Below are 121896 nucleotides of genomic sequence, written 5' to 3' on the forward strand. Positions count from 1 at the left end.
AGTATTTTATTGAAGAAATTGTCAAGGCATTAATTAGTTTAGTAGTACCATTGATTAGACTTGGCAATTAAACCACATTGTGGGATCTAGTTGTTATCTGCTATCTTTACTACACGAAGAAAGAAGCCAAACACCTGGTAAGATCTTGTATAATTAGCGCTCTATAAAGTAAATTATGTCATTATAGCTTATTAGATATAAATGTAACATTACCAACATCGTTACTCATTTCGAATTACACCTGCTACTACGGGATTGTTATATACCATTCGCTTGGGATTCTTGGAAAACCAGCGAAGATACCTAGTGGCATATTGGAGTTCAATCAAAGCTGAAAGAAGTTATCATTATCCTAAGAAAGAAACAGTACATACTTACCTACCTAAACAAGAAGTTTTCATATATGTTAATTTAGGGCTTTCCAGAACGCTGGTCATATCGTATTAGAGCTTATTTATTATTTTATTTATAATTTAATTAATTCGAACTGTGCCACTAGTAGCGCGCAGGTCGTTCTTGCCTTCAGTTTTTTTTATTTGTCATCTACAGGGTAGGTCGAGCAAGCGCTTGCTACACCGAACTACTGTGGAATAAAAATTCATTGTTGGACTGCGCGGGACAAACGGTGAGTAGCTTTAATTAATTTTTATTTTTTTTATGTTAATTGTTCGTTTGCGCGACTTATATGGCTGTATGTAAAGCCAACTCTGGAAAGTGTTGAATCTATATTTTTCCTTATATTTTGCTGTATACCTGTAGCCAACAAACTGCTATTTTATTTAAATTTTAATATACACACCTTATTTACCAGCTATTATTTTTTTACTAGTCCGTGAGCTAATAAATCGATTATTTTTGGAACAAATTACATGGGAATTACTTGGACAGCTTGATTGTGGAACTGTCCCTCTGATTGGTCCATTAGAGGTCAATTTCTAGGCATAGGACCTGGCGCCCTGAAATCTTATAATACTTTTATTTGCATCTAGCCAAATTATCCGGCTGAGTTAGTCATATTTAAACATCGCAATTAGCTGAAATAGTCGTTACACTTGTACGCGAAAAAATTAATTATAAAGATTCTGTTTTCACGAGTTTTTAATCTAAGTAGCCATGGACTATGATAAAAGAAAAACATAGTCCATGGCTACTTAGACTAAAAACTCGTGAAAACATTTTTAGCTATGGCCTGACTATGACATACATAATTTAAAAAATTCGCAATCGATCACCTATAAGAAGCATAATACATAAACTCTCTTTGAAACGCAGCAATTTTTATCTACTTTAATACTCTTAATACTTAAAGAAGCCTTATGGGGCACTTAATCAAAAAATTAAAATTTTTTTAGTCTAATGCATTTTTGTTGACATGTATTTTTTGAAGTCAGGATATTTTTTCACTGTTACGCTTTTATCAGGTCGTATAACAAAACTAACCAGAAAGATGGAACTAATGAGGGTGTGAGTTTCATTTCTTGTCATAGGCATACTGCAGACTATTACACAAATACACACGGCCATTTTAAAATCCATTTTTCTGTATAATTTTGTTAAAGACGCCATAAAAAAGTAAAATGGTTGAAAGCATTATGCGGGCCACTCTGTAATTGGACGTAAACCTGGGCTTAGAACAAGAGGGAGAATAAATTAAATAAAATTTAAAAAAATAACGAATATAATTGCGTATTTTTTTTCGAAAATGCGCTAAAAATATAAGGATTTGTCCATTTAGGACAATGGTTAAGAAGTACTACCTACATATGACATTTTGGTGTTCTCGGGTTCTATTTCATTACCCCAAATAACACTTACCTGCACATTAGCCAAAAATGTTTTGCCAATAAATACATGGAATGGCAAGACATAAAACTCACTCGGTACACACCACTGTTGTTGGACTTCCTATCTTTATCCTAAGCACAAATTGAATCTAGTGTATGGTTAATTTTAAGAAAGAGATTTCAAGTTAGGCTGTCCTTAGTCTTAAGAGTCTTCTGTACCCACTGCATCCAATGTAAATTTCCATAAGAGCGCCCGCCATAAAAACTCTATTTGTTTTTCCAAAAACAATGTTTTTTAAGAACTATTTTATAAATTTAGACCTTTATCTACAAAATGTTCGGACTATTTTTTTTTTAATGTTTATAGCAACTTTAATACCGATTGTTTAAAGATTAGGTGTTTCGCACCGATTATTGCGCTAATCTGTTTTATTTTTTTACTCTCGATCAAGACGATTTATGGAAAAAGTAAACCGACAGTTTTTTTAGATAAGTTACTTCTAAACATGACCCCAAAATATGAAATCATAATTTTTGTAAATAAAGTCTGTATCTTGGCGGGCGTTAAATCAACAATTTGAGTGTAACAAGTGGCGCCACTGCACAGTGTCGGTGGGAACTAACTAAGGACCAAGACAGGAGTTGACAAAGCAAGAATATCATCTTATCTCTTGCAGCTATAATCATCTATACACTATAATGTAAAAAAGTTGCGCTTAGGTAAAGAAGACTCTTAAGGTATGTTTCCTATGAAGCGTCTGACGCGGTGTGGCTTTTACGAAAACAACTGGAGACGTTCGCCGCATGCAGGTTAGAACATGCTTCCATTGCTTTCTATTGAGGCGGTGCATTGTGTCAGCCGCACGCGTCAGACGCTTCATAGGAAACGTACCTTTAGGTTTGTATTTTGCCAAGTAAATGTGAGTTGTTTAGGTAATGAAAATCTGTTACCTAGCAATTAGACGAGATTAGACCGGGATTAGACGAGAAAAACTGTCAACTAATAAAAATGCGACACCGACAAACCAATCAATTATTGACAAATGTCAAACTCTTCATATGTACGAAAAACCAACTAGATTTGCTAATTGAATTCCCAATATATCAAATCAGGCATTTGCAAAAAATTAAAAATAAAAACAATTAATGGAATTGTAAGTAATGGATAACAAATTAATTTTAATCTCTAATAGATTCAATTTGCAACAGCGATCTACCAATAATACTGTTATAGCTAGTAGGGGTGATTTTACACAGAAACCGTGTCAATTAGTAAAGCGTAGGTAAATGCGTAGAACACCGGAATGTTTAGGCAAAATTTTCACGGAAGACATTTTACAGTGATTACGCATCCGACATTAATACTCCTTTAGTTAAACTCAGCAATTTGTTAGTCAAAAGAAGTCACCATACGGGGTCTTCCGCTTTTCAAAATACAATAGGATGTTAAGTTTACCGCGAATTCGTTGTTTGCAACACCACTTTATGATGCACGTTTGTTTGGATACAAATAAAAGCTAATCCTTCCTTTCAGAATTATGTATTTAAATGTGTCGTAAATCCTAAAGGAAATGGTCGCTCATAGTTACCTTTGACGATTAGTGTGCCGCCCAATAACTCCTGAAGAAACTGAAAGTATCTCCATTTCATTCAGAATTTCTCTTACCTAGTTTTCAGTGAGACTAGCCAAAAATATTATTTTCAGTTGTAATTAGTGCTAAATTATCAGGATAATTTATTCGTATCAATTTTATTTCATTGTTAAATTGTCTGGAAAGGAATTGGTATACTCGTATGCACTATTGGTTGCCTATCTCGAATAAACGTCTGGTTTATCAAAGTAAAATACATATTCGCGATAATTGAGAATAACGTTAGATTAGTACTCACCCCAAACCGCAAGTCAATTACCTCACCTCGTCAATTACAAACAATAAGAAAGTAAATAAAATCCATACTACACCGTTTTGAAGGGTTATTGTTTTCGTTATTTCATTGGGTGACATCTTTTCCTCTATAAAAGTACCCCGGCACTCTCGTAAGTCGTGATTGTGTGTAATAACCCCTAGAAAAATTTCTGTATTTCACAGTCGTTAATCCTAACAGAAAATTAATAGCAAATTGGTCAAGGATTACTAATTACAAAAATATTCGTTAAGCCGCTTGCGAACAAAAAACGCGGAGTGCACTATCGTTTTAATACCCCTATCGAATGACACCAATACCAAAGTCTGTAAGTAGTGCAGTGCAAAAATAAAAAGTGCACTTTCGCGCTCTTGATATCGTCTGTCTGTTCCTCGGTCTGTTCCATCGGCCACCTAGAGACTTCGGGTTTTCGCTATTTGATAACTATTATGTTTTATACTGCTCCGTTACTCATCATCATTTACAGTGGTGTTATGCAGCAACACCCACGAGTGCGCTGTGAAACATTTTTAGCGCATTTCCACACAAAAAAAATGCGCTATTATGGCCACTTTGTCCGTCCGTCCGTCCGCTCGTTCGTTGAGACGCTACTAGTTCTTTATCTTAACAGCTATTGTTCTACTTTTTTCGTTATTTGGTTCGTTATGGTGTCGAGGCTTGCACGAAGGAAGGAATTTTTTCTGCGTTTATTACTAAAAAAGTTATTGTACAAAAACCAACAAATCGTTTTTTACATGTTCCATAATTTTACACTTTTGCCGTTTATTAACGATCCTATAATTTTGTATTACTGTCTGTCGTCTGTCTGTTGGTCTGTCTGTCTGTTCCTTTGTCTATCTGTCCCTCTATCTGTCCGTGTGAACGACAACTTTGGTTAGAAATGTCCGATCGCTTTGACATCTCCGTTAGTTATGAACTGAATTGGATGAAATTCAATATGGCCATAGCTTTAGCCATATAATACACAATGCCAACAGTTGAGTCGAATCGGTTCAAAATTCACAGTGCCCTTTTCGCATCTCGGTCATTTATAAGCCGAATTGCAAACATTTTTATTTATAAAAGTATTTGAATGAAATTTGATACATAGGCCCTTGGAATAAATGAAAATCTAACGCCAGTTTCAAAACTTGGTTTTGCGCATGCGCAGGTCCAACTTTTTTATTTATGGAAGACTTTAAACGAAATTTGATACATAGGTGCTTGTAATAAAAGAAAATCTAACGCCAGTTTCAAAATTTTATTTTGCGCATGCGCATTGCTAACTTTTTTATCTATGGAAGCATTTAAAGAAATTTGATACATAGGCGCTTGGAACAAAGGAAAATCTAACGTTAGTTTCAAAATTTAGATTTGCGCATGCGCAGTTCCAACTTTCTTATTTAGAAAAAAAAATGAAATGAAATTCTTCTTATAAACTGAAATTGAAGTAGCATGTCAAAAATGGATTGCACATTTGCAACGCTATTTTTCATATTTGTGGCCGGATTTTTACGATTTTAAAAGAAGTTGCATCTTACAAATGGGAAATGAATGCAAGTGGAAATGCACTTTTTGTAAATCGTTTACGATTACTTTTTAACTTGTTTTCTCTTCTCTTCGTCCTTTTTTTCTTCTCTTAACATTTAAAGATAGGTTTCACCACTGTTTAATTAAATAAAGTATTTAAACAATGATTTCACCCAATTTAATAATTAAGCTACAGTTTCTAGGCCAAACCATAAAGTACCTATTAAACTTTTGGTGGGGAAGTGTTTATAACTGTAGATACTTTTATTGGTTGACCATCAAAAAGTTTTGAGTTTCCATCATCTTTTAAGATACTTAGTAGACGGATTTTTGTAATTGATCTATATCACAAATAGTTTTTAAAGCAATGGCTTCATAAACTTCAGACACTATCAGAAGTATAAAGAGATATTACTAAATGCCAACTTACATTTAGAAGATAAACTTAGGTTTTTGAACTCCGTGGACTAAATCACTGTATTTTTTTGTCTTCCATTTAATGGAGGAAAGAGTGACTTTTCCTCCCGGGCCGATTAAAAAGCAATGCGGCACGAAAAGTGACAATACGCAATGAAATGTCAGGCACAACAATTAGTGGGTACCTTCAAATGTACAATCTGGTTCCTGGACCATATTTTATAGTCATTGTACCGGTTGCCATATGCACTGTATCCAAGATATGGATGTCTATCATGGGGATCTCGGAAACCATAGAAGATACGAAGAAGATCAAATCAGGGAAAAGTTGACCCAATTAAAGTTATTATCATGCTGTAAAGAAAACCAAAACATTCTGATGACTTCCGAAGATATGCCAGAAAAACCGAAATTTGCCGTTTGGTTTATTTATTTTTAATGATATTTGAACACATACAAAGAAATTAAAATAAGTACTTTCTCATTGCCACTTTTTGAGTTCTACGGGACCGCGTTTTACGTTTCGTTTCGGAAAAAACATCATTTTTTGCCCGTAAAAAAGTACATAAGTACTGCATTGAGTACTATTTTTTACGGACCATGTAAAAAATAAAGTTTATGATGATTTATCCGAAACGAAATCTTTCAACGCTGTCTTGTAGAGCTCAAGGAGTAGCAATGAGAAAGTCATTTTAGTATCTGTTCAAATAACATCAGAAAAAAAAATAAAAACTAAATCCACAAATTTCGGTTTTCCTGGTAATTTTTAATTCAATACAAATCTGTTTGCGATGAATGAATGCGTGATTGTTATCAACATTTTAAGTTCAAAATCGACATCGGCGCCGTCAAAATTTAAAATTGTCAACCGATGACAATTTTTTTTCTTCCAAATTTTGAACGTTAACATAGAAATTGCTATTATGCATAGCCCAAATCAAATTAAAATTGAAGATAATAATTTTAGAATCGCCTCTGGTACACCTCCGGCATCTAATATAAAGAAAAATCCTAATTACTGATGTAAAACTTCTGATGAATGTGAGAGACTGGGTAACCTCGATCAATTTCCGAAAATTTTTGCACAAATTAATTGCATAAATTTTGACCAACACCTGAAGTAAATCTTGTGCACCAATAGAAAAAATCTGACATGAAAATGCTACCCGTGTCGCACACAGGATTCGAATAAACACACAATTGATTAACAATGACAAAATTATTCCGATACACATGAAACATAATTAAAACAAAATCCTTCAAAGAAAGAATTACTTACAAAGCTTGTTTGGACCTAGTACCTCGCACGCAAGCGGTCGACAAATAAGCAATCTTAGAAGTGCTTACAGTTTATTCTCAACAAAAACTAATCTGGTCGTAAAAACAAAGAAAAGCACTCGCTGACAGTTTCAAGAAACTTAATTTTTTTCTTTACTAAACTGAACTCAATGACTCGAACCGGCTCGATATGATAAATAAGATGAGAAAAATTTCCGGTACTCGGACGGTGGAAACTTTTATTTTTCACTAAGCAGGCAATTGCTTTGTCTGTTGTCTAATCGAACTAACTTATTATAAAGACAAACCGTTTTAAAAACGCTTCACAAACCTTTACTATTCCACTTGACAAAAACTAATCTTTTATTAAGATTTCTGCGAACTGCGCCTTAAACGAAATAACTATGGCAGATTATCCAAGGATTTGCCGGATTTGCGTAAACAAATTTACTCGCTCTTACCCTCGTAGCAGCCGCCTTCTAAAGACGTCAGATTTATAGTGGGAGTGGTGTTCCTTTAAATAGAATCAACATAAAAATAAGTATACGGGGTCAGGTAAAAAAGTTATTGATAACCTCATTTTTTATAGAACGCCCCGTAGAATGTTTTAATCTAAACGCATATTAAAATCGAATGTATGTAGCACATCCCGGGTATAGGTAATGGAAAAAAAATTTAAGTGGTACAAAACAATTCAAAAAATATTTAAAAACAATTTAAACCAGGTGTCAAATTCTTGACAGAATAGCTTCCTAGCTGAAACCAAAAATTGTTTTGTTAGCTTTTATTAAAAGGACCTACCATCTAAATTTCGTTAAAATTGTTCCATAAATAAGAAAGTTGCATTTCTGCGCATGCGCAACACGATTTTTGCGCATGAATTTTGTTTGCTTTTATTAAAGGGACTTACCATAGAAATTTCGTTTAAATTGCTTCAGAAACAAGATCGTTGCGTTTTGCACATATGCAACACAATTTTTTGACTTTGACAATTTTTTTCTCCGTTTTTTGATAATATAACCCGGCCCAATTTTTTGTAGGTTGTACACAGGAAAATAAGGTCTTCCAAATAATAGAATAAAAATTTTAGGTTGCTATTTGAAAAAAAAAGTTCGATGCCGTTACGGCGCTCCAAAATTTTTTTTCAAAAATTCGGCCCGTTATTTTTCTGTTCGGTATGCCTAAAACATATATACAAAATTTCAACAAAATCCGTCGAGCCGTTTTCTCAGAAAATTGCCAACAAACGTACGTACGTACATACAGACGGAAAAAAATTTTATTCTTTAAAAGTTGCTTAAAATGGTCTAAAACGTCGACATTTGATGAAATTTTGAAATGTTCAAAAAACGGCTATCGCAATAGCTACCTAGCACATGCTAGGAAGCTAAAAAGGTTCAAGTAATTCAAAAATCCAAAAAAATATGTAACAATGTTTGAATTTTTTTAACATTTTTGTATCTTTTTTATTTTTTTTTGTATTTTTAAAATTGGAATTTAAAAAATTCAATTTAATATCTTTTAGATTAAAATCTACAGAATCTGCAAAATTTAAAAAAAAAACTCGGGTAGGTATGGTAAACCTGCATACTTGCTCTAAACATGGTAGCAGAATATTCAACAATCATTACAAAAATACTTTTGTATAAAATATTTTTCTGTGAAAATATAGGACCATTTTGAAATTGACAATTTTATGATTTTCACCCTCCTCTTAAGTGAGTGAAAAGTTTCAAATTTTGATTTTGCCATTTGAAGTTTGAACCAAAAACGGCAAATGACGCGTATATTACTGTTTTTGTATCACTAAAACAATTACAAAGCTAAATGTGTCAAACATACATAGAGCGCCCTGTACTAAAACTGTTCTTATAAAAGTTAACTCGCATGCACGAACCGCACCGAAATTTGACAATTTTTTTTTATTTCGTCCACTCTACAACTTGCAGCCAGGCGGCGCGCGACTAGATCAACGATTCGACAACGCGCTACAGCGGGGAGTAAATTTTTGCCCGGGGGAAATAGTGTTCTTTTTTGTATGTAGGAGAGAGTTTATTTTCATGTTGTAGGGAGTTTCTTGGGCAGCGGTGTAAGTTTTATTCTATACTATTTTAACTTACCCTGTACCTGTGTAATTTTGGAACAAACGGCTCCTAATACTTTTGCAACGAACGAGCAGTGCATCTTTCTCTACGCGTCTCCCGATAAGTAGAGATCAGCACAGGAGGATCACAAAATCTGACTATTGTATCAAAGTAGCGTTCAAACATTCTTTCTTATTCTATTAATCGAAAACATTTTTTGAAGAATGCGTTAACAGTTTCATAGATCGTTTACAGCCCAAGGTAACACCATGGCTAGCAAAAATTTAAGTGTTTATACAAAAAGTGGAAATTTTTGAGGTTAGACATAATTTATTAACTTGTTTCAGCTAATATTGTTTTGCGGTTCCAACTTGTAAATATTTGCAAAACTACTTAACCCTTTTGAAATGTGGTATACTAAAACAAGTGATTGTTACGTCAATCAGGTGTTGACAAACAATTCTACAAGCAGAACAACAAATAGAGGTAAATATTCCGCAAACCATTGAATAAAAACCCCTATTGAGTGCATAAACGAAAAATGATTTTAACAACTACCTGAGGAGGTGTCATTTACTTTAAAAATACCTGCTATTTATGAATTAAGATGGTAAAATATTTTACATAATAGTAATACGCTTATATTAGCCGCACCAGAATGGCGTTGGTTTATGGTTTTAGCATTTTGGTCTGTATTGCATTTTCCTAGCACAGGTTTTTCCATTGTAGTATTTGAATTAATTTACAATTGTCATTAACTGCTGCAGTTCAGCCTGTAACAAGTGGTAAAAATGCAAATAATCACATTAACAGATGTGAATTATGTTACTGACAACGAAACAGGGTTTATTAAATAGATATGACGCACATTGCCACTGGCTTATTGAAATCGTAATTAGTGCTTCCCTTCGGGTGTAGTACACAATCTGGCGCTAAATATCGCCATTCAAAAATATTCCATAGGCTTGTGACATAAATTACCACAAAGCATTCTACGCATAATACGGGGTGCTTTACAAAAAGTTAATCCTCTTCATTGAATGAAAGCGGCAAAATAGTAAGAGTAGTAGTACACGCTTCCACTTAAAACCTTCTTTGCTAAAAAGAAATTGTTTTTGTTCCATTCAAAACTCCAACTGTGCGATTTGAAAGGCGTTTCAGGAAAGAATGATTCATAAGCTCGAAAATTTGTAAAACCGTTTAAATTACGGTTGGACTTTAGTAACAAAACCAACTTATGACTAACTGCCTAATCCCTTATTTGAATATGTTTCTTCAATGGTCTGTCAGTCCAATTTGGAAGAGTATTTTTCCACAAACTCTTGTCCGTGACAATCTATTGTAATTACTAGTTAGGAACCATCAGCTTGGCCATCACATAGGATCCTGCAAAACTGTTGAAGATTTAATATATTTAGAAAATAACCCGGAGTTAAAATCGCGAACCGCGATGCTCGTACATTTGATAGATATGGTAATTAAAGTATGTACAGTAGCAAAATCTTAGGTAAGCTAGAGCGGTGCGAATCCTATGGTCCTCTGTATTTTAATTTCAAGAAACCAGACTTTCGAGACTAATTAGGGCTGTTTAGTACGACACTATAGTATTGCTTAAAATCCACATTAAATTTCTGAAATAAGCATAATAGATTCCGTAACAGCATTTTATAAAGCATCAATACTTTTTGGGTCGGTTGAAGATAAAGCAACAATTAACGAGTTTTAGCAGCGGCATCATTGATAAAATTTTTGACGTTAAGTCTGTTAAGACTTTCAGTAATATAAGTTGACATGTGTTAAATTTTTTCTATGTGAAGGACATCAAATATTGTATAAAAATTGAATTTGTACATTACAGATGTATAATTTATGTGATGTGAATAAGTTAAAAACGTCCATATTTTCTTCTTTAATTTATTTTGAGCCAAGGGACTGAAGGAATATTGGAGATGAGCAGTGTGGTTCGTTTTATAAAATACACGTCCCAATCTCAGTGCCCTTCTTTAACTCGGTCGGGCTCGGGAATGAGTGCTAGCACCTTACCAATCAAAATTCCTCGACCCATATTGGTATAATTGGGTTCCATGACTCGCAAGCAGTTTTCCCGAGACATCATCAGTCACTACTTCATGGTCTACTCGAAGAACTCCATTCTTCAGACCGATCGTAAACCCGAATTAATCCAATACCAATATCGACCGTCAGCTCTCCCAGCACAAGAGCTTGCAGTCTTCAGTCTCAGTTTTGATAATTGTAGCTTTTTCTCCCGGACGCAAATTTCCGTTCTCTATACAAGATGCGGTGATTTTACATATCCTATCCGATTTCGTGATTTGCTAGCGGAATATTCGAGAAATTCAATCCGTTCTGAATCATGCAATCACGCTATTTGCACTTGTCCTTCTACTGATGGCTAGTGGCTAGTTCCTACTTTCAGATTAGTCATTTTTATTTGACATGTGTGAGGACACAAATGGTACATACAGGGCAACATATTAGATAAACAGGGCATACAGTTATAAAAGAATGTGAAGAAGACGCAAAGAAGAATGTAGAACTGCGAACAAAATTTAGACCCAAATTTTGCGAAGAAGTTGCAGTTAACTGAATCAAAGAGTATTCAAAAGTTACACAAACAAACTGGATTGTCCAGCGGAATTACAGAGATCCAAAAAAAATCGTAAAATATTTCATACTTTTCATTATTTTTTTTGTATCCAAAATGTCCTTTATTACTTGGTTCCAATGTTTTCAAAAATGCAAATGAGGATAGTGCAATGTTCACATTACACATAATTGATCACGATCACGAAATCGGATAGAATATGTAACAACATTCACTGCTTCCATATCCTATACGAGTTCGGGCAACCGATCACCATCTTGTATAGGGAACGGAAATTTGACTCCCGGGCTAGGTCACGATGGTCTTCGTTGTACACGTTTTCAAAAATACAGTGCCATCTATGTATACACTACTTAGATGGTAGTTTCCGGGCCATAACTTAGGCAGATCTAATCTCGCTCTCTCTTATCGATCCGTTCTGGTTTTCCTGATTATTGGCTGCTGCACTGTCGGGACAATGTCATCTAATGTGTCCGATTTTACCACAGCCGTAGCATGGCAGCCCTCGTCATTTTGTACGTTGCTGCTCCAACTGCTCCAATCTCTTCAGTATTTTTTTCATATTTGCGTTCTTTTCTTCTGTAACAATGGTGTGCACGCCAGCGTTACAACGAGATCTTTGCAGCGTCAAAGTCTAGGGTATGTGCCAAAGCCCTTTCCAGTTTTTTGTTGCGTTTCCACGTCACGAACGCCATATATAAACGTCTGTACCGCTAGCTGCTCTATGAAGCTTTCAAGTGCCGTATGATACGCCAATGTTATCAACCGCGTTGTATCAGTTTCAATTTCTTTCAAAGTTTCGCCCGATTTTTGCGTTCCATTTCTGAATTGGGCGTAATTTTCTTGCTGGTGGTCTGGAATCGTACTCAAAACATCCAAAGCGTCGCACGGCATGCTACTATCAGGAAAGTTGCCTTCTCTCCTACTGTCCATTTATTTGTAGCGGCAGCGGCCTCGAATGTTGGTGACTTAACTCGAATGTTAGTTATTTATTTGTTGTCCCTCTTATTCTGGGCCCTTTCACACAGGTAGAGAACTCCTTGAGGGATGATTGTGAAACAACAAGTAGATCTTGTATTATGAGTTACAGTTAAAACTATCGCTGATTTTAATAAAAAGTCACAGAGTTCAAAAGGGCAGACGTATACAATATAATAGTATATCGCAGCGGTTCCCAACATTTTTTTATCACCAGTACACCTTGAGTAAGTTTTCCCTTAACAAGAACCCTCTTCTTGCCAACCTTCTCCCACCAATCATTTACATGCATACTTTTTTATTAACCTTAATATCAATTTAGTGTTAAAAGGTACAAAAACCTCTCTCAACATATTATGAAATATATCATTTTTATTTTACTACGCAAAATTTTGTTTAAATTGCCAAATTTAACAATGTACAGGCATTGAAGTGGCAGTGCGGGAGTTTGTAATAACAGTTTTTTTTAGACATTCCCCCACCGCTGACGACGCACGCAGGCACTAACGTAGTACAGAAGTGGTATTTAGTTTTGTTCACAGTTCAGGCGTCCAGTCTAGGCTTGCTCAGTACTAGCACAGATTTTTAATCTGTGGTACTAGTAAGCATGGTTGATGGTTGACCAAGCACATCACACGATGACATATCGGCAGTCCATTAAGGCGCAATAACATTGTTAAAATATCGATTTCCAAAATTACTAGGGGTACGCGTACCACAGGTTGCGAACCGCTACTGTATCGTATCCTCATGGTATTCTACTGATCAAAAAATTCTGACGGCCGCGGTCGTAAGGAACCCTTTCTGAAAATGTGATCAACAATAACAGACAAAAATCGCCTTCAATCAAAAAAAAGAAGACAAAACCATAAGAACGTAAGCAAAAGATCACAGTAGCAGCCACAATTCGGACAAGAGAACTTGAACATAGATTAATATAGAACATCCCTTATCTCATGAAAGATAAGACAACGAAATAGCCTCAAGGAGACGCTATGCCAAATCCAAAATAGGCTATATTATAGCATTGGAGATCATCAGTAGCTATGTTCTGAGAGCCACCACGTGAATAGTAAGGTACATGCTCAAATTATTAAAAAAAGTTAAAATATAGAATTATCTCAAAACTTATATGTGATAAAGGGGAGTAGTATGAGTCGCTTGATGGAACTCTGTTTTGACTAAGGTGAAGACATTGTAGGTACCTATTAAAAAAAGTGGCACCGATTGTTAATTCAGTAGATCGGAGACATTCATCTAAAATGGTAGAACTTACAACTTACTGGTTTTAGTAGTTATAATGGTTACGTAGTTGGTAGGTGGTTGTAATAGAAAACAAGTAAAAAAAAGTAATCGTAATCGATTTACAAAACGCGCATTTCCACTTGCATTCATTTCTCATTTGTAAGGTACAACTTCTATTAAAATTTCGTAAAAATTCGATCACAAATAAGAAAGTTACAGTTGCATATGTGCAATCTATTTTTGACCTGCTACTTCAATTTCAGTTTATAAAAAGAATCCTACCCTAAAATTTTAGAAGAATTGGTTCACAAATAACGAATATGGGTTTGGGATGCGCAATATTGTTTTGCGTGTTTTTAGCCGGATCGAATTGCGCATGCGCAAAACAAATTTATTTGATTCGGCATAGTTTTACCTATATTCGAGGTGCCTCCATACAAAGTTTCATTTAAATATCTTCACAAATAAAGAAAAGGATTGCGCAATGCGCATGTGCAAAACATATTTTTTGATTCGACATTAGTTTCGCGTTTATTTGAGGTACCTACATATAAAATTTCATTTAAATATCTTAACAAAGGAAAATTGGATTGCGCAAATACAAAAGTTATGGTGGACAACGCAGAAGAGACGAAAAGCCAGACGGGCAGACAGCAATACAACATTATAAACGAACTCGAGGATCGTTAATAAACGGCAAAAGTGGTAGGTACATGAAAAACATAGAATTTTTACCATAACTTTTTTCTTAAGCGGTACAGAAAAATTCCTTCCTTGGTGCAAGCCTCGACACCATAACGAACCAAATAGCGAAAAAAGTAGAACAATAGCTCTTAAGATAAAGAACTAATAGCGCCCAGACGGAGGGTCGGACGGACAGACGGACGGACAGACGGACGGATGGAGGGGCGGACGGACGAACTGGCAGGCAGACGGACAAAGTGGCCACAATAGCGCATTTTTTTTATTTTTGTAGAAAAATGCCTTCGAAGTATTTTTAAAATATCGCATTTTAGTACCTGGTTCAATTTACAGCACGAATGCGCGACATACTACACATTCCAACAGTTGACAGTTGTTTGGTAATAGATAAAATTGGTATCATTGATATTCTGAAAGCGCCAAAGACAAAGCTAAAAGAATGAATGAAATGGCAAACGCATCTGCCACAGGAGCGTGGGGTACAATCCCATTGCAGACTATCTAAAACACGGGCTGTATGTCGCGTATCAGATGAATCTTTTTTTAAAGAAATCGCTTTTAAATAATTACTGAAATGATAATTAGTTATATTTATTTACATTAGACCCGTTGGCGGTTATACACAAAGATAGCGTCTAACTACAAGGTGTATGGTGACCAAGTTGCCCACAACCAGTTAGAGAGATGTCCGTTTGTGATAACACAATCCCGGGAGAGTCTCAGACATTAAGAAAAGAGAATCGCATTCTGTTTTTCTTACCTTCGGGAGCCTTTAGTTCCAACACCGACAGGTAAAAGTTATGTTAGTTTTTTGTAGAGTAGTTTCTGATGTTAACATGCAATAAAAAATTTGGATTGTGGTTTAGTCTGTGTTCGTTTTGTAAGTTATTTGCATTTTACATTTGTTGAGTTTTGGATATCTTCTTTTACCATCTTCTCGTGTTTTCATTCTTATTTTTATTTTATAAACCGTTTGATTATTTAAACCACTCGCATACCATTGATGGACATAGTTTTACTTTACAAATTCGATCATTTCGTGTCCGCTTAAAATTAGCGGTAACGTAAAGCAGCGGGGCGGATTCTTAAAAATAGTTTTTCGATTTTGAATTACGATATGCATTCAAAGATGTTTCCGATCAGAGACAGTCTAGACCTAAACAATCGTCGTTAATCTACCGCACAAAATTAATAAATATATAGCTATAGTCACATAAGTCACAGCGGCACATTTCTCTCGTGGCGCTTTGTGTTTGTGTTTTATTTTTTACTGATCGTATTGCATTGACCAACAGAAACCGCGATTTAATCGAAATAGTTGGGCCTTATGGAACGGGGCGCCATAATTAAATTCAAAAATCAAAAGCAAATGCAAATATTTACAAATATTTGGAAATTCCGGGCACGAACAACAACAATATCAAACTTCATTTACCTAATACACTACGAGCTTTTCTAATGAAAATCGATACTCAATGAATTCCGAAGACAGTTTTAGTGTTAATAAGTAAGGGGATATCTTCATTGATCGAGTAAAAGTAATTATTTACATTAATTGGGAACTTCAGTTAATTTACATCCTACTTCTCCAATCAACACTTGACGGTGTGCGGAATAGGTTCTTTGATAATCGGTCTACAACAGGTCTACGGACTTGATTCTTAAAACTCTACGGAATCTGTACGTTTCGAAGAATATTCTGTATTTTCGTGGGAATAAGCGGAGTCGTTCGCGGAATGGTTTCGTCGGACAATGACAGATAACCTTGGTTTTAGTTGTTGGCCCGTCCACGCCTTACATCATTCACTTCACGATGCAAACGTGCAACTCGATAAACTAGTCCTCTCGTTTGGGACATTAGTGGGTACACGATTCTTCTTTTAAAAAATTGGCATCATAAAGATTAATAATCATAATTACCCGGTCACGATTCCAGATGAGGATATTTAATTAGGATTTTTCCAACCACCAATGAGTATTTATTTGCACTCATCCGGACGTTTTAAGGAATTTACACCTCAGGGTCGCAAACGATACGAATTATATCAAAATTTCTTGTCAAGTGTCGAAAGAATATTACAATTTGACTATTTCTCTAGTGAACAAAGGTGGATTGACCGATCGTTGAGCCCCAGGCGGTGATAACTGATAATGTTTAGTACCTTAGCTTCATTGTACACGGAGGGGTGGATTTACTTATGTGCTGAAGCTTATCCAGCACGTGAGTAAAGAAGCCTATGGCGACAAAAAACAAGGGCAGCAAACGTATCACGATTAGCAATAAAAAGTATATTGCTTCGAAAGAATCATTCCACAATAATTGCACTCCCAAAAGATGGCATTAATAAAGATCAACAGGCGCTATGCCTTACCGGCGCTCCTTCCACTGGATGCATTTCTATTAGTGATGGATTGGAGTTTAAAACTCAGAGTATCTATTAAAATATTACAGAGTTACGATCAATGCCAATATCGATAGAAGTTATATGTACCTACTTAGTTAATCTGATTCCTTTTGTTTGGCCACTCATAAAATCATAGTTAAAGTGCTAATAACACGCCCCCCCAACACCCCACCTAAAATAATTTGCGAATTCTACGCAGATCGCATCGACTGAACAAGGGCCAATATGCCGGCTTGACAAGCGCCGGCATGACCGAGCGCCGGCTTGACAAGCGCCGATCTGTGAATTAAAAATTAAACAACATGCAAACAGCTGAGCGGAACTAATTATTAGGTACAATCACCAACATTCATTTTTAGTATGTCGAACCCTTACCTCTTCTTTAACTCATTTGCGTTTTCGTTCAATTACTTCTTATGTTTGCGTAACACCACACAAAATTTTTTTTGCGTATTCAGCAGGAAACAAAACAAACGCTTGCACTTTGGCACGTAAAAGCAAATTCAAATTCAAGCGCTTAGGGTTGCTTGCTCGTTGCTGAGGGAGTCACGGTGCAACAGAGATGCAAGCTCATATAAGTAAATGCATCAGATTAGGTTTTGGCTTTGAATATAAAATTAGTATTCAAAGGTTTCGCTAAATTAAAGCTACTCTACCAAAATAGAGATGTATTAAACACGAAAGTCAAAAGGATGCTATGTGATAGCTTAGTGCTCTCACATCTGAATTATTGCGATGTGGTCTACGGTCCATGTCTTGACAGTGTGGAGGTAAAAAGGGTGCAAAGGCTGCAGAACGCCCGTTTGAGATTTATATACTGTGTACCACGTTCAATACATCACATCTCGGAGAAGCTAGGCGAAGCAAAATGGCTTAATATGAGAAATAGGGGAGAAGTTCACGCTCTGATTTGTTACTATAAGGTTTTAACCATCAAGACCCCTTCATATCTATGGTAAAAAATAAGCTTCAGGTCGGATGTGCATCACTTAAACCTACGGCACAGGGGCATAATTTCCGTGCCAGCACACCGCACTACGATGTACCTACAAGCGATCCTTCTCCTATAACATAGCGACCCTGTGGAATCATCTACCAACGAATCTAAAATCATTCACTACTCAGAAATTCCGTAAAGCTATAATTTCCAGGTATTTAAAAAGACAATAAGCTCATGAATAACAATTTACAGCAGTTCACTACCTATCGGCATTAATTTTAAGAACTTATGTAACATTATGATCACGCCTGATTTGTTTCTCAACAGAGGTTAATTGGAAGAGCAGCGCATTCTGTGAGCTGAACTTCGCCTCTGAAACTTTACCATTTATTATATTTATCACTGACTCAATAAAGGCATTTATTATTATTATTATTAAGCCTGAAAGTGGAAAGTAATTTCTGAGTCACTTACCTGCGCAAACGCATTCTGACTTGCTTATCAGTTTTTTAAACTGGGCTTTGCGCATTGCATAGGATGATCGAAAGCGTAAAGCCTAATTTACATTTTAAGTTTACTGGCGGAAAGTACTTTCTGCCAGTAAACTTGCTACCCTATTTCTATTTAACTGGCACTTTCTGCGCATTTACACGTGGCAAGTTTACTGGGCGACAGTACTTTCCGCCAGTAAACTTGCCAAATGTAAATTAGGCTTTACAACAGCAAAGCTATCATCATCCACAAACAACTGAATATTATTGATAGTCATCAATAATCATTGACGATGACATCATTGGTATTGATATGCGTGTAAAAGATATTTTAGCGTATTTTTCATTAAAAATATTGTTTTTACCTACATGAACTTCATTAGTACACCAACGTGGAAGGTATAAGATCTCATTACTAAAAAGACGTACCTAGCCTTTTTTTGATTTTTTAAGATCCTAACAGGTAGGAGGGAGGAAAGCAGATTTTATAAAGAATTCAATTTCCTGCTTGGTTAAGATACTTAAACAAATTAACTGCATCACATACCATCCATATAAAAATATTTAATTCGGATTCCTAGTGCTTCAAAACGTGTTTTTCCGTAAAAAAAGTGGGGGATCACTTTTTACCCCAATGGAATACCCCCCTTACTAACGTGCGGGTGGTAAAAAGACGTATCTATAATTTCATGTCAAGTTAGAATTTGGAAGTAAATACCGGTTTTCCATTTAAAAAATCTAATTTGACCCACTACTTTATAATCCCAGACTGTACAATTCAAAATATTTTTAAAATATCCAGAATATTGTACCATATTACATAAGGTCACTTATAGAAAATATGCTTAATTACTTGTACAAGTGCGAAGGGATTTACCAATTTTGATACACCACAATAGCTTACCGACTTTCACAATCGTGTTTCCGTTTTCTAAAAGTACGGCTTGCTCTTATAGTCGAGCCCATGAATATATTATAGTGTATGGAATTTTGCTCAGAAAAAAAACCCACAACACTACAGTGTTCTTCAAGCATGGTCGCCGTTTTAACACTGCCTAGGTACGTGTATGGCTTCTGCTACTTGTAGTATCACATAGCAGTGTATCACTTTTTCAATGACTTTCCCTCGTGTTTTATGGACAAGTTTCTTCATTTCCATTTAAATTTTTGGGTATTTTTCACATTAACACCCGATAGATGGAGTAGTTTTGGCTCACGAGTTTTTAAATTTTACGACGTTGATGTGAACTTTGTGATACCTGTTGATAAACTGGATGTGTTTTATCCTCGGTTTTATCAGTGTCCAATGAATTTAGCCGCCATTCAAGTTTCTCGTAATACAATTTTTGGTGGAGCAAAAATATCATTTTAGATAACATAAGAATTAGTTTTTTGTCACGTATGTTTATTAACCCAAAAAGTTTTGAGTTTCGTGTTAACTTGAGCAAGTTGAGTTTTATATTTCTAAAATAAAATTTGAAAAAGTGTTTCTAAATATAAAGCAAGCAAATTTTATGTTTAAACGTATATAACTCTCGCCAGGAAAGATTGCCGGTCACAGCACACCTTGTGTCGACCTATAACCTATGTTTTTCTTTAAGATGCGAGCGACTTCCGGAATAGGATCATGCCGATATTGAACGAAAAGTCTTTTTGTTCAACATTGACACGATACTATCCCGGATGTCGCTCGCATCTTTAGAAAAACATAGATTGCAGATCGGGATCAAGTGTTCTGTGACCGGCAATCTTTCCTGGCGAGAGGTTTAGTTGTTTTGGGCTTTTGAAGTCATTTTCAATGGCGAAAAATGAAGCAACAATTTTCATTTATTTTACTGTTCTGCGCGGCATTTACGCAGTTGTGTACTTTGGTGTAGGGTCATACTGGGGATTCAAACAAGTTACACCTAGGCGTGCATCTTTTGACACACTGTATGCACACTCATATGGAAATTACAACACAACAAATTTCTTTCGAGACGTTTAACTACTCAAAAGTAACAATTCATTAAAATTATAAAAAGGAAAACAAAGATGAACTTATTTTGTTTATTTCGGTAAATAATTGGTTTGTTCCAGTAGGTGGTCGATTTCGTGTTGCGAGTATTGTGTCTCGAGCAACCTGCTACCTGCATAGCATCTGTGAATGATTCTCTCAATTCCTCAATCTTTTATCCATAGTGCCTCACCCATGTTGAAAATAGGCGAAAAGTAACAGATCTATCTGCGATGGTAGGAGACGAACATTGGTCTCTAGTCTCTCCAAGTCAGGGTATAGCGTATATGGGGACGAGCACTGTCTTACTGAAAAAGTGGACTTCCAAGCTCCCGAAGAAACAGAACAATATGAGGTTCTAGTACTTCGTAAATATATCGATGGGAATTGAGGTTGCCTCCAGTGAATACCAAACGGAACCTATAGCATCCCATACTTATACACTCCGGTATAGTACAGGATACGAAACACGCCCTTTCCCACGTCTTGGTCTCACACTCATATGGGTGCCATGTGCCGGTGAACTTCGTTGGAAATCCATTGATCTGATCGGAGATTGGCTTGACTCTATTCCCTAAACAATTAGTAGCCAGTTATTAGCGTGGGATAGTTATAAATGGCCTGGCAAAGTTTGATAAAAAATACCTTCTTGGTGTTGCAATTTCGAGGTGCCTTATAACACATTATCCCCTATACGTATTGATTTCTTGTAAGCGCAATACCGTGGAATGCGTAAGTATAACTGATGCCCTTTTTTTTATTTTGCTTAAAAAATACATTCTACCCAATTTTGCGTGTGGAATTAGACTAAAAGACCATCACCCATATACGAACCAAATGAGTACCTAGTATTAATAGTTTATAGACCGTGACGGTCAATTAATTAGTGAACAATGATGAAACTTTAAGGGCGAGCCAAAGGGAGAGCGGTACGAAAGCAGGTTTTCAAGTTGTCCTTTCCGTGTGACGACTTCCGGATGTCGAGAGTGATGGCGTCAGTACGGAATGTGTTGTGTATAACTGTTTAGTCGTTTCCTGAACCTTGAAGTTATATTCTACGTGACTTACCCCGCGAACTAAAATAGAAAAATTAATCAATCAAGGTCGAAATTTGAAATTTTCTACTTAACTAACTAAAGCGAAAGGTGAAATTTTCGGACCATTAAACGTTTCACAACTTTAAAAAGTATACGGGATTTTTGGGAGATTTCTAATTGCCCAATCGCTATTCACATACGCAACAATTGCAGTGGAAGAGTTTATGCAGCACGTTTCAAGATGTGATAAACATGCAACTTAAGGCAACCCTACACGTGCGCACTTCGCTTCGGCTTTGTTTGACATGCTGGCGAGCATTGTATGAGTACCATTACCCTTCACGTTAAATTGTTGTTCGGACTATGGGAAGTGTATAAGATATTGTGTCTTTAATTTAATTCCGAACCTTGTATTTGTGATCGTTATCGGATTACACGCGTTGCAACATGGTTGCAACTCTTCGGGTCGCGCCAAATTTTCCAACAGATTTCAAATCGAAAACATGCGCATGAGCTAAGTTGCAAAAAAATGGGGCTCGTCGGTTCGAGCTTTGCATGACATCAATGCTGGCGAGAATTGCACGAGTATCATACCCTTCATAACACGTTCAATCGTTGTTCGGGAGTACACCAAGTGTAAATATGTTAAAAATGGTGGATTAATGAGTGCAATAGAAAAGGAAAAAGGAGCAGCAATAGTTCTCTTAGATCATTATGAAAAGTAACAAATGGAAGAAAAAAGATACTGGATCAAGGGGTGCCGGCTGGTACAAAAAACGAGTTGCTGCCAGTGATATTCATCTAATGAAAGATCACTCTGAAGATTACCAAAATTACTTCGGGATGGATATGCAGACATTTAATAGACATGTTGGAATTAATTCGTTAAAATGCTTACAATATATTTTTTTGAAGGCGCCATCGAAAGTTTTGCTTTTACTGTGTCATTCAATCCAATATAATGAATATATTGTGCCTTATTTCGAACCTTGTATTAGTGCTCGTAATTGGACTACCACGTTGCAACGCAACTTTAAACGCACACCAGCTTCGTACCGCGCCAAGTTTTCCGACAGATTCAAAAACACCAACACGAGCCTGCCAAGTTGCAAACAAGTGCGGCTCGTCTGTCCCCTTCATGTTTGAGCTTTGCATGAATTCGTGTTGGGCGATGTGCGTACAGTACAAAGCTCGAACCAAGGTGTGTACGTGAAGGGTCGTAAGTCGTAACAGAAATGCAGGTACAGATGTACAGGCTATGTAATTTATAGAAGTTGGTCTCGAAGTAGGTATAGAATTTAGGAAAATAACCACCGATTTTAATAATTTCGAATACCTAGGTAGTACTATTTTTAAACAGAAAATCCACTTTGTATGCATTCATGTCCCTTTTTTTAATACATCCTTCTATACCTAATTGCATTTCTCCACATACAGATCGACGTAAATCGTTCGGCGGAATCCTCTCTAAATATGGATGTGTACCTACGTACTTTAAGCCAAGGGAAGTTATGATATATTTTTACATGTCAAGCTTATTACAATTAGGAGCAATAAAACGACTTATTTACCAACAATAAATATGTAATTTATATATATAGCCCACTTTATCACAGAAGTATAGTTAAAAAGACAGGCAGAACTTAAGTTTCTATAGAAACGAAACTGGGACAATTTATGGAGTGACAATTTGCAAGTTCTGCACAGATGTCCATATAAATCAATACTGTTAAATCTTATAAATAATGTATAAATAATAAAATAATACGTTATCATAATATATACAATAAATAATCTATGTCTAACAATAATTTAAAATTGCTGTGATAAAAGCCCCGAAAATTAGTTAAGAGTTCCAGCTGCACCTAATTTAGGTAATGTCTACACATCAAAGGCAACAACATCGACATTTCCAAAATTTGGATATAATACTCTTCATAGCTTGCTTTTGAAATAATCAAAAACTTGTATCACATATTCCAACGTGTTCATGTAATCTCTGTATATGATCCAGTCGCGTAGATTTCTGGAAGTATTCACGTTGTCGTTTCTTAAGTAATCTGGCATTAGGTCTCTGGTGACGTCGGGGTGTAATTTATTGTGAATGCCCCTCTCGTAAGTAGCCATTTGTAGTTCGCAAAGAACCAAGCGGAGATTGAGTTCAGATTGCTTAAAGTTTTCGACCAGCGGGCCACGTTCGCGCTCTTGGTCGAGGACCACTTGTTCCAACCCAACCGCTATCTTCTGGAGGTGCTCGTATGTGTCCACCAAGGCGTTATCCATCTGTAATAGTCGGCAATTAGTTAAGGGTACTTTGTTAGAAGTGGGTTTCGTTTACCTTGAGCATTTCTAGATGCTCTTCGGAAACGGCTTCGTTGAGATTCTTGGGTATCTGCGATTCCTGCGGTAGCCACTCGTACCTCGCTTGTTTCCAATTTTTGTGCAGTTGTTCGAGGTTTGACTTGAATATTTGTTGTGCCTGCAACCAATTTCGTAATTGAAACTAATTGAAATAATGAGTGCGGTTAAATCAAAATATAATTGTTGGTTTCGCGAGTTAAAAGTTCCCTGAACTCGCGAAGTAGAGGCGCACACGTCATATAAACAGTATCCCACGCGGAGCTAAGGTCTTCTTCGAACTTCGAGTGGACAACTACGCAATTTATTCTAGCTGCAGGGATGTGTAACGTTTTAATAATGAATTTGCCCTCTATTACCAGTAATTACTAAATTTGCCTTATTTATAGTCACCAAGTTTTTCTCGCATAACAATTTAGAGGAAGCCAATTAATTAATCATCGAATTTGGTGCATGGTCTCATGTTCACTCGCCCCATAAAAACTTGCCCCACGGTATGATTATCTAGCCAATTAGATCCGAGATGTTGCGTGACTGAAGAGTTGAGTTGATGACAAATTTGGAGATGTACCTTTTAAGTAAAAAAAGGTACCAAGTAAAAGTGCATTCACTCTCACAAGGTTATGCACACGAAATCGCTTACGACGTATTAGTAGTAAATAATCTCCCGGTTTGTTTACGAATTTAGTTTCAACGACCTAGAAATTCAGATAAGGATGTGAGAATGAATGGAATGCGGTGGTGCGATGTTTAGAGATACGCGATCAGGAATTGCACTATCAAAACAATTCTGACCTTAAGTCATGCACCTGCAGCAGTCTCGAGAATGCCACGTGAAAACGGACGGTTGAGATTAGAGGGTGTAACCCCGCAACCGCGAATTGCGATAACCCGCAAGTAATTATACAACACGAATGGGAAAGGAACGCAATGACCCGGTTTGAGCAGACAGCATGACGCCCTGAAAGCGCGTGGGTGGATCGTAGTAGACATCGCGACGTCTACACTGCACTGTTTTGATTTCAAAAAGTATGGAGCATTAATAACACGCACGTGTTTGTAATTATATCACATACCTACTACCCTGCCTTCCTCTCAAATACAAATTAATTAACTCGAAACAATACCTTATCCATTAAAGACGAAGGAAAACCCATCAGCGGACACGATTTTACCGGATGTGACAAAGACGCAAGGTATTTATATCCGATTGACAAGAATCGACATATACTTCAGCGGGAAGTAATAGAGACGAAAAATATGATAGTGTGTAATCAGACATCAACGGACGGTATAATATAAGGCGGTATATGCATACTAATTGATTTATAGTATTAGTAAAGAGCCGTTAATGAATGAACGATGTTTTATTTTCATACTATGTACTTAAAATCGATTTAACCAATTAGTTTGTTTACTAATTAATAATTTTAGGCCGGCGTTAAAATAATATTGATTCAAGCGTCGACGTCGAACGCGTTTTTCCCATTTCGTTTCCCCAATTATAACAAACTCATAAAAAACCAAAATATTTCTTAAGCCCCATTAATTTTTCCAAATTGAAAAAAATGATTACTTACAAACTCGTCCTTGAACTGATTCGCCTTTGACAGTGCAATCCTGGCCTGATTTATAATGGAGGTTAGTAAGTCTAAGTCGGACACTTTTGGCACTTCGATATTTAGCGTATGCAAAACGGATCCCATATCGATCCCGCACGGATTAATCCATTTAGGCTGGTCTGTGTCGGTCATGTCTTGTAATCTTGTTGGGGCCGAAAGTGTATAAGGAACGCTCACTAAACTTATTAGGTATATTCCGACTATTAAAACTTGATGTAATCCTGTAAAGAAGAGATAACAAATAAGAGGCACGTAGTAATATTTGTCGGCGACATTTAGAAATAAACGACACATGCTATATAAATATACACGTTTCTGGACAAACATCAGAAAGGGCGCCAGAGCGTGAGAATGTGTTGGGGCAAGACACGACACGGATGACCTCGTGCCCGGCCAGACTAGTAATGCAAGGACAAGGTGGCCCATTCGCGTGTTGCCCCTGTCTCATTCCATTATCAAATCTTCACCAAAAAAAGGACTACCTGTTCATCATTAGCGAGCATCACAAGTGTTTGTCCCGGAGGGCAGAACTATTAATTTCTAATCTTGGATGAACAAATTGGACCCACCGCTACACCTTGCGGACCTTTTGGCGTCAATTGAATGATACACGGATTGATTTGTGCAAAATGTCGCTTGCCGAGTTGGACAAATATGTCGTATAACAATTTAAAAACCTGATAATGTTAAGAACAGGTGTCCCGGTTGATCTATTTGCTGCAAAAATACTTGAAATAGGCTGTAAAGTTTCGTTTACGGCTATAATAGCCAATAATTACCGGTTAATTTTCTTTAATGTTTCATTCTTAACTATTTACGACATTTTTATAAAATTATAACAGAGGAAAAACTGTTGCAGGTGCATCGAATTATGTTTATCTCGTAGTAATTTATGTAACTGTTATGTAGGATTAAATAGCGAAAAGTAATTTAATTAAAGTCGTTACAGGAGGTATTCCGTAATTGTTGTACAAAGAAGAATATTACCGAGTGTTACATATACTCTTTAACTGTGGCAATTTATAAGGTAAAGTGTTAGCTTTCGGCGCGCGTATTTAAATAAAACCTGGCAGTTACGAGAAGGTTAATTTATTGATTGACTCAACAAAGTTTCCCGTGCTTCATTTTGTGATTTATGATTCATTCTAATTGTACTACCTTTCGGTTTCGGCTAAAACAGCAAGTCGTTCCGAGTATTAGACAAAAAGGACACGCTGTGTAATTTTGATGTATGTAACGCGAGCTTCACTGCAACAGTACGTTGTGACTAACAAATTGCCGGTTTGAGTAAACAAATTACAAGATTTGCACGTGTTTACCGGCAGAATTCTATAATAAAGTGTAATGAATAGTTTGATCGTATTGGGCTTCCACATTGCGATTGGCCACCTGTTGATTGTCGCTCCGCCTTTCCAACTTCGGATATTCTATCACATTATACCGGATAGTGAATAAATAAATAAATGGTATAAACTTACGTCTTATTGTATTCCACAAGTAACTATTTTTTCGGCTCCTGAAGTGTGGACGTCTAGAATTGACTAAGTGGCGGTGATTAATAATATCGTGTGAATGTTTATGATTACGCGAGTGCACACAATAGTGACTGTGACTATGATTTACTGAAGATAATTTGGTTTCACGTATAGAATGACACCTTAATTTTGCTGTCCTTTCGTCTCTATCGAGCATCCCCACGATATGGCCACACGGAGTGTAATTATTATCGTTTGTATACATGACACTATCACTTAACATGGCACTTAGCTTTCAGAATTATTAATGTTGGTGTAGGTCGTACACCGGGATTAAGAGATCACCTGTATAACTACCGAAACGTAATGGTACTGTTTGAATCGTCAACTGACGAATATATATCTTGGAAGGATAATATCCGTGTGTACTAAAATCCAAGGGTGGACCCAGCGGACAGCTCCTCCCTCCATTGATAAAACACACTGCCCCCTACCACGGGTACTCAGCTAAGAGCAAAATACTAAGTCAATGAGGAGAGGTGGTTAACTTATTTCTATACATAAGAGTGCTAACGTATCGACGCCTCGACGCTTCCGGGTATCAAGAAACTCCCGCTTTCGTCATCGTGTCCATTCCCGGAACTAAACTTCAGATCGCAGCTCTAACGCTGCCGATGATGACACACGCTCCGAACGGATTCCATGTACCAAACTCATTGCGTTAATTGATACGAGACGCTCGCTTTGCATCAATTAATATGACACACATTGAAACGCTGGACCAATATTTAATTACAAATGACGAAAAAATTGCACCGATAAGATAACACAATCTCCTGTTGGACTTTAATCCCTGGGAACCTCCTTTATCAAAATCGCGCACCAATTAATTACAAACCGTCATTACTCATGGCCCCTAAAAAAAACTAACGGTAACTTAACGTCTGCAAAACATTCAGAAAGATCGGAACGGAATTCCCTCGTGTTTATTTCCAGTGCCCTTGTAAAAATAAACATTAGGATTAGCACGCACTAAATGTCAGGCTATAATTTCATTTTTATTACGGAGAGGTTCCCGATTATTTTAAACCACATTTATTCAATAGATATTCAATTTTGTGCTGCAATTGAAAAAGAATGTGCCACCGCAATGTTATTTTTTGGGTGACACATTTTACGTCAGATATTTGGGAAATACGGTAAGGCATAAGTGAAGAACTAAAAATAATTGCAGACCATTAACATTCCAAGAAATTTCAATACTAAAAAAGTGCTGCATCACCGCAAAATTTTATTGAAGAGTATAAGGCAGTGTTTAGTTTTCCAGCTTTTCACATTCCCTTTCGAACGTGTGTGACGTCAATTATTGGCAAAAAGTTTGTGATCAAACGTAAACGCCAATGCGATTGAGTTTCCTACGCGACATACAGAAAATCCAATATTTGGATTCATGGCAACTTTGAGGGAGTAATTTAAAACGTAGCATTGTAGTTTTTCAAAGGGGAGTCTATCTGAACCAGTCATCTATCTCACGCGAATTATTAGGTATTGAATTATTGTTTCTACTGCTCGTTTCAGAAAATCATTAACAGTGGACAGTAGAAGATCAAATAGAATTTTAATCTACTAAATGCAGAAACAAACTAATGTTTTGACACATTTCCCTCTACTACTACGCATAATATATAGAAAGATGGAACGCTAGAACCTTTGCCTAGATTATTAGATGTACCCTCACTGAGTTTACATTTAAATATTTTCAAAATAGGGGAGATAAGTAGGTATCTGGTTTCGAGAAAATCTGCAATTCTTGGTCAAGCCACAAAAAAATGGCCAGAATTTCATGAAATTTGGTGATTACAATCTCTATTTATTTCAGCACAAAACTGTCGAATAGTTTTTCATCCGACTTTTCAAAAAAAGATTATTTGCATTTTATCCTGGCAATATACTAAGTATATTCGATTCACCTCACATATCGTCAAAAACTCGTTGTACATAGATGCATCGAATGTAAACCGAAGGCAGTGTTTTTAATGTGACGCGTCTCAAGTATCTTTCATATGACGTGTCTTTTGCCCTTCAGAATAATTAGAAATTTAAGTATTTTTTCGTTTGCTCAATATTACAGTTGAAATTTTTTTAAATATTCCAAAACTAATCTGGATCTGCTCAAAGATTAGCCCATCTTAATATAGGAAAAGCAAATATTGGGATTTAGCTCCCAGAAGAAACAATTTGGATATCCAGTTTATTTAAAAAAAAATGGCGTTTTAATCCCATCTACCACTTAGTGCATAAGAATCAAATGAAATCGGAAATGTAGTTTTATGAACAATATATAGCTCATATCTATAATTTTTGGAAATGTGCTACAAGGATGTGTAATGGCTTCTTGACGGGATTTATAGTAGGTTAGTCTCCTAAAACGATGTAAATACAATGTGTCTATAAGATAAAAATTAACGTCATGGGGAATTCGAAAACGATAAGAGATACACGTTGATTCTATTAGAAAAAAATTGTGTATTTTAGTCAAATGATGTCCTAAAAATTCGGAAATTCCGACCAGTTCTAAAAATATTCCAAAAAAAACGAAATTAACCCTATTCGTTTTTATTGTATTCTTGTCCTGTTTGAAAAGATATCAAAAACCAAATTTACTTCTTCATAGGTACTTTTTAAGCTCTACAAGATGGTGCCCACAGATTTTTATTGCGACGTTTCGTCTATGAGACACCATAATCAACTTCATATTTTATATGGACTGGAAAAAAGTACATACTGTATTGAGTAGCATTTTTTATTATACCTATACAAAGAGGTATGTGTACAACATGATTCTTTATTAGGTATAAATCTATTAAGCGAACCGTAAATTAAATATTTTGACGTTTTGTAAACGCCTACTACACCAAATTGTTAAAAATATAATCACAATTCCCGACTTCAATAATAAACAATTTTACAACATAATTCATTGATGGTTCCTTTAAATGGCATCATAATCATATTGCGAAAAAATTAAAGAAAAAACGTAATGGTAAGAATCAACGGTCCCTTGCCATTTAATTGTTTGGAAAGAAGAAGGGAGCTAACTATTCTAAAAAATTAAATCTGTTTTCGTGATGTTCCCGGCTCTACGTAGAACAAACACTTTTTCCCAGTTGAATTAAGGGGTCGGTGCCTCTTTCCCCTGATCTGCCGCCCCTAGAGATTTTTAGGCAACACTAGCACAATCTACAATCTCTAAGATTGAAATCTTATTGTATTATTGTATTGTATTTAAAATACAATAGTGCCGACACGTATAGCAGTGGGTTTGGGTGTTTGAAATGAATCACACAGATGAAGAAATAGCCAATAGAAAAATATCCAACTGAAAATGAGGGACAAAAAGAACACTAAGGGGCCTATATTCTCTAACGTGTAACGCTATCGTTACACAGCGGTTATCGTTCGGCAACGACTCTCTCTATTCCGTATGGCATATAACATATAACAGTGTTACAGAATATAGCTGTCGTTCAATATTAAATCGTTACCGTAACGATATCGTTTATTAACGACAATATACAGAAAAAAGGTTTCTTCTGTATCACTTTTGACACAATTATCTACCGAATGGGCCAATATCACCTATCGCTGCAATAAATAAATATTTTGTGTTGGATAACCAATTCACGAATTAGTTTGCAAGAAACGCTGCATTTCTGTTCTACCCTTCAACAATTAACATTACCACAGGAAGTGTTTATTTTCTACTATTATTTGCCTTTTACGCTATACTGTATTTCTCCTAGTATCGGAATTTGATAATTGATGTAATCTCGTAGTCGTAATACGAGACACAAAAACATGTTTGCACATTATCAAGAGGTCAAATTCAGTACTGTACGAATTGACCAGATACAACCAGACAGTTTATGTTGAACATAACATACATTTCCCAAGAACTACATTTTATCATTTTTACCTGCCTAACAAAATAGGAACCACACTAAATAAAAAAAACCTAAAACAATATATTGTACCTACCTTGAAATGGGTATTAGTAAGTACAAATTGGAACATGCAATACTGCACAAAGTTGCTAAATTCTTCCATAAAATATATGATGCAAAAATTACCTTGCCCTATTTAACATTGCTAAATCCAAACCAAAATCGTGCGTACAGGCGACACTAATCGGAAATCGGACATAAAATAACGTTATTAATAAAAAAAATCTCGGAATTCCGCCAATGTGAACTTTGGCGCCAAGTCTAATACTATAGCAATATGCAATATGAATAGTTTGCGGTTTTCTCAATTACTTTTTATATTAAATACCACAACATCCTGCACCTATTTTTAACTTTTCGGAACTTCATCAATCATTTTACCAGGACCTTTGCTCCATTTTATATAAGATTGTTAAAAAAAATAAATAAAAACCTAGTCTGACGCAAACGCACGTAATTCTCATTTGAAGAAATGTGTTTAAATACCCATAATTAGTATTCATTTAAAATTCCTTATTACAATTAAGAAAGTCTTCCGATGACTTGACTTATTTACCTGCATTTCATCGAGTCGCTCTTAGCACCTGTCCACCTTAATGCGTGTAGAAAAAGTGTTATATAATGATTAATCAGGAATGTGTTCCTGTAAATTCTCTTGGCAAATTGTTTGTAAACATCCGGTAGTAAAATGTGTGGAGAAAAATTTGAAAATGATGCGATGACTGTTTGCATTTTTTGTCTCAAGTAAATCGTAATGTTTCCGCGTACCGTTAAGAATTTTCAATGCTTAAATCATCCGACCAAAATTAAGCACGAGCCTTTTACATAATACAAACCACATATGGCGATTGGTGGTTAAATATCTTACAACAGGCATTTGGCATTTAGGATCTTGGTAAGTATTTGTGTGATTTCGTATCATGAATATGGCAATTTTTCTTCTAAAAAAAGCGTAATAGTACGCCCATTTATTATTAGAATGATATCGGGTACCCACAAGACTTAAGACTATATTGGTTAACAATGACTTTTGTGCTAAATTGCGTTAGGTTTATTTTCTTTATTAATGTGTCGTACTGTATACAGGGAACGTTAACACCACTAAGAATTGAGAGGCTAATTCTAGAAAAACCTGATCAGTAGACTAGATACTAATTAATAATTAAAATCATCGTCCTAGGAAGAATTCTGTTAAAAATTGGACAAGGTCGGCTTTAGCGTGCAAAACTTCTTCAATTGATGCACTTCAGCATATCATATTTATTACAAGCTGGTAACAAGAATTAGAAAGTAATATTGTACTCGTCTATGAGACCACAGAAACAATAGGAACTAATAATAAAGTAAATAATTTTATTTGTTACTCAGTTGTAAACGTTGATTAACAAGACAAAACGCAAACGGGTAAACGTCATGTTTAAACGCTACTGACTTGTAAAACTGAGCAGCAGACCTGTAAAACTGACAGCAGACCTGTAAAAATTTTACAAGTTAGTAATCTAGTAATTTCATTGGCCAGAATTAATGCGAAGTCTCTGTTACATGGATAACATGATATTTTAGACATTTCTTCAAGATCAATTTAAGAACTAATTATTATTTACGTTTACAAATGAGTAACAAATAAAATATTGTACATTATACGCCAGGTAATAGTTTTTACTGGCTCTAGGAGATGACAGGCTCGCCTAACGGCTCGCCAGTCAACTTCTCCTATCGCCAGTAAATAGGTATGGTCGCGGGCTCGGTCTTTGGACCGGACCGGACCGATTTCGGGCCGGTCCTCGGTCCGGTCCCTACATTCAACTTATCGGTCCGGTTTTAGGTCCGGTCCCTAACATTTTCGAGCCGGTCCGGTCCTTCAACCGCGGAGCGGACCGACAAAAACGGTCTTTTCGGTCCGGACCGTAATGAAACATTTCCTTTAATAGCTTATCATCGAGCACAATTGGGCAATGTAGGTACACTATATTGATATCTTAGCCTGGTGGAAAATTAATGAAAGTAGATATCCTGTACTTAGTGCCATGGCTCGGGATTTATTTAGCGTAACAGCAACCAGTGTGCCCGCCGAGAGACTATTCTCAAAAGCTGGTCTCGTAATACGGAAGCAAAGAAGCAGGTTAAGTCATGAATCAGCTAAGAGTCTTTTGTGCCTTCAGTCCTGGCTACAAGCAAACATTTAGTGATGGCATTTTTTGTTGTTGCTTTATTTATATTGTGAAAAGTTTTTTTATACTTATCTTTACTTAAAATAAAACTACACGAACGTGGCTAAGTATAAATTATTTATTAGTGAAGTTTTATAAGCTTCGCATTAATCCTTTCGTTTTCGTAGCAAAGCAAAAAACATTTTAAATTTTTAAATTTCTTACTAGACTTTATTTTTTAGCTTTTTTTGAAAATTAAAAGAAGAATGATTAACTCGTTCATAGTGTCATCAGTTTCACATATTGATAGTTCTTCTGTACCGGTCTTTGGACCGGACCGGACCGGACTGATTTCGGTCCGGTCTGCGGTCCGGTCCCCACTGATTTTTTGCGGTCCGAGCTTCGGTCCGATCTGGATCATTTCAGATTACGGTCCGGTTCGGTCCGGTTCAGAAGACCGGACCGGACCGATTCCATCCCTACCAGTAAAAACTCACTTACCTGGCTAATAATGTAAAATACTATTATTTTATAGCATAAATGTTAAATTGATATTTTAATATAGAGTAGATAAAGTGAAACAGATGATTATTCATGCTAATGACATCCGTCATTATTATTTCAAATGGGACGCGCAGCACAAAATAACATGAACTTCCGAACATAATTCAATGTCGTTTCTATAAAAATGACCGCGACCGCAGAACCTAAGCTTGCAATTTTTGACGTCTGGTCTAAATTAAATTCAGAATTGTCAGAGCTTTACAATTTTGTATTATACCCGACAATACCGGGAAACTAACCATCTCGTGAAAGTGACAATGGTTAAAATATCCCTTAATCGTCTTGTATAATAAATAACTATTATATATCGGTGCTAAGAAGAAAATGACATACCTTTTGAGAAAAACCTATTCTTGTTAGTATTTCTAGCAAATAAATGAAAATATACCTAAAGTAAAACATTTTTAAGGCATTTTGTGGCAAGTGACTTTTGCTGTGCAGAAAGATACCAATTCCAGACTCGGCACTATTGCTAAGATTCTTATTATTGGAGCGCTGAAGTGGATAAAATTACCAAGACAAACTATTTTTCCTGTGGATTACAATTGATTAAATCCAATAAAAATGTAGATTATCCAGTTTATTCAACACAATACCAGTTTTTTAATGGAATATCCTGTATATTTTTATATATTTTGGAAGAAAAAAATAAAATTATGGATAAATCTGTAAAAAATGGACACTCTCAATCAATTAAAAATTGAGTTACAAATTATTAAACATTCAATGTGAATTACCATATCCTGTATAAGAAATACGGAAAAAGGGAAGAATAACTTATGAAAACTAACTAAAAAAACAACAACAAAAAATGAATCAATAATTTCCTTTTAAACCGTACAAAAAAAACAATTCATCATAAATTTTAAAAATATTACGCTGCATTTTCATTATTGTTTTTGCACCCCTTCAAAGGACCATGCTATTTGTACTCCCAATATTCGCAATTTTACTTAGTTTTTTCATAAGTTATTGTTCCTTTTTTCAATATTTATTATCGAGAATGTGGTAATTTACATTAAATGTTGAATACTTTGCAGCTCTGTGATTAATAAATTGCGAGTGGTTAAATTTCATGTTAAACACAAAGCCAGGTCCTATTGGACCATAATGGCGAAATTAGTTTTATTGTTCATGGTACTTTAACGAAAGGCATTAATTTCGACCAACCATAGTACTCCTCTTCGACCCCTTATCGTGATCGTATATAATTCCTTATCTATCTCAAGAATAGATTGGATTGTCAGAGGAGGGTACTCACAAAGGGCGATTGGGACGCCTGGAAGAAATGTATCCATTGGTGATTTCAGTTTAAAAATGCGCTTTATCTGCACAAGAGTTGTGCACAATTTATACTTGTTCTTTAATTCTAATTATTGTCAAATTTTGTAGTTTTGAAGATCCAAAAACTTAATCGTTCACATGTAAACCTCTTAACCAATAAATTCGACACTGAAAAAAATATGAGTAGTTTCTAATACATTCCTATATCAATATCAGATTTGGCTTCGATCGTGTACTAGGTCGGCAATTCATCATCCTTTTGAATAACGCCCTATTTTCTTATTATTTTTAAGTAATCCATTTTTCCCTTTTGATCGAATCTAACTTGATTTAATGTACTTTTAAATTAATTACTTTTCTCTCCCGAGAGTCCATGGTTACCAGAGACCTATTACCAGCTTGTCTTTTCTTATGTGCAGACAGTGGCTTAAGTTCGTTAGGCAATGTGTATCTACGTTTTCAAGATGAATCAACAGTTTTTGTAGAAACTGGAATGTAAGGAAAATATTGCAATTGTCACATTTTTAAATATTAGTTTGGTTGTAGTTAAGAAAACTGTCAAAAAACATATTCAGTTGTATCAAGAATCAAGATACATATAAATAGATTTAAAAAAATACATTTTCAAAATTGCGAAATTGGGAGTTTATAAAAAATCTGTATAAATGTTTTTATACTTTTTACATTATTAGTTAAGACCTATGACTTATTTCAATAGATCCTAAAAATAATGGGTCTACCTTATTTGACTTATAAAAGGAAAAAGCGAGGGAAAAAGTATATTTTCCAAAAATTTCGAAAAACTTTATTAATTCAAAAACCACTCCATTATTTAGGCTTACGGTCTCTTATATCAAATGTACTCCTTACCTTATTTTTTTATGCTGCATTTGGAAGGAGGATGAAATTAAGACCAAATACGCTAAAAAATATGACACTGCATTTTGAAATATTCAAGATAATTGCTTTTAAAGTTTATACCATTAATAACTAATTATAATAATTATCACTTAGGTACGTCATATCTCAAAAGCAAAAGGTGATCCTTACGTGACAATTACAGTAAAATATGTTTCATTTAAGATAAAAATTGACGTGTTCCAGGATTCCAGGATCTCTTCATATTGAAGGTCGAACAATTTATGCCTTTCGTGGTTTCCCTTATATGCTGGAGTCGGCGTCATGCTTCTTTTATTTACTTTAGTCTTTGATTTGTTTCACCATTTCATGTGGTCATGAATAAACAGCCTATAATATTGATAACTGGTAAAACCGCATAGGTACGCTATAAATTTGTGGATACCAATACATACAAGGCATACACTAAAGTATACGGTAAAAGTATCTGTTTATGGTTTTTTGGTTTCTTTATTAGAATGTTAGGCAAAATAATAAACAGCAGCCCATGGCCATGCAGAACGGTGCCAGAAAGTTAACCTATCAATGACATTTGCTATAAAAATCTTAAAAGATACTCTCTACTAATATTTTTTGGGATCTAGGACATTAGGGCGCCGGCGCCGCTGAAAGGGCGCGAGACATACGGGCGCGTGGACATAAGGGCGCGAGGACAAAAGGGCGCGGAACAAATGGGCGCGGAACATAAGGGCGCGAGGATATATGGGCGCGGGACAGAATATTCTCAAAAAAATGTACTTCTATATTTTTAGCGTCGCGTTGTTTAAACGAGAGTGTTATGCTTTTTCCCTATCGCTCACTCGCTAGATTTTCAGGTCCAACCATTAAAAGGGAACGGCCGAACCAATTACGACGAACTTTTGCAGACGGATTCTTTATCAAACTTGTAGACCGGAGTTTGCGAATTGGCCATATCAACCAAAAAGCAGGCAAGGCCCTTTTGACATTTTCGTTAGTTGTGAACCGAATCGTACGAAATTCTAAACAGACATGGCCGGCACCATATGATGGTGATCTCCAAAACCATAAAAGATACGACGATGGTCAAATTAGAGAAAAGTTACAAAATTAAAGAGATATTATCATGCTTTAAAGAAAACCAGATCTCGTCAAAGAAGGCTTTCCTTTGTCGTCGATACTCAGTTCTGACGCTCCGTTCACCCGCAAATTGCATTTGCATTTTTACCCACCATCGGATAGATCTGGTGGAATTTCATTAAAATCGATTCATAAATGCCCAAGAAATCAAAAAGGCATTGTGAATGTTGAATCTATCAAACCCAAATTTTGGCAATGACTATCGTATGGTGTTGGCTATGCATATTTTGAAATTCGTGCAATTCGATGCATAATTAACAGAAATGTCAAAAGAGCAGTGTTTATTTTTTTTATGTTACGACCAATTCTAAAAATTTGATAAAGAATCCATCTGCAAAATTTCATCGTAAAAAAAGCGAGCGATTGGGAAAAAGCATAACCGTGTCGTTCAACTCCAACTTCAAAGTTTTGGCATTGCGCATTATATGTTTTTGGTATCTAGAACGCCCTGTGACTGGTGATATAAAATATCAATACAAACTAACCGCAATCTATTTTTTTTTTAGAAAATACTCTATCTCACGCCCATATATGTCCTCGCGCCCTTATTATGTCCTAGCGCCCTTATTATGTCCCAACGCCCTTATGTCCCGCGCCCATTTGTCCTGCGCCCTTTTGTCCTCGAGCCCTTATGTCTGGCCCTTTCGGCGGCGCCCTAATGACCGGCTCCGATTTTTTTTGCTATAGTGTGACTTGTTTTCAATCATCAGGGGATAGGTCTCACAATTTGAAAGTTAATCCCCTAATTTTTTCCATAAAAGACAACCACAAGAGGTGAAAGAAGGGAAAAATGGTAAGGTGGAATAAAGAGATGTTAAAAAGTATACCGCTACGAAATACAAGAGCAATTTACTGAGATTTTTTAATTATTGTAGTGCAATCTGTGCGCGATATCTAAATCGAAAAGTTACGGCTGGCGAAAACTGAAATTCACGGAATTCGTTCGAAAAAATCAAAAAGACGAGGAAAATTAAGGAAGTATTTGTCTAACGGTGCAAATAAATGCAGGAATAGCAACTTAATGACCACGAGTGCGCAACTATGTGTGAAGAAATCGAACTAAACTGACCTGTGTTAGACCCAATCAATTGAGAACAAATACACATTTCTAAATGAAGGCATGCACGTCTCCATCAGGTTCTGAATCATTGGGCCTGTGTAAATCTTATAATACCGATAGGGGAGTAGCGCGTCGATTGTACAACATTTTACTTACGTAACTATTATCTTGCAATATTAGGAAAAATAAAATTGTGTGCTTACCAACCCCTTGAGATCGACGAAACCTGCCCTTGTAGGTAAAACTCGCACAGTCCAAAATTTAAGTAAAAAGATACATTCAGATCCTTCCATATCTTTGAACTACTCCATTTCTATGAAGTCAATATCCTTATTGTAGTCGCGATGTTGAAAAACATCAATGGATAAATATATACATTTGGCACAAGTTTTTCATTCATTCGAAAATTCTTTGACTAACATAATAATCCCAGTTGACTGTACAATTACATCTTTCCAAGTAACGTGCTAAAATTTGAGGTACAGCCAATTTTTTCAAGGTCTATTATTAACAGTTTCTAAAACAAAAATAAGGGTGACTTAATAGTTGGAAATTGATTTTCGTTTACATTCCAGATGTCTATCCGATTCTAAAAAATTGATACAATCATTATGGCGTGATGTAATTATTACCTACGTACGGGTGGTTACTTATCAAGGAATCATGCTAAAATCAATAGTAGAGAATTTTATTGCTGCCTGTGTGGTTTGTCGGGGAATGTCGTCAATGTCAGTCGCTACTTTGTCTACCTCATTTTAGTTAGCGCACCAAACATTTTCTTTCATAATTTACTTTTTCATGTTGTTAATTGACGATTCAATCTTGGGAGGTAGTTTTTGTTAAAAAATTGCATGTGAAGTTCTGTAATTAATGTCATAAAGGACGGAAGTTATTAATACGATTTGTGAAACTAGATCGATAAAACAGTTTAGGTACTCAACGACCCCTAAATTTGTGTTAACACTTTTATATTTTTTAGAGATCGCCAAATGAAATCAGGACACTGGAAAATTAATTAGAAATGAATGACATTTCATTTCTTACCTGTAACGGTGGAGATGAGAACTATTATTCGCCATTCTTCACCTTCTTCATTCATCAATTTTGGAAACGTAAAAAAACACAAAAGTGTACACAATATAAAATGACTTTGACAATAAAATAAAGCACGTTGTTACTTACAAGGAGGAAGTCTGAGTCAAGTCCAAATCAGTTATGAAAAACTAACGCATTTTCCATTTGTGAAATTTTTCGTTTGCCGAAATGGTAATTCCGGCCATCACAGAAGTAGAATTACTTCAGTATTTGAACTTCGAATTTTGACATTGTACAAACAGAGAATTTTGATCGTTGCTGTGTTGATTGAATCACTATTTTGAATGCTTAAGGTCCATCAATGATAGTTGCCATGGATTTTCAGATTTCAGCTTAAATTTGTTAGTGCCAGCGGCCCTTAGGACCGATTTTTCTGTTGGAGATTAAACATTTTTTGGTTTAACCACAACTTTAACCATTTATTTGTTTCTCGGTGCCAGCTTATCAGTAACCAATGTTAAAAATAACCATAAACTTAACCTGGCTGTTCTATCTCGTTTAACGACAATGTATGTGGTCAACCACTAAACAAACGCCATCTTCGCTATCGCCGCCGTGATTATTTTGGTGTATTTTGGAATTTTGTGAACATGGAAAAACAACAGCAAGGATCTGAAAATTTCACTAGTGTTGAAAGTGATTCACTAAAGTGCGTCCAAACCTCCAAATTCAGTATGGAGCTTATGGGAAAACAGTACATGGTTGCCAAACATATGTTACTGGTGTAGTGCCTGTAGTTTTATATTACCGTAGATGATTTTTACGGTATAACAACCACACTTCCTAACCTCAATCTCAAAATACAAATTATGCATGCTTACTCCATATCTCTGATAAAGATTAAAGAAAACAAAATTTTACGAAAATTTAATGGTTTATATCACAATTTAACATTGCCAATACAATTTATATTATATCTGTTCATCAGTTGTCACTGGACTCGTATTCTGGATCATCATCTGAAGAAGATTCCGTAACGTTAATTACAAAAGCTTGAATATAGTCTTGAAGATTATCTGCTATCCACATGTTGTTTTCAATGCCCTTTACGTGGTTTATATAATGTTACCAGTTTTCAATCATGACTTTTTCATAATCAAGTTTGATTAACTCTTGCACGTTCTTTACCTTAAATGTTGTGTTATTCATCTTAATATGGTGTTTTACTTGTGCCCACACCATTTCAATGGGATTTAATTCGCAATGATATGGTCGCAAACGAAGAAACTCATGACCTCTTTCTTGTGCTGTAACATCAAGTTTGTGCTTGTCGTATCGAGGCTTCACTTCACTTTCTTTTCATACGTTTTTTGGGACTGGAGATTCCAACAGTTTGCTCTTCCTTTTTGATGCTATAAAATATGCTGCGTTCTGTACAGCATAAAGCCTTGCTTGCTTCTTTAACTGCTGCACTAATGTTCATTGTTGAGGAGAAATAATTCAGAACATTAACGATGAGTCGTTTCTCTTTACGGCTGAAATATTGCCCCTGGGGTCGTTTTATATTTGCAGGCCCAGCTTCATCTCCTTGTACTTCCATATTATTGGAAACTCTACAAAGTTAACCTCAATGACAAAATCATAGGAAAACCCATCATTACCTTAAAAACGCTTGTAAAATGTAAATGATTTATGCGTTCTGAAAAGAACGATTTTTTAATAAATGCGGCACGAGAATTTAAGAAATTACGGAGAAAAACAAGAGCAATATAAATGTGACAGGTGACAGACGACTGATGAAATTACAATTTACAATTGACAACGTTGCCTTGTAGGACAAGGATAGTGTTATTTGGGAATCGCTAAAGATAGTAAAGGAGGTGTATACTCCATAAGAGCCCATACTGAATTTGGAGGTTTGGACGCGCTATAGTTACTCTGGGAACTGGTTAACCAAAGAAGCATTTGGTAGAGAAGAAACAGTTTTGTAGTGTTCTTGTGTTGTTAACAATAAATAAAAGGCTGAAGCGTGGGAAAAATTGGCGATTGAATTCAATACCAGCAATATTAGGCAAAATTTTGAATGAATAATGAATCAATGTGATCAATCATTCCACAGATGCTGTTGTACGGGACATAGTTATACTGGGAAAAACGATGACGGGACTCTAAGCACTCTATGACAGTGATGGTGCACCACAGTCGCCATTTTCGTCAGAGTCTTTGCCGGGTTCCCCAATATCATAGATTAGAGTAACCTCCCCCCCCCCCATGTTAAAAATCCCAGTGGCTACAAAAGTAGCGAAACAAAAATTAAATAGATACACCATAGGTTTGAAGAGTAATGAGAACGTTAATATCATCGCCTTCCCCCTCCACGTAGCTTATCACTGCTCATTGAGTTTACTTACACATAACCTAACTTCGTTTGTCACTGTCATATTTTGACGCCCAATCCTACCAACATAAATAAATAATAGTTAGCAAACCATTATTTTATTATTTTATTATTTACCGCGTTTAGTTTGTCCTCAATTGCGAAATCGAATCCGAAACCACGTGCAAACTGGAATAAAGAAAAATAAGAGCCTTAAATGACCTCCAGATTTCAAATAATGATGAAAATCTTCTTTGCTTCCTTATTAGAGGAATTTTTCGAAAGAAATTCCTCTTATGTGATGGTTTTGTTCGTCCGTCTGTTCCTCCCGAGAACGGATAGAGACACCGATGTCAAACCTTCGCCAATAGCTTTTTACGCGTTCAACTTCTTACTCCAAGATAGCACACCTGGGGTGCGAATCTCGATGAAATTTTATGTACAAACAAATCCTGTAATTCTGGGCCCGACAATGAAGAATTATTGTAAGACTTGAAATTATTCTGACACTCTAAAACAAAACAGAAATCATTTAGAACAGTCACAAATCCGAATTACAACTAAACAATTGGATATTACCAGAAGTTAGGATCATTATTGCTTTAATCAGAAGCCAACATTGGACTGTAGGCTATTGTGATTTTTGTATCCCTCGTTCGTCAACGTGGGATTTTTTTAACACCCTTTTTTTTAGACTGCCAGAATGTGTAACGTAGCTAAATTTTCTACAATTTCGCTAGTGTTTCGATTCGATTATTTCGTACCATATAGTACATATATAGCTCTCTCTTTGTAAACATTGCGGTTTGACATTTTGAAAACTAAATCTTAAATTCGTTTTTGTATGATGAAAAACACCCAGATACTATTTCGTCGAAATCAGAATTTCTTCCACGCTCCCGTGCAGAAAAGAGCCGAGTTGTGGAATTTTGAATCATCAAAAAAAGGCGTTGTCTCTCTCCTTTTAAGAAAAAGATAAAAGAAGAAAAGCACTTTTAGTCACTTGTTTGTTTTGAGTGGTATTAAAAAGTGATAATTAAAACTAGTGTAGGTATATTCATTTAACTCTTATGCAGACAAAGAGCATTTTTTAAAACCGAAGTAGCTTAGTGAATAGTTGGGTTATAAAGTAGTAGTGTGCTATATTTATCGATGTTTACTCGCGTGTTTACCTTCGCGGTAGATGATTAAAGGCGGGGTGGCGGGCTCCTTACACATAAATATGTAAGGGCCACCTAAACATATTCCAAATTCATGCTGTAGAATGCAAAAAGAATCAAGCTCTTACAGAAATTCTCGACAATATTGCATTTTTCCATTGTTTATATCGCCAATAGATATGTCTCGTTTAGACGTTCTAACCGCCCTTTGAGGGTACCCTCCCCCTACACTTCGTTTTGATATTACTAGCAGATCTGTCTCCTCAGACGTTCCCCTCGCTATTTATGAGTATCTACCCTCTTCCACCACTTTGTTTTCGAGATATTCGTTTGGACCTCAGTCTTGTCCCGACGATTAATTTTGCCTTTGTAAGTATATTCTCATCCGATGTGGAGAAGCGAGGTGTTATAACCGATCATGATAATGGGTCAAGGGTGATGGGTGATTGGTAGAACTACATTTATTTCGTTGAGATCTTGCATTAGAGTTCATTTCATTTCATGTGTTTATATTTTTTCAAGATCTCAAAAATTACCAAAACAACGACTATTTCAAACTGGGTACTTACTCTTGAACAACCCTATACATTAATATGCGTCCCGCTTATATGAGGTGCATACACATTTAATGACATATTGTGTAATTTTTAATTCGTATAGAAAATAACAAGTTTAATCCGAGAGTGGATAGGCTTACAAACTTTGTACCAAAACGGTAGCGCGAAACATATGTTCAGGTTTTGGAAATGATGTATAAGTGACTGAAACGCACAAAAGTGGTTTCAGAAACTTTTCCGGGAGATCCCAGTGTGATTGACCATGCGCGTTCTAGAAAACCGGAACTAATTAACCAAGATCTTCACCAAGTTAAGTAAGTGTTAGGCTGTAGGTAACGAGAAGTGGATATTGTGGTCAAATTTTAGGCGTTCAATCACTGGTTGTTGTACAGCACACACTTTCAAGACTTCATTGCATCCAAGCAAAATTTTATTGCGCGTTTGCTGAACAGCAACCAGAATACTTTTTTGTAAAGCGGTTAAACCATACACTATTTAGTCTACAGTTGGTCCATTACTTTACAGTTTTCTTATTCACAAATCGCTGGAGTTCCACTGGTTCCACAAGAATGGCATAATTTTTAATGGCGTCACGTTGACTGTGAGGGTAAATATGTCGATGAGTATTACAATTGTCTTAGTAAATATCTATATTTCACCATTAAAAAAACCGCGCGAATTTATTTGGTTACCTGGATATTCCCACTTGGTTTAATGATTAAAATGTTATATAATTTATTATTATTTATAACAAAAAAGAATCAATTTATTTTTTTGCAATAACGCTACTGTACCACTACCAACGGACAGTGCGATCGAAAATTGCTTACTTGAAAAAAGTGAAATGAAGGAAAACAAACTGTTTTGAAACTGGATCATGATATTCAAGGATGCGTTAACAAAATCCCCAGTCAATAGATAAGAAACAACCAAAACAATGTTTTTTTGCAATAATTATTGGTTTCTACTCTTAATGTTTTGATACATTCGATTTCTCTGAAGAAAGTAGTTATTATTTATCTCGGGGAGATACAAAGTGTCAGTAAACAAGACAATATTTCCTTTTTATTACGCACGGTTGTAAAAATAACGTAATACAAGAAACGTCATTGATAATAAACAAACACCAGATGGTTGATATTTGGTGCAAAGTACGTAATATGGCAAAACCAAAGGTTACAATCTACAAGTTATTTCGGGCAAATTTGAATATGGTAGTTAATATCACTCTATGCGGTTGGTGAGTCAACTAAAGAAGAATTTGAACCATATACACTATACATACAGGATGATTAAACTAATACCTACCATCAGTTACTACGTTCAAGGATGCAATTCAATTAATTTACGCGTTTACTCATATTTCGTAAAATTCTTCTACTTTTAGCTGAAAGTGTTTAAATTACACGTGTTTTAGTTTATAAGGTTAATGGCCGTTGCAATCAGCACTGTATCGTAGTTAAAAGTGACAATTTATTTGTACATTTATCTATTTTACGCAATGTTATTGTTATAAAATGAAAGATTGTCGTTTAGTAAATTATTTCTCGCACGGTCGCATTTGTAATATCAGCGCTGCATCTTCATTTTTTATAAATTCAAAACTGGGTTAATTTCCCATGGTATTTTTTCTTATACCTTTCGGATATTCTCGCAAAAAGCTTTAATTGTATAGTAGCGATAAATCGTAATTACACGGTCGCAAAAAGTGCTGGGGTGATCATAATAAAAATTGTATTTATCTTCTAGCTCAGGTCCGGACATCCGATAGGAGTTAAAAATAGGAATTTGAAATACTCCTGCGGTGGACAGCTGATTCAGATGGCGTTTAATGAAACATAATGGTGATTAATTTAGGTACCTAAACTTTTTTCAAGAATAAAAACCATCAAAACATTCAACTCTCTGTAACAAATGTAATTTTACCTACATGTAATATCAACTCTTGGGCATTTTTGATTTGCTCTTACACTAAATTTTGCTGATACGTAGCCATTAAGTCAACATTTGGCCTTTTCTATGGAACTAGCCTAGTGGTCACTCAGGACCGACGAAAGAGCATTTTCCCCGCTCAGAATCAGTAAATCCAAAAATTCTTTTGTCGTTCTGGTATCGGGGTGGTGCTACACCGTATAACAAAGAAACCACAACGAAAAGGCTTAAACTGGGGACTAGTGCCATTCGATCAGAAATTAAAAATTATTTCATGTTTGTATTCTCGTTAATGCATGAAATGTCCATATGAGCTAGTAAAATCGAAAAAACAAATTTGAAAGTGCCCTCTTCGCCTGTTGCTGACAAGCGGCTTAATGAATTTTTGTGTTTCACGTGCGATTTTAAATGAGTGCAACAATGTGTTTCATTTGCAAACATGCGTGAAGGAGAATGTAAAAGCATAAAAGAAAAAGGTTTGAAAACCCTGGAAGAATGCAATCAATAACGAAGACAGAGAGAACGCGCCAGGTTTTTAGAGAGAAGTGACTATTCACGACGAAAATGATCGCAGCTTACATTCGTCGAGGATTCAAAGAAGAAGGTGTTCAGAAAAAGGGTAATCAGAACGTTTGTTTCGTTCTAGAACAGAGCCTTTCAACTTTCGAGAGCAGTGGTGAGAAGCTCACAGATCTTTTTCAAAAACGACGTGAACAAAAATCACCACGACCGCTCATTCAAATTAGAACTTGTACCTAAAGAAACCAAGCAATGGTGGCAAAGAGGATTGCCTGTAGTCGTTATCATCCCACCAGTTCGATGCAAAGTTCTTCCTGTTTGTCCATGCTTTTACCGGCTGTGATAGAGAACTTTATCCCCCTTTGGCCTGGGCAAATCAAAGCGCTGCACCCTTTTGGGGGACATTCTTGACTTTAAAAATGCTTGGGTATTTTTTCAATCTCAAGCCACCAAGCACAAATTCGCCAAGCAGGTGAGAACGGGGCGTGATTTGAGTCAGGGAATCAAATAATTATTTCATGCGCAAATCGTTTGAGATATAATACCCCCCCCCCCCCCCTCTTCAAAAATGGTTAATAGTATACGATGGCTTGCATGAAGTTTGGAATAGATAAAAACTATAACGTTGTCCATTAGATGCAAAATTTAACCCTCTAAAATGTAGTAGAAAATAAAATTTTCAGAGAGATACACTGTTTTCGAATTGTAGGCGAAAAACTGAAAGAACTGCCAAAATGTCGTGGTTTTTTGGTCACCAAAAGTTAATCCCGGGGCTTGCGAATTGACAAACTTGGATTCACCAGGTCCATACCACCCCTCAACATATCTCATGCTCTAAAAAGCATTTTGCGGATCACTCTGTAATTGGGCGCAAGTCTGTTGAGGGCCCAGAACAAGAGAGGGATAATAAATTAAATTAAAATAATAAATTAAAATACAAAAAATAAAATCCCTACCGACCATTAACTGCAACACATGAAAATATGCCAGGAAGATCACAAAATTTCATCTGTGCATCAAAGCAATGTGGTTTACAGTTTCCCGGATGTAATAGGCGAATAAATAAAAATTTTGCTCTACCAACTTAACCTAAATTAGAATGTTACAGGAAGGCGACAAAATCTAATTCCGGTGAATCAAGTCAATATGTTTCGCAGTATTATCTCGACGTGGTTAGAACTTAGAAAAGAAAACATTTCTTCTGGTGGAACTATATCTATCAAACAAAAAATTAACAAGTTGTCTATCAGTTTCCAGGGCGAAGATCTCGTCTGTGACTTGGACGGATGGACCAACATTTGTACCATATGCATATGAGTCCAATGTATTTAATTATGAATTTTCAAAATTTGGGTTTTCATTTTTAGTCCGATTTTGTAAATCTCAAATCTTGCCAAAAAGGGGAAAAACGAATGCTGATAGAGGTAGATCTCAGCAGTAGAAGATTTATGACACAAAAAAGAAAAGCTGGAGACAAGTCTATACTTCAAGATGGTGCAACTCTAAACGCGGGCGCGAAATAATTACGTATAATTTTCTGAAACTACTTTAAAAACAACTACTTTCGTCTCTAAAAAGGGTGAAGAAAATGCAATTTTCCTCTCTAGTGGGGAAAGTAAAAAAATAATTGCTGCGTTAATCTTAATAATGACATTGAAAATTGAAACATTCCCCTATCTAGACTGCTATGTGTCAAACTTCATTATTGATGCATATGATAATTATTAAATTTTGATTGTAGTTTTAGAAAAAATGACGTGTAAAACTTGAGAAGAAAGTGTTTTTCATCTCTTGTTCAATTGATACACTCGCTACGCTCATGTGTCAACTCGAGTTGAAAAACTCCACTTTCTTCTCTAGTTGTACAAATAACTACTCTTACGAGTTCATTCAATCGTACAAGGTCTTGAGCTGCGTTTTGCCCGGTGGCAGTTTAAAATCGTACGATATAATTTTGTGTATGTGTATTTTGTGTATATTACCGTTCATTTTCCAAAAGCCACAGTCGGTATTTTCATGTTCAAAAATTCCTTGATTTTTTCTCGCGCCTTCGTTAGTAAGTGCGCCATTTTGTGACATTTTAGAACCATTTTGGTTCAAAATCGTATAAAGAACACATTTAAAAGCCTTAGGTAACGCAATTATGTACTTCAAATCTTGTATGCACTCGTTTCTGAGAAAAAAATAAGAGAAAAGACAAACTTTAGGAATTAATCGTACTTTCCAAATGAAACAGTTAGCAGAAAATGTCTGATTTCAAGCACAATTTGATTACATAATTCTGTTTCCAGTTGATTGTACCAATATTAATCATGTGATGGCCAGTATTAAGTGGGGATCTCATTTTTAAAATTAAATACTGGGTATCGTAAGAGAAAAGAGGGACCGGAGAATTTTTAAACTTTTATGATAATGCTTAGAGTCGGGACACATTTCTCTTTTAATAACAATTTATGAATGGGTATGGCTCGGAGAGAAAGAAGACGTGGTGTGGCAAATTAGACCAAAAATTTTAAATTAATTATGAACTTATCCAAATGGGCTTTGTCTTTTGTTACCAATGAAAACAGCTCTCATGTGTCATGAGCTTGGTCATGAGCTTTCCAATAATTCGTTGTAACTTTGTAAGTCATAGGTTGCAATTTGAAATTTGGAACTGAAGGGCGGAAGGGGCAAGAGTCCGTTTTTATTTCGGAACACGTGCTTGTTCCTATGTTACTGGAAGAATTTTTTCTAAATTTTGACCGCAACAAGTTGATAGATTTTTCTAATTCAAGTCAAAATTTTTCTATTTTAATTGCATAGTCGAATGTTGAACCGAATTCTGAACTGACTTCTCAACTGACTCGTACGTGATAATATGAAGAAAGACGCAATAAACTTAATGACATTAACGAAATTTTTGAAATACCCAAGTAATAATTTTCATTTTATTATTTAATAACACTTTAGCTTGTCGAGATTATACTTAAAGGAACGAGTTTTTGGTGCTTGTGCGCAATGTAAACTATTCCATTCTCGCGAAATACTGAATTAATCGCCGCAATTTGCCTAATTAAGAATGTCTTTTTTACCTGCACCTTTTACGTGACAAGCTGCTAGAGTGGTTATAAAATGAAACTATTACCGAAAAGCTCGGCATTCTGCCCCTAAAACAGTTAACACAAAGCGGAGGCGTCAAGCGGTTAATGATGGCGTAAAAATTTCGTAAAGTTTGTTATACAGAAGATACTACTTGATGAGTGGACCTAATAAATAACGTCGGGTAAGGCGAGTTGTTAAAAATCTTGGGAAACGATGTTTACATAGATCGGAAAGATAAGAATTTGGGACTAGTCATTCTTATTAAAATGTTCACATTCTTGAAGTGAGTTCTCACATACGCGAGTGCAGTACAATTGCTGCGGAAATGCTTGCAATAGATAGAGGTATATTCGAAAGGTGCGGAGGGGTAAGCGGATAAATCCCGGCTCGTGATGACATGTGTACGAATCTCCATCAGATTTGTCTGTTACCGCCAGAGAGAAAAAAAAAATTAACGAGGGCCGCAGGCGGAAGACTGGTTTCACTTTAGAGAGACGCTAGACGAAATGAATGAGTTCGAAATCTTATGAAGAATTTGTGTCAGGAACCTGCCTCAACCTGTTCGCCGTTGTTTAACTTTAATATCCGCAAGTTTCTACGAAATATACAAATCACTGAATTATATATTAAACAGTCATCTTGAGGAACTCGAGCGATTTACCCACGTCCTAACAGGCCGCGGCCGAGACGCCGAGTTATTCCGGATTCCTTAGGTAGGTGGTTTGCACATATTTGTGGTTTTCTAAAAGTGTGATCTCCGTAAGCGGTATTTATGTAAGGACCAACGGTGGTTTATGATTAATGGTATAACGAAATTTGTTGTGAATGCGTCACCTGTAATGTAAAATACATGCACCTATGGTTAGTACGACACTCACGCTTCGCAGTTCCGGAAATGCAAGTCTGTAGGCGATAGAGTGCGCGGCCCCCTCAGTGTTTCTCCATTGATACAAAATGTTCAGCTCATTCATAGATTGAGACAGAGTAGATAAATTATGCTAATGAAATAGAAAGGCGTGTGTGCACCTTACTCGATTTAATTTACATATCTACTGACTGAGTTTAATAATGTGTCAAGAACATACCTATACACACAATGCTTTTTGTACGAGACAGAATTGTTCAACGTTCTACTTTTGATTTGTTTACTACTCCTCCTACTAGTTTGATTTCGCTTTCGACGCACATAAAATAGAAATTTTGTCCACGCATAATGAAACAACGCGTACGTTTGGAAAAAATTGCACATTTTCGCAATTTATGAAACTTTGCAAAAAAGATCATATCAAGTTTGCAGGTGGACTGATTCATAGCTTTTTGAACACATCGCTTGGGAAAAACTTAGTTCTGCAAAACTCAGTCACCGGCCACCGTAAAAGTTCACATTTTAGTATGACTACAATTTTGGCAGATTGATCAGAAATATGATCAGGTGACAATGCCGACAGAGATGTGCCGTCGCGGTGTCGCGTCGGTTTAAAAGATTTCTCACAATGTTTTTGGATTTGGGTCATATCTCTACCGACGAAATCCTTATCAGATGCTAAAGGGAAATCTAAACAATCGAAGCATTCCACTCCCCAAATCGTTTCGTTCGCAAAAACCAGAAGGAAGAGTTTTTACTTTAGATTTTTGTGACCAAGATGAGATAGTTCTGTGAGATTTCTGAGAACAAGGTGGAACTGTCATGGGAGCAGATCGTAATACGTTTCTAACCATTATTTTCGCCCCTCCTAGTAGCGCTTGATCCACCTGAACCGTAAATAATTTTCGACAATCCGTGCCGTTGGGGATTGGGTTGCGGACCAAGATATAGAATTTTCTCTAGACGTTTAAAATTACTTTGTGAACGTTCTGCTAAGGATATTGTTTAAGATATTCCAGGTCAGATGTTGTTTAATTACTGAAAAAAAAGTTTCCAGGTCTTCAGTTTTAGTTGTGCGCAGCCATCTTAGAAAATATCGGATATTGTAATATTATTGTCTGAATGCATTGTTCAATTTTAAACAAATTATTTTCAGAATAAGAGGAATTTCTTATCTTTTATTTTTTCTTCGCTTACTTATAGATAAATCTTACTGTAGCATATTATCCATAAATCCCGATAGACATCGAGGGGCCATGAAAGATTCGTCCTCGGCGATAAAGAACGAAGGCGCATGTGACGTAGTCCTAGAAATATGACGCGTTTGTTCGAGAACATCTGAAGTGTCCATGAGCACTCGAAAACATTCTAGAAAGAATGTTGTTTGCTATATACAGGGTGTAGAACCAGTTTACGCACCATAGGGATTTCAATGCTAATTTCATTATATCGAAATATTTTATCCCCTAGTTATTTTAGGGCAAAGTTGTAAATAGGTTTCTTGTAGCTTGAAACATTCTGCGTCTTTATTTATTCTTTTTCAATTCGGGAAACCAGAAAAAAGAAATAAATTAGAAGTTAGTATTGTTAGTATTGTAAAAATCTAATATTTGTTTCAATAATTTCACGACACCAATGATTTCTACTAAAATCAGCCGTGCCATGAAATTACTGAAACAAAAATAACTGTATTATTCTAATTTATAATTTTCTTAATTTCTCCGATTTCCCACAACAAAAAGTGGCAAATGAGAATATTTCAATATTAAGAAATTATCATTGAAATCCCTATGGTGCGTAAACCGCTTCTAAACTCTGTATACGCAAATAGAATTGTGTTTCGAGTTCAGTTCCAACATCGACGCGCTTAAGTTACGTTATAAATAGTGAGCGTTAAATAATAATTACGATTATAAATTAACCCATTTTAAGACTATTATAAATTTATTGTTATTTGTAAAACGTTATACTGGTGTCAGATACGACGTTATTTTTAAGTGAACAATTAGTAAAAGTTTATGCCACTAGTTACCAGAAAAATAGAACAACCGATGCAATTAATGTAAGAAATGAAATCCGGTGAAGCTAAAATCGAAGCCGGTCAAGCTGAAATGAAAGCCGGGTTCGAAGCCGGTCAACAATCAATGGAAGGTAAAATAGAAGCAGAGCATAAACAATAGAAGTTAAAATAGACGCAGCCCAGCAAGCAATAAGAGGTACGGTTCAAGATAAGATACAAAGAGATACAGAGTGCCCAAGATAAGATTCATACGGTAGAAAATGAAATGAAAGCAAAATACCTAATTATTGACCGAAGGACGCGAAAAAGTGATGGGTCACCTATGATAATGGTAGATTGCTGTGTTACAAAGAAGCCGTGTGAAAATACTAGTACGACGAAAGTGCGAGTTAAACCACCGACATTCAATGGAAAATCACCGAGGCCCACTTACTTGAGACAGTTCGAAACCACGGCCCAAGCAGTTTGTGCCACAAGCAACGAACCAGAAGAAAAGAAGAAACCACCAATGAGGTGCTCTTCCCAGAGACAGATTCTGGAAACATCAAGCAAATAGTCTTTTTGGGAGCTATAAACTATTTCAGCAAATGGACAAAAGCATATGCCCTCCAAATGAAGAAGCGACAACTGTGGCCGTGCATTGTTCTATTAAAATAACTGTTTAGCAACTTTGGAGTACCTCTGGAACTACACTCTGTCCAGGGACGAAATTTTGAATAGGCGCTGTTCCAAACCTGTGTCAGCTATTAGGCATTCGCAAGACCAGATACCACTGCGTTGCACCCACAGTCAGACGGAATGGTCAATGGGGAAGTACGTGTCAAAAGTTGTGTCCGACCACCAGCGTGATTGGGATCAATATCTGCATTTGTTCCTGATGACGAACCTTTGTGCGGTGAACGAAAGTGCAGTACAGAGCCTAGCTTCGGTACTGTTTCAAGGTTATTTTATTTCAAAGGTTACCTGGTAACTATGTGGGCGGAAGCGGGAGGGACGGAATGTATACGTCTAATACGTCATCAAGAATTCAGACATTGACGTTTAACGTTGTTTAGTCGCGCGGATGCTTATTTTTCTTGAGTTATAGTTTATTTGTTTAAAATTTGTTGAATTTTGAAGTGCATAAGGACATATATTAGCTGTAGATACCTGTTTGGTGCAATATAAAGACATTTAGTTTGTGAATTTTGTGGGTTTTCATAGCCGTGATTGAAAGGTTAGTTCATCAATTATAAATGCACTTTTGTATGTTATAATTAAGTATTTTTTTAGATGAGTGGCGGCAACACTAAAATTCCTCATCCTGGTGTAAATAAAATCTCGGTTTTTACGTTTCCCAAAGACCCTACCGTTCTTAAAGAATGGTCAAGAAAATGTTTCACATCCGGCAGCAACTAAAACGTGCTGCGCCCTCATTGGTCAAAACGGCCAACCGATGAAAGAGTAGCGTCCCTGGCCGCAAACGTTTAAAAGCAGAACCACGAACTCTGCAAAGTGCAACGCAATTTCTGCTTCGACTGCACTTCAAGAAACAAAAAGCTCTCCACCTGCAGAACCAGGTCGCCTTTCCAACTCGTCCTCGCGCCACACTCCATCAGTCAGAAGACCTGCATTTGGGCTCACCCCAACAACAAAGCTCGCCGTGTGCACCTCGGTTACCATTTTGTACATACTATAAATATATACATATTCCATAAAACGCAACAGCATTTTATTTGGCGTCATCCACTAAAGAATGTTTAGAGTTTTAATTCCCAAAGCCTAGGTATTAATACATAGGGGTGGTTCCTATTTTGTAGATCGCGGAATTTTATCCATTTCCACCTCTAAAATTAATTTGATTACATTTTCACAAGTCCTCGTGCAATACTTTGATTGCTTTCAAAGGTGGAAGTCGATAAACTTCCAAGATTTGCAATATAAGATCCACCCTTATATACATATACCCATATAAATCCAAAAATATACTGCAAAAAATTAATTTTGTACCCCTTTTATTAGCATTGTAACATATGAGCAATTTTAAATGTGTATTCTGGATGACGTTTTCCCGCCTTCAAAATGCAAGCATTCTATTGGTTTAGAGTTACCAGACAACCTTTCTAATAAAACAACCTTGGTGCTGTTTGGCCGAGAACTACGGTTGCCGTGCGATTTGTACAAGACCCGGCCAAGTAGAAACTGTGGGCAACGAGTGCGTGTGAAATCTGCGTCAGACATTGGGTACCATCCATGATAAAGTTGGCCATAATATTGCCAAGCGACAGAATAATGAAGGTGCAGTACGACGTGAAGGCTCAAGCTAGTGGTTACCAACCTGGAGATCTGGTTTGGTTGTATCGTCATCAGTGGAGACGCGGATTATCCCCAAAATTATAAAGCGTGTGTGAAGGACGGTGAAACGACTTAATATATCGGATACAGAAACGACCACGCGGAAAACCAGTGGTAGTGCATATAAATCGGTTGGCTCCATACGCGGGACAGAATGAGCCCGATCAACATCTAGAAGAGGAAAATGGGATGCAAGTGAAACCACCACCCTTGGTGTTGTCCGTGACGAATCTAAGAATCTATGGTTGCTTTGGGAGATGGTTTTATTTCATTTTAGATATCGAGAGATAGTTCGATAGTTCAATATTTGTGGACGACTGGTTATGTCTATAGGTACAATCAGAGACTTGTTATAACAAGTCTCTGGGTACAATCGATTTTTTAGATATTTTGTGGATTACTTGCTACACCTGTGGAATTAGCAATCCATCTTTATTGTGTGTCGTATGGTGTGGTTGCGTTGTAATCTATATTTCGAGTTATTCAAACTTTTTACCGTGAAAATTTAATTTTATTTTCAAAATTAGGTTATTAGTCAAAATTTTGGACGCGACCAGCTCCAAAACTTCATGTTTGAGTGCTCGTTAGGTTACAATTAAGTTTAAACGCACAGAAATTGTTGTGCGCGCAATAAACGGCAAGGTAAAATGTACGTCACTAAAGTAAATAGTTTTTTTGGTCCAATTGCAATAACGGCGCTTGCATGGTTCCACCTTTCACTGTTACATATTTTCAGCTAGTATTTTGCTATATAACATTTTTAACTTCGTTCCTAGTTTTTATTCTTGTCCTTGGTAATTAAAAATTTTACATTTTACAAGGTCTAGGTATTTGATTACGCGGCAAGAAATGTTATTGCACATGGATTAGGGTATTAACTCGGGTATTAATTATTATATTATTAATTAATTATTAAAATTTTTTCAAAACGATTTTGTGGTCCAAGAAAAACCAAACTTGATCATATTCATATACCGTTATGACCCCGGATCTACTTTATAAGAGGAAAAATTTGTATATTTACTTTTTGAAAAAATAAGAATAACAGTTTTTGCTTGTGTTGAAATGGTTATTCCCGTTTATGCCTTTTATAATCGATCCATCCGGGGACATACTGTATGTATGTATCTGTAAAGTACTATGCAAATTAATACCAGGGACAGTCGCTTGTAATCAAATGTGTGATGCTGGGAGTGGGACACTCAACACCAATTATTTAGGATTCTTTGATTAATCTGGCGCCCGCATAACAATCAAATGAGTAAGTATAACACATTTATACTCGTACATAATTATTTAAAACTTACCTTCTCGGAACCGCCGTTACTGATGAAATCTTCTAGATCCTATTGTTCTTCCTGCAACATAAAATATAAGATGTAACTTTTTGTGGTTACAGGAATTACCGATCGAAAAGTTCAAATGACTCAGTGCAATGACAAACTATTGTTATAAGTTTAATTGTTCAAATAGTCCCTTCCGTTACGATTTTCCAGGTGAGTGATATTAAAATTTAACAAGGTGTGTATCACAATGTTCCTTTGAATTAGAAATATAGTTTTGAAAGATAATCAAATTCCTTGAGACGATAATGGTGGCGTGTAATGAAATCAGGTGAGGAACATCCCGTGTTAAGCGTACACCTGTTATTGACGTTAACATTGCATAGCCGTAAGCGCATTCTTAACATGTTTGGCGTAATCAAAAAATCAGTGTGAGAAAAACGGAAATTATTCCGCAAGTTTACGTAACATTACATAACCCTGTCGCGACGCCCCTTTCAAGGGTAGTTCTGCCTTCTCGGTATTTGCCTACAGAACACGAGTAAAACATAGCGTGACCGGAGAGCTTCTTGGAATTCTAGTTACCTACATATTTTGTTCGGCATCCCAAAGCGCACGTAATGACTAAAAGGTATTCCCGAAAATTTGCTTGGAGTTAAACGACTGTCACTTAAGACATGTCACCTTTCGTTATTAGGGATGACTTCTTTTTAATCTCTTAAAAACGCCGTTAAGATGATTGAAAAGACATGCACTGAACACGCAGAGGCTTCGTGCTAAAATTTACGAATAGACAACGGAATTGCTGCAGAAAAAACATCCCCAAATCCTTAATCATTAACCGTACGATATCCTATTCTGGTGGCATTGCTCATGACACAATTATTGAATAGATATACTAATATTGATCTTTCGCTGTTGATGATTTTTGCGGAAACAATCCTTCCTTTTTCGAAATAATAACTAATTAGACGTGTTTAATTTATACAACATCTTTACTATTACATTATCATTATTGATTGTGTGAACATGTCCACGTATAGGTGTATACTTAAACGATTACTTCAATTGTAAATATGCTTTCATAACACCGATAAGAAAACTAAAAAGTAACTAATAAAATGTTAATGCTATTTTATTTTCTACTTTTCCGTTAAACCCCAAGTTTAGCAAACGATTGCTGTTTTTTGTGTAATGTGTTCAGACCAACGCACTCCCCTGTGGTCTTTAGGATAAAATAAATATAGTGTCAAAATGAGAATTACACTACAATTAATGCCGTTACTATAATAAAATCAATAATTAGGCCTACGCTTAGTAGGTAGGTACATAGAATTGCCTTCGTTATCTGGAATTAAACTTATTATCAACAAATATAAACGTGAATCTACAAAAGTCATTTTGCTGCTGCTGGGACCATTATTTATTTCGTGTCATTCGGTTTTTTTATACCTATTACATTAGCAACTAAAATAAAGTTGCCAAAAATCTGGCATATAGATCTCCGATAAAGTTACGTGTACAACCCATTAAAAACAATTTAAGATTAGTAAATATCTAACTGGCACGTAGAGTTATAATTTTGTGATTTAAAAGTAAACGAGAACGTATAGTACTTAGTCAGATATTTACGAATCTACTATAAAAGTAAAATTTTCGTGCTTTCCTGAAAATGATCAATCTTTTAAGACTGGTATCGCCGTCTCTTAAAGTTATTCGAAGTTAAAAAGGTTCTGTTCTGGATAACACTGCCAAAGTAGTGTACTTTTTAACTTTTCATATGCTTTCATCAATTTGGTCTATGCTTTCATCTAGATTAGGGCAACTAGTTTAATGTAGCATTATAAAGACGATTATTCATTTTTTTCCAGTGGAGTGACAAATTTTCTTTCTGAATTTCCTCTAAAGCGACAATCTGAATTTTAGTTGTAGTAGGGGTTTCGCTAACTTTATAAGTTAGCAAAAAGAAGGGCAAACTTTCTTGTTTCGCAACTAATTATACATATTAGCGGTAATAAATCTGCAAATTTCCATATAATGTGCTGCCTTGTCGTTTCTCAAATTTTCCATTGCCGGACAGTTCGCGCCCGAGTAATTCGCACCCAGGCATTTTGCACCAAAGATAATTCGCACACGGACAATTAATGCTCACCCAGAAGATTCGCACACGGGAAAATTCATACCCGGACAATTCCCATCAAATAAAATTCGTAACAACAACAATTCAAACCCCAACAATTTACACGTGGATACTTCGCACTCAGATAATCCGCAGCATTTTGTTGTTGTTGTGTCTACAGTCTACTCGCTTTTGGCGTGGTTCCTTAGAAAATCGTATATTGCTTTAAATATTAAATTACATAGTAATTCACCTGTTTTTATTATGAAACAACCAAGGATGTTTAAATTACTCTTTTTCCTTTAATTTCATCCTCAATTCGTAAATCTTATATGTCGCATACAGTCCTACTTTCGATATGAACCAGATGTTCGCTTAACTTCCTTATAGATTGTTATAGGATAACGAAATTTTTCCCTCAAATGCATAGCTCAAGAGAAAATGCTGGATTCCTGAAATCACCGTCAAGGGGTAAAACAAGCACTCCAAAATAGAGGACCGATTTTTCTAGAATTTTAAATGAAATGATGAAACGGTAAAATCATCAAATTAGGCGAATCGGATTTAAATCCTACAAACTTTAGTTCGTGGTAGTTTGGTACGTGCAATTAAGTATCAAAAATCTCGTTGATTGTTAAAATTAAGAAGGTTTTTATGTGACACATCTTCTCTAGTCTCTTTTGCAAATTACTTATGCTTTTCATTTTTGCAACTTCTATACAAAAAAGTATAAACGAACAGTAGAAGAAGGCATTTTTATTTAAAGCGTAGATATTTATGATGGGTACAAATGTCAAGTTCTAAACTTCCGTTCTATTAATTTGCAAAACGAATAAAACCTTACACTGTAGTTACCGCCCTCACAAATTAAAGAAAGAATCAGTAAACCATAATAACGATCTATATCCTCTATTTTATTTCATATAGTTCAATTCAATTACAGATAAAAGAAAACAAGTTGCTCACATGAATGAACGTAAGTATCAATGAAACTAACTGTATCACGTGATAAGTCAAGTAAATAGCTACTCCTACTTTATAATGATTGTTTGAACACTTACTAATTAATTTCCGTGGGTCTCAATGTCACTCATAACCGTTACAAAATAGTATTAGCAGGTGACATGCAATGAAGCTGCGTGCTTGCTGTATATCACGATATCAATGGCGTACCTACGTTTCATAAGAAGGTATGAAGACCCAGAATATTAGTATGCTGAACGTAAAATCATACAATGAGACAGGAAAAATTGTTTGAAATATTAATGGATTCGTACATAACTTGATTGGCGTCTGAAGGATGTTAAATCCTTTCTGTATCTGTACCTATATAATGCCAGATAACTGTGATTGTTTATGTTCAGTATGGGACTACCTACTCCCTTTATAATTACGATGTTATTCAATGTTTTTTCTTGTCATGATTATATTTTTAAAAACACATTACGATGATGACTGTTAAATAACAAATTGGTTGAATCACGATAATTTCAAACTGAAGAGTAGCTTCTTAATACGCGATGTTGTAGGTATAATTAATGGCTTTGTCTACTTTATATAAGCTACCTACCTACCTAATTGACACTTTTTTCCTTGTTTCAGTAAATATATACCTAACTAAAAAAAACCTCATCTTCATAGAGCGTTTCCTTTCGAAAGAAATTTACTAATCAATTTTTAGAAAAACACATTTAAGGAGCATACATGCCATTATTAAAACTTTTCGCGAGAACCCTAAAATTATAACAGCACAACTAATCCAGAGGAAACAAAGTCTTTATCGTATAATACGGAAGTTATCAGGTATTAGGTAGCTTTTGTTAGAAACATTAAAATTTTCGAAAATAAATATTACCTAATGGACAAAGAGAAATTATTATTATGAAAGTTGGCTGATTTTATACTATTTTTGGGTTAGCGACATTAAGATACTCTTAACTTCAGATCCGGACTCCAAAAAGAGATGCAAATATATAAAGTACCTTAGGAATACTATAGCACCAGCATCATTACACAGCAGTGATGTCCGAAATGTTTTCTTCACTTATTCCTAAATTGTTCGTTATGCAATGTAACGTACACGATCACGATACTAGGCTTAAGCATAACATTCGAACTAAGTACTGCAGGTTATCAAAAACACAGGATGGTGTAGTCCACCAATCTCAACTTCTTTACAACAGCCTTCCTAATAATATAAGATCTATGCCCATTGGAGCTCTTAAGTCACGCCTCAAAACATTTCTTTCAAAACATGCTTTTTAGCGCATTTTTGCAAATTTATTTGTAAAAAGTAGCTTTTAATCTCACTTTGGCTGGCTGGCTGGATGGCTGGCTGGCTGGCTGGCTGGCAGCAAATGTGGGCGCGTAGAAGAACTCTTGTAGAAAGGCAACGGGTGTACGTGTATCTACAAGGCCGTGTAATTTGTAAACCTTGGGGACAGGGCTACATGATGTGGGGTTGGCGACATCTGGGCGTCATCATCGAGTGTAGTATACTAAAGTGAAGGTTTTTCATTTTTTTCCTATCTTCTACTACAGTTTTGGTCCGATTCTTTTCAAATTGGTGTCGTCGGAAAGATGTTGTAAACGCGCACAACTCCTGCGTGGCGGAATTTTGTTTCTTGGAGTAGGGGCGAAATTAATGTCCTTTTGCATGGCGCGCGCGCGCGTCTTCGAGAGGTAGTCAACTTCGGGCACCTTTTACCTTCCGTTGTGAATTCTGTCACGCGTTTTAACGTTTCGTAAATCTCGAATAGCTGTCTCTCTTTCTCGTGTCGCCAATAGAAGCTCGAGCAATGAGAAGTGCCCCCCAAAAATTAAGTACTATCTTGTGGAAGGTTTTTAGCGAGATCCACCAAAATGTGGGTGTAATATAAGTATGCACCGAAAAAGGAAATGTGGTAGCATCCGACAAGATCTAACTGATGGTGGAGAAAAATCTTCAATCGCGAATTGCGGGTGAACGGGACATCGGAAATGGGTACCGTCAAAGGGAATGTGGTAGCCCCCGACACGATCTTACTGATGGTGGAATCAAATCTTCAAACGCGAATTGCGGGTGAACGGGACGTCGGAAATGGGTACCGTCAAAGGGAATGTGGTAGCCCCCGACACGATCTTACTGATGGTGGAGCCAAATCTTCAAACGCGAATTGCGGGTGAACGGGACGTCGGAGGTGGGTACCGTCAAAGGGAATGTGGTAGCCCCCAACACGATCTTACTGATGGTGGATTTAAATCTTCAAACGCGAATTGCGGGTGAACGGGACATCGGAAGTGGGTACCGTCAAAGGGAATGTGGTATCCTTCGACAAGATTGTTTATTCATGGTTGAGTCAAAAGTGGCTAATAGAATACTGATCTGCCACACAAAAATGCGTTGAAGTCCCTTCGATCTCACACGAGGACTTTGATAATTTTTATTGTCAGGAAGAGTTCATGAAAAACTGTTATGCGATGTAATGGTAATTTTTTTACTATAGAGTATAGAATGACATAAAAATCAAATATGGCGTCCATAAGAAACAAGAAAGTTGATGTGATTAATTAATTTTATTTTAACACCACCAGAAAGCCGAGAAAAAATTACTAACGGTTTGTTAAAAGTACTTTTTTAAAATCTTTGAAAATAAATAAACGCCAGCTCATTTATTTAAAATAACATTTTTCGGTTTTTTGACCATAACGTCGTTTGTAGAGATACAAGAAACTCTGAAAGGGAAACTTAATCTACATATTCTGCAATTCTTTGCCCATTTAAGCGTCCCAAGTACCAAGATTGAAAATTGTTGTTAGGTGGGTGGGAGCCTAGTCAACTTTGGGAACTACTGGACTATAGTATCACTATATGAGTATAATACACGGATTTAGAAAAATGTTAAAAGTACAACCTAAATAGATGAGTATAATATCACGGATTTAGAAAAATGTTAAAAGTACAACCAGATGTTTAGGTGTAATTTAAATTCTAGACGTCCAAATGTACGGTAGATACAGTAGCAGAGGGATGCAAACATTGCCTAAGGTGACTACATTCAGATTAACACTCATTTGGGAGAGGTTGGGAACGCTGGTTCACGAAAATTTCATCGAGCATCGAACGATGAAATTCAAATTAGCATTATAGGCAATTTCGGTAAACTTACAACCTCATCGACCTATTTTCTCGACAATGTCGTCAAACCCTCAGTGCAGAAGTGGAACCGTATTTTCCCGATTTGGATTGACACCGAAATGCACAAATCACATTATACGTGGAAGGTGTAACTCACTTCGTCAACCGTTGCATATCCATTTAACAGACAATTTTATTTAAGTATTCTTGGGTCAAATGCATTATTAACCCTCTATTTCCTACGGTATGATAATGGACATTGTTTTGCATCGACTTGAAATGCCTGATTGCGCAAAAACTACTTTTCTCAAGCGTGGTTGGTGCTCGAAACATTAATGTTTCAAACGTTTTAATACAAATGCCATAAGCGTTGATTCCATTCCAACTTCTATTCGCGATTCAGATTAACACTAGAGGCGCTGGTATAATTCACAAATGGGGTCTAGAGGTAGTAGCGGTTTGTAAACATTGGGTTATTCTTGCAGGTTTTAGCGTCGAGTTGTTAAGCGAGACGCTTACGCTTTCTCTCAGTCGTCCGATCGCTCGCTCGCTCGTTCGTCCATCTGCTCGCTCGCCCGATGGCTTCTTGTACATCGATTTAAAAGAGAACGGATGGACCGATTACGATGAAATTCAAACTGGGCATAGCCAGTCCCATTGAACATGCCAGGACCATATCAAATGTAATGCCACCGCTTTGGCACTTGAGCAGATTCAAATCACAAATGTCTTTCACCAAGAACAAACTCCGACAGGGTGCGGGACATCGCTAACAACTCAACGCAATTTAAATGAAATTGTACTAATTTTGAAAATGAATTGAGTTAATTATGCCGAGGTCTGTAATGAAAGGGGTCGGTTCCCAGGCTTTTAAAATGATAAATCATAACAATCTCATAGCTATACGGTTATGACGTCCTGGAACACACTGTATATAACGTTTTTTGTAATATTAAGCAGAAGTTTATGATCTTATTGTAAGAACAGGACTGTTTTGAAACGTTGTGGTGTAATTTAAAAATATTAAGATTTTTCCGTGAGAACAGAATTTGCTTTAGCGTTAATTTTTTGAAAGGAAAGAGGCCATTCTTACCAACGACTTACACCTTCCTTTGGGCCAATCAACATCGCAACAATTCTCATCGAAATCGCAGCCTGGAAGATTCCCTCGTTAGATCGCGTATTTTCACAATTAAAACATACATATCACATATGTGTAACCAGTATATCTAATCTTATTTAGCGTTAAAAATATTCCCGACAACCACACATTTTTGGATGTATATTGTATACGTATTATGATGAGTTTGTTTGATAATTCCGATATCTAGTAGTCCGACTTCTGACACCCCCTCCCCTCTCCAATTTGAAAAAATAGACTTCCGTGAAATGCAGAAAAATTTTGTTTTCAAATCTTCAAAAATTATAAGCTTTCATTAATTTTAAATTCACGTAGGTGAAGCCGTTAGTTACATTCTCCGCTGAGAAAAAAATTGAACGAGAACTGCATGTTTTGTTAACAAGGGAATTCTACGAGACCTGTGCTAATTTTTTTCTGTCATCTACCCTCTTTTACGAACATGGAAACTTGGTATTGAAGCTGGTTCTGTTGGGTTCACAAATTGTGGGCGAGTTGTCTGCAGTCATATCAAAAGCAAAGAGGGCATTTCGGTTCCAGATCTTTATCACCGGAAGTTGTATGTATCATTAATTTTGGCAAGATTTTTATGACAATATCCTTGAACACTGTATTTTATGAACCAAAAGTGGGTTTTAGAGTGACACACTTGACAATTAACATTATAGCGGAGGTATTAAAGAGCAAGGGTAAGAAATCGCAGAAGAGAAAACTAGGTAAATTCTGAGGCATTATTAATGACATTGTGTTACATTTTAGCATCATTTCTTAAGACATCGGAATTGTCGTTCTAATTTATAAGGTGAAGTTTACTCACATAAGAGCACTTTCACTGTCATGTTACTTTTTATGATCTTACCAGTAGTACTTTTGGTTTCTTTCGCACAATGTTTACTCATGGGAAATAATGCGTGGAAAACTACCAAAAAATCAATGGCCCGCATATATTAGATTAGCGTAGGCACGACAAGCAAATTGCTAATTTGTAATACAATAAATTAATCAGTCTGCACATGTGCAAGTTCGTTGATTCATTCATCTGTTTAATGTAGGTGCGTACGCCTTGCGGTTTTACGACCTGGTTTCTCAAACATCAGATTTTATTATGCCGATCAAAATCTTGACATAAAATTCGCTTCACACATGCGAATAAATTATGAAAATTTCATTACAAGTGATATTTTAATTATTGTAGTTACATAATGCCTGGCTGAATTACAAATGTTTTACCTGAAATCATTATAATTAGCTCCATAGTTATTTAGACGTCAATGGAAAATCAGGTATACGGATAGTACTTTTTTAACAAAAAAATCCCCGTACCCTTCATTATGCCATGATACAATCGATCGACTGTAATAGTGAGTGTAATTAATTTTAAATTATATGTTTAGCTACTATGCAATAGTTTTGTGGTTGCGCGGTAATGAACTTGATTAGTGAATGAGGACCGTGACCTCATTAAAGTTATAACATCAATGTTGTTAAGAACCAATAAAATCTGATTTCAAGGTGTACAATTTTGATTTCTGCTACATGGTTGTTGAAAATTCAAAATAAACCCATTTTTGAAAGCAAAATGGCTTAGAACCTTGTACAGTGTACAGACCAAAAGTTATACTGTAGATAACTTGAATATAAAAAATGTAAGATGTTTTCTGATTGTGCACCCTAATCAAGATGAAATCCGGCAGATGTCAAAAAATAAGTAATGTAATATACGACAATTCATAATAGGCTGATTGATACGATCATAACAAAAAATACGATGAGCATTGGAAATGGTTAAAAAATGATAAAATTTCATTGAGAGATTGAGAACTGTTTCACTTACGTCATACAGTTCTAAAATATGAAGCTGTGAGTTATTGGTTTTTTTTTCAAACTAATGTGTGGCATAATTACGTGGGCCGCGGTGTCATAAAAAGGAGGAAATTTATCTAAATTTAGACGAGATTACATTGTAAATAAATCCGCCACCACCTTTTTACTGCCATACGTTTCTAGAACGCGGACTAACTTTGACCGCTCAGAATGGCGTAACAGAGCGAATCTGTTTCGAATATGGGGTTAGTTTTTCGATTTGTACACTTCAATAGCCCATAGATGAGATGGCGGTGTCTTGGCCATACGCAGTGGCGCAATTAGGGGGGGGGGGCTAGGAGGGGCTTAGCCCCCCCAGGCTCAAGATTAGCCCCCCCAAAACCCAATGGTCACAAACCTCGTCACAAACAATGACAATGCCACAAATTTAGCTCTCTCAACAGACACAAACTAGTATCATTTCTACCTGCTATTATTCTCATTTCAACTACAAAGATTTCTTTGCGCTTGACGTAAATTAGTCTAAAAACACGTATAAAGCTACCAAAATTTCAAAAATTTTCCGGGGGAGGACCCCCGGACCCCCCCAATCCCCTGGGGGGTTTTCCATACCCCCCAGACCCCCCGATCTGCGTATACCTTTATTACTATTTACCCGGGGCCTCAAGCCCCCCCAAAGTCACCAAGCTAGTTGCGCCACTGGCCATACGTACTATTTCTATTATACTATACTATACTAATAATTTGTCTCTGAGAGCGACTGTGTTGACCTGCAAGAACAATTAAATATTATTCATGATTGGTGTACTGATAACACACTGGATCTAAATATTAGTAAATGCAAAATATTATCCTAATACTAGAAAGCATAATGTGATTCAGTATGTTTATTGTACTGACTCTGTTCCTCTTAATCGTGTGACCGTCGCAAAAGATTTGAGATTAAGCAAGATGGTGTCTATCCCGCTAGAGATTACCCTTATGATGAACTGCTTGGAGAAAAGACGTATTTGCAGTAGTCTTAAATTCAACCATGGTCTATTACACAACCGTATTGATTGTCCTAGCATACTGTCCTTATTTAACTTTCATGTCCCGCCTCGTACTAGGCGCTGTCCGTTAGTTTTTCTTAGTCCTACTCCTAAAACGAACTTGCTGATAAAATCGCCAGTGTGTTTGATGTCACAAAATTGTAATATATAAATACTGCACACAGTGTGATTTAAATATCTGCTCTATCAGATGTAATAAATCTATATTTGTTTAATATGCACGCCTGATTTATCGTTCTTTCTGTATAGTTAAGAGAGATGAAATTTTATTTTTTCCTAGAATTTAAGCTTGGATTAATCTCTTAATTTCTGAAATCAAATTGATTTATAAAAATTATTCGACCTCTATTTTTTGGTCTATTAACGTACGTTGAGAGGATAGTCTTTGTTGTTAACTGTGTATGATTGGTTGTTGTAATTTTGATTTTCGGAGGAAGGGTTTCGCCTTAAATAGGACGTCAATAAGAAAAGCGTCGCTTTTTGCCACAGTCAACGCAGAACTACGTGTCTTTGAAAATTTAAATCAGCTTTTTGCCAGACTTTACGCAGTATTACGTTTCGTTGAAGTTTTGAATTCGGCTTTTTGCTACGTGCAGCACCGAGTGGAATAATTTATTTTGCTTCTTGTGAGATCCAACGATGATTATTTGTTTTGAAGCCACAGCCAGCCATGGAAGCTTCATCTAATCTGAATTTGAAGTCGTGAAGCCGGAAGTCGAATTCGCGGCTAATATTTGTTATACGTTTTGAAATTTGAAGTTCTGGCCATCTAAGGTGTTGCAAGTGGAGGTGTTTGTCGGCGTTTCATAAGTGTGGCTTCAACGTGACTCAGTGTGAGGTTGAGTTTTTTTATGGGAGCATCCCAAAGAGAAGATTATCCGGTCGTTAGTATAAAGTGTGTTCATTGAAAATTGTTTTTTATTATACCTGAATCACAATTTCCGTTTTAAACACTCAAATGCGTGCGAAAAAGGGCTTTTAAAACACACGTGCTTTAAAGTTGCTAAGTAACGATACTTCAAGTATGACTTTTGAAACTGTCATCTGGATGAAATAAAAAATCCTCTTAGGTCGCTTTCTGTAAATGCAGAACATTTCTTTGGCTTTTGTACCTATCCTTTGGTTGAAGCTTTCACAAACGCGCGTAATTTAGGGTATGCTTCCAAATCTGTTCCACTTTTTAATCGCAGCACTGCTTTAAAGTTTTGAATGAATGCACCAAAATATAGAAGATTTAAATACCTTTGACATTTCCTTCATATATGCCAGCATTATGGATGCATTTAAGACTGTATTCGTAAGTAACTTCCATTCATCCATGGAAACAACTTTTCATATTCTTTATAATAGGCTTTACTGGAGTTGGATTTTACACCTACCAACGTTTGTTTAGATTTTACAACAATCGATTTAATGGACGGTGTATTATCTTTTTCAACGGAAATCGTTTAATTCACAAAGACGATGATTTTTATAAGCAAACGTCAAGTGACATTTCCATGGCAATCGTGAAATTACGAACACCCAGCCCACTTAATTAGACACGAGATTAGACATGTATTCGAGTATAACGTCAATATGACTTCATTGTATTTCCTATTTTTAAAATATACTGCAGGTATAATAAAAAATACTATAAGATACACGTGTATAATTGGTCTTTAAAGCACTTGCAACGTTAAAGGCACTCCGCTTTGCGTCGTGCCCTTAAACTCGTTGCGCGTGCTTTAAAGACTTGATTATACACTTGTATCTTAATATACTATTTGTGAACTGTGTAAGGATTCCTTTTATTTGGATATTTCAATTCCCGAACAAGTAATGTAAGTAGTTAAGTCTTAATTTTAGTCTATTTGTAATAACTGTTTGTGTTTTTGTGCCATTTCCCTTTTGTGTGTTAAGATTAAATCGCACTTTTGTAATTTTCACATTAATTTCCGGGTGATTCATTCACAACTCTTTTCTAATTTACCTGTGTTTTTATTGGATGCTTGCCCAAGATCCATTTTAATTATTCAGAATTTTAAAGTTCAGTTTGGAGTTTAAGGTATTTGGTCTGACCCACTATCTGTTAGAAGTTAACAGGTTAACTGAGAGGCGAGTCGAATCTCTCCTCTGTGCTGGGGAGACGTTTTGTGCCGTGTCAATAAGTATAAAGGGAAAGAGCTAGCTACGTTTTTGTTGTGGTGTTTTGTGTACGGTCTTTCTGGCCTACGGATCAGTGCACACAGCACAGCTCTTTACATTTAAATATATCACTTTATTTTTTGGATAATGAAAAGATATTCTGATTTTTATCTAGTACCTACATACGTTTTACTATTTATTACTACATTATAAAAAAATGTTAATAATAACAATTTACGAAAAAAATATAACAAAATGGTTCCCAAAATGCTGATATTTTTATGTCTTTTGATGATATTTTAATAGAAACTATCAAAATTTTTTTGAGTGCGTTGAGGGCGACGACATATCTCGCGCAACATTACCGATACCGCGACGCGAATAACATCTGGCAAGTTTTAACTGGTCTCAATTATTACCTACCAAGTTTGAAATATTTTAATTGTGGTTGTTGGGTTAGTGTTACATACCGCTTAACAGTACTCAGAAAAAATAAATAAATAATGTTAATGGCCGTTTGGACTGACAAATTTAAGTGGGGCTTAGCTTAAGCGTAGCTTAAAATCCATGGCAACGATTATTGAGACAATGGTTGCTATGAATTTTAAACTACATTTAAGTTTAGCTCCGCTTAAATTTGTTGGTGCAAACGGCCTAAGTGTAAAGCATAGCGACTGAACCGATCATCAGATTATATTCGTTTTTGCGCCAAATTGCTTCATGGCACAGACCATCGACCATTACGTTAAGGTTACCGCACACTTGTCCGTCCCGTTCCGTCACGTAACGGCCCGCTCAAAAACGCTCAACATAAAAGACATTGAATTAAACGTCTCTGCGCACGTAAGCCCGTTCCGTCACGTTACGATCGACTCATAAGTGTGCCTTAGCGTGGAAAGATTTAGGGAAAGATTGACGAACGGCAATGGAAGAACTTTGGCGGTCTTGAACCCTTTAGCAGCGCTAAAGTCTTCCGTAACGATGAGTGCGGTAGCGATTCTGGGTTTTCCATAAGGTACCAACTCGATTGTACCTAGAGACCTGAACTCTGCTGTTCCGGCGAGTTACATTACGCGTCGAGCTCCATATTGTCCCCGCTATCTTGGCCGCCATTTTTGAAAAATGGTAACTATAGTTTTTGCATTTCTTTTTCACTTAATCCGGTACTTTGCAAACAAATTACAATTCTTTGCTCACTTAAGGTAAAATAAATCAAGAATACTATAAAACGCGGTATTTGGAGCGCCATTTCAGTCGCCATCTTAAATTTTTTTGGCTTCAAAATTTTTCATAAAATAGTGTGGAAAAACTTATGTGCTACATAAAAATCTTGATGATATTTTTGTTCAACATGAGTTTTAGTCGCCATTTTGGCCGCCACCTTAATTTGAGGCCTTAGCATTAGGAATTCAAGGTGGTGACTCTTTTAATTTTGTACAAATTGAATGGAAAAATGGGCTCACTTTGTAACGGTTTCCAACACAAATCTACAAAAAATGAAATGAACCTACATATAGCACTTGTTCCATAACAATGTACCAATTGCCAAATTTTACCTTACTAAACGATTTCGTTTTACAACTTAACACAAAATGGAGTATGGTAGGAAGACTGCAAAATATAGTTCATGTGCATTAAGTCAGTGTCCTTTACCGTTCCGCCGACGAAATTGGGAAAAAATTGGTAGCTGTTGGTATGATGAACGATTTCCCGCAAACAGATCACACGATTTTTGCGCGGATGCTATTTTGGCTAAAATTCCCCCAGAACTGGTAAACGGTTTGGGGTAGATGCAGCTCTGGAATGGTGGGAGTTAGAGGTCTCGCAATGACAATATAGATATCCATTGGGTGGTAAAGTGATATTGCCTATTTTGAAGTAGAAGCCATTGCTATTGTCTATGCAAGTCGATTGATTAAGATAAAGAATTTTAAAGGTAGAGGATTTTTCAAAACCGGATAGAGATTCAATGGTTGGGGGAATTTTAGCCAAAATAGCATCCGCGCAAAAATCGTGTGATCTGTTTTCGGGAAATCGTTCATCATACCAAGAGCAAGAATTGTAAACACAGAGGTCAAGGACAATGATTATCATTAATAAAATGACCTCCACGAACAAACTATAAACAATAAAAATATATGAACTTATTAAATGTGGTCTGAATTCAATTGTGGTTTTGCGGTAATACATCTAGGATTATAGACCTGTAAATTAATTAGGTATTATGTTCTCACAGTGTTAAAAAGTGTGTTGGTAATTACACAGCCTATTTATCCTCTCGATGACTTAATTTGAAAAAACCGCAAATGGAGATTCTAATGCTGTTGAACGTAGGTATACAATTTCTTCCTTCATATTCTACACATATTTAGTTAAAATTCACGAAATTATTATTTTTGGTATACATTACATTATGGTATATTGATGCAGAATGAGCAAGATAGTAATAATTTAATAATCTGCTACTCTTTTAAATAAACCACATTGATCAGGTACGATTTGTTTACCATCACCAACCGAGATCAGTAAATTACCTGTCTATATTGTGTATGGTCTAAAGTACGACTCAAAAACATCACGAGGAAGGAAGAATTTGTTCTGCAAATCCAGCGAGTTCATTTTGTTTTTCTGATTTGGCGGGATTCTGTAAGGTTCATGCGATTTTTGGTAAACCTAAAGAATGTGAATAGAACATTTAAATTTAGTTTTCCAATTACATCAATGAGGTTTATACCTACCTACCGCGTTAACCTGAAGTGCTAAAACTTTTACCGGCGTGATTTGATTGTTTTTATACTTACACTATCATTATAAAGGGTAATAGGTAATTATAGGCACTCAATTAAACGTTATATTGATATTATTATCTTATATATTTATAAGCGAGTTGTGGTGGCGTTGTGTATCGCTGGTACTCGCTATTGCCATAGCTACCACTAACTACTGTCAATGAATAAACAATGTTAGTTACTTTACTACGGTAACACGTTGAGGCGAGCCATTACTGATTTTCATTTAGGATGTGATTTATTATGGCGAGTTAAGCGTCTTTATCTCAACGTGGAAATCTAATAATAATTAATTTTGTAAATAAAATGCTGTGTGAAATATCACTTATAGTCAATTAAGGCAAGAAGATCAAAAGGACGGTTATCCAGTAAACCTAACAGTATCTCTTGCATTAAATGAACGTAATTGCAGTTATGGGTGAAAATTCGCACCAAAACCAAATAGTCCAGTCCAGTTATTTGTAGACTTACTGAGCAAGTGACCAATTTTACGTTGTCATTCCAAAATTTACACAGTAACATACCTATACCTACTGAATATTAAAGTCACTTCTGGCAGCCCTCTGTGGCCGGGGTAAACTACCCTACAGTTTTAGGGGGGATAAGAAATACATTCGAAAGTGATCGTTATGGATCAACTGTATCTTAACAGAAAATTCGATTCTAAACAAATTCATCTGTATTGCTTTTTTCCTAACTTAACCTATAGTTAACGAGATAATTGAAGTCAAATGCGAAAAAAACATTTTCCCATTTTTCTTCGTTTTTTGTTTATAAAAACATGTTCCGACCAGGGGGACTATGATTTTCGGATTCAGAGGATTTTTTTTACATAGGGTACACTTGGTTTCGTTGAGTGAAGTGACAACATTCAGCCCAACCGTCATTTGACTGGACTAGATGCGAAATGGAATGATGAACAAAAGGGAGATTTTGGAAATGAAGTCCACAATACTTGCTTAGAAAGGTTCTGTTGACAGCATATTGAAATTTTGTATGACTTGAGAGATTTTCTTTTTATGGGACCCTAAAGTTAGCGTCCAGTACGGAAAACCAAAACGGATCAAATTTTACGCTCATGAATATCTCGTTACAGCTAAACAATGTAGAGTGAAGCATTGTTTAAGTGTGAAAAAAAAATAATAGAGAACGTGGACAAGAAGTAGTTATGAGCTCCTAGCGAGTTTCGGTGTCTGTCTGGTCTGTCTGTCCGACCGTCCGTTAGCACGATATCTCGAAATACGATGGATTCTTTATCAAATTTGTAGATCAGAGTTCGTGAATTGGCAATGTAGGACAAAAAATAAGGAAAGCCCTTTCGACATTTCCGTTAGTTATGAACCGAATTGCATGAAATTCAATATGGGCATAGCTTTAGCCATATAATACGCAATTCCAAAAGCTGATTTAACATTCACAGTGCATCTCGCCCATTTACGAGCCCAACTACAAACTTTTTTGTATATGAAAGTATTTAAATGAAATGTATGAAATTTGGAATAAAAGTAAATGTAACACCAGTTTCAAAATTTGGTTTTGCGCATGCGGAGTGCCAACTTTTTTATCTATGGTACCATTTAAATGAAATTTGATACATAGCCACTTGGGACAAAGGAAAATCTAATGTTAGTTTCAAAATTTAGGTTTGCGCATGCGCAGTGTCAACTTTCTTATTTATGAAAGCAGTGAAATGAAATTCTTCTTATAAACTGAAATTGAAGTAGGACGTCAAAAATTGATTGCACCTATGCAACGCTATCTTTCATATTTGTGACCGGATTTTAACGATTTTAATAGAAGTTGCATCTTACAAATGGGAAATAAATGCAAGTGGAAATGTGCTTTTTGTAAATCGTTTACGATTACTTTTTTAACTTGTTTCTTCTTGTTTTACTTTTTTCATTATGATCTAAAAGAACTATCTATTGCTGCTGCTTGTTTCTTACTTATTACTCTCATTAATCTGCGATTTTTAACGTAACTACACTTGGCGTACTTCGAACAAGGACTGCACGTGAAGAGTAAAAATTGTACTTGTGCGAGCATTGCTGTCATGCAAAGCTCGAAGCGAAGTGCGTACGTGAAGGGCTGCCTTAATATCCATGTATTCCACCCTAAACCTCGGTCTCGTCTCGAAAATTCGATTTCGATCACAACCCACGAGCTTGTTCGTTATATTTGTTTACACGTTTATTGAATTTCATAAGGGTTATACATAAGGAAGACGTCAAATGACTTGTAAATTGGATCTATTTCTTTTATCTCGTCAATATAATCAAATTGGAGGATAATTTCTGTGTTTATTACCTGCAAATAGACTACCAAAGGAAAGAGCAATTTTCAGTTTCGATTTCTAATTTCCACTAGCTAGCCCTGAACCAATAGAACAAACACTAAAAAATTCAATGTTACAATTCAGTCATGAAAGGGATGATCAACTCCTTAGTTGAAATACCTAGCTACTACAAGAGAAATTGAATATAGCTTTGAGTAATATCTTATTTCATAAGGATTGAATTGCCTTGCCGTGATTGGTGAATCATTCAATGAAAAATAAGAATTGTTTTAGTGTTTTATTGGACTTGCACTTACGCATACATTCCCGAAGGGCATTATCGTGGCGATATTTACTAATGGCACTGAAATTTTCTGTTTTTTCGAACTGCGGTGCCGTAGAAAATGGGTAGTATGATGTAATTTTCCGTAGAGGTAATCCTGAAGTGGTTGCGTTGCCTAGACATTATGCGATCTTAAAGGCCAACTACAATTAACTATTTTGAGTCAACTAAAATTCCAGTGATGCAACAATTAATTGAATTGCACGCAAGTAATTCAAGCACCTAAAATTGCTTTATGGAGTTCACCAAATAAGTAATTAGTTCTACGCTTCGTCAATCTAAACGATTCGTTCTAGTTTACACGCAAGCCAAAATTTACACCTAAATCGCATTTTGGTATTTCGCGGTATGTTAAAACTACTCTGCGCGGCGAAACGTTTCTTAGTGAAATTTTACTAGTGAAGTATTTCCCAATAATGCAATAAATTGTGAGTTAATTTATGCAAATTAATGCGTTTAACAGAAACAGTAGCAGTATTTTGCTAATTTCATTAAAAAATAAATTAGATGACTGGCACATTCCTTTTCGTTCAATGCACATGTCCATCGCTTATGTGTGATCTGTCACTTTTGTCTCTAGGTTGGTAAAAAATTATTTATTGCCTTGCTAATGCGGCTAAGAGCAAGTTGTAATAACAGCATTATATATTTATGTAGCCTGTCGGTTCTTGACCGAACTTTTGTTGTTCATATCATTGTCAACTCCAAGGGTATATACGTATACTCTGCTCGTTTTGTATGTGAGTGTAATCGTAAAAGAAGTAATAAAATATACCTAAAATTCAATTCCATATATTTGATGCAAATCTCGTGCCGGCACGCAATTAAATTAGTCAACTCACTTGAAAAATAAAACCGCATACGAATCAGAAAACCAACACTTAATTTATTGTCAGAAGAATTTTTCCGTTTGATTTTTACAACCAAAAACGTAACGTGAAATGAATGCATGCCTTACAGTTTTTAACAAAGTTGTTTCGGCTTTTGCATCGTATATCCGTTTCATATTTTGGATTCTGCCAATTTAGTACGGTGCAATTAGTCGAAAAAATGGCCTAACCTCAACATCCAAAGTAAAAGTTTTAATGTGCAAATTGTTCTATACAGTCCACATATTGTTTATGAAAAAGTTGCGTCGGGTTTTGATGGGAGACGAGCTGGGGAAAGATGGTAAATTAGTAGTTTTGGTCAGTGTTTCTTAAATATTCAGAAAACTATGGGATTTCGCGCGATAACTGTTACATTATATGCAAAAATCTACATTAAATTTCGAATAAAAATGGTCTTGTGTATAATCTTGCCAAAGTGAACGATTCCAGAGTTACGGAGGGTGCAAAAGTAGACATTTTTCGTATTTTTAGCGCATTTTTTAAGAATAAAAAAAATGTGCTATTGTTTGCGTTTTGTCCGTCCGTCCGGACCCACTTCTGCCGTTTCGAACTACTTCTAGGGGAATAGTCCTAGAGTCCTAGAATTTTTTGCAGTAGGTAGCCTATACCTTGAAGGTGTGCCAGATGGCCATCAAATTTCGCTGTCTACTGTGGAACTAGTTTTATCCTCCACGGTACTCTAATGACAGGTCTCAACGAAAGGAATTAATTTCTATCAACCATAGCCCTCCTCCTCGACATCTTATCGTGATCGGGTATATTCCCTTATACCTCAAGAACGGATTGTCGGAAGAGGGTACTCACAAAGGGCGATTGAGACGTCTGCAAGAAATATATCCATTGGTGATGTCAAAACAAAAGCTATTTCGGTAAAAAAAAATGCGCTTTATCTGCACAAGAGTTGTGCACAATTTATACTTCATCTTCATCCTATATTTTTTAAATTGTAAGTATATCATATTTTTCAAAATGACTTGTTTCTACCGCCAGCCATTTTTATTGATTGACATCGGCTGCCTTAGTTACCATGGATCCAATAAAAAGAACAAAATCTCCATGAATCCATGGCCTACTAAAGTAAAAAATAAGGTTTTTATTAATTTTCATAGATAAGATTTAAAAAAAATATAGGTTGTGATATGTAATGTAATCTGGAAAAGGTATGAAAAGCAATTGACGTTAAGATATACAGGGCGTTTTAAAAAATACCAACTTTAGATCAAATCTCAGGAAGGGCGATCCAAAAGTTTTTCTACTACGCCGCTGAATTCTATGTAACAATTTCTAAAATAGTGGGTTTTTATCTTTTTTCTATCTTACATCGGTAGTAAGGTATGATAACATTCCAAAAAGTCAAACTTTTGGTTTTCACCCCGTATCTCAGAAAAAACGTAGCTAGATTGGTTCTGTTTGGAGTATTATACGTTTCACCAAAAAGTGGCAGAAGATCGCGAAAACCGCGTTAAGGTTTCAAAACGGCAGCTATCGATCATTATTCAGGCAAATAGTAGATTATATCACGAGTCAATAATGATAGCTATTATTCTTGAGGAATATTTATGATCTGAGCCGCTTCAGCGGCGAGGGAGTAAAATTCCGAGAGTATAATAGCCATTATTGCGAATATACTCTACTTTATCAACGACTAATTTAATAGCTTGAGATATTATCCATTTTAATACAAAAAAATATACACAAACAATACACGACCCGCTTGACATTTACACTTTTGACGTTTGTTTTGTTTCCATGGATGACATTAAATTTAAGGAAATTTTGTGATTGGAATACAAGAAGGCGTAAGAGCTATTAATTCCTGGTCATTAATCCCTAATGGAATAATGGATGGCATCAGTGGCGGCTCGTAAGCTGCGTACAAGGTAGTGCCAAATTGTGTCCCCCTCTCCATTATTTTAATAGTTACAAATTTTTGTTTTCATATTCCAGTTATTTAGATTTTGAGTATAATTCGAATATTTAGGTATAATGCAAGTGACGGAAACAAATCTAGCCCCTTTAATTTCTTTGGAGGCTTGTTTCATTATAAGTATACTTCAAGCATGCATTCCAGTAATTCATTTTGTGTTGTTTTAGATGAGAATTTTGACAAAAAATTGTATGGAAAGTGTTACTTTTTTCACGATTTGTACTATCCGTTTCCATGGCGTTTAGTCTGATCTATAAACAATAGCAACATTTTATTTGCAGTTGTATTAATGAGGCCGAAGTATCATTTTCAGTAATAGTTGTACAAATAACTATTCAAATCTTTATCTAAACAAGTACCGAAATTTATTAATTCTCTGAATACCTACTCCTTTATTTTCGGATTTATCGCTATCGTCGTGTCCTCTTAAAGAAGATTCAGACACATTTCGTTTTTTAACAATATTTAAGTCCGGTAACGGCCTGCTTAATTGCTTTATTTAAAGTCTATCTTTCAGAGAATGCATGGAAAAAGGTTTATTTAAATAATTTTTTAATTTGTGTATTTTACTAACAATTAATCCGGGAAATATAATCTTACACAGAAGTAAAAAAAATTGTTTGACTTATCACGACTGAAACAAGGAAAACGGCGCAAAGCATAGTAATACACGTACACATTATACAATTGTGCTTATGAGCCAAACTTCTGATGGCTCAAGTTGTACGTATAAAAACTTGCAGATGTGTTCCACACTGACTCCCTGTACTGCGCAAACGCAAGCGCGCTAAAATTTGAATTTGTGTACAGCTGTCAAGTGTAAGGGGTAAATAATATACACATAACCGGCAAACGTTATAATTGAAGATAATTTAGCTTACCTGCTTACCTATTATATGTAGTAGGTATATGAAAATGCCATGTTATCAAGATGAATTTTGTTGTTATCTACATTTGGAGTGCATGGTCGTAGAATATGCCAAAAGCGATATTAGGAAACTGCTTCGGTAAGTACTGTAATAGTTAATTAGAAAGAGTTAATGACATTTACTTACAGCAATAACGTTACAGACCAACATTGACCTATGGTAAAAGTAATGGTAAAGAGAGTCCGATGCTGAACGAATCACAAAAAACCAGACTACAAGGATCATGACTGATAGCTAAAGTAGAGGTTTGCTTTCAAGTTGGCGCTATAATCTATTTAACTGGAATTCACAGTAGTGACCGAAGGCTTTAATTCGAGAAGAAGAACATATTCTTTCCGAAAATACAGCGACATTATTGGTTTGTAATATAGAAGTAAGCAGGAACTGGTATTATAAACAAAACAAACGGTGGCACGTTAAAGCAAATTCAAATTTTAGCGCCCTTGCGTTTGCGCAGTACAGGGAGTCAGTGTGGAACACATCTGCAAGTCGTATAAAACGCTACTTCGGTTTCGCTCCTCCCACCCCTCTACTCCCCGCGGAAGTCCATACTTGTAGGAAAATACGAGCCAGTTTCAGTTTGGCACGGCTCGATCGTATGAGAAGTCCACGGATAAACACCAATGAATGAATTCTTCTTGGTACCTAATTTATCAAATCATTTACTTTTTTTGTTTTAAGTTTTAAAACACAATTATTTACTCTAGTGAGCACAATTAATAATAGTTAATTATATTTTAAGAATTGATAATTAGCAGGTTTCTTGAGGTGGTGCCATGGCTCCTTGGCTCTTTATAGAGAGCCGCCCCTGGATGGCATTATACCCAACAAACCATTATAATACTCACATTATATAAAAGTCATTAACTTTTTGTTTTATTTTTAGTTTTACTTTTGCAGGATTTCATGCCTAACCATCCACTGTTCCAGGTAGGTATAGCTACCTAATTCAAAAAATAAAAGTAGTTCCAGAATGGTAGAAGTGGAAAGGACAAAACGGAAACAATAGCATATTTTTTTTAATTAAAAACAAATGCGATAAAAAGTGATAGAAACGATTAGACGAGTCCGACCTCTTTGCGTGATGATCTGCGTATAATCTCACCACACGTCCACGTTATATATTTCGAACACGGACGACTCGGCTCCGCGCAACTCGGCACCGGAATACTCGGCTTTCGGACGACTCGGCTCTGCCATAACTCGGCTCCAGGACTACTCGGCTCTGGGATTACTCGGCTCCGGGATTATCGGCTCCGGGACTACTCGGCTCTGGGACGACTCGGCTCTGCCATAACTCGGCTCTGGGATAACTCGGCTCTGCTATAACTCGGTTTCAGGACTATTTGCCCCTGGGATAACTCGGCTCCGGGACTACTTTGATCTGAGACTACCGCCAGGCGCGGCGTTACACGAGACAGAAATGCTCGTTTTGTAGGTACTATTATTACCGCAACTATTGCGTGACATTTCAATTTGAACGACGTTCAATATTTAAACATTCCTTTTTTAGGTTTAAGGAAACAGGGAGTCAAGCTGGGTCAGGGGATCCAACGAATGTCTCTGTCTTCGATAAATTAATTATTTAAAAAAGCATGTAAAAGAGGGACGATAGAGACACATCAGCTTCAGATAAAAATCAGAGGTTGATATCACATACAATATTTCAGGCGGGATAAGTTAAAAATATGAATTAGTCCTTGGTGATAATAGTATATTATATACCGCGGGACTGAAGTAGTACTTTTAATCCCGAAGGTCGGGCCATAATTTACCTGAGGGATTAAGACCACTACTTCAGTCGCAAGGTATATACGATATTTTTCGTACTTCCGAAACTGAAACACTTAATATGTATGGAGTTAGAGAACGCGTTCTTTCAAATAATCTCTGCTCAACAAGTTACCATAGGAACTGTCATTGCTAGTGTCATAATTTTGGTGGTGGGTGACAAAGGTGTATTTGATATTGATAAAAAGCAGCCAAAGTAGGTAAAGAATTGATACCACCGAAATCCAAAAAACTATATGAACAGCAGTACGATGCGTTTAAGAAATAGTGCCGCATACAAAATGTGGAACAACCTACTGAAATTGCTTTGTTAGTAAATTCATCCTTCCGGGATTTTCGTAAAATTTAATCCCGGCGGGACAAAAAGTGACACTTCAGTACTTGTCATAATGGAGTGAAGTTGTCACTTTAGTTTCGGAAGTACGAAAAACAATTTGTAAAGTTGAAATTTGTATGTGCATAAAGAAGCCATACGAACGGAGGGTTTTTTTTTCAGAGCCGAATGATTCTCGCGGTGCTGTGTAATGCTAGAGCCGAGTTATCCCAGAGCCGAGTAGTCTCAGAGCCGAGTTATCCTAGAGCCGAGTAATCCCAGAGTCGAGTAATCCCAGAGCCGAGTAGTCTCAGAGCCGAGTTATCCTAGAGCCGAGTAATCCCAGAGTCGAGTAATCCCGGAGCCGAGTAGTCCCGGAGCCGAGTTGTCTCAGAGCCGACTTGTCCCAAAGCCGAGTAGTCCGGTGCCGAGTTGCGCAGAGCCGAGTCTTCCTGTACCGTATATATTTCGCACTTTGCCGGTAACATATACATTATTTAAACATTAAAGATTAATGAAGTATTTTGCAAAGCAAAATAAAGCGGATTGTCAACATTGTAAATATGTAGGTACCTACATTGTAATAAAAGGTCGCATGGTTTGTTGTTTGCTGTGTCGATCTGTATACGCCAGCGGGCTAGCCAAATGTAATAAACAGCGACACCACATCAAATTTGTGTTACACATAATGTCTTAGTGCATTCTCCGACAGGGGATTAACGGTCCCTTTAAACATATAATAAATTCTATCCTCGTAAATACATCTTTGCAATTTTACATGTCCAATTATAGTCTTTAAACGTGACATAAGAAACACACATATAACTCTCGCCAGGAAAGATTGCCGGTCACAGCACACCTTGTGTCGATCTACAATCTATGTTTTTCTTAAGATGCGAGCGACTTCCGGAATAGGATCGTGCCAATGTTGAACGAAAAGTCTTTTTGTTCAACATTGACACGATACTATCCCGGAAGTCGCTCACATCTTTAGAAAAACATAGATTGTAGACCGGGATCAAGTGTTCTGTGATCGGCAATCTTTCCTGGCGAGAGGTTTACACAATCTATGATTAAAATTACACTATACGTAGACAAGATTTAATCCGTAACTGTGAAATTAAAATAATTTTTAAATTAGGTATGTAAATTAAAACAAACATAAATTACCAGAATGTAAATGCTTAAAGTATATTTAGCACAAAACCGAAAAGCAATTGGTATAAGAGTGAATAATTAATTAATGACAAGTTCATCTATGATGTTAATTTGCAAAGTCACTCTCAGCTTCAACCGAATAGTCAATATAAATTTTCAATGCACGTATTTCAACTTTCCAAAACCGCGATGGTACGTTTGGAAAATTTTTAAGTACCGCCAATCTGATTAACTAGAAAAATAAGATCTGATGTCTGTCGTATGAATCTACCTACACAATAGCGAGTGATTAAAGTTTTTCAGAAACATGGGTCTCAGATGAGACTATGAGAGTGCTAGTATTTCCCTCAAACCACATAGTCCCTACATTAGAAAGCAAATTAACCTATAATTGTGCACTATCATCGCGCGCAATGACGCAAGTTTAATATTCGACTCGTTTACAACTTGTAGGTCACGGCTCCTTACACCTACATTCCAATATTAAATGTTATGAATGAATGAAACAATGGGAATTCGATACGAATTCTTACGAAAAAATTCTTTCTCAGTTTCAGAGTGACGTTTCCTTGCCAATTCTCTAGATTGTACGTTTCCGGAGAGATTATCAACTTTTCCTTTACTACGCACGCTGGGAAATCCTGCCTCGAAGTTGAGAGTTACAAGTTAGTCGCTTCCGAACCTAGATTAGCCGATGATTAGGATTTTCCCGGAAGCTTTCCAATTGTGTGAAAAATTAAGATTTTGTACATTCTTACTAATGAAATTTTTTTTGATTTTCAAAAATGTTTGGGAGTACATTACTTCAATTATGTGAGTATGTATGAAACTTCACAGGTATATACCAAACACATTTACATTTTTGTTTCTAATCCTAGTATGTATTACCCTATTTATGTAAATTGTGAAAAAAAGGTACAAAACCTCGTACAAAACAGTCCCTACGGCTGAATTCGTAAAACAGAGGTGCTCAAACGGTCGATCGCGAGTGCTTTTTGAGTGGATTTCGAGAAATATTTCGATTTTCAAAGCAGATTTACGCCTACTTTGACAAAAAAATGGATTTTACGGAAAACGAAATTCTAACATTACTAATATACGGTATATTCATGGCTAATCCCAGGCGACCAAACAAAGCGCGTCCAAGACCGTCCGACGAAAATATCGAAGCCGTACGAGCCAGTGTTACAGCATCACCCAGCTCCACGTCGTTCTGCCGAATTGGACATCCCCCGGACCACTCGACGGCGCATGATTTATGATGATTTGAAATTGTTTCTGTACAAAGTTCAACTTACTCGACGATTGTTGCCAAACGATAAGCCTTATTGAAGATGAAGACTTTGTTTCCCGGCCGCTTATTATCAAAAGATGGTGTTTGTGCCGCCACGATGGCCAGATTTGACGGCGCCGGAGTTTTTCTTTTGGGGATAAGTACCTCCTGAAGTCAAAGGGGAACAAGCCGAAGACCGTACGCGCACTTAAGGCGCGACGGAACGTAGCTGCCATATCGACCGAGACATTGGCCGAAACCGAGGCCGAAACGATGAAAAATGCCGAAAAACGGGCCCATTTGGCCAGGCGAGCCAACGAACGGCGACCACTTCCCCGATATCGTATTCAAAAAGTAATATAAACAAAACTTCTTGACTCGAATTAAATGATTTAAAAATGTGTTTTGTAATGTTTTTTTTTAAAAAAGAAAATGGATCCATCGTCAAGTAAGAATATAGAGATGTTCAGCATCTGAGGCCTATATAACAGTTTGTTTCGTTCCCTATGTTTCTTCCGTATGTATGGTTGGTTGCCTGTTAGAATACAGATTCAGTATTTAAATTTTAAAAACCAGTATTGTCCTTGTCCTTGTGATAACATTCCTTTACCTTTTATCTTCTTTTCCGGTCACTTTTGATTTAACAATCGTCTATCCTGCATGGGTTTTATCAATACGCTTGAAAATTTGCATCCCTTAATTATATAAGGATCTCCAAGTTTATTGGTGAGATATTTCAAGTATACTATCCATTGGAAACATCGTAGTAGCTCTGTGGTAGTATTTTTGGATTTTCGCTTTGCGGTTCTGTAACCACATGGGGGTTGGCGTCTACTTTTAGCTCGATTACCACCTTAAGAGGTATGTTCTATTGCTCTTTACCTTCTCTTATATACGTTCCTTACAGCTTTTTGTGTTGGATTGATGGTACGTCCAATAACGACATCCCGTACCTAAAAGTTAGGTTTATTTACGTCACGTTAGTCGTGAATGTACCCTCTTCCGTTTTCTCTCTCTCTCTACGACTGATATCTTGCCGCAAACCAACGATACCTGGATCACCGGTTACCTTCCGATTCAACGTGCTATCCTGCACCTGTCCGTTTAGTGTAGCGGAGTAACCACTACAACCAGCAAAGGAAGTAGATGTCAGGTAGCCAGTCCTTACCTCCAGCTTGATCGTAATCACGGGCAAGGTCAGACCGTCTCTGTGTGTGCGTCCTAGTGTTGTCCTAAAATATTAGTTATAATGAGGTTACGTTCCTCGATTTATTTATAAAACAGTACTTACATTTGACCTATAAGTTTGTGTACCCAACGATTCTTTAATTTATGTTATTATTGTAAATCTTTCCGGTTAACATAACCACTACTAGCACTGTCACTTTTTGTCGCTATATGTAAACAATCATCTGTCATACCTTGACACCCAACAGTAAAAGTGTAAGGAGTACACCAAGGAGCACCCCAAAATTTCCTTGTTGTAGAATACCCGCTGTCAGGGGGTCGATTTTTGAAACCAGTCGCATCTATTCGTATACGCTTAGATGCGAAGACTTAAAAACGTATACGTTTTCCAAATGCAATTTTTGACTACTGTTCGTAACTGCCTGGAACCGAAACGTACAGTGCATGTGACAACGTCGCCTTTATTGATTGATTAGAACTTTTGAACGTTTGAGCTTAGGTGGTGAGGTGAAGATATTGCTCAGTCATTTCAAATTAAAGAATAATAATATTTTAGGCACTGATTAGCATGAATACTGAAATAACGATGGACACGCCAAAGCGAGGGTGCAATACCACGCAAAACCAAAAAGGGTGGCTTGTAGAGTTTGCTAAAAACCACCCCGATATAATAGCAGGGAAACAAACTACGACTTTGACGTGCAAGAAAATGCAAGACTCATGGAAAGAAGTAGCTGATACATTTTGATAAATTGTGCTTCATTTAAGACTTCTATGTGGTTGCAAGGATTACGGTTCCTATTCGGGCGATAATTGCGTTCGGCATTCTCTAAATTGTCTATTACAAACGCATTCACAGCTTCATCCATTGTTGTTAGTAGATACCTTTCAAGTCTCAAGAGTCAAAACTTCAACACTAACCAATACATAACCCACAAAACGTCAGTTGCGAGCGTTTGCGAACGCCATTTACCCGCTCGCAGAAAAACGAACACAATTGAACGTATACGCAATATAAACGTATGGTCAAAAATTGCAAATATACGTTTCTTTACGAATACGTATACGTTTTAAGGAAACGTACGGCCAAAAATCGACCCCCAGGTGTGTTTTAGGGTACCCGTGTAAAGAAAAGGCCTTTTTTTATTTACCGTCAGGTCCCTGTGCGTCATTTACCCTTTTTACGAAATTGGTTTACATATATATTTAAGATCACTTGGTTGCGACCCAAACGAAATTTCGCTGTACCGTCATTCATTCCCCTAACCTTCTTCCTTCCTCTTTGCATTTAATTTTCAATATTTATTTCCGGATTATTCCATCTGTGGAAGTTATGATTTATTTTTGAGTTATTAAAATTTACCAAACGTAACTGTTGTACATATGGTCGTATTTACTTGTTGCCTATCCTTCTGTATTCTCTTTCAGGATTTTCTGTGTTTAGTCCCTTTCCTTCCTTTTCCTTTAAAACACAGTGGCGCTTCTTGTCAATCTCCCCCCGCGAATCCCTGAGCTGAGTGACCATCGCCTCCAGAGTAGAGCTAGACCGGAGCAATACCGGTCCTGGTTTGCGCCAAAACCAAACCGTTATACCTAATTTTATGCCACGCCAACCGCTTCGTGTACTCATACCAATAAGTTTTGGAAACCAACTTAGCGTCGACCACTTAAACAATGTTACGATGTGCCCGTTTATGTTAATTATTTGATTATATAGGGTGGATCACATTCGTGGCTCACCATTAGGATCTCCGTAACGCTGAAAGATACAGTGTAGGTTAAATGGGGACATTTTTGTGACTAAAAAACGTATCTCTTGAAATCTTTGAAAATAACGCAGATATCACTGAAACACTCACTGAAATCGTCAAATTTCCTTTTCATTTTACCCACCTTAAACGGTTGAAACTGGACGGTTCCCGTTAGTACTTTGGATGTTTTGTTGAGAAATGCATGTAAAATATTTAACTTTGAAATTTTCCTTGTAAATTTATGTAAAATTTATTTTTATTTTTTATTTTTTTGTCCTCTACTTCATTCCACAAAAATTCAATATGGCGTCCAAAAGAAATCAGAAAGTAGTAGCCTGTAGCTCCTATATCTAACGTGTTATTGAAATTCTGATAACAGATTCTTTTTTTTCCGAAAAGAGTGCCCATAGGCATAAGGTGCTAATGGGAAGCGTGCATTTCCGAACGTTTAAAATAGGGAAAATGAAAACGTCTATCGGAGATATCTCAGTTATTTCCAAAGATTTTTCAAAAATTTCAAATGCATTTTTTGCCCCCATTTAGCCTACAGTGTATCTCTCACCGTTACGGAGATCCGAATGGTGAGCCACGAAATTAATAATGTTAAATATAACACCCCTGAGATGTGAGTTTCAAATCCACGATCTTTGTATATTTTATATTAAAGACCAAGAGATGACAGATTTTGCGCGATCATTTTTAAACGTCTGTCACCGCAATTTTCTCTTTACATAGGTTAGACCTAGCATGTAAACGTATATCACACGTCTGTTGTCTGTTGTCAATATGAAATATCAAATGTATTAATGGCAGACATTTATAATAAATTTTTGTTTGTTGTTACATAATAAAACTACATAAAATAGAACGGACTGCTCAACAGACGTATGATAAACGTTTACACGCTAGTTCTAACATATCTAAAACCGCCCAGCTCCTCATCAACCAACCGTCACTCGGCTACCAGTCGATTTGTTACTTTTTCACCCTACCCAAGCCATGCTTATTCGCATAAGGAAAAGTTGAGTCAATGAAAACCTACATCTACTATGCTAATAGAGCCCAACCGTCTGCAGTCAAATCTTAAAATACGTATTGCATACGTCAGAAACGTACTTTACGCATCTAAAAAAAGGCGCATGCCCTGTCCAAATGGGGTCCCTCTTACTTGTTCATATAACCCAACTTCAGACCTTGCTCATAAAGAAAACATAATTTAAATAAATGTGCATCGAGCCAACGAGTGTACTATTACAACTTTATGTAACTAATGCATTTTCTTTAAATTTATACTCGTAGCTTTGTTAGGTGCTAAAATAAATAATAAACCATGCAGTAATGAAGAATCGCAAGTTATTATTTCTATCCGATTTGACCCATTATGTCCTTACAAAATACACATCCTAGGCAGGCTTGAAGCAATGGAACAAAATAAACGGATATATATCTCAGGTGGTATCCTAACGTACAACTCACCTTCTTCGCAGGTCGACCTCAAGAATTATGGGGGAAGGGGGCATGCATCTGTTGCCTAATGCGAAAGTAAAAGCCCTTGGAAGAAGCCACCACTTTATGACAACCTTACTCCGAATAAACTTAAAGAAATCGAGCTCTTGTTGTACTTAGCTTTAGGGAAAAAATAGATGAGTTATAAAAGAGGAAATTAAAACAATTACAGAAGAAAGAAAGGTGCGAACAAAAATAAGTAGTAGTCAGACACTATTTTACCAACGGAACCAACAGGAACTCGCGCGCGAAAGCGATTGGATCCTGGAAGATCCTCGGTCAAGAAAAAAAATAATTCGAAATTACGCCAAGGTGTCCTTGTGTCATATGAAGTTGTCAGTTTCAACTACAAAAATTCCTAAGCCCGTACAGAGCTACGGGATTCCACTCTGGGGATGCGCTGTAACATTCAAGTCATAGACAGGTTCCAGGACAAAGCCCAAGAAGTCTACACCTCAACTCTGTTGTTGCCCATTCCTCCAAAGTGCGCAGATTCAAGCGCACCAAGAAATCGGGCCCAAAAGAAGGCCAGGTTTAGCTGCATGATGACTGCAACCAGACCTTCAGAAGAAGCTATTGGATCTCGATGGAGTGATGACGACTGTAACCACCCAACGGTTATAATGACCGCTAAATAGATATCAATCTAATCGTGTCGTGGTAATCTGTAACATTTCCATCTTTTCTTCTTTTGTATACATTTTATTAAGAATATAACATTTGGAAAAGATGAAAGTAGGTAAGATTGGTTGCATATCTTAAGGGGTATTAACATTTCAGTTCTCCTCCCTTCCCACCCCTCATTTGCATTTTTCCCCTCACAAATGGACTTATATGCTGAACATTGGAGATTTGTATGTCCAGAGTTCGCATTGTAGGTGTAGATATCTTTCCGCCAAGACACGTATTGCCTGGTGATATTTCAAATTAACGTTGCGACATTTGTCTTACACTCGGTCTTATATAAAAGATTTTGTTACAAAGAAAAAGCATAATTTCTGCACAAAAATGGTGCAAAATTATTTAATTTTAGTAACTTACATTTTGGTGATTACCCTTATTCCTCGCAGACGTCGGTCAAGTATTTTGTGTTTTGACATGGTTTTGTGGTACAGTAAATGCGTTAGTTTACATTATGGCTTATAAATAGTAGGTAGTTTACGTGGCCTAGAAGTTTTATATAGCGACAACACATCCTCTCAAATATTTACGAATTTGTTCATTAAACGACAATTTAGAAGATTACAGTTGGCTATAACTCATACTTCCATGTTGCAACTCTGATTGTTCTCTTCATCTTCGTTGTCCGGCCAAGAATTGCAGTGGAATTTTTTTTTAGAATTTTCAAAAATTAATTTCAGATTTGTAATTTTCATGTTCAAAAATCCCCAGATACCAAATTTCGTCCAAATCAGAATTTTTTTCGCACCCCCGTGTAGGGGTGCACCCTTTCGTGGTAGGAATTTTACAAAAAAATCGGGACGGTCATACTCCAAAATTTATTCAGACGTGCCACCATGCTGAGAAGAAAATTAAAGACGAAATGCAAATTTTACCACTTTTTTTAGGGTGGCTCTCAAACGGAACACGTTGGTCCCTCGGTTTATTTGGAAAAAGTGCTTGTTTTGATCCCATTTTGTTGTAAATACTTACATATGTAACACCCTGGATTTACCTGGATAAACAACATTCGTTAAGGAAATCATAGGGAAAATGATTCTATCGTCAAAAATCGTAGGTAAGTGCTGTCATGAAATTTTACTTACCTATACTGCTTAGTTATAGGTGAACTGTTTTAGCGGTTAATAGGAAAACGAGACTGTCTTCAAATCGCCTTATGGTCACTACTAAATCGTACCGCTAAAACCTACACATTTGGAAGGTGCGGGATAGTGAATGGAAAGTGCAAGTAGTAAATTTACTGCTATCATTATTGATGGAAAAAATTTCTATTGAATTTCTCAGCAGCAAGTTCTATTCCTTTGGACTGTATCTCGGGTATTAGTATTACAGAAGCAGAATTGAATTGAATGAGCAATTAAAGTGACTAGCATCTTGTTAGTAATTGCGAACCATTCGAGTAACCAATTTCCCACAAACCTAGAAAATGTTTAAATGATGCTTTATTATCAGTCCATTTAAGAAAATAGCGTTCTGGCAGGCACCTCGCGGTTGCGTCAGCCTACCTACCTGTACAATGTATTTCTTATGGCAATAATTCCATGGCTGATTGTGATTGAAACCAATTTTCATTCGATTATTGTGTCGCATGTCATCGTACCTGCTCGTTGCCAACTCGATTAACCTGGGGAGCGATAGTTTAGCTAGCTTTGTGTTTTACGTATCTAAATGGCGGCATCGACAATAGATTAGTGTTGTTAATGATAATTTGGAGGGGTATACAAAAAAATAGTGTATTCATGGGGAAAAAGGAAATTTTAACGCTCACGTAATTGCCTCCCTCCGCTGCGTGTATAATAAACAGCTCTAAAGACTCAAAATCCAGTTATACGACAAAAAAGACATAATGCAATGTTACGGTATTGTTTAAAAGCAAACTTAAAAATAAAAGTCTGTGCATAACAATAATATTTAAAGTGAAACTAAAAAATTAAAGTCAATGCATAATAATCATAAGTGGCTTTATTAGGCTATTGCTATGAGTTTTATGCATATAGCGGTAAGTTTCTATGAGTTTGTGGTTTCTTTTTTGGCGCATTTTTTAAGAATTTGAAAAAATGTGCTTGTTCGGGTTTTGTCGGTCCGTCCGTCCGGACCCACTTCTGCCGTTTTGAACTACTTCTAGGCGAATGGTCCTAGAGTCCTGGAATTTTTTGCAATAGGTAGCCTATACCTTGAAGGTGTGCCAGATGACCATCAAATTTCGCTGAACTTTTCTAAATAGTGGCGGTGGGGAGTAAACATACGTTCTACCCGTCGTGGTATTCAAATTAAAGGTCTCAACGAAAGGAACCGTTTTCTACCAACTACCGCCCTTATTTCTGACCCCTTATCAAAAGATGACGATAGGGAGGTGGAACTGGTTTTATCATTCATGGTACCTACACTAAAGGTCTCAACGAAGGGAATTAATTTCTATAATTTTTCGCAGCCCTATTTGCCATATTTACGGATAAAGAAAATCTAACATCTTTAAAAAAAAAAGCTACAACATTGGTCGTAAAAATAGCTACCCGTGAAAAGTAAATGAATATCATATGTTAAAAATTCACATATATGTACAATTTGTACACACCTAGATACTATTAAGTGTATCGCTCAATTTGAACCAACTTTGTTGAACATGAGTGGAACACTGCAAACATTCAGTACATATTAATATTAATTAGATCAGAATGCTTGCATGGCAATTATGAATGCATTACTTTAGCACTGCAATCACCGGCATTTTTTAATTAATACCTTGCAACAACTTTAATTACTTATGCGCATTTAATGCATTTTCATAAGGTGTTAAACGGTGTTAAAAGTGTAGTTTTACTTCTATTTTTTGTAATTCTGTAGTCATACTTGCCGCACCAATCAGATCTTTTGTTTAGATGCATACAACACAATTATAAAACTATTAAAATGTGGACAGCTGCTAAACATATTGAGAAAGTTTCCAATGTATGACATAACTCGATGCATGCCCACTTGTGTCCTTTGTCTTTACAGACAGGTTGTGATTTTTGGACTATTATTGTTCTACTTGCATTAAACGTTTAATCATTGTGTAACAAGTTGGACTGAATCTGTTAAGTAGCGTAATTCTATGGATATTAATGAATAAGATCAAAATATATATTAGTTATTGATAAATCTAAGCCATGCACGAGTAATCAAAGTAATAACAAATGATTCAATGTTCAATAAAATTTAACAAGCTTTACTTATTGTTTTAAATTAGTTGGGAAGGATACGAATCACAATTTGCCAAATAGCACTCTGCATTTTTCAACACAAACCGTGTAGTAATTGCAAAATATGAATTTCTAACTAAAATTGTATACTCGGGGCATTTACGGATAACAAGTGTAAATTGGTCAACGCTGAATGAAGGTAGATCATTAATTTGACTGGAAAAACCCAGCGAAAGTAATTGATTAATACCGTCTACAGAATCAATTACATTGCTTCGATTTTATAATTTACATTTAGATTTGTGTGTTGAGAGTGTGATAAGAAAAAAAAACTTCCGGGTCCGGGAAAAATGAAAGTTAACTATTACACAATTTATATACCGATGTCTTTTTCCGGATGCTACCGTACTAATAATTAAAGCATAATAGTTCAGTTTTTGGTGCTCAATTCACTTTACACTCGAAAGACTTTCATTGGGAGTTTCGAGGAAAAAAGCATATTCATATTTAATTTCCCTTGCGGATCAAGGATCTTGTTCCACTTCATTAAAATCACTAAAAAGAACCGTAATGGATTTGTGTGCTTCAATTATATTCGGAATGCTTCAAATTGCTTGCAACTGAGCCGAAGGTGGGGGAAAATTGAACGAATTATTAATTTTACGGAAATAATGATTAAAATGCAAATGTTTACTTCTCTGACATCTCTGTGTCCTCTTGTCATTTTCTTTCTCTATTGAATTAACAGTAAAATATAATCTGGCAGACACGTGTGACATTCTATTACTTTTATAAATGCCTGGGAGGTACTGTTAATTACCACGTGCACTAATAATTTATATTCAATGTAAGGTAAATAAAAAACCATAAATATTTATTCACAACATAGAAAACCGCAACCGCGCAGTGGATGATGTTGGAACGGACTTAATTCAACAGAGATTTAGACAATTTACGCTAAAAATATAAAAAGATAGTAAATAATTTTTCGATATAAAATATTAGTACTTCCGTTGTGTTTATTGAATACAGGATCTTTAGACGGACGCAGGTAGAAATAATTACCGGAACTATTGAGATATCATTTCCTGCCAATCTTTAATTAAATAGACATAAATAGACTGATGATTCTTCAATTTATATTACACAATCTATAAGTAGGTAATTCTATTACATACCAAGTTATACCTACTGGCAGTTAAATCATCACATCTTATAGTAAAAATGATTTCATTCGCTATTTTCAAACACAAAACATGTCATTTTCTATATTCTCTGCCGATCCCTCACAAAATTACATCAGCCAGATGATAGTGTCTTTTTCGACTTCATCCCATACTAAATATTTAATTATATCTGACAGCATCAATTCGTCACCTCTCTCTACCGGGTGATCCAAAATGACTGCAGATAGTTCAACAATCCATTGGCGTCGGTTTTTTTACGTGTGCTATTATTTCCTTGTCTCTATACCACGAACCTTGCATTTAAAAACAAATAGTTCTTTTCAGAGCTCCTTCAATTGCAATATTTTGCATAGGTATGTAGTAAAAGAAAACACTTATAAGCATTATATGACCCCCGTTTTTAGTTACAATCTAGAATGGCTTTTACCCCTAAGCATTATGCGTTCATATTAATGGCGCACTATCGTAGCGCGTTTAGAACATGGTACATGGTCATATTCCACTAGGTCCTGCTTTCAGCAATTTAACGAAGAATATTCTGACCACCACTTCACTTATAAAACCGTCGTTAGTCATAATCACCGAATTATCGAATGCTTTGAGACTGAGAGGTGTAGTTGTAAGGACAAACCAACAGGTCCTCCGTCTGTTGGAAGTGTGGAAGCGATGGAAGAATTGCGCGTTTAAATTTCCAAGGTTACGATTGTTACCAGGATCTTTCAATAAGTAAATATTGGCTGCTTTTAAATGAAGAAAATAAACCGTTACATCATTACATGTTCTTGTTAATAAATTCCAAATTCTTCATTTGAACATAATTATTTTATATTAGAAATTTCCGTGATACTTTGGTGCGTTCTTTATAGATGTGTGAGCCCGAAAATAAAAAAATTGGTTTTTTGAATTTGTCTTCGACTCAACTTGACGCATACGGCACAATACCGACATGCTGCGAAAAATGTCGTCCAGAGAAGAATAGTGACATGTGCCTATTCCGATGTAAAAGGAGCGCCATCGAAGATGCGACAAGCGACGCTGCCTACCATTTAAGGCGCTCGGTTTTAAATCAAAGTCAAAAAACCAAAAAATATTCATGGTTTGATAGATATTTTGAAAAAAGTGGTTTTCACTTTTCTTCAAATCATCACCGTAGCTTCTTTACTTCTCGTGCCTACACATTAAGTTTACTTTGTGATAGAACCGAAGTTATGCGCTAAAATTCGATTTGTATATTCGCGGTTCGTATTTTCTAAAAGGAGCGATTCGAATTCTAACGCGAAATAATTAAGTTTTGTTTCGTCTTGGAACCTAATTTACAGTAAAAGTGTCAAACTTAACGCTATACGAGGGAAGTTAATGATCCATATCGATCTGACAGCTCTGAGTGCGTCGATTTAATTCTTTCGAATACGATTTGCTGAATGGGAATTTTGGTCAGAGGTATGTGAGCTTTGGTTAAGAGCAGTTGTAATTGTTACTGTGGGTGTTTCGAGTGTTTCGACAGTTACTCAGGTGATGTATTTCTGTTGTCTTTCGTTTATTGTATCCCTCCAGTAATTATATGATTGTGTTAGTTATTTGCCAAATTAACGATGTTCTACAGACGCATTAGGTGAATGCCAGCACAACATGGGTATTGTCATTTATAGATAATTACAAATGGAAATTTATTGCTCTTTGATAATTATGCTGATCATACTCTTAATTAAGTACACAGAGATACGGCAAGATTCCCTTGTGTTTTTCTACGTACCTAAATATGTTGGTTTTCTAATTTACAGTATCGCCGCAGTTAGACAAGGTTCGCGACACTGGTTTTAGGTACCAATCCTCAGTATAAATTCCTGGCCGATTTACGTGTTTTTATTTATATTTAGATACAGTATGTCCTCTTCGGGATGATATTCAACCCGAGTGTGCAGGATTAAACGGCGTAATAGGTTTTATAGCACAGGTTGCTGTATTTTGGAGTGTCGACATAATTTCTTGCAGCATATTTCATTTCTTTTGCAGGCCGAATATGTAACCGTGTATTTACAGGGTGTTTTATCTAGATGGAGAGATACCTCCGTACGTTAGTTAAGCTATTACATATTGTGCTTGGCATTAAGAATTAAGTAATTACTTTATGCTAATATTTTGCCACGACATTGACACGTTCCTTTGTTTGGTTGTAATGTGATAATTAACGTTTATGGTCCTACTATTTGTTTGAACCGAGTAATTATGAATATTAATATTTGGCAGGGTGACTTGCTTCGAATATGTATTAATTGTACCTACTATATTTGATTTCGTTGTTTAATCTCGACTTGACGTTGCAGATAAAAGTGGAAAAATCCCACCTGACATACAAAGAGATATATTTACACCACAGATATATTTATATGTATTTGTGTTTTTATGTGTCTTGGAAAAGAGCCATCTTGCTGATATTGCTAATTGATTCTTTTAGTCGACCCTTGACATGTAGTCACTGAATATTGGTTTTGTGTCAACCTTTTGTTAATCCAAGGCAAATATGCCAACTGTCGAAGAATATTTATGATTATGTATGTGTGTGAGTTTGTTGATGGTTGCTTTGTAAATTTCTATGCTGTCATGATTTGGGTTTTGATCGGATTATTGTCATGTCGCTTGAAAGCTTGATGGAGTAAAGATTTCGGTATTTATAACCCGGTAATTTAAGGCGAGGGAAGTTGGCAACACTTTGGAAACAGGATCACTGAAAACTCATCCTACTAGTGCTGCTGGCATCCTGCCTTATCCTGTTTGAAATTTCAGGTCAGCAGCACCATCCTTTCAAGAGATATGAATTTTTGAAGTTTTGTTACTAACTTCCTTCTTCGCAACACTTTGGAAGTAGGGTTCCCCAAGCATTACCCTGCTGTGTAAAGAAAAAAGCGGATGATAAATTTTTGAAAATGATGCTAAAAGCAGCTCATGGTATTTTAACGCAAATTGTTTTTTTCCTAAAAAGTGCTGCGAAGGTCGTAGCACCGGGGGTCAGGGGGGTATTGAATACACCCGAGCCAAGGGACATAAATGACAATTTCTTGAAAATGATGTTAGAAGTAGCTTATGGTGTTCTACTGCACATCGCGATAAAAATGTAGTGGGGCAGAGAAATGGCCATCCATTTTTCATTTGCTGGGATGTATTCCACACACCCCGGTAATACTGTTATCTACAAAATGTTTATCCTTCAGGGCTCTCGTGGCAGTTTATGGGCATGGATAATCAGATCATCTCCTCTTAAAGCCGCAAGGAACGTAGTACAGGTGAGTCTCCCACTCCTAGCAAAAGAAGAAAGTGGATGACCTCTTGAAAATGATGTTAAAAGAAGCTCATGGAGTTTTTCTGCATATCTTGATAAAAATGTGAGTGTTTGCTAGGTGGTATTCCATTCCCCTCAGACCCCCCAGGTAACAATTTCATCTACAAAATGTTTGGACTTTAGGACTTTCATGGTAGTTTTATGGTAGAAATGATTAGATCCTCTTTTCCTAAAAACTGCTGCAAAGGTCGTAGCACCGGGGGACCTGGAGGGTATTCAATGCCTCCCACCAAAGGAAAATGAATGACAACTTCTTGAAAATGATGTTAGAATCAGATGGGGGGTATTACCTCGGGTATACCATACCCCCCAGACCCCCCATTATAACAACTTCATCTACAAAATGTTTGCACTTTAGGACTCTTGTGGTAGTTTCTTGGTTGAAACTATTAACGAGCAACAAAATTTCAAAAATTCATATCTCTTGTACTAATGATGCTGCTGACCTGAAATTTAAAGCAGGATTATCTGGACATATAGCAGCACAAGCAGGATAATGTTTGGAAGATCCTGCTTCCAAAGTGTTGCTGAGAGGGAAGTTAGCAACAAGATTCCAAAAATTCGTATCTCTTGAACGAATGGTGCTGCTGACCTGCTTTCAAGCAAGATAATGCAGGATGCTAGCAGCACTAGCAGGATGAGGTTTGAGTGATCCTGCTTCCAAAGTGTTGCCAACTTCCCTCGCCTGGTAATTTATAACTGGTGGGTTGGATTTGCCCGGTACAGGAAGACTCGGCTCTGCGCAACTCGGCACCGGACCACTCGCCTTCGGGACAAGTCGGCTCTGAGACAACTCGGCTCCAGGACTACTCAGCTCTGGGACGACTCGGCTCTGCCATAACTCGGCTTTAGGACTATTCGGCTCTGGGATTACTCGGCTCTGCGACGACTCGGCTCTGCTATAACTCGGTTTCAGGACTATTTGCCTCTGGGATAACTCGGCTCCGGGACTACTTTGATCTGAGACTACCGCCAGGCGCGGCGTTACACGAGACAGAAATGCTCGTTTTGTAGGTATTATTATTATCGCAACTATTGCGTGACATTTCAATTTGCACGACGTTCAATATTTAAACATTCCTTTTTTAGGTTTAAGGAAACAGGGAGTCAAGCTGGGTCAGGGGATTCAACGAATGTCTCTGTCTTCGATAAATTAATTATTTAAAAAAGCATGTAAAAGAGGGACGATAGAGTCAAACATCAGCTTTAGATAAAAATCAAAGGTTGATATCACATACAATATTTCAGGCGGGATAAGTGAGTGCAGTAATTTTAAAAATGGATAAAATTTTTAGAGTTGTGAGTAGCGGTCAAAGAGTTCTAGAGTTCTCATTAAGAATTTTCAAATTCTCATTTTTTTTCACGAAAAATGATTTTACCCGCCAACTTCACGCTGCGGGCAAAATTGAAAAATAGTTATTTATTATACAAGGGAAAAAAGTAGAAGATTTTAGCTCGAGGTTGTGTTGTCTATTTTTTTCTGTGACGACGAAAATGATATATTAAAGCGATTAAAGTCAGAAAATTATCGATGCGAAATTTGACGTTTTAATCTGGAAGGCTGTTTTACTTACCTATAGCAAATAACGTGCGTTGCTAAGGAAACTTTATATTTATTATATCTGTCAATTTAGTTTTGTGAGTTGATTTAAAAATTGCGATATTAGTGGGTGTTTCGCAGTTATTTTGATTTTTAAATAATATAAAGCTAAAAATGATTGATGCCGAGTTTTCTTCAACTCCTCCGGAGTTAGTAGAAGCAGCGAAAATAGCGTCTGAAAAATTATTGCCAGCCAAGTCGCGGAAAATTTACGAAACCACATATGCAAGATTTATGGAATGGAAGATGAAAAAGGCTTGCGGTTCATTCTCGCGCGGAGACGGTGTTATTGGCTTATTTTTCGGAAATGGCACAACAACAAAAGCCATCAACAGTGTGGTCGAATTATTCAATGATCAAAAGTATGTTACAATCGAATAATAATGTTGACATTTCAAAATATTTCTGATTAATTACATTTTTGAAACAAAATGGGAAAGGCTACAATCCCAAAAAAGCTGCGATTTTCACGAGTACACAAATTAAAGATTTTTTAAATAATGCTCCCGATGAAGTTTATTTAATGGCCAAAGTTGTTGTCGTATTTGGGATTGCAGGAGCTTGCCGAATTTGTGAAATCTGCCAGATAACATTAGATGACATTGAAGATTCGGGAACCCTGTTAATTGTGAAACTTAAGCAAACAAAGAATGATGTAAACAGAAGATTTGTAGTTACTGAAGAATACATTAAATTTTACCGAATGTACATAGCTCTTCGTCCAGCAGCAGCAAAGGACCGCCGTCTGTTTTATGCATATCGCAATGGTAAATGTATCAATCAAGTTGTGGGTAAAAATCAGTTTTATAAGGTCGCTATTTTCTTCAACTTGAAAAACTCTCACAATAATTTCATGAGAACTCTAGAACTCCGCAGCCGCTATTCAGAACTCTACTAAAATAATGAATTTTTTCAATTTTGCCCGCAGCGTGAAGTTGGCGGGCAAAATCATTTTTCGTGAAAAAAATGAGAATTTGAAAATTCTTAATGAGAACTCTAGAACTCTTTGACCGCTACTCACAACTCTAAAAATTTTGTCGATCTTTAAAATTCCCATGTCCCTTTTGTACATGCTTTTTTTTTAAATAATTAATTTATCGAAGACAGAGACATTCGTTGGATCCCCTGACCCAGCTTGACCCCCTGTTTCCTTAAACCTAAAAAAGGAATGTTTAAATATTGAACGTCGTTCAAATTGAAATGTCACGCAATAGTTGCGGTAATAATAGTACCTACAAAACGAGCATTTCTGTCTCGTGTAACGCCGCGCCTGGCGGTAGTCTCAGATCAAAGTAGTCCCGGAGCCGAGTTATCCCAGAGACAAATAGTCCTGAAACCGAGTTATAGCAGAACCGAGTCGTCGCAGAGCCGAGTAAGCCCAGAGCCGAATAGTCGTAAAGCCGAGTTATGGCAGAGCCGAGTAGTCCTGGAGCCGAGTAATCCCGGAGCCGAGTAATCCCAGAGCCGAGTAGTCCCGGAACCGAGTAGTCCTGAAGACGAGTTATGGCAGAGCCGAGTCGTCCGAAAGCCGAGTTTTCCGGTGCCGAGGAGTCCAGTGCCGAGTTGCGCGGAGCCGAGTCGTCCGTGTCCAGGATTCGGCTTAGAGATGTGTGAATTAAAAAGTTGGGATCCCGCTTAGTCGTACATTAAGAAATTTAATTTGTCACTTAAAAATAATAATCACGAATAACAAAATATAACGTCGTGGAAAATTTCGGGATTCTCCAATTTTCTTTAACTGAAATTAAGGTAGCCTTTAACGATTTTTAATTACATTGTCGTGACTGAAGAGATGAATAGCATTATATACGCAATAAATTTCTTATAGGTTTATAAAGTTAGTTACTAGCAATAAGAGGGGTGTAGGCTTTGTTACCTAAGTCAGAAAGCAAACCGTATAAATGTGTTTTCTTTAAATTTTTCTTCTCAAAAAATAATCTCCAGTTTGTGTAAAAAATTTCGTTGATTTGTAAATTTGAGCGTTGTTTTTCTACTTTACTTGCGGTAATATATTTACCCCCCTATCAAAATGATCTCACTCATCAACTCATACATTTTCTCGATTCGAACAATCTAAAGCGAGTAATTTTATTTTACGTGAAAATGAGACTACAGGATAGGAACCTTTAAAGTTACCTAATATCATAAAAATGTCATTGATTACTATTAACCCTAATATATTATTTCACTGGCATAATCAGTCCCATTTCGGGTCGCCGGATTATCCCCGAAGCTAGTTGTTATGATCAGACCTGCAATTGATACAATAGAAATAAATGTGAATAAACTGCTGATCAAATTTGTGGTATTATATTTAAAAAGAAAAGAAAAATCTGATGAAATATTTCGAATTGTTAAGACACGTTTTGAATGTGTAGACATTCATTCTACATGAGTAACGAAAGGTAACTAAAAAAAACTTGCCAAAATAATAATGCTAGTGATGCATCGGCGCCAGCTAGATACACATTACAAAATGTTTCAAAATCCACATACGAATTCCGTAAATATTTACGAGGTGAATCACGGCCCGAAGAAATCGGCAGGTCGATGTTACGACAAAAGTGGTGCACGTAATACTTTCATTTGGTGCGTGCCATGACGTCGAGAGAGGTCAGGGATAGTATTTATTGAGTAATTTTATGTCGTCATCAACCTACGCAATGTAAGTTAGAAAGCGGAATAAGAGAGGGCACCCTTTCACAGAAAAACATCGAAATTCCAAGTAGCTTAACCCAATTTTCCGAATGTTTGACACATAAGCTGTACGCCTTAATTTGAATGTGTATTACAAATGCAATTAAAATAAATTAATTTAAACCGAATTCATTTGCTGATGAGTAACATCAGATTAATGATACAAATTCCTACGGCCCTGCAGTTAAAAATAAAAATAAATTTGCATTTCTATTTTTAACGCATGGATTATTATAATTATTTGTCGTGGAACATTAGTAAACAACAGTTTTTTGGCGGAAGTGAATCAGTAAAACCAAATCGTAGCTCACAGTCTTTATTCAGAAAAAAACCGATTTTTCTTGTTTGATCGCGTTTCCACAAATCGACGCAGTAATTCCAAGTTATTCAACAAAAACAAATTCCTACGATGTTATAAATAAAAACGTACAACACCCTTACAAACAATTTCTTGTACGAAGCTTCAATCGCTCATAAATTATAAATTGAATTAATTCTCAGTTTATACAGTGCGTTTGTTTATTCAGTAAAACGTATACTAGTTCCACTTGTATTGTACTCTACTGACCTTTGAGGTTGTTTCGCTTTTCTTTAAACAAAAAAAGAATAATTTGTAAATAATTATCGTTTATTTTGGTTTCAATAAACGACAAATTGGAGCTGAACCATATTAAACAAGCACACTGTATAATATGAATGTAGTGAAATCGCGTGATACATGTACTACAGTGACCTTGGTAAGGTTAAGCATGCATGAAAATACCAACTTTGTTTACGCTAGTTGTAAAAAATCTATTTTAACCATCAGATGTCAGTGACAAATGTACGCGATCATAATTTCCCACCCCGTAATTTACCTACTTCTTTTGAACATCAAAATTTCCCAAGCAAAATACACTACAAAATACAGATAGAAAGGAGTTCTACATGAATTTGCCTAACGCTTTGTTTTATTAATGAAAGAATGCATCTAATAATCTATCTCGATGCACATTGTAATTTATATTTATGGAAGGAATTAATTGTATGTTTTTAGACATTACACTATCAACACATTTAATTATACAGTGTGGTCGATTAAATGTGCAATCTGTGGGAAGATTTGTGTGATCATCAAGCAATGATTAAAATAAAACGGCATACAAGACAGATACTTGTCGCCATATGAATAGGTAAGTGCCCCGTAATTAACGATAGGCGAAAACACTTATCGCTCATCCCTAGTCTCCAAGATCTTTCGGCGTTTTTAAACGGACTGTTCCCAAACCCGAGAAAGCAATAGAAAAAAAGAATTGTCAAACCTTAATTAATCAGTAAAGTCGCCCACTGAAGATTTAGTGACAACGTTTTCATGGATTTGGTGCTATAGTAACGAAACTCCATTCTTACAAATGAATGCGAACCAAGTAGGTGCTAATTCTATTTATTGGGTCTATATTGTTTTGTACTTTTGGTTCCATTACGACATTTTTCTCACGATGACTCTGTATCTATGAAATAATGTTGACCAAAACATTTTTTGTGTTCATCTCTTTAGTGCATTTTTAACAATTAAAAAAGTGCTATTGTTTGCGTTTTGTCCATCCGTCCGTCCGTCCAGACCCATTTCTGCCGTGTTGAACTACTTTTAGAGGAATGGTCCTATATAGTCCTGGATTTTTTTGCAATAGCTAGCCTATACTTTGAACGTGTGCCAGACGGCCTTCAAATTTCGCGGTCTTACGTGGGAGGGGGGGGGGGGCCAGGAAGTATTTCCTCAGATGCTGTTTTTGAAAGTAGAACGTGCATAACTTTTACATGCGACAACTAATTGGTCTCAGATTTTGCGTACACATCAAGTAAAACTTAAAATGGGGGGGTTGAACACACATTCCGCTTTTCAGGGTATTCTAATAAAAGGTGTTATCGAAATCAATTGCTTTCTACAAACTATAACTTTTCTGCGCGACCCCTTTTCAAGATCAGTGGGTGGAGGGGAACTGTTTTCTACCAACTACCGCTCTTATTTCTTACCCCTTATCAAAATAGGGGGTATGGGCGGAACTGGTTTTGTGCTTCATATGGTACTCTAATGAGAGGTCTCAACGATGGAAATTAATTTCTACCAACCATACCCGTCCTTCTCGACGCCTTATCGTAATCGGATATAATACCTTATATCTCAAGAGCAGATTGTCGGAGGAGGGTACTTACAAAGAGCGGTTAGGGCAAAGGTGGTGTTAAAAATAATGCGCTTTATTTGCACAACAGTTGTGCACAATTTGTACTTGTTTTAATTTCCCAGAAGACACATTTCTTGTAAAACAGTAAATTTAAAGAAGGTTAATGTATAAACAAATTAATAATTATAAACAATTGCAGAATTAAAAGCATAAAATAACATTGTTATAGAGCGTTCATACCTTCAAATTCAGTATGGGCTCTTATGGACTAAACGCCTCCTTTACTATCTTTAGGCTTCTACCTATAACGCTATCTTTGTCCTTCATAACCATGTTGCCAATAATAAATTGTACTTTTCAGACATTCGTTTTGTTGAAATAACCTCCTTGTACTGTATTTTGCTTGTATTTTTTCTGTTCTTTTTTACGTTATTTTTCAAATTAAACCAATTCCATTTATTAAAAATCGTTCTTTTCAGAACGCCTAAATCTAATATTATACATTATTAGTGCGGGAACAGTTATTTTGCAGATGAGCGCGAAGTTTAACGGCGCGAGTGCGCAACGCGCACGAGCGACGCATGTCGCGCGAATCAAGCAAACACTGTTCACGCACGTAAAATGTATTCTATTTTTTGCACGGATTAATCAAATCGAATTTATATAAATTCAAATCCTTTTCGCGAGATTTTTGGGACATTATAATTATATTGAAAAAATCAAGTCCTCTATGCCGATAAAGTAGAAATCTAGAAATTTAAAATGTCAATTTAATGTTGAAAACTTCTGGTTTAAGCTTATTTTTGCCCGTGTACTACAGGGAATGATGTAAAGTGTATTTATATTTTCTTTTTTACTCTTCCATCATACTACTTATTAGTTTATGATCCGCACTAAATAGATAATTTCGTTGAATTTTTAGGCACTAGTGCGCGAAAGTAGATAGTCAATTGTAAAATTGACGTTCCCGACGTTCGTGCTTTATTGGGAAAACGCGATTTGGAACGAAGGAGTGCAAAAAACATTTTTACAATTCTGAGATTAAAGTTTACGTTCTAGATATTCCTTTGATATGGACGTTCACAGCCACATGAAATGAGTGTGAGGAGACTTTCCGAGGCTAGATCCGAAGTCGTTGTGATAGGCATCAGGAAAGTTGGTGGTTGCATGACTGCTTGCAGTTGCAGGAAATCAGGTAAACCTTCTCTACTGGACACTTAGGACACACGAGAGAATATTATATTCGTATATATAATTATAAATTTTTTTTTAACATAATGCTTTTTGTAGGTCTGAAGTGTAACGAACTGTGCGTCCAATGCCATGGAACATCGTCCACGTCGTCTCTTCAGGGTACCCATGCAAGTAAAGCGGAAGACGAGGAGAACTACGAGTCGGTAATTTCAGACGACTCACTACCACTAGAGGACGTCGAAGAGCCTGAAGAAGTGGAATCCGCAGAGGAGAATGATTACGTCGAGATTAGAATGTGTGAATATTTTAATATGAAAATACTGTTCTTACACGAATAAATGGTACATAGAAATACTTTGGTTTACAATGAATATTTCCTCACACATGAAAGTAGAAGGTGAAAGCGAGGGTGAAAAGTGACTTTACACCAACTCTTCAGTTATCTACCCCGTATGAAATTTCACGAGGAGCATTTTCAGCTAAACATATTTCATCTAGTCCTGAAGATCGCGATATATTTGCGCAAAAAAAACACGAAAATTGATTATTTTCGCCTCCTATTATGAATTTTCTAGGCTAAGAGTTAGACTAACTTTTCAGTATCTACCTTGTATGAAATTTCACGAGAAATATTTCATTTAGACCTCATAGATGGCGAGATATCAGCCAAAAGAGCGAAAACACGGTTTCTGGGGGGTGTTGGAGCCTTTAGCACAGGGTCTGGGGCGTGGGATTTTTAATATGTTGTTTCTGACACCTAACTGAACATATTCCACTAAATTTTTCTTTTCCACCTCAAAATGTCCAGTTAGATGTCTTTATCGCCTAGACTAAGATGCGACATATAAATTTTTTATTGAAGCATGTCGACACGAAATAGCAGCAGTTGAAAACGAATATTTTTCAAGGTATGATGTCACGATAGTTGGATTGATTGGAAAAATCGAATTTGCGTTAATATTGTATTTAACGAAGGTTGTGCCCTGTACGCGCCTGCCAATTTATTCAAATTAAGAATAGAAGGAAAATAGGTCGGATAGAAAATACCTACCTCAAATGTGTCACTTGTTATATAAACCTTAATTAACGGTTAAACGTGAGTCAGTTCGTATTTATTTGCGTAAATAAATAGTTAGAATTGTTAAGTAATAAATTGTTTGAGTCACATTCTCTCGCAAAAAATGATGGCTAATTGGCGCCACTGCCTCCGTTGTAGGGGCGCCTTTCAAATCATCGACGCGATAGATCATAGATATTCGGAATTAGATTTGAGTGTCACCAACCAAATAAGTAATCGGCTTGAACCTTTACTTTGAATCATCGCGCAAAGTCCGGATGTACACCTAGCTGCGAAACGGATGTTGTCAGAGCAACCACCTACTTGTTCGATTTTAGTAATTCTGTCGCAATTCGCAATGTATTTTTATACCGTCGATCGTAGGGTGTATAGTATCGGTGTACAAAAACAAAACAAAAAACTCTATTTATGTTACAATTTCACATGGCCGTTAATTTCTGTAATAAATAATTTTTTGTATCTGTTTCGACGCAAGTGTATTCACCACTTGCGTAAATGGAAAATAAACATATATGATTTTGTGCTAAATTAAATTAAAAAAAAATTGGTAATAGCCATACGGAACTATGACGCAAAAGGGTAAAAAGTGCGTTTGCAAATGCGTATCCCAAAAAATGATGCCAGGCATTTGATCATTCAAACAAGTTCTCCTAATACCTATACTATACATATACCAGTATACCCTATACGGGGATCTTATAACAGTCTGGCTGCCACCTATACCTCCTTGAAATACCAAAAATATCAAAGTTAGTAATCGGTACAGAGAAATTTAAGAAACAAGAATGACATAAATTAAATCAATGAAGAAGGTAATCGTTTAAAGAAGCAACAGAACAATGTAGATATGGAATAGAGCTGCGCGATAATAGAAATTCACTATCGTTTATCGATCATTTTTCCAATACCATTGGAAACTACAGGTAATTTATACGACAGTTCAAAAAAATACCACCATGGTCTGTCAATATTTATTTTTATTTTATAACGTATGTTAAATTAAGTAATGATTTTTAATAGGTTTGAATGAGGAGGCTAAGTCGCTTCTTAACCGTGAGGGTAGATAAAGTGATCGCTTTAACCACTAGGATAAAGTGAAACAGATGATTATACATTCTATTGACATCTGTCATTCCTATTTCAAACTGGATACGAACCATGATATAACATGAACCTAAGCTTGCTATTTTTGACGTCTCCTTTCAATTCAGAATTGTCAGAAGGTTTAACGATTAATACGGCTTCTGCTATAAAATCAAGTTTTGTATTATATATATTACGACGATAAAATATCCCTTTATCGTCTTATGTAACCGGCTTTATGGTTCAGTGGTTAAAGCGTTGGACTATAAATCCGGAGGTCGGGTGTTCCAACCTGGGCTGAGGTGAATTTTTCATCTGTGGCAGAGATGGGAAATTACCTTAGATCATGTGACGTTGTTTTCTTTACCGTCTAATCTTTGCTTTGGCTTGCATTTGAATTACGATGTGGAATCCTTCTCGAATAACATTATGCGAACTCTTACGTTTATATAGCAATCCTTACGCCATCTAGGTGTTCACATTGTAACCCGATCCGTTATTTGTGATATGGCTTTCTTTTAAAACCTTCCCGTCTAGATTTTCGTTTTTCTCCCACTTGCTGTTGGCGCGCGCAGATGTTGTTGAAGAACTTGAATCGATCTTGACTTGTACTTGAGCTACACGCCATTACACTTGCTTGACATTATTGTCTACCTTTTTGGGGTATTATATGTGGTGTTTGTATTAAGATTAGTGAAGTTTTTCTCTTATTATCTTACTTCTAACTTCGCTGACGCATTTCTGCGGATGTATCTTACAAGTTTAAGGCCATTTACGGCTACTTTCGTACTCCCTGAGTTTTCTTACTTCTTATTTTGGAGTAAATTGCTTCCTGATGGTGCATTGATATTTCTAAGTGGACACGCGAATTCCCGATTTTCGAGATTGTGCAAGAGAATTCCATTGAGATTTCGACGCCATTACCAGTCAAAAACGTCCTGCATATTTCTACCTTATCGACTGAAGAATTACCGCCATTTCGTGTGAAACCCATTTGAACTGATGTTTTTTGCTCTGAAGAACTTGCTCGTGTAAGTTTGTTTTCATTTGAATTGATAAGATTGCTTTGTCATTGAAGAGAGATTCAGTTATTTGTACATTTTATAGTATTTTTTCCTTAAGACTTCATGCCACTTTTTGATATCTCATACCGATTGTAAAAACCAAATTCTATTTTGTCGTAAAGTCATTTGAATTTTTGATTCTTTTTAGTATTGATTGCAATTCTACGTATAAAAATAACCCTTCGTGTCTTACGTTAACCATTGCTTAGGCGATATATTGTGCAACGCGAATCGTTACCCTTCTTATATTTTTTTGTTTGTGTGTCTGTCTGTTTACAGATTTGCAGTTTCGCGTCCTCTGAGCTCAGAAGGTTGCGACCGTAATTCAAAGGTAAATTTAGTTGTTTTCGTCGTTTTTCCCTTTTAACGTTTGATTACATTTTGGGTTTTTGATACTAACGAGTTGTGCTATTACTTTGTTTGAATGTCACTTAATGATTATAGCTCCGTTGTTTCTGCGGAAGCCCCTTTTGGATAAATACTTTCCCCGGCTACGTGTTGGCTTCTCATTTGTTTTTATTAGAGATTATTTTAAATTCCCATTTTTACATAACAGATCTATACAGGGTGACACTTTTAAAACTTTCAATGGGTGATATCGTTTTTTATATTAGAGGTATCACAAAATGGCCAAAACCGTTCCGGTAGAATCGAGGGGGAACCAAAATGCTCATATAAAGAAGGAACCAACTTCAACCTCGTACCCCCCGCCACCCCCATGCCTAAATTTTGAATTGTGACGTATCACTTGTGATACATCATTGGAAAGCTCTTAAAAAATGCTTTTCAGAAATACCATACACTGGTACATTTAAACTGCCCATTCACAATTTATTACACTAAAATTTGAACTCCGCAAATAAACAACTTTTATTTAATAAAATGTTCACCGTTTTGTTCTAAACAATACCACAAACGGTTTTCAAATTCATTTCTAACATTTTTAAACACTTCCCTGGAAAGTGAACGGCACTCCCTGACTATCCGGTAGCGAAGATCATTTATGGAAGCTGGTTCAGTTTTGTACACAACCGATTTTAAATGACCCCAAAGAAAGAAATCCAATGGTGTCAGATCTGGAGATCGTGCTGGCCATTCTATAGGACCTCTTCGTCCTATCCACTGTCCCGGAAATTTCTCATCTAAAAATTCACGAACAGCCATAGAGTAATGAGGAGGAGCCCCATCTTGTTGAAAATGTATGAAATCTTCAATCAAATTCATGTTTCCGTCAATTGGATTTATTTGATTCTCTATTTCATGAGTGATGAGAGGCTCGACGGTATTTTGTAGCATGTTTAGGTAAGTATCTCCAGTTAAATTTCCTTCGATAAACAGAGGACCAATAATGCTATCACCTAAGATACCTGCCCAGACGTTAATTTTTTGGGGCCGTTGAGTATGCCCCTCGCGAAAAAGATGAGGATTTTTATCGTCCCAATACCGGCAGTTATGTTTGTTCACATTTCCATTTAAAAAGAATGTACATTCATCACTAAAACAAATGTTTTTCACCAGTTCCGGATTATTTTGAATATTCTCGGTCATTATTTCACAAAATTGGATTCTTCGATCGGAGTCGTCTTCGGTTAGTTCCTGTACAATCTGCATCTTATAAGGGTAGAATTTGTGCACCTTAAGAGTTCGTCGTACAGTTTCTCGCGAAAGTCCGGTCATAGTCGCTGCTTTTCGAATAGATGATGTTGGGTTTGCACCAAAATGACCTAAAACTTCAATCTGAGTAGCTTCATCCATTATTCTTGGTCCGTCTCTTTTCTTATTTTCCACTGACCCAGTTTCTTCAAATTTAGTCACTAACATTGCAACATAAGTGTGACTGACACGTCGTTCTGGGTGTCGGGCATTAAAAACAGCTGCTGTTCTAAATGCAGATCGCGCTTCAGAACCATAGATGAAAATAATTTCAACTCTTTCGGTTAACGTGTACACCATTATGAAATCTTTAGTTAAATTCAAAATTTGTAATTTTCTTGCCAAGGAATACTAAAAACGAGACTAAAATAATAATAACCGATCAACAAATAAAGCAATAGAAAATTATTATTTACTAAAAATTGCTGTCATTGATTTTCCAAAGCATCATCTAGATCTAAGAAATTTTTTTTTATTTCAAACACTGACAAATTCATCAAATACTCAAATTACTCATTTTAATTACATAAATTGTGAATGGGCAGTTTAAATGCATCAGTGTATGGTATTTCTGAAAAGCATTTTTTAAGAGCTTTCCAATGATGTATCACAAGTGATACGTCACAATTCAAAATTTAGGCATGGGGGTGGCGGGGGGTACGAGGTCGAAGTTGGTTCCTTCTTTATACGACCATTTTGCTTCCCCCTCGATTCTACCGAAACGGTTTTGGCCATTTTGTGATACCTGGTAAGACGAGAATAAGGTTCTCTTAGTCTACCTTGTTTATCCCTTTAGTAAGTATTCCTCCCTCTCTCTCTAGATTTATCAAAGACTAAGTGGCGCCTATCCGGATTACTTTTACTGTTTCCTTCCCTTTTTGGCTTATTTGTGTTTGTATAACAGAACCCCATATTCACACCGACCCACCTCTACTTTGCCTGAGCTTACCGTGTGCTTATCTAAGGTAATTTTGTCACGTTGGCCATAAATGAACGTAACAATCAGTTTCGAGCATTCTGCCGACTACTCCGAATTAGATTTTGCTGCAGTTTTCCTAATTTGTAAGGTAAATACCGGAGTAGTATAGAACAACTTAAGACCTTCTGCAGAGGCACGTCTAAAAAGCATTATGCGGGTCACTCTGTAATGGGGCGAAAGCCTGTTGAGGGCCCATAACAAGAGAGGGACAATAAATATTTCTTCACTGAATATTGTTTACAGAGAAATGAACTTAAAATTTTAAAAATCAGATATTAACGTCAACGCATCTGGAAACTACAGCCGCATCTAGCGAATTTAAATAAGTAAATTATTTAGTCTAAAGTCACTATATACATGCTGATTCAAATTCGAGGGCGACCATGGGGATCTCGGAAACTATACAGATAGGTAGATGGGGTGCTGTCTGGACCAAGACGATTTTACTCCCGTCCAAAACATATAGTGTATACCGAGCGGTAAGTAGTCACTTCAAAAATGGCACAAACTAAAAAAACCTTTCATGGTTCTAGAACAATTCTTCCAAAGTAATGATATACCACAGATGTATATACGCCCGAATAGACAAACCCCAATAAATAAAACATTACATTTTGATTTCTTAAAAAGAGCACTAAAAAAGAATTGACCAAAAAGTTTGTAAGAATGCACATTCAGTAAGTATACAATTCGGTAAACCATATAAAATTTTCAAACAAATTAACGCAATTACAAAAAAAATTAGTGAAGCTGTCACTGAAAGTGCAAAAAAATGAAATAGTACAATTACCAAGAAGAATTACAATAAACGAGCGACTGTTGTACAAGTACACCTGCTGCTCTTTATTAATAAAATAAAGATTATATTTAGAATATTGACACTAATATCTTTAGGAGTTATTTTGGATTGTATCTACCGAAGAATTCCTCCAAATTCCTCCTAATACACGGATTTTAGTTTTGCAATTGGTTTAATCTGTTTGTGTTAGGTATCTCTTTTCTGCATTATGCACTAATGCAACGGAGCATGAGACGAAATTTAACTCAGTATACTAACGAAAAAATTCTCTTTTGTTTCTTAAATCTAGAATACCTATGCAAGAAAAACTAATTAAGACACCGTTAGTAGTCGGTAAACCCGGTTTAATTAAATTTTTACATAGCGTCAAATTTAATTCTCATTGTTTCTGCCAAACAGTAAACACGTATATTATAAGACCTATACTAGTAGTTTAAAACAATAGGTAGGATACATGCTTAACCTTGACAAATATTCACGTTTTCACCAATATGTTATACACATACATGCATAGCTAATTATGAGCGGTTTCCTGTTCGATAGACTACCGGATCTCATTATACTTACTACGTTGATAAGACGGGTATATACCAGATAGAACTGGACCTATCTTTGCGGTCTGGGTGAAGAAAAATGGCATACTGAATAAACAAAGAATACACGTATCACCAAATACTTACAGTACAGAAGTTATCTTTTGCGGTTCTGGAGTTACTTTGTAACAAGATGGATAAGCACCTAGTTAATTATGAGCGATGCATGTGCACCATTAGCATCGTGCATCATTCCTGTCCCTTAAAGCCGTACTGTTTCCAAGCTCGAATTGGTGAATAAATAAAAAATTTGCTCTACCAAGTTAGTCAAGGGAACAGCGGGACAAGAAGAACCCAAAATTCCGCGCATATGCATCATCAAGGTAATGTGTCTTCTTATTTCCTTGTCGAACTCGGTATTAATGAATATTTTGCCCAAATTTGGACATCATCCGGAAGAAAATTTAAAAGGATTTGTTTATTTCTTCACCAGTGGAAGATCTATAACCACCAAACAAGATATCAAGCGGGTTTCTGCGACTTTGAGGTACTAATAGCCCATTATTAAAAGAAATGCGATAAAGAGTATAATTAGAAACCTAGAATAAAACCGAGTGATTTGTTCTCGCGAATTTTTGAGAAAAGTCAAGAAGTCCATGGGGTCTATCGGAGTTGTCAGGCTACTTGGATCCAACTCTGGCTTGCCTCATTACCATTGTCTCTATATTCACTGTAGTTAGGTTTACTATAAACTCGCCCATTAAAAGAAAGTAACGCAATCATCTTCTCCATTTTTGAGCAAATGTGGCGCTAAATTTATAATATACCGATGATTGACGTTTGTGACGTTCAATGACATACCCACAAAATATTTATTCACCCAAATAATTAGACTGGATTTTTCATTATTTTAGTGATAAATGTTCTTACCGAGTTTAATAGTTTCTATTAGTAAATCTTAATCGTTTAGCAGATTGTAGTGGTAGTAAGTGTATTGCTTCGGAGAAATGATCGTACCGCGTACATGTTTGGTACAATGTGAAATCAAACAGAAAGGATTGTCGAAAGAACACTTTTATAGTTCATAATAATTTATTATAGGGGCATAACTGCCGCATAAGAGAGTAGAAGTTCATCTCCCACTATGTCATTAAAACTATTCTCATACTAAAGATATTCACGAATCTTACCGTCGAAGCTGCTTTTTAAATAAATTTTTAGACAAAACTTTATAACACAGGTCTTATTGAATTTGCTAAGGTTCGGTCATCATATAATGATATAGGTGGCACTAACAGAATGAACCAGGGTTCCCACTCCTACGAAAAGATCTAGATTCCTATAGACAACGTTTTTAGATCCACTGCTGCCCATGAATCAATAGTAATCTTGAAAGATGAGTACCTACTATTTCAATTGAGCCACTCAACAACTGATTTTTGGAGAATGATTTTTTTAGTGTACGAACACATTTCACAATTCGAATACAATTCGAATGGTGAATGAGTTTACCAATTTTTTATGCACCGTGATCCCTCAGTCGCATTTTTTTAATAATCGTTCCTCTTCTGGACGCAGAAATAGTACCATTATATTTACAATTCAGACTATCATCGCCCTCTATGTCCATAATACCTACTTCTCACATACAATGCACACATTGTCGTATGTCATGAAAACGACAGTTTACTATTTATTATAGTCCAAGGAGTTACTGCAAGAGAAAAGAACGTTTACCTTCATTATCTGTGATCTAATTATTACAGCTTATCATTAGTCGCCTTTACTTGTTATCACATGTGACAAACCACACGCGTGTAATTGTCCCCATTGCAAATGTCTCACGCCAACCAAATGAATCAAAGGCAAGTACGTCTACATACTCAAGTAGACATTCCAGGCGCTTCTCACCAAATGATTCAAGAGTCATTGCTATAAGCGGTTACTAATATTATATTGCACAAGGAAAAAAAGATGGTCAATTATAAAAGTTATTTGTATTCTGCTTGGATTGCTTTCTCATTGGCACGCATAGGGGTAAACCTACTATCACTGTACCAGACGAAGAGTGGATGAACTGTATTCATTATCAGATGCTGGAACCCTTCCATATTTGATTCGAGTGGAAACATTCATTCTAATCTCGCCTAATTTCGACTTCCTGGTTATAATTAAACATTTGCGCATGCGACCACCACTCCAGTTTAGTATTGTCGACTGATGTGAGGTTTAAACTTGTTTTTTTTTATAAATGCCTGGGTATCATACCGAAACCGTCAAAAAGGAATGAAATACATTTCAGGTACAGGTAAGCACGTTAAAAATGCCTTTCTTCTCCAAAGTTAGGGTTCAAGACGGTACTCCGAGCGGTACTCTTTCTTCCTGGGGAGTAGTAATTTTGCTCACAATCGATTAGTATAATATCTCAATTTCTAACCTTCAAACACTGATTATCCACTTTCTTTCCGGGCTAGCATGTGTCACTTTCCGAGTTCCCTACCTGAAAGTCAAGTCAAATGACATTAAAAGAATCCATTGAGTGAGCAATTACAGAAACCAAGTAATAGGCTAATAACAATAACAACAAAACCATTTGCAGATATAAACTGAGTGTACTCAAATTCACAGACAATATTCGTAAAGAAATCGTGATCATTTTAGTACGAAGGATGCGATAGGAAATAAAATTGGCAGATTTAAATAGTAAGCTAGGTTAGCTATATCTAACACTAGAAATCGCCAACGAACGGCTAGTTATTTTTTAGTATGTTGTTAGGACCACTACCAGCTTCGCAAGGCTTAGGCTAACTTTGCAGCACTTGAAAAACCGCAAAATTTTCGCACTTCTTTTGTTTTTTTCAACTTCCTAAACTATGGGGTTTGTTATAAAATAAATTTGCTACAATTTGAGAACAGAACCAGCTCTGTAAGTTCGATACTTGAGATAGAGCCCTCTAAAGTGTGACAGTTTTTTTCAAAAAAGTGCAATTTTAAGATTCGGTAAATTTTCGATTCCGATATTGAGGAAAATACTTATTTTACGGGAAAAATCATAGGGAAAGATGTAGCAAATATATAGGTCATAACAGTTCACTCACAAATCTTAAAAATCAAAAAAATGGGAAAACTGCATTTTTCACAAGATTGCTTTCTGTTTAGTTCTTTAAAAGTCTAGTTGTTACGTTGGAATATATTTGGTAAAATGTGAGAAGGGTCGTCTTTGAAAAGAACGTGATGAGAGGACGTGATGCATGCATCAGAAAGTAACGTGAATGACTTAGTTGCAGCTGAAGGTACCACAATTAATTCTGCATCAAACTATGCAAATCTAAACCGACCACTGAACTCAAAAGAGGGCATTTTGTGCCAAAAATATTACTGAGAGTATGGAGTGTATGTATTCTTTCCTATCGTCGGAAACAGGGAGGAATGTCAGTTCTCAACCATCAAAAGCCACCTTGAGAAACGGTTTGGCAAGAACATGACGTTTTGTCAGATTGGTCGAAAAAAAAATTCTGTACGACAACTGGTACAATAAAAGGATACTTTTGCAAGACATTCGTTTAATGGTAAATGACGAGGTAAATGACGTTCAGTGAGTATCCGCTACTTTCTTACAAGATACTGACTCTGGGATTCCTGAATCTGTTAAGCTGTTGGTCAAAACCATATGCCAATACAAAACAAACGGAAGTAATTCTTTCGTTTCTTCTTTGGAGACGATAGCATACATACATAGATAGAAAGTTTGATTCAAAACATCCTCTAAAGTTCTGCACTGTACTGAGTTTTCATGGGCTTACAGTGAGGCAGTACGTATCGAAAGATCAGCTGTTGTACGAGGAGAATCCACTCACCAACAATTGAAAAAGGATCAGGTCGAATCAGACAATTTTGAACCGCCCACGAACAGAACAATTCTACAAAAAATTATTTACTTGTAATGCATTGGGTAAGTATGCTTAATAAATATCACGATATCAATAATAACATAAATAAATATTTTTTAATAAATAACAGTATAAATACAATATTAATAGTTTTAATATAAATTTCTTGTGGATGTGCATGGTTTTTTCTTCCAAACTACTCTTAAATTATTGTGAGGAGTGTGAGGACTAAGCAGAGCAATTTTGAGAAAAATTCAGCTTTTCCATTTCTCGATTTTTAAGATTTATGAGACTAGAGACGTAGTTCTGTGCTTAAATTAAAGCTGATTTGCTACAACATCTCCCGACGATTTTTTCCGTAAAATGAGTGTGTCCATCGAAAATTGACCAAAACTTTCATTTTTTTGTGCAAAAAATTGTCAAATTTTGGAGAGCTGCAAATCAGTAAGCATTGAACCAGCATAGCTGGTTCTGTAATGCTGGTTTCGTAGCAATTGCCTCCCGTAAAAACGCATAACATATTTTTTTAACAAAACGCATAGTTTAGAACTTATACGGAAAAAACTAAAAGTACGAAATCGTCGCGGTTTTTCCAGTGCTACCAAGTTAGCACGGGTCTTTCGAAGCTGCAAACTTATATACAGAGTGACCCAACGAGAAGTATACAGAGGGCTTTTAGGGTATTAAATTTAGAAATTTCGAAAAATCCTCGAACACGTCAATTTTGTATTCGAGGGGGACAACTTTTGGAATACAAATCACGAACCCAAGTCTTCACCCCTCTACGTAGGGAGCTTAACCCCCAAAATATTAAATGGAATCCTAAGGCAAATGGCACATTATTTGAAAGCCAATTTAATCGTGATTACTAATCTGCTTTGTTTTTTTAATTCTATTGATTCGTTTCGGAGATATTCGCATTTGAAATTGTTTTTTTCCCCAGATTTAAGTCCTTTAGAATTTTAGATTACTTCAAATTTGGTATCTGGGAGTTTTTGAACATGAAAATGATGAATCTGGAATTAGTTGTTTAAAATTCGAAAAAAAAACGTTCCACTGCAATTCTTGGCCGGACAACGAAAATGGAGCGAATTCCACGAAATTTGTTGTGTACATACTATCATCTCGCTCACTATACTGTATTCATTTTAAGAAGGTAGCGGTAAAAAACATAGGGAAGATTTGACCTTCAGTGTGATTGGTTAAAACACAAGTCAGTATTACGCTGAAACATAAAACGGGTGGCGAATTTTGCAAGCTGGTAGTTTCTGTTGGCATCTAAACTATTGAAGTGTCATTAACTGTTAATGTCAAAGATTGATTTGTGTTTGCAGTGCTAGGTATTTCTACTTTACAATAATTTGGTGCAGTTTTATATTTTTCCTGTGTGTGCTTATCTTCAAACCCAGCGCCATCTACTACCTTCTTATAATGAATGAAGTATAGATCATTTAATTCAAAATACACGCGTATTCGACAATCAATTACGAACATTATATCGATTGCAACTTCGATTAAAACCTGATCAAATCAATTTTTGATCGTTTGTATTAAAACAAATGTCGACAAAGAACAAAAAAATTCGTTAAGCCGCTTGTGAGCAAGAAGCGAAGAGTGCCCTTTCAAATAAATTTATTTTTTGGATTTAATAGCCTTTACAAACAGTTTTCTAGATCACTGAATCTTTTACAAGTGCATGCACAAATTATCCTTTATGCTTAGAAGAAATTTGCCACAATATCAACTTATTCCATATAATCCAGTTCCTTACGGTTTATCCCTAATTCCAGGCAACCGTCTCAAAATAGTATATTAAGATACAAGTGTATAATCAAGTCTTTAAAGCACGAGCAACGAGTTTAGTGGCACCACGCGAAGGGGAGTGCCTTTAACGTTGCAAGTGCTTTAAAGACCATTATACACGTGTATCTTATAGTATTTTTTACAGAGTGAGCAACAAAGATTGAAGCGTGCCGCTTCAGCTAAATTGGCAATGTGCCGCTCATAGCATATGCTGATTTGATACAAGATACGAAATACGAATAGACGCACGTCACTGTGACAGCGCAGAACGTCATTTTCGTATACAACTCCATACAAAGAAGGTAGTTTTGATATTAATAGGAACAAGCGGTGATGACGCACGCTTCAATCATTGTTGCTCACACTGTATTATACCTACAGTATAATTTAAAAATAGGAAATACAATGAAATCATATTGACGTTATACTCGAATACATGTATACTTAAGTGGGCGGGTTGTTCGGAATTTCACAACTGGCATGGAAATGCCACTTGCTGTTTGCTTATAAAAATCATCGTCTTTGTGAATGAAACGGTTACCGTTGAACAAGGTAGTTAAATCGCTTGTTGTAAAAGCTAAACAAACGTTGGTAGGTGTAAAATCCAAATCCAGTAAAGCCTATTATAAAGAATATGAAAAGTTGTTGATTAGGAAGTTACTTACGAGTAGTAAGTCTTAAAGTCTTAAATGCATCGATAATGCTGGCATATATGAAGGAAATGTCAAAGGTATTTAAATCTTCTATCTTTTGGTGCATTCATTCAAAACTTCAAACAATACTGCGATTAAAAAGTGGAACAGATTTGGAAGCATACCCTATAAATTACGCGCGTTTGTGAAAGCTTCAACCAAAGTATAGGTAGGTACAAGCCAAAGAAATGTTCTGCATTTACAGAAAGCGACCTAAGAGAAATGTTCTGCATTTACAGAAAGCGACCTAAGAGGATTTTTTATTTCACCCAGATGACAGTTTCAAAAGTCATACTTGAAGTAGGTATCATTACTCAGCAATTTTAAAGCACGTGTGTTTTAAAGGCTTTTTTTCGCACGCATTTGAGTGTTTAAAACGGAGATTGTGATTCAGGTATAATAAAAAATAAATGCAAATGTTCTGGTAGGTCTTAAGGTACGGGTGATTTTCAAACCGATATCACAGGTAGCAATCTGAAAGAAGATTTTAATAACCTAAAAGAAGTGTTGAGGAGACAAAAAAATTTAAAATAATATAAGTGCAGAATTCAATCTTAGAATACGAAATCATTTAAAGAAAAATTAACAATAATCCTTTTGGAGAGAAATTTGTTTGATTGCTTCTAGAAAAGAAAATTTAACCCGATTGACCCCTAAACTAAAATTAAAAACAGGTGCACCGTTTATTGATCTTACTTCGACACTGTTGGAAACGAGGTTGGAAAGATGCCATTATTCATAAATAATTGTATAAATTGGTTCCTTGCAGAAGAATTATAACATAACCTCGAGCATAACCTTAGTCAATAAGATGTTGTCGAATCGTAAATTCAAAGTTTTCATTGGGGACAACTGACAAGTGTAGTAAATTTAAATGCCTTAATAGTGGTTTGCCATAAGGATCGGTACTTACACCTCTACTTTTCACGGTTCATGCAAGTGACATACCTACCACCGAGCCTACCACCAACTTCTTGCAGGAAGTTTATTTATACAACAGATATTGCTCTTACCAACATACCAATATACCAAAATAATACGTTCCATAAGTTAGAAGAATCTTCTTAATGAAGATTTACAGATTATGGTGGATTACTATATCAAATGGCGACTTTGTCCTAATCCCAAGAAGACTGAAATGTCTTGCTTTCATCTTTGCAACAGAGATAAAGAAAGGGAGCTCAAATCCTGTTATTTGTAATCGCAAAAATGTTGTATTAAAACTTGATATACACACTGGCACTTACCAATAGTGTTAACTACCGGTAAAACCGGAAACTTTAATTAGTTAAAAACCATCAACGCAGATACACTATTTACTATATCTACAATCTAGAAATCAAATTTCATTCTGATAGTTCTTAAGACTCCAGAGATATTTACTTGCTTTCACACTGCCCATAGAAATATCGGTATTACGTATTAGCTGATTCGCCCATCGTATTGCAAGTTAATAGACCCAATGAACCTTAATTTTTTCACTTTCACTTAAAAAAAAAATAAAAAGTGCACTTTTTCGCTCTTGATGTCTGTCTGTCTGAGTGACAAAGGCTCCGGAACTACACCACTTACAGACTTGGTATTGGTGTTATTCGATCAAAAATTAAAAATTATTCCATGTTTGTATTCTCGTTAAGGCATGAAATGTCCATAAGGGCTATTAAAATCGAAAAAAACAAATTTGAAAGTGCACTCTTTGCCTCTTGCTCACAAGCGGCTAAACGAATTTGTTTAAACTAGGAGTATCAAGTTCCGTGGATATCTAATATAAAAGAGAAACTGGTCAACGTTTTTCAATATGGCGTTACAAGTTAAAGGGAACTTTAGGCCCGGTGCACAAGAGCTGCAAAGTAATCGGGACGCCAAGATTGTATTCTATCCAGATAGTCGGAAAGACGTTGGGAATAATGCGGCGATGCACAAGGGACGCCGGTACCTTTCGAATACCATGCCCCATTAGTCATTATTTCCAACGTCTTTGGGACGATCTTGATAAAAAAACGTTGTCGGCCTCCCTATTACTTTGCAGCTCATGTGCACCTTAGGAGACTTTTCACTACTAACTTAGACTTAGGATCACTCCGAACTTCCAGCTTTCTCCATAAAAATCTTTGGGTAAACTTGATCTTATAATATGCTGTCATATACTCGCACTATTTTATGATTACTCGTCATAGTGTGAGGAAATGTTTAATACATCTCCGATATCGATTAACACTTTGTTACCCTTTGCATTTTTGACCTTTCCTTTGATACATTCCTACTAAACTATAAAAGAATAGCACTCCTAACGCAAGGCACACGTTAGGGGGTTAATGGTGAAGAGTTTATTATTAGCATTAGCCTTGACATTTTTATTCAATTTGTGCCAGCGTCGTGTTAATGTAGTATTGATTCCCGCTATTTTATTACACAAAAGGTGATTTTATCTTCGTTTCGTAGATAGGGAAGTTTATTAATTTGTTTGCGTAGTGGCGCCTAGCAGACTAAATCGATAGTTGGAATCTAGATAACATCAAGTTGTGAAAAGAAGAGATGGGGATGTAGTAACACATTTAAAATGAAAGACTATGCCAGTTCCCAGTAACGCTCCTTAATTTCTGGGAAATATCAACGTAACAGCCAGCCAGACACATCGTCTTCTAAATATAGCACCATTAACTTTTGAAACTATTTTAAAGGCGACAGTTGCTAAATTACAATTTACTCTCTTGAATGTTACGACATACTAACAGTGTTTTGCAATAATCTAAGTACAACAATACATATTTAGTGCATGTGTACACGCTGTGTTTAGGTGTGCAGGTTACAAAAAAAAGCGTGGGTGTACATACAGCGGTAGCACAACTATTATATTAATATTTAATTACTTATTGACTCACCTTGATGTTTAGAGTCAAATGGAGCTATTAAGAATGCGAAAATGATTTATATTTCACAGGTAGACACTATTAGAGTACTACAAACTTCCGTGTTCGCTGTAAGACCGTAACTGAGGAAATCGCAGGCAGTAGGAGTAAAAAAATATTCGTACAGGTAATGCAATAAGAGAGAGGCCTATCAACACGCCAGCGATATTTGGGTTATCCTGTCTTTGAAAACGTAAACAATCAAACGTAGAGATAATTTGTCCGGTCTTTGCAATCAGCTGTTGTATTATATAAATCTTTAAATGACGTATTTAGCATTACGAACGAGGCCAGTGACGCCGACGGACCGACCGAATACGTGGCTTCGTCGATATATTCGTTGAAGTACTGACTGCGGTGGAGTTGTGGTATTACGTAACTAAATCGGCGTCGGCGGCGTAGATCTTTTCATGTAGATTCTTGCTATTAATGGCACTATCAAGGACGCATTTAATCTTTTACTATTTTTTCGGCAATTGTGTGTATTCACCTCACCCCGGCCTGGATTTGAGTTTCTGATTATTTATTTACAGGCATCAACTTTATAATAAAATTATTTTTAATGTCACGTCTCGCCTTGAACTCTAAAGAGAACATTAACTTTATTTATTATTCAAACGTAGGTAGATATTCCTACACTTAATCAATGAACCACGAAAGGTGATATCTCACTTTTCAAGTGCTCCATAGTCCAACGTCGAAAAAATCGGCATGGGCATTCAACTTTAATGCAATCTTAACAAAGGTGATGATGAATGTCAACGCGAGCATATCTATTAAAATTATTATACTGTACATACCAATTATTAAAAAAGGTGTAAGTAAAAGTTTCCGAAAAGTCAAATGTTGCTTGGTTTACACTGTTACAGCACAAAAACCTGTAGCACGCCTTTTTTCATCGATTATATATTAATAATAAATTTATTAAATGTTCCACCTATACCTACATTGTTCTAGTTCTAGTTATAATTCATGGTGATTATTATATACGCGTTTCAAATTGGAATTGTATGTTTATAATATTCCACATCAAAGTATTATTTCGAAGTATAGATCCAATAATATTAAACTGAGAGGAATGAATTTCAAATTAAAAGATAAGATATGTAACAGGTAACAGTACATTGACGTAAAACTTATTCAAAGCTATCTACACGGACAGAGGCGTAAGGGCGTAAAGAATTGAAGAAACATGAAAGACACGAGATCCCGACATGAACGCCTTGTCTTTGGACACTTTAAGACACTTTGGCACTGAGTAATGTCGGTGCCAACACTTCTGCTCTGAACTGAAACACGGCAGCTCCAAGCCATCTCTGAACAAACACAAAGTTAAGCTGCTCTCTACCGTTTCTTAATTTTATTTCTCTTACAAACATCTCCATATCTACAGAGGGATTCTTAGGATACATTGTAACGTAACGAAGCAGAAAGTTGCTAACCTCAAATAAATGTTAAATTTTGATTGCTTGAAGAAATATGAAAATCACAAAAATAAATAGGATTAAAAGCAATCCCAGAAACAATCGGCAATCAGTGCGGCCCTCAGCATCATAGTTGTCGCCGCTATATTGGACTAGGTTGGTGGCACAAAAACAATAGATTAATCGGTAGAATTGCGCGGTTCATGCAAGAAAAGTAGTCCCGGTCCTGTAAAAATTGCATGCAGTCCTTTGCAGCCATTGATCAGCTTGCTTTGAACTGCGCACAATATCAATATCAATATCGTAACTCCAGCAACACTAATGATTGGTCCAGATTATCCTTCATGCGTTGAAGGTAATGCAATAGGACAGGTTAATTCTTTGTTAGGATCAGTTAAATACATTGATTCTTATGAGCCTATTAGCATCAATAAAAAGATGTATTTTCTTTATCTTATCTTGAACAGTAAAAAAACATCCATTTCACCTATTCACTAAACACCGAACGTGGAAAAGACATTCATTATTATTATTATAAACTTAAGAATGAAATACTCACTTTTTCTCATTTCATCTGCACTTATTTCTCCACATAACTTTTCCGAGTCACTTCTTCCTTTTTTAATACTGACGCACTCTATTTACAGTTATGTATGAAACGATAAAGGTAAGCGATAACTCGAATCATTTTGTTAAAATTAGAAAAGTTCATTACTTTTACCATCACATATTTGTTGTTGATATTTAGGGAAGATACAATTGTCTTTTCTTTTTCCTTATTTTCAGCTTCTCCATCAATAGATTCACTGGTTTTAGGCTATTAGGATCTAATAACCTTGGTCCCTCTCACCATCATGATTCAATGATTGATGTAGGGAATGAATGCTCCACGGGAAAGCAGGATTTATAATTCCAGGGACCAGGAACATGATTCTAATCGTGTCCACAATACAAGATTCTTATTTCTGCTACACGGTTATGGATATATGTACCCCAATTTTCTGCTCTTTTTGATCCAGGTGAATGCGGTTGTAGAATCAGACCAATAATTAATCCCGATTTCAGGAAATTCGAAATCATTTTTTATATTGGCACCAAGTCTTGCCCAAATGGAACGACCCAACAACTCTAAACGAGGAATAATCAAATCCTGTTGGGAGCAACTTTGATCTTTCATATCACCGTTTGAATACATGTACTGGTTCTAAATTCAGACTTCAAATATGCACAAATTCAAAAAATTCAAATGCGTATTTGCATCAGTAAATCCTTGTAACAGATGATATACCTCGAGGCAACGAGGAATTTTCAGTTCTTGTAATTTAGATAGTTACTTTCTCCATTTTTTGAACTTTGTAGTGATATCATCTGATAATGGATCATCCCATCCAACCTTGAAATTCCAGGATTGTTGTAATAGTATGGTGGCGATAATAGTAAAAGGGCTGAACAATTCAAGTTGATCGTAAATCATGTATGCAAGTGAGAAAATACTTCTGCAAATAAACGTATTTCCACCATCCACCCAAATCAAATTGACGATTCCCTAGTAGACACTGTGATTCATTCTGAAACATGCACTTTCTATGGAAGGAGCAATTGTGCAGTAATGTAATTCTTTTCTTGGTTGTCGAGGTGATAACTTAAAGTTGCTCCAAGTAGGAATAAACTTGACTATTCAATTCATCTAACATTTGTCACATTTCAACCAGTGAAATGTCTCGATTTCAAATTGCTGCGCCAATGGGAACGAATTATAGTGATAATTGCACGTGTGATATTTCAGCGATAATTTCACGTGTGGTATTTCAGCGACAATTCAACTCATGTATAAAAAATCGCATAAGCCGCAGTGAAATTGTCACTTTGACAGCGGCAAAAGTTACCTGCAACTTTTCCAGCGACAAATGCACTAGTGGTTTTTTCACTTATTCATTTTGGAACCAATTATCGCATTATCCTTTCCCATATGACTAGTTTGACGTCTGTCAGTAATTGATTAGTTATGCGAATTTCTTGTTCGTTAAATTGTCCTGCCGAATTACACTCGAGGTTTGTATTTAAACCGAGTAAATTTGTGTTGTTGCAATTCAAATCTGTTGCCTTTTAGCAATTGAACTCGAAAAACTGTCAACCTAAAAATGCTCCACCTGCGGTGTCGCATTTTTATTAGTTGACAGTTTTTCTCGTCTAATTGCTAGGCAACAGATTTTCATTACCTAAACAACCCAAATTTACTCGGTAAAATACAAACCTCTTGTGCAATTATAAGTGATAATTTCACGTGTGGTATTTCAGCGACAATTCAATGCGATTATTCAA

The 121896-nt window shown here is 36.2% G+C and overlaps 1 protein-coding gene and 1 long non-coding RNA gene across 7 annotated transcripts in view; both read right to left on the reverse strand.

The window, feature by feature from the left end:
- LOC116169798 overlaps positions 1 to 509 on the reverse strand; it is a 721-nt gene extending 212 nt beyond the window's left edge. Inside the window, exons 1-3 of the long non-coding RNA XR_004145077.1 lie at positions 383 to 509; positions 214 to 331; positions 1 to 161 (exon numbers count right to left, since the gene is read on the reverse strand). The exon at positions 1 to 161 is cut by the window's left edge and continues 212 nt beyond it. This is a non-coding gene — a long non-coding RNA (uncharacterized LOC116169798). The remainder of the gene's footprint in view (positions 162 to 213; positions 332 to 382) is intronic.
- A 22475-nt stretch (positions 510 to 22984) lies between these two features.
- On the reverse strand, positions 22985 to 118505 carry LOC116168747. Of its 6 annotated transcripts, XM_031484721.1 has the most exons (7): positions 39134 to 39323; positions 38592 to 38812; positions 38520 to 38540; positions 38155 to 38468; positions 25357 to 25619; positions 23757 to 23897; positions 22985 to 23701 (listed from the first exon to the last, which is right to left on the reverse strand). In XM_031484721.1, exons 5-7 carry the CDS (start codon positions 25528 to 25530, stop codon positions 23354 to 23356), a joined length of 663 nt encoding a protein of 220 aa, XP_031340581.1. In that variant the 5' UTR covers positions 25531 to 25619; positions 38155 to 38468; positions 38520 to 38540; positions 38592 to 38812; positions 39134 to 39323; the 3' UTR covers positions 22985 to 23353. The 6 variants fall into 6 exon arrangements, with proteins under 6 accessions (XP_031340581.1, XP_031340580.1, XP_031340583.1 ...); XM_031484720.1 differs by lacking the exons at positions 38155 to 38468; positions 38520 to 38540; positions 38592 to 38812; positions 39134 to 39323 and adding exons at positions 55142 to 55192; positions 118124 to 118505; XM_031484723.1 differs by lacking the exons at positions 38520 to 38540; positions 38592 to 38812 and having other exon boundaries at positions 38155 to 38418.
- Between the last annotated feature and the right edge of the window lie 3391 nt (positions 118506 to 121896).

Source organism: Photinus pyralis, unplaced genomic scaffold, assembly GCF_008802855.1.
Source record: "Photinus pyralis isolate 1611_PpyrPB1 unplaced genomic scaffold, Ppyr1.3 Ppyr1.4_LG4, whole genome shotgun sequence".
Taxonomy (NCBI): domain Eukaryota; kingdom Metazoa; phylum Arthropoda; class Insecta; order Coleoptera; family Lampyridae; genus Photinus; species Photinus pyralis.

Bases quoted from the DNA above. Each gene is read 5' to 3' on its own strand.
- LOC116168747 (XM_031484719.1), bottom strand. From the start codon at position 27,156: ATGTTAAGTGATAGTGTCATGTATACAAACGATAATAATTACACTCCG. The intron at 23,898-25,356 runs GTAAGTAATCAT...AATTGGTTGCAG, and splicing joins ATCAGTTCAAGGACGAGTTT to GCACAACAAATATTCAAGTC. The intron at 23,702-23,756 runs GTAAACGAAACC...CGACTATTACAG, and splicing joins AGCATCTAGAAATGCTCAAG to ATGGATAACGCCTTGGTGGA.